Raw genomic sequence first — 142,542 nt, 5'->3', positions numbered from 1 at the left:
CACCTCCCTAATCAACCCTTGGCACCAGAGCCAAGGGTTAGGTGGGGCTGGGGACAGGGCCAGAGCCGGGGGCGTGGCAGGGCTAAAGGGGAAGCCATAGGCCGGGGCAGAATGAGGCCAGGACTCACTGCTTTTGTGGGCAGCAGTGCGCAGACTCAGGTTCTCCTGCTTGAGTTTCTGGTTGCTGTGTTGTAGAAATCGGATGTAGTCTATGGCCTTGCGCAAGACAGCAGATTTATTCAGCTGCAGAGAGTGGGAGGGAGAGAGTGCAGGTGGCCAGTCAGGCCTGGTGGGAGGCACTTAGCAAGGGGGTGCGGAGCTGCTTTGCAACACAGCTGCCTCAGGACCTTTGCACTTGTTCCTTCTACCTGGAACGTTCCTCTGCAGTAGTACCTACCTCCAAGGACAGGCACAAGGACTAACGTGTAAACATACACAGCAGTGTCTGGCTAGCAGCTACTATTATCACCATCTTCGTGCAGCCCTTGCCCTTAGCAAGGCCTTCCCTGACCACAAGATTTAGATTTGCAATTCCCACCACCCTTCTCCCTGCTTTACTTCCACCCTAGCATACTCTAATACTTCCTTAGCCACCCTGTGTATTGGCCACCTCCCCCACCAGAATGGCAGTTCCTCCTTGAGGACAGGGTTTTATCTGTCTTGCTCATTGCTGCAGCCTCCAAGCCTAGAACAGCCCCTCCTTTGTGGAGGAGGCCCATGGTAAAGTATAACGTAATAAACAGGGCTGGCCAGGCCAGGGCAGGCTGAAGCCCAAACCCCTGTGTGCCCAGGCTTGGACTCGATCCCTCCCTTCCTTCCAGTCGCCCCCAGCTGCTCCTTCCCCAGGGTCACCCAAGTCTGTGCCTCTGCCCACACCTTTGCCTCAGAGCCCACCACCAGGTCCTTGAGCTCGATGATCTTGTCGTTGATGGAGGAGCGGTAGCGCTTCTCAATGGCATTGTGGGCTGTGCGCTTCTCACCACGGCTCTGGGCTGAGCCTGGGACCTTGCTGCCAGCTGCCAGCCGGTTGATGGGCAGCTTGTCAGCATCCACAACCAGTGGCACCGTTGCCAAGATGGTTCCACCACTCACCAGGGTCTGCAGGGCCGGGCAGGCATTAGCAGGTAGCATGCATGTGTGCAGACTGCATGCCCTTCTGCCCTGCCCACACCACCCACCTGCAAGGGCCCTGTCTGCACAGCCGTGCCAGGGACCAGGGGGCTAAGTCCTGCTGCCTTTACAGTGGCCCCCACATCTGTCTTCATAGCCGTCAGGAGCAGTGAGTCTGCCTTGATGAAGTGGGGCTGCAGCAAGACCTGGGGGTGGTAGAGGGCTCAGCCACGCATTCGTTGTATCCAGGCCAGGGGCTGCCACCTCCCCAACACCTGGCAAAACCCCTTACCGGGACCTGCTGGATCTGTGAGGCCACAGTGGTTGTTCCTGGGGCTGCTGTGGGGGCAGCTGTGGCTGTCAGTAGCTGCTGGGGGGCTGCACTCTGGACCTGGGTGTGCAAGGAAACGGGCGGGACCCCTGGCGGGGAAGCCAGTGGTAGGCTAGGCAGCGGCTGCTGGGTGCTCGCAGGAGGAGTCCCTGCAGAAATAAAGCCTGGGGCTGCAGCACAGGCTACCCTCACCCACTTTCAACCCACTCTTCAGGTCTCTATCACCATGTGGCCTTGGATTAGTCATGAGCCCTGTGGCTTCCTTTCTGGATAGTCCCTGCCTGGGCTCTGATGCAAATGTGCCAGCTTCCAACCAGGCCTCCAGCGGGAGGCAGTGCTTGACCCAGCAATAAGAACACAAGCCCTGCTAGGAATGGGTGTCTCAAGCAGCAGAGTTTTCTGTTTGTAAAGCCTGCAAATTCCTCTACTAAGACCACAGCAAACACCTCTTCCTGTGCTCCTGGTAGCACCCCGCCCCCGGCTGTCCCCTCCCACCACCACCCTCTACCCCTCCTTACCTGTAGAGAAGCCTCCAGGAGGGCTGGGGTAGCCCAACACAGAGGTGGAGCTGAACTGCAGTGGGGTTGGGGCTGGAAAGCTCTGGGATAGGAGGGCCCCTGGCAGGGGCTGTGGGGTGGGGGGCTGCAGGATGCTTAGTGGCACTGACTCTTCCTTGATACCAGGCTCAGGGGGAAAAGTGGGCACAGATGGGTACATGTTCAATGGGGTGGGTGTGGGCTGGGAAGGGGACAAGGGTGAGGGCGCTGCCTTGGGTCCCCCCAGGAAGGCTTCAAGAGGGGAGCTCAGCATGGCAGGAGGTGGGGACAAGCTGCCTGGGGAGCTGGCATTAGGGCTGGCCGGGTCTGTGCCTCCTTCCCCGTCTCCAGCATAGGGTGGGTCGAACAGGCCAGGGAAGTCACTCTCTTGGTTGTTGATGAGCTGAAGCATGTCTAGGAAAAGGAGAAGAGGGTGTGTGAGTGACAATGGGGTGGAGACTACCCCCCAAACAAGGCATCACACATTTGCACGAGCAAATCTATTTGCACAACTCTCGTCCGCAAACAGCTGTATATGTGTGGGCAATGCCACAGAACAGAAAAGCCACCCGTAGGAGCCAGTGCTCCAGACAGATCGCCATCTCAGGGGCCCCTGTACCCTCCAGAGCGATGCCTGGTGCCGCAAGTACGTCAAATAGCCCTTGCAACAAGTGGACAAAGTGGGCACATGAGGCTCACAGCCTTGCCTCACAGCCGGGCTGGGGCTGAGCCGGGGTCAGGCCCAGGAATTCAGACTTCACAGCCCGAGCTCTTCCTACCACCCAATATTTGCCTGATCATCTGACAATATGCTCAGTCCACAGCAAACAGCAGGCCCATGTTCGTTCGTTCATTCATTCATTCATTCATTCAATGAGCATAGCATATGCCGACTGCACAAGCTACACCAGGCACTGTTCCTGGCTGTGAACAAGACAGACAAAAATCCCTGTCTAGAACGAGGCAACTATCTGGAGAGCTGGGAACGTCCTGTATCTTGACATGGACACTTTTACTCCTGTCTTCAAGGACCATATGTTCTAGAAGACATCACCTTTGAGTCTTCACATACATGCACACACGCACTGCACTGTAGACTCAACCAGCTTCCAAGTGCTTCCCCAGAAGATGACAATCCCTTCCAAACAGTCTTTCCTGCTCTCTCCACACTCTGTCACTACCCCTACCCTAGGACCTGGCTTGGCAAAGGAGCACCCACCTCACCCAGGACAAAAGGAGTCCAGAAGCCAGATACAGCCTTGCCCTGGCCCCACAAGGGCCTCAGTTTCTCAATCTGTGAAACAGGGCCATGCCTCACAGATCCAGTAGGCCCAGTCCTTGGGAGGCGGATGGGACAGAGTAACCAGAGGGAGGAGGTAGCCTAGGGCAGGTGGGAAACAGGGCAGAGAGGATCTTTATATGGGTGCAATGGGCCCCACACCCCACCCACCGGCCACTTCTGGTCTCTTCCTTCAAGGCTGCCCAACAGGGTTCTCTGGGCACAGCACTTGAGAGAGCAACTGAGAGACTGCTAGGAAGTGGGTGACCTCCCCCTCCTTCCAATTTACAAGGGGAGGACAAAGCACAGAGAGAGGCAGGACTGGCTCAAGGCCCTGAAGAGGTGGTAGGGTCCTCCATGACCAGACCAGCTATGCAGCCCAGGCCCCACTCCCCTCAGGGGAGCATGGGCTCCCCAAAGAGATATGACAGGGAAGTCCCCCAAGAGGATACCAGGTCAGAGCAGCATCCTCATCCATGCTGGAAGGACTCAAAGGTGGTGGGGACCCACGTCAGTAGGATGGGTCTGGGCCAAGGGCAAGGCCCACTCTGGAGCCACCCACATTGATGGGGCTAGGCTGGGCCCCTAATCCTCCTGACACACAGCTCTAAGAAGGCAGTGTGATTATTAGCCCCATTCTACAGATGAAGAAACTGAGCTGTAGAGAGGTGACTTGCTGGCATAAGTTCTTACAGAGTCAGAGACAAAACTGTGTCTAGACCCTGCCTGACCCCAATGCCCCAACCACTGGTGACTGCCCTAGGTTGCCTCAGATGATTAGCTCACCTTATCTTGGAGACAAAAAAAAGGACACTGAGGTTCACAGAGGGCCAGAAGCAGCCTAAGAGCATGCAATGGGATTCAAACCCAGGTCTACAAAATGCCAAATCTATTGTCTCTGCACCTTTTCTTACCCCACCAAGAAGCCAGAAACAAAGCTGCCATCACCCACCCATTACTCAGTGTAACAGACTGAGGCTTGGGGCTGAGCCAGCTGCTGGCCATGTAGTCAACCAGTGTGTCTCCATGTGTTTTGGGCACAAGCCCAGGCCCTGCCTGCAGCCAAATAGCCTCAGGACCCAGGCCTGGCCATTTAGGGCTTTGGTTTCGCCTCTATAAAAGCAAGTGCTGTCTGTCCTGACTCCTTCCTCCTCAAACAGACTGGGACACACTCCCCACCTCAGCCCAGCCTGGCCATAGGCTCTCTCCCGAAGCTGGAGACTGGCAGCCTGGCTGGCTCAGCCCAGGGCCCTCTAACCCACTTGCAGTGGCCACCCACTAGGTCAGAGTTTTCTACAGGACCCATGAGCACAATCCCAGGGGCCCTAGTGTTCTCAGGGTCCCCAGCCTGAGCTCCCAGTCCTGCCCGTCACCAACATGAGATTGAGCCTGGCCCAATGGCCTCCTGTAACTGGGCCTCAGTTTCTTCATCGGTACAACAGAAAAGATTAAAACCCTTTTTGACAGAGCTGCCTGAGGCTTTGCCCAGCAGGCAGCTGGCACAGAGTGGGAACTCGACATTGTCTACTGACAGGTGCCAGGCAGGAGATTTACTGCAGGAAGGGACCTCCCTAAGGTCTTCAACAGAGCATGATGGCGGTGGCAGGCTCAGCCTCCCTGGGTCCTCAAATTGAAACCCTCCTGGTTAGTGGACCCTCCAGGTTTACGCAGGTCATAAAGTCATAACGTACTTTCAAATGCGGATCTTCCACCCTTCACCCAGTCCGTATGAGCCCCTTTGATAGATGGGAAAAACTGAGGCCCTTAAAGAAAAACTGACAATGATGACAATCTGGGGCTTCGACTATCTGCCTGGAGAGTCTAAGATGCCCCCAAAAGCAGGGCCACCCAACAGGTAGGACGTCGTGGTAGAGAATAGGACAACTGACCCTGCCCCAGATGTGGAGAAAGCCACCCTCTCCCACCAAACCCCCTTAGGTTCCTGGGTGCTGCTGTCAGGTCTCTAGGCAAACACTTCCGTTGGGTTGCAGGAGGGATTAATGAGGTTAGGGGGTGGTCCACTCACTTCCCCAGTGAGCCAGGAACTGGCATACCCTTTCCCTTTGGAAAGGGCTCTTTCCTACTTGAGTTCCATAGCCTCCACGCCCGCCACCCCCCGTGAGAACCCGGGAGGCATTGCAATAAAGGGGTGGGGATCCTCCGAAAAATACCTTCGAACGTGCAATCCATGGCTCTGCGGTCCGCGCCCGCCCCCTCGGGGCGTCCAGGCGGTTGACTCGGGCCCCTCCCCGCGCGGACTTCACCTGTCAAGGCTCCGCGGAGTTTTAAAGCCGGCTGAGCGCCTCGGCGCGCCCCGCCCCGCTTCGTCCTCAGGCCCCGCCCCTCCCTCAGGCCCCGCCCGCTCCCCGCCCCCCGGGGCTACGGGCCCGGGCATGGGGTGAGTCCACGCGGCCAATCAGCGGCCGCGCCTCCGCCTCACTAGGGCCCGCCCCAGCCCCCGCCCCACCCCCCGACGGCGGCCGGGACTCAGGTTTCACCCAGCGGCGCTGAATGGGACCGGGGTTACTCGCGGGCGTCCGCCTTTAACCCGCTCGGCGCCAACATCCGCCGGGGTTACTGGCGGTCACAGCCCTCTCTCAACTCCCGCCCCTTCGTTATGGGGCCAGCAGAGGAGGATGCCCCAAAACCCCGGAGCTCTGTGTTCGAAATCATCACTGGCTCACTGACATCCTGAAAGAGCCTCAACCGCTCCAAGCCTCAGTTTACTCCTCCAGAAAAACAGGACAATTATATCTCCCTGACACGGAAAGGTAGAAGGAAGGGAGATAATATGGGCGCAGCACTTAGTACTCGAGAAGCGCTTAATTAAGGCCACGGGCTGCCGGGTGGTGGCTGCAGTGCAGGGACCTCCCCCTCTTGGGGCAGCCTCAGAATGGGGCTACCTACCCTTCGTTCCAGTGGGGTGCGCATGGTCTGGGATCGCGAGAACCACCGCTGATAACAGGTCACTTCCGGGAAACTGAGGCCCAGAGTAAGGAAGGGAAACTTTTACCCCAAATTACACATCCAGGGTCTCCTGACTCCCATCACCAATGTCCCTCTGCAGGGTCAGTGAAGTCTGACCCTCTCCCTCAAGGTCTCACAGCCCTCTAGCTGTCACCAGGTAAGTCTCAACTCGCTTATTCATTGTGGGGCCCTGGGAGGCCAGGAAGAGACCCAGTTTCCTGGGACAGAGGTGGGGAAGGTAGAGGTGACAGGCTCTGGGGGTCTTTTGAAGGGCTGCCTGAGCCTGTCTCCTGTTCTGTCAAAGGTAAAAGTTCAACACACACACACAGAGATGATCAGAACTTGGCCAAGTAGACCACCCACAAGGCCCACCTCAGCCTCACATGCAGGATGGCTGTTCCCCCACACCCCCAGCTGTGAAGGGTGGCTGAATCCTGGGCAGGCGGCCGGGCAGCTCAGCAGTCAGTGTTGGGGGGCTGAGGGCCACTGTGACCCAACTCTCCCTTTTCATGAGCCTAAGCAAGAAAACTCAGCCATGTCTCCCTCACACCCTGCCCCCCACCCCCTCCAGGTCCTTCTTTCATGGCCTGCTCTTCCCCCGGCCCCTCACCTGCTGTGTGACCAGGGCAGTCCCCTCTCCCTCTCCCAGCCCCAACCCCGAGAACCCTCAAGGGTGGGGATTATGGGAGAACAAGTGTGTAAAGCACCCACCACTCAGCGGGGTCTCAACAAAGGTTAGTTCCCTCTGTAGCACATGGAATGGTCTAGAACTAGGAAGTCAGGTAGTACGTTGCTGGGTTCAACCTGGAGCTCCATAACCATTTGATGGGGATCTTTTTAAGGGGCATTAACAGGGCCTGACTAAGGTGAGCAAGAGTCACCTAGGGTGCACAATGTAAGGCAGTGCCTCTCTCGCCTCACCCTGGTCCCTGCCCTGGAAGCTAGGACAGCTGGTCTCGAGAGGCTCACCCACAGCCCCTAAGCTGTGGCCCGCCATGGGTGAGCTGAGCACGGGCTTCCCCAGGGACATTCAGAAGGTGCTTCTGGTTTCTACACACTTTCTGAACACGGAGAAGGGCAGCCCACACTGCGGGCCTCAGTGGGGCCCGCTGATCCCCCTGTCATTCACCTTTCCAGGCTTGTGGACCCCCAACAACCCCTCCCGAAGCCTGGATTCCTCCTTTTTCCTCCTCTCTTGTCCTGATTCTATCAGGATTCAAGGGGAAACTTGAAACTTCAACCCACCCCACCCCAACCCTCCCCCTTCTACCTTCAAACAGCCCTCTGAAGGCAGACAGGGGCAGCCTTTAATGACTCTGGCCTGTTGATTCTGTGAGGCCGTGACAGAAATCTTGAGAGCACCTCACGTCACAAATGTGCAGAATTCAGCTCTGACTGTGATAGAAGCCTACAACTCCTTTCAACCCACACAAGGCCTTAAACCCCAAACAACCTCTGCTTGCATGCCTCCTGGGATAGGGAGCTCACCACCTCCCCCCCCACAACCTGGTCCACAAAGCCCAGGTCCATCTCCTTCACAACATCTACTGCCCTTCCCTAAGCGTCCGGTGTGCCTGTCCTGTGCCCGGCACCAGGGGTACACGTGCACAGCACAAAGACCTTTCCTCATGGAGCCGATGTGCCAATGAGGGAGACCAGTGGGATGCAAATGCACGGGGAAATGTGGGTGCGGGTGGCGATGAGCACCAGGAAGAAACTGAGGCAGGGTAAAGAGAGTGTGAGGGAGCCATTGTAGACAAGGGGGTCAGGACAGGGCTGTCTGAGGAGGTGACATGTGAGTGGAGGCCTGAATGAAACAAGGGAGTAGGCCAGAAGGGAGGACTGAAGAAACAGCACATGCAAAGGCCCTGAGGTGGGCGCAAACATGACATGATAGCGGGACAGCATGGAGGCCAGTGTGGCTGGAGCAGAGGGAGTGAGGAGGGTGGAGGCCGGGGAGGCCGCCAAGGAGTTGGGATTCCAGCCCCGGTTTGTCTGTCACCTGAGCCAAGGTCCCCGATTCTCCAGGGGATGATGGGAAAGGGATTTGCAAGCTGTCCCGTGCAACACAGATCACAAAGAGCGCACAGTCTGTGGAGAAGGGTAAATGGTGTAAGTGGCGGTGTGTCACCACCACACAGGAGGACATGGGATGTTGGCTCGTGGGCTCCCCAGAGCACACCACCTCTGCCTGCCTGATGGAGGATGCAGGGTGGAGTGGGCACTCACCTGTGGCTCCAGGCACCAGGCTGCACCCTGCCTGCCTTCCTGCTCCCACCTAGGGCCTCCTTCATCCTCCTGGTAACTCAGGTCGTCAGGTTCCGGTGTCCTTAGCTGGTCATGTAAGCAACAGGGGCACAGGCTGCCCTTTGTGCACTCACGGCTGCCCCAGGGGAACCAGTGTGTGCCAGCTCTTCCCAGAATGGGATGGGCCGATGGCTGGAGCCCCGGGCGCACCTGGGCCCTCCTGATGGATGAGGAAACTAAGGCTCAGAGGGAGGCCACGTGCCCAAGGTCCCATAGGTACCAAGTGAAGAATCTGGGACTTAACCCCAGTTCTGCTGACCCCAGAGCCTACTCTTCAGCCCCAGCCTGCCAGGGACAGGAGTGAACCTCAAATGCAGCCTGGCTCTGCTCTAACCAGCTGTTGCCACTTGTCACAGCTCAGCTAGGAGACAACCTGAGGCTCTTTAAGGCTCGGCTCTAGCACTGTCTCCTCCCGGAGGCCTTCCTAACCACCACCCCCTAGGCCCACTCCACCTCCCTCACCAGATCAGAGGCCCAGCCTCAACTGGGGCCCCTCAAGGCAGGGCCAAGGCCTGAACCAGCTTTGTGACCCCAGCCTCACCCAGCACAGGGCTGAGCACAGAAGGGACCACAGTCAGGAGCTGTGTGGATTCCAGCCACAGCCACTCCCACCACTGTGCCCTACTGGGCTCCCTCCAGCCACCTCAGTGCCATCACCCACGCACTCGCTCAGCCTTGCTTTCCTTGTCTGCTTTCTGAACATACCACACCAATGCCATCATGCGTTTGCCCAGGTGTTCCCTCTGCCAGAAATGCCCCTCCACCGTCCTTTGTTCACCTGGCAAATTCCTATTCCTCCCTCAAAACTTGCTCTGATGTCCCTCCGGACCCTTCCCTCGTCTGTGCCACTGCACACCAGATGCTCATACACTGACGACGCTGACCTGTGAAACTCAGTTACCCGTCCTCTTCCTGGAGCCACAGGTGTGCTGAATCGCCCTGAGCAGAACTGGAAGATGGAGATCAAACAAGACGCTGGTCAGCACCAGTTCAGGTCGTCAGCCCGGGCACACGCTTACCATTCTGGCAGCTGAAAAACAACCTGTGCCCAGTGCAGTGGCAATTCTGGGGGTAGTCACCTGCTGCTGGGCAAATTGTTCACAGTCTAAATAGCAGTGCTATGCATTTCTTCATGTAAATTATATATATTTCTCCCTTTGGGGTCATTTCCTTGCAGCTTGTTTTAAAGGCAGCAAGATGGTTTTTTTAGAGCTGCCAGGCTGCTCTCTGGGAAAGATAAACCCCTTTACAACCTCACTTACAATGTAACCCCTCTCCTCACAGCATCACCAGCACTGGGGTTTTATTGTTTTTATGTACTTTTGGTTGCTTTGCTCAGGGCTGTGACTGGAACCTTGAAGGTGCTTTTGTTTGCATTTCCAAGGCTGCCTGAACGTGTTCTGTGCGGCAAACCATCAACTGTGGCCGGAGATTCAGAAACACCTGCTACATTCTGCCCTCCTCCCCTAGCTAGAAAAGGTGCTTTCTCACAGATCTCCACTCATTCACCCACCTCAGCTGCCACTGGGCCTGGGCCACAACAGGCTGGGTGGCCAGGGGTTGTGAGGGAATCAGGTGTCCTCATCTGTAAGATGGGTGAGGAGGTGACAATGGCATTTCTAAGGTTCCTTCCAGCTCCAGTCTCTTAACTGTAATGGACAGGGCACTTGTTCCCTGTGGTGGGGTGGGGACTCCCCACTGGCCTGGGCCAGCCCCACCTTGTCTCTCACACAGAGACCCAGAACCACCACATGGTGATGCTTAGAACTTGGAACCAAAGCCCAGAACATCCTAGAAACTTCCAGCACAGGCTTCTTGGATAATCACTGCTAACATACGTTGAACTAAACATATCAGTTGCCAGGTACTGGTTAAGTGCTCTAAATGGTGATAATAACAACACTAACGGGCATTGGTTGAGGGCTTACTATCTGCATGCACTGCTTAAGACTTTGACCCAAATTAGCTCTTCTGACCTCCACAACTCCCAGAAGCTCCACACCTGGAGCCAGCCTCAAAGACTCCCTGCCCTCTCACCAGGAGTCCCTACACCGGTTTATAAGGCTCTCCCCATCCCTATATGACCACCTCTGTGGAGCATGTGGCATGTGGGTCCCACACATTGGGCAGTCCCAGTCAGTTCCCAGGGTCAAAGGCCACATCCACAGGGCCTGTGGCTGGCAAGAGACAAGGCCAGAGATACTTCCTCTGGCCAGCGCAGCAATTGCAACCTGGGCTACTCCTGTCAGTGGGGAACGTCCAGATCCCAGGCCTCGGCCTCACAGTGACCCCTGCCTGGAGCTGACCAGGTCACTTGGGATGTTTGTGTCCGGCTAGGTGACTGTCGGGCAGGAGGTAACTCCCAGCTATCTACCCACAGCCTCCCTGGACCCACTCCCAGCATCCTCCTCCCCATCCCCCAGCCCTGCCCCCTCAGAAGCATTAGGGCTGAAGCTCTGGGGGCTCAGAGGCAGCAAATCTGACAGTCTTCATCGCCTGCTTTTCAGGGGAGGCCCCTGCAGGTCACAAAGGGCAGGGCACTTTCCTGAGGAGAAACAGCAATTCGTGACCACACTGGGAGGGCTTTCTGCTTTCTGCTGCCCTAAGGTTGGACAGGCTGGACACCAAGAGGCAGAGAAAGGCACAGAAAGGGGAACACATCTGACAGGAGAGGCTCAGACTCCACTGCTGAGGGGCTCTGGACACAGGCTGAGGGAGAAGGGGCACCCTAGCAGGGCAGGCTGTGCCCCGGGAGCGGGTTCTGGATGGATGGGCAATGTCAAAGGAGGGGCAGGTCTGGCAAACCTTGCAAGTCTCGAATGCCATGATGAGACAGGGAACTTTATCTTAGGGGAACTGGGGAGCCATGGATGGTTTGAGACCTGGGGAGTTACGTGCTGGGAGCTGGGCAGTAACCAGTCTAGAGCTGCGTTTTCTAGGGACTGCTCATGCTTGGTGAGAATAGGGAGAGGACTGGGGCACACAGTATCCTGGTGAGAAGTGTGGGGTGGCAGAGTGGGCCCCTAACGTGCCCTTTCCACCAAGGCTGTCCTGGACCAGGAAACAGCCAGACACACATGGCCCGGAAGCAAGGCCCCACACGGCTGGGCTGGGAGAAAGCACTGCCTAGGGCAAGGTGGCACTGGCAGGGAGGTGAGGCGAGGCCCAGGAGGGCTTCAGGGCAGCAACCTTTGACTTGACATCTGGGGTCCAGCAGACGAAGAGCAGATATAGAGGTGCAGGCAGAGGAAAGAGACCCTCAGCCCCCTTCCCGTGCTTGACCAGAACTCTGTTTCCATCTGCCTTTTCTGCACTTATAAACTTGAGCAAGATCTGATAAATTAATCCTCAGTGGGAAGGAGAAGACCTCTGCAGGCTTAATAATAATCCCCAACACGTGTAAGAGCTGCTCTCATGTTCCATCCTCTCCCCACTGCTGCAAGGAACCCCAAAGCACAGAGTGAGGAAGGAAGGCTCCAGAGGAGATGGAGCTCATTGAGGTCTTGGTGCAGAGGCAGGACTCGAACTCAAAGAGCACTATAGCCAGGCAAGTGCCTTCACCCACAGACACCAGGACTCACGGTGGCAGCCCCACCCTAAAAGCTATTCACATGACAGAGTTTGGCCAAGGCAGGTGGCAGGGCCAGCTGGGTGTGGGTGGCTTCAGGCCCTCAGCTTGCTCCCCAGTGCCAGCTCCCAGTCTCATGACTCAAAGGCTGAACTGGGCTTGAAGGGGGAGGCAGCCACATGGCCTCTGACTCCTCTGTGACCCACTCCCAGGTCCCCAGCATAGCCCCACATGGAGCAGCCTCCTCAACCCCCCAGCCCCAGTCTTAGGACCCTAGTGGTTAAGAGCTTAGGAGCTAAGAGTATAGGCTCTGAAACCCACAGCCTGGGTTTGAATCCTGGCTCCACCATGATCTGGCTGTGTGACCTTTTTTTTTTTTTTTTTTTTTTGAGACAGAGTCTCACTCTTTTGCCCGGGCTAGAGTGCTGTGGCATCATCCTAGCTCACAGCAACCTCAAACTCCTGGGCTCAAGCAATCCTTCTGCCTCAGCCTCCCGAGTAGCTGGGACTACAGGCATGCACCACCATGTCTGGCTAATTTTTTCTATATATTTTTAGTTGTCTGATTAATTTATTTCTATTTTTAGTAGAGACGGGGTCTCGCTCTTACTCAGGCTGGTTTTGAACTCCTGAGCTCAAACAATCCGCCCGCCTCAGCCTCCCAGAGAGCTAGGATTACAGGCGTGAGCCACCGCGCCCGGCCTGGCTGTGTGATCTTGAGCAAGTCACTTAGCCTCTCTGTTCTGTTCCTTAAGGCCCTCATCTTCATCATAAGTCTACCCAGTTGGAGTTGTCAGGAGAATTCAATGAGATCATCAACACAGTGCCTAGAAGACAGTAAGTGCTAAATTAGTGATCCCTATTCATGTTATAACCTCTCACCCTGGCAGCCAGAGGGAACTTACACAACTCGAGCACGGCATGCACCTGCCCCAACCCCCCATTGTCCTCCAGCCAGTCCAGCTCCCATCCTGGCACCTGAGGCCTGCCTGGCTCACCTGTCATCTCTCATGCCTCTCGGGGATCTGGCCTTCCCACCCTGAATCACCTCTCTCTAGACCTTACGAACCTGCCCAGCTCCACACTTTGTAGAAGCTTCAAAAGCAGGCTCAGCCTCTGACCAGCAAGTCCCTCCCAGAGCCTGATCCTACAGAACTAAATGAGGAGCTGGGCAAAAACCAGCCTCGGGTGTCCACTGCAGCACAGTTTACGAAGACAAACAGCCTAGATGTCCATTGACAGGGATCAGGTGAATAAATGAGGGAATCTGACTGTTGTCTGGCTGTTGACATGGAACCAAGCAGGTACAATCTGCTGTGAACCAATGGCCCTATTCTAATTTATTAAAAATATAGATTTATGGTTGTCAGAGGCTGTAGGTAGGAATGGGGAGTAACTGTAAAAAGGCATGAGGGATTTTACTGGGGTGATGAAAATGTCCTACAACTAGTAATGGTCATACAACTCCAAAAATTTACTAAAAATCATTGAATGATACACTTAAAATGGATACATTTTATGGCATGTAAATCATACCTCAATAAGGTTTTTATTTTTAATTTTTTTTTTTTTTTGAGACAGAGTCTCACTCTGTTCCCCTGGCTAGTGTGCCGTAGCGTCAGCCTAGCTCACAGCAACCTCAAACTCCTGGGCTCAAGCGATCCTCCTGTGTTGGCCTCCCAGAGTGCTAGGATTATAGGCGTGAGCCACCATGTCCAGCCCCTCGATAAAGTTTTTAAAAAGCTGATGAAGAGTGTACAGCCATCCCTCAAATACACACACACGCAGAGGAAATAATCCCTCAAATAATTAACAGGACTTATCTCTGGGTGGTGGGTTTAGAGATTGTATTTTGTCTTTGCTTACCTGTACTTTCTGATTTTTCTACAATGAAAAAAGATGTATTGTGTAATTGGGGAGAAGAATAGGTGGTTTGAATACCTGAAAAATCCTCCACTACAGTGGGCAAACCTCAGCTCCCACCTCAGCAGGAAGGGGCTGCCTGGTCCTCAAGAGACGGACTAGGGTCTGACCCCAAATCCCCCCACAATAGCTGCCCATGTCTGGCCTTTGGGTCTGGAGAGACAATGTTTCTATCCATCAGTCAATAAGAAAAACCCAGACACACCTTTGATTCTATTGTTCAACTCCCCCATGAAGGGAGCATTCGCATCCTCATTTTTCCAGAGGAGGAAACTGAGGGTGAGAGGGCTTGAGCAGGATGGCAAAGGAAGTGAGTAGTGTCCAGGTTCAAGTCCTGACCCCAAAACCCATGTTTTTCCAGCTGGGTCATGGTGCTTCTCAGACTGCTCCCCTTGGGCCCAGCACTGTGGAACTGGTAATTGAGTCAGGCTGGGACCTCCCTAGGGCTTGGAATATCAGGGTTCATCACTCCAGAATGCAGTGAAGGACAGCCCTTCCCTGGGGGAGGCCGTTTTAGAAAAGCCCCACAATGAGGCCCTCTCCTCTGTGATCCTCCCCTACCGCAGCCCCAGGAGGAAGGGGCTGAGAAGGCCCTAGGGTAGGCAGCCAGCTGGACTAATTTGCAAGACTGCAGGAGGGCAGGAGTTGGGGTGGCTTTGATGTGTCTGTTTTGCCAACCCCAGGGTGGCCACAGAGTGCATGGACACGTCCATTCAGGTTGTGAGTCTAGGCAGCTTGTTCCTGTGACCTTGGCCTTAGTTTCCCCTTCGACCAAATGCAACTTAGCCAGTGTTGCTAAAACTCCTGCACAACCACAGAGGGTAATTTGCTGGCGGGCTTCGGTTTACCCTCTCCACAAAGAGCCCCCAACTGGCACCTGCTGCCATTGTTGGCTTCCAACCCCTTCTCTGTATAACAATCAGAGCGATGCTTTTAAAGGTGTAAGGAAGACGGAGCCACGGCTCTGCTCCAGGCCTCTCCCTGGCGGACAAGGCCTGGCCCATCCCCTCCAGACCTACCTCCTCAACCTCCCCACCTTTGTAAGCCTCTAACTCCTCAAACTTAGGCCCCGGAGCCCTGGCCTGGCCAACGTCTTCCTCGGCTAGTCGCAGGGCTGACCCTCAGGGCTCAGCTCAAAACTCTCTCTACTCAGAGAGTCCACCGCTCAACGCAAAGTAGCCACATTCCTGCCCCACCCTAAGGTGCAACTAAATATCCCCTTGCAGATGTCCCTAGGGATTTTTGTACTCCCAAGAAGGGGGGAGCCTGGGTCTGTCTGTGAACCCTCAGTGCCTGAGGCGGGGCCTGCCATTCAGTAGATGCTCAATAAGTGTGCGCGGAAGCGACGCCAGCCCGTCGCAGACCCAGAGAACCAGACCCGAAGACCGGGAGGGCAACAGGCAGCGCTATGCGCACGCGCAAGAGCCCCAGCACGGAGCTGAACTCTCGGGCCGGAGGGAATGACCGTGAGTAACCCCGCACCGACGTCACAGCTGGGGCGGGGCTTCGGCGACACCTAGGTCCCAAGCTCCAGCCGCGGCCGCCACAGGGCTGGGGATTCACCACCGGCGGAACGGCGCAGAGCCCGGGACGCCTAGAGGCGCACGTGCCCCGCCCCGAGCTGCCAAGGGACCCCGGCACGGCGCGGCCTGGCCCCGGAGCCCGCGGCCCGAGATGCCGGGGCGGGTGTCGGAGGCTCGGTGCGGCCCCGGACACCGAGGGCCACAGCGCACAGCCCAGAGACGCCGGGAAGCCCGGTGCATGCACAGCACGGAGCGGGCGCCCGAGGGGCAGACAAAGGCCGGGCCCCCGCTCGCGCCGCCCGGCGCGGCTTCCAGCCCAGCGGCCCAGACGCACCTTCGATGTCGGTCAGCAGCGCCGCGTCCAGGTCGCACGGCTCGGCCAGCGCCTGCTCCAGAGCCTCCTGGCTGAAGGGCGCCTCGTCCATGGCGTAGCCGCCTCCTCCGGGCGGCCCGCCGGGCCCGCCGCCGCGCACAGCCCTTGTAGGGAGGGCCGCAGCCGCTGCCGCCTCTCCGCGCCTTCGCGTCCCGCCCTGACCTGGGTGGCAGCCCGGCGCCCTCGAAAAGTTCCTCAGAAACTAGGTTCCCCGGCGGCCGCTCCGCAGGGCGGGCGAGGCGGGGGCGGGGCCCTGAGGAGGCCCCGCCCCCCGGGTAAACGGCCCCGCCCCGCCTGGAGAGAACGGGGACCGGGGCTCCCGGGTGTGCGCCTAGGTCAGAGTGCCCTCCAGCCATTCACTTTATAAGGCCTCGCGCACAGCAGCCTCGGGCAGGCCACGGCCCCTCTCTGGGCCTCAGATTCTCCAGCACCAAAAGGGGGCCGAGGGAAACCCCAGTAGTGGCCCCATCCCAGAGGTCTCTGGACTTGGGAGCGAGGAACCGACAAATCTCCCTTCCTAGGTTTGACTCTAGAGCACAAGACAGGCCCAGGTCCAAGTTAGGCTGTCCCAGGTCTGCTGCGTGGCCCTGGGCCAATTACATCACTCTATGCCTCAATTTTCCTCATCTGTAACGTGGGCCTAAGGGTGCCTCTCCACCAACCGGCTGGCACATTAGTGATGATGGAGGGGTCACAGCCTCTGAGATCATCCAGCCTGCTGCCTGCAAAAGAGTGGGAAGACTGGCCTCCTGAGGACGGGAGTGGCTGAAGGGAGAGCCTGGAAGAGGCTGGAATTTCCCATCCTGTCTTAATCTGGTTTCCTCCGGGATCCAGTTGTAGGGGCAGGAGAGGGGCTTGGGGGCCAGCAGGCCCAGTCCAGCTCTTGAAGGAGGAAGCCAGTACTCAGGAAGACCCAGAGAAACCATGTCCTGTCAAGCACACAAAGCCACTCGGGAACTATAGCAGGGTTGGGCCTCAGGGTTGTCTGACACCAAAAACAGAGGGATGGAGGCCACAAGGAAGAGGCAGACTGCTTTGGACCTGAGCCAGGTTGCCCTGGATCACGACAGGCTGGGGCTAGGTCAGAGCAGCCAGCCTGGCGGAGGAGAGGCCTGGAAACTGAACCCTGGGCCCTGTGGCTTGGGGACAGAGCCAGGTCAGTCAGCTGGGAGGGAAGGGGGTCCCAATGAGGTGGCCTGAAATAAACTAGAATCAACACTCAGGTATCTGAATGTGAGAAGGCAGTGAGCTCCCTGTCCCTGGAGGTATGCAAACACAGAGAGGCACCCTTGGTGAGGAGCAGCCAGGGAGACTCAGAGGTCTGGACTCGCAGGCCCTCCTATCCCTGGGCCTCAATGAGCCAAGCTGTCCTGAACACTGCCTTGCTCAGACTCCAGATATACCCTGTCTGACCACACCCCCAGTGGGAGTAAAATTATTGGTGCACTTTAGAAGGGGGGTGCTGGGGAAGAGAGAAGCCACAGACGCCCACGTCCCTGGGGCTCACCCTGGACATGCAGATCTCTTTGTTCCTCTCCCAGAAGTCGCTGCTGTAGAAAATTACCCAGAACAGGGTGGCCAGAAGCCACGAGGGTCTCCAAACCACATCTTCCCCACAAGTAGCCCTGCTCAAGGGTCCACCCAGGCCTTCACCTCCCTCCGGATGAACTTCTGCTGGGGAATGCAGGAAACACAGATGGTCTCTCCTAAGACCCCCCACTCCACCCCCAGGAGACACTCAGGAGGTCTTATGAATCTGGTGGCTTCCTGAAAATTTAAACAGCCCTTCCCAGGGAGGGGCGGGGTGCTGCTGGGTGAAGCCCAAAGACCGCTTTCTTCAGAATCAGGCACTTTTTCCACCCGCTTGCTGTCTCACGTGAAACCACTTCATTTTTCTGAGTCTCAGCTACTAGATCTGTAAAATGGCAATACTCCTTCCTGCAGTTACTCTCCAGAGGCAGGTAGGGTGTTTTGGGGTCATCATCACAACAGATCCTCCTCACTCTTCTTTTTTTTGAGACAGAGTCTCACTCTGTCGCCTGGGCTAGAGTACAGTGGCCCAATGTAGCTTACTGACTGCAACCTCCAAGTCCTGGTCTCAAGTGATCTTCCCACCTCGGCCTCTCCAGTAGCTGGGACTACAGGCACAAGCCACCATACCCAGCTAACTTTTTCTATTTTTAGTAGAGACAGGGTCTCGCTCTTGCTCAGGCAATTCTCAAACTCCTGACTTCAAGCGATCCTCCTGCCTCGCCTGGCCTCCCAGACTGTTAGGATTAGAGGGGTGAGCCACCGCACCCGGCCCAGCCTCACTGTTTTTTACATGACTACCACATATGTAAAGAGCATAGCTCAATAAATATGCACTCCATAACTGCAGGAGTTAGGGTACAGGGAAAGAGGGTAAGTCAAGGACAACAGGAGACTTACAGTCCAGAAAATGCCAATTGAAACTGAAGCCTGGTTGAAGCCCCCGTGGGGCATGGTCCAAAGCCAGGGGCGGGGGCGGCGGTGAAAGGACTTTACACCTTTGCTCCACAGCCTGGGATTACCAGGGCAACCCTCAAGGTGAGGGTGGGGCTCCGGTTTTTCAGGGGAACCTGCTTGTCTTGGCACACACGAAGAAGGTGGACACAAGCCCCTCTACCCTGGTGTGCCTAGGCGGAGGCAGGGGTCCTGGCCTGGCGAACAGTGACTCCTGCCAGCAGGTCCTGCACTGTCCACGGTCACTGAGGACTTACAGTCTGCCAAACATTTTTTTTCTATTAACCCAACAGCCTTAGGAGGATGGGGCTGTTACCCACCATCCTATTGTACAGATGAGGAGAGGAGGAAATTGAGGCAGGGGGAGGTGAAGCGACTTGCCCAGGACCTCACAGAGCTGTTGTCCCCGACTTTGTCAGGCCGGGGCAGTCGGGGAGCCGGGCCGGCAGGGGCAGCGGCTGGGGCGCAGGGGCGCCGAGCCAGGCAAGCCCCGCCCGCGCAGGCCTGGCGCAGCCAATGGGAGCCCGGCCCGGAGTGGGGTGATGCGGCGTCAGCGCGTAACTCCCGGGAGCCAGGCCCTGGGTCACGTGCGCCAAGCCGGTTCGACCCGGGGGGCGGGGAGGGGCCGCAGCGCGGGCGGGCCGCCGGGCCCAGCCCCCAGGCCAGACACCTGGCTGGGACTGCGGCCAGGTGCGCGCCCCGTCACCCCGCCGGCTACTCGGCAGCCCCCCGCTGACGGGATTGGGCGGCGCGCCCTGAGCGCGGGATTCAGCCCAGGTCACCCAGCCTGGCCCCTGCCCGACCTTGGTTTTGCCAGCTGGGAGATAGGGGTTCACATCTCCCCCCTTCCTCCCTGAGCGTCTTAGAGACTGCGAGGCAGCTTCTGTGGTTTCTGAGCCATTTTGGGCGGTGTCCAGCGTGGGCACAGCCTCTTCCCAGGCCATTCTTCCTGCCTAGCGGTGCCCTCGGTGCCCTGAGCTCAGTGGTGGGTGGAGGGGCAGGCCCTGGGCAGGAGCACTGGGCTGCGCCACCTTCGGCGTTGCCTAGGAGCCTACTGAGACCCCTCCCTAATCCCGGAGGCCCCTGCCAGCATGCCTGGCCCTGCTTACTTCGTGGCTGCTGGAGCTAAGCTGGGACATGCTTAGGTTGCGGCCAAGGGGGCCAGCTGTGGGAAGGGACAGCCAGAAGCACGATTTCCCCACCCCTCTTTCTCCATCTGTGCGTAATGGAGCCAGATGACCGTTGACATGATTCTGGCCCAGGATGAACCTTGTGCTCCGATTCCAGTGTGGCTCTGCCGTGAGCTGGCAAGTTCTTTCCAGTCCTCTCTGAGGCTCTAGGGCCTGCTCTGCCCCACCGAGGTGCACACCTGGTGCGCACCTCCAGGCTCCTGATGGGCCACTCGGCGGGTCCTCCACAAGAGAGCTGGGTGAACACAAAAAAGCTGGTTGAAGCCCAAAGCCTGCCACTCAGTGAGGGGTGAGGTTCACAGACTGTGCAGAATGAAGGAAGGGACGCCTGTTCCCCGCGGGCTAACTGGCTGTTTGGGGAGAGGCCAAGTGCAAACTGAATGGGAATCCATTGGTAGCAGGGAGAGTGAGAGGGGACCACAGGTACCATGTGACCCCCACAGGCCAAATGCAGTCATAAGTGGATTATGACTTTAAATTGTCAAAACGTATAAAATTACACCTGCGAACTGGATTTCGGGCTTTTCTTGAAAAATGGAAGTGTCGAGCAGCCCAGGGCATGACAGTGGCTGTCCGTTTTCAGCCAGGGCTGTGAACTCCTTTCTCCACAGTCCCTATCACTCGCTCCCTGGCATCACTTACTTATAAATGAATATATTAATAATAAAAAGGCCCCTGGGGAATTGGGTTTACCACCCATGATGCCATTTGACAGATCAGGAGAGTAAAGACCAGAGTGAGACACCAGAGTGAGACTTAGGCACCTAAAATGAAGCCTGCAACCCCAGGTAGGCGTGGGGGTGGGGAGGAGATGGCACCGACAGTGGAGTCCCTGGTATCCGGAAGCATTCCAACAACTCCCTTGTGCTGAAAGTAGAGATTTTGCTTCCTGGACTGTTGAGGGCCTGGGCTTAGAGGCCCTGGCCAGACCCCTCTGGGGGCCACCCAGAAAGCTCTGACAAGGGCTCCTCAGAAACAAACTGCTGCAATTTCTGGTTGAGTCATGCCTATCCGAGGTCTCTGATTCTGCCCTCCCTCACCCCTTCGGGACCCAAAGGAGACCCTTTTCCTGGGGTCTTCAGTGGTGCTTCAGTGGGTGACTAGTGAGTGGGTGGACCGTGAGCCACGACAGGACCACAGTGTTCCCCCGTGGCCCCCCAGCTTTCTGGGGAGGGGACTGCAGGTGGGGAGCAGCTCCCCTCAGGTTCCAAGGACAAGAGGCAGCCAAGAGCTGAGGAGGCAGGATTTGAGAGAGGAGTTCAGAAGTTTGTCTCTGTCCAAGTCTGTGCCCCTGTTGTGTCGCCCCCATCTGTGGCCCTCTCCATCCACACTGCAGTGACCATCTATCATTTGTGTCTACCCAGATTTCATCCTTCCTCTGTTGACAGCCTGATTTTTCAGGGTAGGTTCTAAGGCTTTTGCTGGAACTACTGTATTGGGAAGGAGACACCTCTCTCTGCCAGTAGGATGTCTGCCTAGAGCTGCAAGCAGCCTGGAGTCAACCACATGGAAGAGCCAACCCAGAGGAAGCAGAGCCAAGACTTACAGAGAGGCAGATTCCTCACCAAATTCATAAGCACCTGGATCCAGCTGTGCCTGAAGCTGATATTTCAGTTACATTAACCAATAAATTCCTCTATCTGATTAACCAGTTTCTGCCACAATCAAAAAATACCCAATGTGCCATCTCTAAAGGAGGAGTTTGGGCCATGAACTACCTCCATCTTAGACAAAGAGGTCCTGATGCTGCTTAACTTTACTCTAGCATTTCCCAAACTTCTTTTCCCACAGAACCCCTCCTTTTTTGGGAACAGCTATTAATGCATTGGGAAATGCACTTTGGCAAATGTCCTTGAGGGATCTTGAGGTCCCTCCTGCCAGGAGGCAAGTCAGTTGAGTCAGAGTTGCATGACCACCTTCCTTTGCCCTGTGGCTGGACAGCTGCAGCTGCTCCCAGGTTGAGTGCTCTGGGGCTTGGCTACTAGCTCAGAGCCTCCCTCACTGCAGGCCCTGGCAGAGAATTCCAGCACTTACTGGCTGCAGAGTGTCCTTGATTCTGGAAATAGCACCAGGCTCCGAGCTCCCCAAGAGCAGGACCAGAGCAGCCCTACCCCTTCCCTCCAGCACCCACCTGACACACAGCAGGCTTTCGGGAACATTGGCTAAAAGCACAAGCGGACCAGGTGTCCTGGAGAGTCCATGGTGGTGTCTGGCACCAGCCTACTCTCCACAGGGCAGGGACACAGCTCAGGCCTCTTTCAGTGCCCACAGTGCCTGGCACAGGGCTGGGGCACAGAATGAGCTCAAGGTCCATACTGTCTGTTCAAAGGGACCTGGGGTTGCAGGCCTCCCCCACTTCAGAAGCCCACTCCCCTACTCCCCCTGGTGTGGGGGCCTCTATGTCACTCTGGCCAGAAACAGGCAAGACCTCTGCAGAGCTCCCTGGAGCCCAGGGAGGCAACTGGCCCAAGGGATCTGAGTGCTGCCACTTCTGGCTTGCACTGGTGATGGTGGTGGTCCCAACGTGGCCCCGCCATGGACCTACCTGCCTCTTATCAGCAGGCAGGGGAGCCCCATCCTGAGCCACCCTCCCAGAAGGGCTGGTGTTCAGGGTGGGGGGCGTCCTTCCTGCCTGTTCACCCATGGCCCTGGTCTGGGAGGCCCAGCTCTGGGTTCCAGTGCTGCTGGCTCTGCTGCTGCTCCCTGTGCAGCCTTAGGCAAGCTACAGTCCTCAGTGTCTTCACCTGCATGGCGAGAGGCTGGGCAGATGTCTTGATGCTTAGTCCAAGTTCACTGGGTTATGATGAGTCTACCCCACTTGAGGACCACCCTCAAGCCCCAGGAGGCAAAGGGACTAAAGGACTCTCAGGCCCCCTCAAGCCACCTGGAGAAAGCACAGGTATTGCAGGCTCCCACAATCCACCCCTCAGGACCCCTACGCCTCTGGGCCTGCTAGGGCCCTGCTTCCCCAGGACAGCTGCCTCGTAGCAAGAGCTGCAGGCGCCCACCTAGCACAGGAGGAGAGGGGAGAGAAGCCTTTTAAAAAGGGAGAGTGGGCTGGGGGGGATAGGAGGAGATGGGTCTCTTTTTGGGGGATGAAAATGTTCTATTAATAAAATTGACTGTGGTGATGGTTGCCCAACTCTGTGAACATACTAAAAACTACTTCATTATACATTTTAAATGGGCAAATTGTATGCTATGCAAATTATATCTCAATAAACCTGTTACCAAAGAAAGCAGGGGCAGAGTCTACCTGGCTTGGAGCAGCCGTTCTCAAGTTCAGTGCCTAGGACGGACTCTGCAGATGCTTCTGCCCGGCCAGGCTGTGGGAGCCCAGCAGGGGGTGGGGGCTGGGAGCGGGGCTGAGGGTGGTCAGGGTGGCTCAGGTCTGCTCGCTCAAAGCCTTGGGTGCTCGGGGCAAGGGTGAGTGGCCTCCCCCTTCCTGCCTGGGCCCTGGGACGAGACGCAGGAAGAGGTCTGGTCCTAGAGCTCTCAGGCAGGTGTGGCAGGCTTACAGCTGTCACCACTGATGCCCGAACTTGGGCCGTGCCAGGGGTTTTCCTGGCCAGGCAAGGGGCTGTTGAGACATCTCGGGTGGTGGAGAAGGGGAAGTGAGGGTCCCCATGGCAGCCCCTGCCTAAGGGCAGGTGGTTAGACCTGGCAGACCCTTCAAACTGTCATGAGTGACTCGACAAAGATCACACAGGAGCAGTTTGTTCAATTATTTGTTTATTGTGGAGTATTTTACATGCAAGAACCCAAACTAGAGCGATGGCATCTGGAAGGAGGGCCAGTGGGGTGGATGGATGCTCTGAGCCTCATGTACACCGACCCGCCCTCCAGAGCCAGCTCTGCCTATAGGAACACACGACAGTGACAAGAACACCAGACTTCTGGGACAAGTGGACAATGAACTCAACACATTCTTCTTTTCAGCAGCCCCCAACAATCCTGAGAACCCTCACAAATTAAGTGCAAACCTTAGGAAATAAATGCCCACTCCCCTCTCCAGGGGAGCCTGGAGGTTTGTGCAGAGAGCAGCAGTTCTGACTTAGGGGTTGATGACTGCTGCTGGGGGCCGCTGCTACAGGGGAGGTTTGGACCCACGGACAGGAAGGGCTGGAGACGGGTGCCGGGGGACGAGGGCACCGCAGGGCCTACAGGGAGTGTCTTTGAGCTGGAAACACACTTCTCTGTGGCTGGGGAAGACTGGCTGTAACCCTACCCAGATGTCCCAACAGCAGACTGTGGCGAGGCTCCCACGGGCCACCTGGTAGCGCCAGGGGCTGAGGCCAGGTGCCAGCGAGTGCTCCTCCAAGGTGTCCAGGGGCTGGCCTGGCCCCACTGAACCATCCAGAAGGCTGGGCCCAACTGAGAGGTGTATGTGTGGGGGCCAAGGGTAGGGGTGTGGTGCCCGGCAGCAGTCTGCCCTGCCAGCACCTGCTGCCACTGGGTCCTCAGAGCCCTCACCACCACTCTCCTGGCTGGGGCCTTGAGGATTACTGCCAGGGTGCCAGGTTCTCTTCTCCTGAGCAGCTGGAGTGATAGCACAGGCCCTGAGACCACTGGGTGAGGAGGGAAGGGCAGTGAGCCAAGGCACGGTCACTCACAAAGGGGCTGACAGACAGAAAGACAGGAGGACAGACAGATGGTCACCTTTCCCTCTGGCCCAGGCCAGCAACAACCCCTTTTGGCTTCCAAACCCCTTGTCCTGTGCACACTGATAATCGAGCTGGTCATTCTTTCAGCCTGGCCGCAGTGCACCTGCTCAGTTGTCTGGGGGCGCCTGGGCAGGGACCACCATGCCTGGGGTCAAACTGCACATGGTGCCATTCACTGCTGCCCACTGGCCAAAAAGGTAGGCAGGAGACAATGGTTAGTTTCCACCTCTCAGCACACAATGAACACAGAAAAGGTTAAACACATTCCCAAGAAAATATTTTGACAAAATAAATATTTTAACCTATAATCAGGTATAATTAGTGCTTATGAGGAATCTCAGCAATAATTTAGTGTAATTAAGTACATACTGTATCTGTGATTTCTAACACTTGTGGGAGGCTGCTGGCCTGCGAAGGTCCAGCTTTCCTGCCAGGGTTCTGCTCTCTTCCCTAACCAGGTGGCCTAAGGACTGTGCTCCTAGACGGTGGGGGTCAGAGGCCTCAGGGCAGGGCATCCCACCAGGGCTGAGCGGACTCCCTCCAGGGCACCTGGGTGGTACTTGCTTCCTCAAGAGCGCGTCCCCTCAGCCTATGGGTCGCGGTGGGCTGTCTGGACAGGAGGTGGCAGCAGGTGCTCGAAAGCCACCAGAAGGGTGGCTCCAGGCCGGGAAGGCAGGAGACACATGTCTGCATGGCCAGTGGCCTCCTGCCAGCCCACATGACTCCACCACCACCTGCTGCCCATGGGGCAGCCAGGCCTCTCCAAGCTGTGCCTGGCCCACCAGCAGGAGTCGGGGCGGGGGTGGGGACAGCTCTGGGATGTGTATTAGGAACGGCTGTGCTGGGGCTCCCAGGCGGGCACCTCCCTCAGCTTCATGCCCTGCAGGAGCCCCTCTCGCCCGCAGAGCCCGCAGACTCCTGGCCTGAGGACCTCCCTTTGCGCAGGCAGGTGGTGCGCTCTGCCCTAACAGGGCACTGGGCCTGGGGCTGTCGTCCCGGGGCTGCTGCAGTCTGACCGCCCAGGGTCCCGCTGCCCACAGCCACAGGCTTGGCCCTGGCCCTCACAGAGACTGTGATGAAGGGCTGGGGTCTCTGGGTACACCTAGGCCATCCTAGCCACCTTCTCTGCAGCTCGAGTCAAGCCAGCTGTCTTCAGAAGTCTCAACATCCAAGGTGGCCTCGGAGGGCTCTCCCTTTGAGAAACGCTGATGAGAGAGGCACAGGCTGAGAGTCGGAGAGCCGAGGTGGCAGGTGTGGCACGTGCTGCTAGACAGGGCAGGGCTGGAATTAGGCTGGCCAGGCTCTGGGGAGGAGCTTCCTGGACGCCCTCTGAGGAACTGGAGTGTGACATCCCCAGTTGGTCCTGCCAGATGGGCCCCCAGCCAGACTGCAGGCCTCCTCTTGGAGGAAACTGGAGGGGTGCTAGACTGGGCATGGGCTTCTGGGTGGGGCAGCGCCACACTCCCTATTGGAACTCTCGGTGCTCAGCACGGCCACTGGCTGCAGCCTCTATCCTAAATGCTCCCCAGAGACCACGTCGCTGGTCTCTGCTCAGGTGACGCCCAGCCCCTTTTCCCTGCTTGGGCTGGTGCTCTGGCAGTGACCACTGCAGCATCTAGGCCATCTTGCCAGGTGGGATGGGCTGATCATACCAACAAGGACACAGGATGGGAACAGGTGTCACCAGCCTCCATCTGCTCGGCCCCAGGCTCTGTCAGCCTTCACGGTGGGCTTGGGGAGAGGGTGCAAATTGGTAGCCAGGGGACATCTGAGTTGGGAGGAGGTCAGGCTGTCAGGACAGTCTATGGGAGGAGGAGAAGGCCCATAGCAAGAAGCAGTGCAGGGGTCTTAGTGTCACTGTGGCCACTCAGTCATTTGGAACCTCCAAGCACGGTGCAAAGCTGTCTGCTGCTGGGGCCTGGAGGTAGCGGTGTGAGGCTACCACAGGCCAGGCCAAAGCCCTGAGTGTGCAGCTCACTCACCCACGACACTTTCCCAGACAAGCCAGAGCAATGCCTCCCTGTGCAAGCCTCTCTACAAACCAGGGCCAGGTGTGTGGCGCGAATGTGCAGGGTGTGCCTGGGGCAGGCTGGTGGACAGTAGTGTTATCTCAGTGGCATACCTGCTGCCCTCCCAACCCACCTGTGGCCCTCTCCCCACACCAGGAGCCTGCAGGGCCCTCGGTCCCAGATGTCGCTGCTGAGCCAGCCCATGCATGGGCCCGGGCTAGCAGCTGAGTGATGGAGAGGGTAGAGAAGGTAAAAGAACCCCCTGTGGGCACCCACAGAGACTTCTAAAGTACAGCCACACCATGTGCCACAAGGTGACACAGTCCAAGAAGGAGACCAGGCCTGTGAGTGCAACTGTGCCCTGTTCTTCCAGAGGCAGCAGCACAAAGCCCCTCCTGGAAGAGAGGAGCATGGGAGGGCAGCCGTACCAGGTGGAGGTGGGGCACACGGAGGGGCCCGGGTCGCCCCTTCTCTCTGGGTGGGTGGATGACTGGAAGAAAGACCGTCCAGGTCCACTCAGGAAACAGTGCTAAGGGGCTGCCCTGCCTGGGGCTGGGCCACTCTGCCCACTCTTCCTGGGAGGAAACCTGGGCAGAAGGGGCCGTGAGGGGAGAGGAGGGGATGGAGGGGCCTCTGGCTGCAGCTGTCCCACCACCAGAGGGAAAAAGGTGGCCGAAGCTGATCCTGACTAGTGGGAGGCCTGGGAGCAGACACGGTGGCATTTCCAGGGAGACACAGGTGTGCAGGCGCAGGGGGGATGGGGATGGGAGGAGTTGCCAGCGCCTGGTGTCCACAGCGAGCGGGCGGTGACCTGCCATCTGGGGAGGCAAACCACAGAGCCACTCACAGGGCGAAGAGGGCATCCTCTGACCGCTCTGGCTTCTTCTGGCCAGGAGGGTTTGAGGCTGGAGCGGGGGCCTCCGCCGGGGGTGAGGGGAGGTCAGGAACCATTTCCGCAGCTTTGGCTCTTTCTTCAAGGAATTTATCAAACTCTGCAACACAAACCAAGGCAAGGGCCAGGGTTGGTGGGGTCGTCCTAGCACGAGCCCCCACCCCTCCCAGCTCCAACCTGTACCACCCACCAGGGGGGAGGCAGGGGTGGCAGGGCCAGCAGCCAGCCAGAGCCAGGGGTGCTGCCTATAGACCAGCCTGTTTCCTCCTCTGCTACCTCCAGGGCTGGTGGGAGGGCAGTGTGGGGAGAGGGTTCCAGCTGTGCCCAGCCACAGGCCCTGCAGGGAAAGGCTCTGGAAAACAGAGCGCAGAGCACCTGCTGCACCTACTGCACCGCCCACCTGGAGGTTTGTGCATTTTCCAGGAGGGGCGAGTTCCTAATTAACCTGGCAGGGCCCATCCCACCTACCCTACCCTCTCCCGCCAAAGGGAGAGACTGCAGAGACGCTGAGGAAGGAGGTGGCTGAGGGCGCAGCTCCACGCCCACGCGGGCGCCAGAACTAGAGCGCCTGGGCCTCTGGCGGTTCCCCGGCCTGCGGAGCAGCTGGCCACTGCGGGTCTGGCAGACTGTGACGGCAGAGGGGCAGCCGGGAAGGCAAACGTGAGGAGCGGGGGAGGTGGGACGTGGGGGTCAGTGTGGGTCAACTAAGCCCCCACTGCTCCCACCAGACCCATCAGCTGAGGCCCGGGGAGGCCCCTCCCTCGGGCTCAGCCGCCCTCGGCGCCCTGTACACCCTGTGAACTGTGCCACACGCGTCTGAGCTGGACTGAGCGTCCGGGGGTCGGGACCCAGATGGCAATCTGCACCCACTGTTCACTAGCTCTGTGACCTTCTGTGGCTGCTGTGCGCGAGGCCTTATGAAGTGAATGACTGGAGGGCACTCTGACGTAGGCGCACACCCGGGAGCCCGGGTCCCGGTCTCTCCAGGCGGGGGCGGGGCCTCCCCAGGGCCCCGCCCCCGCCTCGCCCGCCCTGCGGAGCGGCCGCTGGGGAACCCAGTTTCTGAGGAACTTTTCGAGGGCGCCCGGGCTGAAAGTCACCTGTTCTAACCTCCGTTTCCCAACAAGCAAGATGAGAGAAATGACACCCCACATCAGCACGAGGCCTGGGCGGCACCGAGCCACCCTTGAAGCCTGTGGCTCAGGGCCTGGCACAGTGGGTGCTTTGGCAGCAGGGGCTTCATGGTGATCCAGGCTGGTCCCTGCACAGCCTTGGGTGGGAGCAGCAAAGGGAGCGTCATAAGGCCATCAGCCAGGCCATACCTTCACTCGTGACGCCCTCCTCCAGGTCGTCGCCCTTCTGTAGGAGGAGCAGAGAGAGCGGCATTAGGGCACTGGTCCCGGCCCCACCTGCCCATCCAACTCTGCCCACCCTTGGCCACCCCAGGGTGGCACTGCCCATGGCAGCCGGAGCAAAATTTCCTATTTCTTTCTGTTTCCAGATCTTTGTAATAGCAAGCACTGCTCTTCTTATTGGAGAAACAGATACTTTGTTTTTAAAAAACAAAAGCAAAAACAAACAAACAAAAAAACCCAAATAGGTTCTAGATTTTGCTCCTCCAGAAGGGCCAGAAAGAAAAAGTCTAAAAACAGTGCAGGCTGGTTCTCCGGCCTGGGCTGCAGAGGGCAGGACCCCCGCCCCAGCACTCTCGGGGCTCTGGGGAGAGGCGCAGAGGGACGGCCACTGGAAGGCTCAGCCTGAGGCACTCCCAGGGTCCCTGCCTGTGCTTCACTGCACAATGCTCACTTGCGGCCAGCCACAGGGGTTCCAGGAAGACACTGTCCAACCAACAGCTGGAAATAGCAGGAGGCCTGGATAGACCAGGGCCACGAAGCCCACGGCACAGAGCCTGGCACCCAGTAGGTGCTTTGGCAGAAAGGCTATCCCTCCAGAAGCCGTGTCCTGCGGCCTCCCGGGAGCTGCACCAGCCTCCTCCTGAGGCCCAGATCCTATCACCTGCTGCCGGCTCCGGAAGGGGCTACCAAGGCTCTGTGCATTCTTATAAAGTGGATCAGACTTGATTTTGTTTGGAGAATGCAGTAGTTTCTTGAGCTCATAGAGCTGCCCAGGGACTGGGAAAAGTGGCGTGTGCAGGGGCCTCACTGGGAAGGATGGGGAAGTGACAAGGCCCCAGGCTGGTCTAGGAGACCTGGGTTCTTTCCTGGCTCTGCCACTGACCTGCTGTGTAGCCTTGCTAGACAAGTCCCTTCCCTGTCTGGATCCTGGGGTACCCCCTTAGAAGGTGAGGACCCTGGCCCTTCTTGCTTGGCTTCTATGACAGAAACTATTTCTTTTCGAGGCCCCCTCCTTGGTAAAGATATCATGCGATGTTTCCTTCCTCTCCTGACACCTGAGTGGCTGCCTCATTTGGCAATGAGTGTCCTTAGAAAGCCTGACCTTCCAGGGAGGAGGCCCAGAGCAGTGAGAGGCCCTCACCTGAGGCCTGCTGTCCTAGTGTGGGAAGTGGCCAAGTCACCATCCCACAGACAGCCAGGCTGACCCTGTGGTTAAAGAACTCAAGAGGCTACTCTGCTCTGGGGACAGGGCCCCCTGAAGAGGAGGCAGCTAGGAGCAAGAGATGAAGTGTCGCCAGGTCTGGGGGAGGATCCAACTAGCCCATGACCCTGGGCAAGCCACTTCCCCTCCCAGATGCACTCCTTCATCAGCCACTGGCCAATAACCCCCATTCTGTCCCCCCACCAGGCTGCTGAGTGAAAGTGCTTTGTAAGAAACACAGGGAGGAGGCTGGTGAGGTGGCTCACGCCTGTAATCCTAGCACTCTGGGAGGCCGAGGCAGGAGGATCGCTTGAGCTGGGGAGTTCGAGACCAGCCTGAGTAAGAGCGAGACCCCGTCTCTACTAAAAATAGAAAAAAATTAGCCAGATGTGATGGCGGGCACCTGTAGTCCCAGCTAGGTGGGAGGCTGAGGCAGGAGGATCACTTGAGCCCAGGAGTTTGAGGTTGCTGTGAGCTAGGCTGACGCCACGGCACTCTAGCCCAGGCAACAGAGCAAAACTCTGTCTCAAACTAAAAAAGAAAAGAAAAGAAAAGAAAAGAAACACAGGGAGGGACCAGCTCTCCTTTCTCAGGACCTGTTGCCGGTTTCAGATGCATAATATCCTCATCTTCTTGCCCCATCTCTCAGGATGGAGATAGTGGTCTACAGTGGTCTTTCAGGCAGGGGTTCCTTTTTTGTTTTGAAACGGGGTCTCACTCTGTCACCAGGCTGGAGTGCAGTGGCGTCACCATAGCTCACTGCAACCTCAAACTCCTGGGCTCAAGTGATCCTCCTGACTCAGCCTCCCAAGTAGCTGGAACTACAAGTATGCACCCTAGCTAATTTTTAATTTTTTCCAGAGACCAGCTCTTGCAGTTGCCCAGGCTGGTCTCAAACTTCTGGCCGCAAGCAATCCTCCCGCTTCGGCCTTCCAAAGTGCTGGGATTACAGGCATTAGCTACCGGACCCAGCCAGGGGTTGTTTTGAATCAAAAATCAGGTAGGGGGAATGACCGTGAATTAAAAACAAAACCACTGTGTGTATATTTCACATAAAAAAAAAAAAAAGAAATGAAAACCAAAAAAACCCAAAAAACAAAAAAAAACACCTCCCCCAAAAACGGCACACACACACCCCTGAAATGGAAAAGAAACTGCGGGGAAGGCAAATGTCTGTTTTGAAGCTGCTGGAGCTAGAGTCACACGCCAGCTCCACCCTCCCTGGGCTGGTGTCCGGCAGGCTGTGTGGTGAGGGAGGCTGCGCGCAGAGCCTCGCCACCACGGCTGGCCACTAGGCCTGGGAGTCACCCTGGCACCGCAGCCGTGGGCTGAGTGTCTGGGAGGAAAGTGGGCTGTGGCAAGCTGGCAGCCGCAGATGCTGGGCCTGCCCTGCATCTCCCTCTCCACCGACCCTGGATGGGGGGCATGTCCCCTTGAGGCCTGTCCTCAGAAGAGCCTCTGCTTCTCCACACCCCACACGAGATATAAAAGTCGAGTCTCACCAGGTCCATCCTGAGCCACACCTCAATGTCGTCCATGACAGAAGGCTGCGCAACGGGGATCTATGGAGGCGGCAAGCAGTGGGCCAGGCAGCCCCACACAGCCAGGCGAGGGAGACAGAACACCGGAACAAAGGAAATCGTCAAAAGCAACCCCAAATGAAACCAAAATGTACACAGAGCAAAAAACACACTGGCACGGCACACACAGGCAACACAGGGCAGCGGCATGTGAAATGGCAGGTGAGGAAAGCAATGGGGTGCAAATTATAAGAAGCGGGCTGCCCGGCAGGGCGGGCGGCAGGAAGGTGGCAGTACGAGTTCTTGAAATGGAGAACTTTTTGACTACGTGTGTTGGCCCTCATGGCTGCACAGCCCCTTCTCACCGCAGGAAGGCCCCGTCCTACAGCCTCACTCCGAACTCATGAGCCGGGACAGTGCGAGGAGTGCTGACTGCCCGCTGCTGAGCCCAGCCCAGGGGGTGACTGGAGGAGCCAAGGGTGGGCCCCTGACATGCCAGGGAGGCTGAGTGGCAGCCTGCCCAGAGCAGGGTGCAGGTGCTAAGGGGGTCAGGGCAGCACCAGCCCTGGGAGACGTTGGGGTCTCTGTTTGCTCAGCTGACAGCATTTCGAGGGGTGCGTTTCTCAGGGGCACCCGGGAGGCACGTGCTCCGTCAGCCTGGGTGTAGCTCAGGGGACAGAGGCGGGCACATTTAACTACCAGCAGAAACACAGCGAAAATGAGGGCTTTGATGACAAAAGGGACTGTGAGGCTTTAGTCGTCTCTGTGTCTCTTTAGGGCAAAAGAATCATGAAGCAGCCCGAATGCAACAGCTTCCTTTAGTCTCATCCTTTCTTCCCAGCTTTCCATGGCATCTGTGCCACAGCAGTCAAAGAAAAAAGTTCAACTGAGAAGCGGGAGCAGCAGCCAGGGAGCCAGGGGGTGACTGGGCCCACACAAATGAAGACGCACCTCATGGGTGCCTGGGCAGTTGCCACACGTGGGCCGCTGTGCCAAGGGCCTTATGGGCAGAGATTCTGAAAAATGCGTGTGGCTAATAATATTTAAGTTGCTGTCAGATATGACATGATGAGTAGAGATAACCTTTGATAAGTGATAAGTAGAGATAACCTTTAATCCCCTAGAAGCCATGTTAATGGAATGTTGGCTCCCAGCCTAGGGAAATGGGGTGATGGCCCTTGATCCAGGTGACCTGTCCCCTCCCCTACTCTGGGTCTGGGAGGTAACTTCTGGGGGCTCATTTGCAAGCCCACTATTTCTAAAAAAAAAATGCCAGCACTGTGTCTATAGCTGGCTTCACCCCAGTATGATCTAAGGTAAAAATAAAGTTAAACTAAGCAGTAAGAGGACTGCTTCAGAATTTACCAAATGTAAAAAATAACATGACCTTCACAAAGGAAAAGAACCAAGAATGCGTATCACCAGCCCTGGTGTGACAACTCCAGTCCTGGGGGTTAACACCTGCGGCATCTACCATGCCACCAGAGTGCTTCCCTCCCTCGCTCTGAGGAATGTGCTCTGTGCCCTAACTCAGACCCAACATGGGCGGCCCACGTCTTTCAGAAAGGCTCAAGCCTGCCACTGATCAGATTAGGAAGAGCCTGTCTGTGTTGCCGTTTTATCTCTTTGACTTACTGGGGACTTAAGAATGTTGAATTGAAAAAATATCAGGGAGTCCTTGTCACCCTGACGTGAATCCTAGGGACAAAGAGCATATGATCACTCACTCGGGGAGGGGGTTCAAGTGTCCAGTGGATGTGCTAACAGTTCCTGGAGTGGGCACCACCTTGCCCATCACTAGTCGACGAAAGCAGGTGTTGACTTTCCTCTGGCCAGACACAAGCAGGGTGCGATCTGCTATTTCGCACTTGCTGGCAGGCCTTCTGCCTTGACAGGTTCCTGGAACAGGGGCTGCCAATTTTCATGATCTCGGTGCCTGTAAGTCAGAATGCTTGGCCTCTGAGAGGATGTGTGTCACGCTGAGTCCCCAGAACTGAAGCTTAGAAAGTCAGCTGCATCTCCAATGAGCAAATAAACCTCACAACAGCTGTTAGAGTGCACACTGGCCCTTTTTCTACACCTGATACACTGAGGAGAAATTGTGATTAGATAGCCTAAGCTTTTCAATGTGTTGCAAAGGCTTGAAAAAAAGCCATGAAGGGGTCGTGGGCCTTAAACTTCAGATTTCTATTGTAATTGTTTTGTTACTGTTAAAAAATAAATCCCTTGAGGCCTAGGATCATGTTCCAGTTTTCTTCTTTGAAGATTAATCTTGAGAGCCAGCATGCTCAGAAAATAAACAGTGATATTTGAGAAACTCATCCCCTCAAAAAAAACTCTCCAAAAGCTGGATCATGGGAACTCTTTTCTTCCCTCTCCTAGGTTTTTCCACATAAGTAGTATATTTATGGAAAGGCGTCCTCCAGCCCAAGCCCGGGGGCGGGCTGAGGAAGGCAGCCCCGGGTCGGGGGGAGGCTCCCCCGGGCCCCGTGCTCACTGGCAGCCAGACCTGGGGCGAGGTGCTTCTCTCTCACCCCAGTTTCTTCACCGGAGAGTTCCCAGCTTCCTCTGTCCTAAGATGCCTCAGAGATCTGGGTGAAGAAGCAGGAGCAGGGGTAGGGGCAGCACTTGGCCTTGGTCTCCTCCTCTGTGAAACAAGGTGACTGCCAGGTTGTATTTAGCTCCTAATGCTCATGACTCAGAATCCCTTCACTTCCAGGCTGGGCTTCTGTTTTCTAATTTTCAAACCCGGGGATGTCAGAAATTATTGGAACTGACTCGTTTCAGCATGAAAGGCACTTGGCCTCAGGGCGGGAACCGCTGTGGAGCAGGGTGTTGGTTAACAGTGAAGCTTACATAATGTAAGGCAGGGGTTCTCTGTCTTGTGGCCAGACATAAAACCTTAGCTATTTAGACCTCCTGCCCTGGCAAATAAATGCCTTGTGACTATTATAACAGGGCAAAGTTCATTCTAATAATGTAGGTGCCATCAGACACAGACTACATGTGTGCACTGCTATGACAATATCAACTGAAGAAGTGCTGAGGGGAAGAGAAGACTCCCTTCTCCAGGCTGATGGGGGAGGGGCCCTGGCTGGAGAAGGGGGCACTGCACTGAGTCTCAGGGGACTCTGTCTCTGCCCTGTGGCTTTGGGCTAGTCACCAGGCCCCCGCTAGGCCTCCGCACCCTCATCTCAATGAAGGGCTGGCCCAGCAGACCCCTAAGAAGTCTGTCGGCTCTGATGTGCCATCGTTTTAGCATCTTCTTGGACAATGATCCCAGCTGAAGGCTGGTCCAAGGGGTCTGCAGAAGAGTAAGTTGGAGGAGGGAGATAGAAAGGAAGGAGAGATATAAAGAGAGAAAAAGGAAGGAAGCTAGCACGAAACACCCTCCAACAGAGACTGACGCCTGAAGCTCAGCCCCTCTGAAGACAGGCGGGCCTGGCTGGCTTGGCTGTAGCAATGGTTAGACCAGCCTTCCCCATTTTCAGCGTGCAGAGAGAAGTAGGCATCTCGGATGTCAGAATCGGCAGGTTTTGATCTGAGCGGTGGGTGAGCTGTCGGCTCACTCAGCTGTCGGCTGACTCTCACTTGGAACTGTAGGCAGGGGCAGCTCTGCCTCAGTGACCAGGAGGGTCACCTGCCCAGGGGGAGAGGTGTGTCTGGTCCTCCCAGGGATACTGATCATCTGTCCTGAGTGGGAGGGGCTTAAGAGCCTCCAGGGCTGAGTAGGGGTCCCTCCCTCCAAGCCCAAGCCTGGGTTTTGACAGCAGCAAACTCTTTTCACTAACCCACTTTTGTTCTTGTTTTGACAACAGGGTATCTTCCCGGCTGTACCCTGCGTGAGGGAGACACCCCTAGCTGGTCATCAGCCAGGAGAGGCAAAAGGACCTTGAGCTGGAGAGGCTGGGCAGGAGAGCACAGGAGCACTGGGTGCTGGCTCCTTACAGATCTCATTGCTCTTCGACTAGTAATGACCCTGGTGTTGTTAGTTAACTTTGGTGTTGGACATTCATATACCTGAAGGCCCAGGAGAGTAAGGCCCCATGGGACGCTCCTTTGCAGCTTCCCACGGCCCACGTCCACAAGGAAACCGAGCCATCCAGTTTTCAAGGCACTGAGCACAATTTCTGCAGCTCAGGTGTGCTATTTCCAGAGCAGCTGTGACTCCCCCATGACACTTCAACCAGCACCCCAACGGGGCTGGGGAACCTGAGGCCTTGGGGCCACACGCGGCCTTCTGGATCCTTGAGTGTGACCTTTTGACTGAATCCAAATTTTACGGAATAAATCCTTTTAATAAAGGGATTTGTTCTGTGAAGTTTGGATTCAGTTGAGGGGCCACACTTGGGGATCTGGAGGGCCACGTGTGGCCTTGGGGCTGGAGGTTCCCACCCCTGGAACACCTTTGGTCTCACTCATAGTACAAAAAGTTCCCAAGTAAAGAATTTGTACTTGGGAGGTTTGGACAGACTCGCAGTGTCTACACTATGGGAAGTAAGGCAAAGCAATTAATGTACGTTGTTGTAAAGAAAAAAAACTGCAGTCAGGCAGGCGAGACACCAGGTTAGCTGTTAGTTGAGTTTGTTTCTGGGAATTAGAGATGGGAGCTCTATGTGGGGCCAGGGCAGTAAAGAGGCAGCCTGTGTGGGCAGAGGCAGGCACCACCACCAGCTGCCAAGGCCACACTCAGGGCAGTTGTGTGGGCAGTATCCTTTTTGCAGGATGAATAGGCACAAGGGCACACAGGCTGGATCTTCCCAATGTGGACAATGGAGTGGATGTGGTCTCCAGGAGCCAGCCTGTCCCCAAAGAAGCAAATGAGGGCCTGGTCCAGGAATGACTCTGTCTTCACCCGGATCAGGAGTGTGCTGCTGCAGTGACAGGTGGAGAGAGACCTGCCCCGCCTCAGAGCGTGGCTGTGCAGAGGGCACCAGCCCAGGCTGTGTGGCGAGCAGAGCAGACACCTCTCACTCCCATGGTTCTGGGCAGTCCTGCCTGGCCCAAGTCCTTGCTCGCTGGTCACACCTTGCTCAAGCAGGTGGTGTCTGTGCTGCCTGCAGTCCGGGATCTGCTGGGCCCACCCCCGGCCACAGCCTGGCATGGCACAGAGGGGGCAGTTATGCACCGCCCACCCCACCCCACCTGGAGGGAGAGGCCTGCATTTCCACTGCTTTTATCATCTTTCCTTCCCTGCATTCTCTCCAGCTCGGGCCCTACCACACAGAGCTTTGGGCTCTGTTATAGGTGAAATGGTCACCCCAAGTCATGTGGCCTGGGATGAGGTCACCCTCTCTCCATGCACCAGGCTCACGGCGGCCACCTGAACAGACAAGGCAGGAGAGACCCTCCCAGGTCTCTGTGCCAGAAAAGCTCTGCTGCATGGGAACTAATTGCATGTATGACATTGAACTCCCCAGCTTTGTCTTCTTTGTATTCTGTTCCTACCATGTTTGTGTATTTCTTTAAGAGGCCTCAAATCTTTTGGAGGGATTTAGTGGACACAAGTAACCATACTATAAAAACCCATCAAGCCTAGGACTGCCAAATCCACAGGCACTGGGCTGGAGGGATTTTCTGACTGGTCAGATACTTTGAATCTGTTCCCTTAGAACTGTCCCCTCCCAAGCAAAAGCCACAGTAATTTGTGCTCATCCTGGAAAAGTGAATACTGCCGAGAGCCCCAGAGACAGTAAAAGGAAGGAAAAGACCCTCCCTTGGTCCCTGTTAATGTCCCAGACTCTTATGGCCCACGGGCATGGACCTTAGCAGAAAACCAGAGAAAGTGTTTCTGAGACTAGAAGTCTGTGGCTTAAGGAGATTATACAAAAACAGGAGGAAAAATTTGGCACCCCTGTCAGAAAGAGAGAGCACGGCCTTGTACTGTCTGATTCACGAGGGCTCAGCCGGTGGCAAGAGGAAGGCGCAGACTGTAACACAGGACAGGGGCTGGGTAGACAGGGGGCTCAGCTGGGCTGGTGACTCCTCACCATTCCTTGGGTTATGAGCCAGCTGTCTATAGGCTCCAGGTCAGAGTCCCCACCTCGACCTCTCTTCTGGGCCGAGGACAGAAAAGTCCCAGAAAGAAAAGTCACAGCAAGACCCATGAGAAAGAAGTCAATAGCACATATTGTGGAAACAGAAAAGTCACTGTTCAGACTTAATCCTTTGTCATGTAAGGAAATGTAACTTCATGCCCCTGCCCCCAACCTCCGCCCCTGGCACGTCCCCTTTACCTGCCTGGAAAAAAGAACAAAGTTTAGTAACCAAGAATCCCACCAGGACAATACATACTCATGCCCTTGGCAAATCTCCGTGAGGCCATGGAAGGCCGACTGTGGCTGCTTCTCTCGATGAGGGCTACCAGGATTGGCAGGGGCCAACTTTCCAAAGCACCAGCTTTTGCAAAATCATTTCTATTTTTTTCTAACTTATTCCTGCATTTTTTCTTTTTCTCCTTTCTAGTGGGCTATGTATTCTTTTTCTAAACTCTTAACTTGAACACTGAATTTAGTTATATTCTTTATTGTCTTTTTTTAAATGATAAAGTAAAGATGATTAACTTGGTTGGACTTGATTTATAGAGGTGTGGCTACACAATTTTCTCCCCTTCTTTATTGTGTTCTTAATTTCTCCCTTGGCCCCATTTTCATTTCTAGGTCAGCATGGCTTGGGATGGGACAAGGTAACTGAAGTGCTGCACATGGGCAAGAATATGTGTGTACACACATGGCCACACACTGCCACCCACGGCCAGCGAGTGCCCTGCCACCCCACATCGCTGAGGCTTTAGCCATGGCATCGCCCCATTGAGCAGCAAACATGAAAAGCAATCTGCCTACGACTGTGTGGAAAACTTGCTGGAGTCATCAAGACCTTTGAAAATAGGGAGCCAGTCCATGCCACACACCCAAAGGGTAAAGGGCGGAAAGTCATCCACATCTCCTGGGCTCAGACCCAAGCCTGGACACTGATAACAACAGGAGTACAGCAGGACACACCCTGCATGCACAAGGCAGGCCCTGGAGCCAGAGGGGGGAGCAAACAAGATCAGCCTGGCTGGGGGACAGGGCTGTTTCCAGACCTTGCCAGGGTCAGCCAGGAGGAGTGGATGGCCTCACCAGGCCATGTACTGGCAGACCCCCAGTGCAGCTCTCTAATGCTCCCCTAGGGGTAGGTGGGAGGACATTCTCATAATTGGAGAAGCAGAACCTTGACAACTGCATAATTTGGGGCATCCCAGTGGCACTGCCCACCCCTTCTTTGGAAAAGTAGGGTGCTGAGAACCCAAGGCAGCTGGATGGCTCTTCTGTGCCCCCTGGTGGCCAGTACAGTGGGACGGATGCCCTCAGATCAAGTTGGCTGGGCCGAAGCAAGGGCGAGCTCCATCCCCACCCCGACCCTGCTCCTTAACGGCAGGAGGGGCTCAGCAGCAGCGGGGGAGCCAGGTAGGAACTGCTGCCTGCCTGGGCCGACTTGGACAAGGGCTGCAGGAGGGTAAAAACTGGTATTCGGGAAGCAAACACCCCTTTGCAAACCTTCCTGTCCAGGGGACAGATGAGCACTGCCCTTCTCTAGCACAGCTGGGGACCTGACAGGAGTTCCATTTGTTGTGGGCAGCTGTTCCAAGGGCCCTTTTCCACCCTGCCCTGCAAGCAGACCTGCTTCCACACACATTTCTTAGTTAGACAAAGAAGAGAAAAATCTCATGAAAAGCATTAAGACATAACTCCTTTCCCCTTCAGCAATCTGAAATCTTGTAGAAACCATGGCTGTGTTTGGGCTCAAGCAGGTACAATCCTCCACTTCAAAGTGCCTCCCCCTTGGCTTTGCTCCATATCTAGATATGGAGCTTCCCAGAACACTACCCAGACACCACCCAGCTGCTCCAGCTCCCCAAACAAACCCTGACCCTCAAGTGCCTTCTAATGGGCTTGGTACTGCTCTGCTGGGCCAGTGACAAATGACCACCAGAGATGTGGCTCAGGTCAGCACTGTCCTTCTTGTGCAGGTCATGGTTTTGTCAGAGCATTGCCCACCCCCAGGGCACTGTAACAGGTGACCACGGAGACCTGTGTCCTGAGAGCTTGGGGCCCTGTGGTAGGAAGAGAAGGGGTTCTGGAGTTGGATACTCCTAGGATGGTATCCCCCCCTTGCCGTCTACTCTCTGAGTGCCCCTCAGCCCATCTCCCACCTCCCCGAGCCTGTTTCCTCTTGTGTATCATGAGAAAGCTTGCATGGGGGGGTGACCTCATGGGGGGGGTGAAGACTCAATGAGGCACTGCCTGGTAGCACACAGGGGCTCCACGGGTCTCTCCTCAGTGTGTCCCTGCCCTCTCTGTAAGCCAGCTGCTGCCCAATTACCCAGCTAGCTTTGCCACATTGCCAGCTTTCCCTCCAGAAGCCTCCAGGCAGAAAAACAGGGTTAAAGACCTACCCCTTCCGAGCTCTGTTTTCGACTGTCTAGTGCAGAAGCGAGTCCTCCAGCGGCCTGGGGATCCTCATAGGTCACCCTGGGGACAAAGCAGTACAAGCAGAGTGAGTTGTCCCCCAGCGCTCATGGGGGGCCAGGGCAGTGGCCTATAATCACTTTCTATCCCATGGCACCTTCCTCAGATGTCCTTGGAAAACCGTTTCCTGTGACCTTGGCATTGGGCAAAGGCTAAGGGCTCATGCTGCCTGTCTCCCTGCAGCTGAAGCTAGGAGACCTAGGTCCCAGCTCAGGTTCAGCCACTCATCTCCTCTGGGATCTGGGATATTATGCACCTCAACGTCCCTCTCTTGAGTAACAATACTGGGGTATCTCTGAAGCTCAATGACAGGATGTCAAAAGTGCCCTGAAACCCCTCAGAAGGACAGCTAGACAAAAGCAAAGTAACTAATTCTTATTTTATAAGCAGCAGCCTCAGCAGCATTTGACAAGGAAGGTAGTCTCTGGGACCAGCATGGTCACTGATTTTGGGGGGTGTCTCCCTCCACTCCCTGACCCTGTAAAACAGCTGCATCCATTTTACAAACCACTTCTGCTGGTGAAGAGTGCGTGGGGCCGTAGGCTTCTGGTCATCATGTTGAGTCCTGAGCAGGACTCAGGGAGCTGTATGCACCAAGATGCTGGGTTCGTGGGAAAGGTGGGGAAAAGTGTTGCTCACCCACCTCTAAGCTGAACAGAAAGTGCAAAGCATGTACAGTGCCTCCCTGAGATGCCGGGGGTTGTCTACTTTGGAATCAACTCCCCTAGTTCCATATGGTTCATCCTTGCCAGAGCTGCTGTGAGAGAAGCCTCTGCCCTGACCACTTTTTTAGGCAGGAAAATCTTGCTGCTGGGAACCCAGTTCGGTCCCTGCCTTGCTGCACCCTCCTGCTTCTGAGCTCCTCCTGTGGATGAGGGGCTGGGCAAGCTGGAGTCTGCAGCAGTAGCATGGGGAGGAAAGGGAAGAGAAGAGTCACCTCCTGTAACACTGATAGAAATCGCACTGCAATCTCAAGGGCAGAGGGAGGGGGAGAGAGAGAGTGGGTGTGTATGTGTATGTGTGGGGGGGGGGGCTTGGCGTTCATTCAACACCTGCATCTAAAGCCAAGCCCTCACAGCTGTACTTCACAGTTCCTGGCAGTCCTGGACCTGGTAAATCAAAGGCCTTCTTGTACTGGCCTGTGATCAAACCTGGGTCAATCTCCTCAATCTCTAAAGTGGGGAAGGGGCCCCACTTACGTCTTGCGCTGCTCAGCCAAAGAGTTCCCTCTTGTCTGGGCAAACATGTCAAAGCCATCATGGGGATTACACCGCTGGAGTGAACTGAGGGTGCCACTGACGCTCTCTGTCCCCAAGTCTGTGGCAACAAAACAAACAGGGGCAGATGAGAACCAAATGTGGATTGTGGATTTGATGGAGGGCCCCCAAGCTAGGATACCAGCTGGGCAGGTTCAGGTCCTATGGGGTGGGGGCAGGACTTTCCTAGGCACTCCCAATGCACCACATGCAGGAACAGCCAGAGCAGGGCCCAGATGGGGGACAGAATAGCCACTGCCTGCCAAGCTACTCAAGGAGAGGAAAGAGTCATCACAATGAAAAGGAGATTGCTGATGGTGAGAAGGCTAGGACCCGGGCCAGTGCACCTGCATATTTTCCATAATGCCCTTCTAAGGTGGGCCCCTCATTAACTCAACCACAGTGTCCAAGGACCTGGGTAATTTGTTCATGTAGTAAATATTTCTTAGGCACCCACCATGCTCAGAGCTAGAATTCAAGTGGATAAAATTGAATCTGACATGTCCTTGGCCTTAAGAATCTCCCTGAGTAGGCAGGAGACAGACAGATAACAGCAGTGCTGGGCTTGAGACATGGGGAAAGACATAAAACCAGCACAGTGAGTCTTCGAGGATGACTGAGAGCATGCTGGGGAGAAGGGGAAAAGGCAGGAACAAAGGCACAGGTCTGGAAGGTCAGGGTGTGTGAACAGTGCTCACAGGAGAGGAGGAGGTGGCTGATGAAGCCTCCAAGGCTAAGTAAAGCAGTGGATGGTGGAATGCTACACATTTTTTAAGAAGGGAGGTAGCAGGATCTAATTTGAAGTCTTTGTATTAAATCTGGTGAGCATATAAGCTGGATAGACTGAAGGCAGAGAAATCTGTTCCAACAGAGAAATAGTGGCTACAGATACACGTGATACTGAGAAGCTAGAATTACAGCAACAGACAGGCCATTAAATAAAAGCTAACTTCAATTCAAAGGAAATGAAGGTAGACAGAGAAATATTGAGAAAAAGGGAAAAGAAAAGAACAAGGCAGAGGAACGAATTTTGAGAGCCATGCTTATTAATTATTTTACTACTATAATTTTATTATAAATTGGTATCATCCAGCATAACTGAAGCACCTAGAGTCATATACACACTTTCAAACTGAATGCACTGCAGAAAAGTGGTGAATTTCTTTTGTTTAAGTTCCAGACAATGGAACACTTTAGCTGATGGTATAGTTCAAGGAGAACAGAAGGGTCAATGCCACCACTTCCTATTTCCAAGCCCACTGCAGACATTGCCAATCAATCACAGACTCTTCTAAGCCCTGATGTAGCTGTGGCATCTTCCTCAAACCTGTGTTCCAAGCAGCCAATGAGCTGAATGAAACCTATTTGCCATCCTTGACCTAGTTAACATTGAAAAGGAAATCACTTCAACCACAGGGAATGTTCCAGATAAAACACAATAGACTACCTTTCTTTAGAGAGCAAACAACTTCCAATTCCTTGGAACTTCCTCCACCCCTGCTTCTCAATACAGGTTTAAACACCAAATTTAGGAAAGAAATTACAAATTGAAGGTGGTACAATTGGCCAGGACTCAGGAATACACTTTCACATGGATTCCCCAAAAGGCTCTCTTTGGGCCTTCCAAGAAGAGAGAGAAGTGGCCTAGAAAGGAAGCCAGTGGTAGGGAGCCCTTCACGCCGCTACGCGATACTCACCCAAGCCTGCAAGCTGGGAGGAGAGGGAAGATGGGGGTGCTGTGTTCCCCACCATCGGGCTCACCACAGCTGGAGACCCTGGCCCCAGGTCTATTAAGTTGTCTTCAGTCACTTCATTCAGTACCTGTCAGAACACGAGACTGGCAGTGAGCCCCAGAGCCCTTGTGTCGGGCTCCAAGCTGAAAGCCAGCAGGCAACTGTGCAGGGGTCTGAGAAGAAAAGCGTTGGGCTGCACCAGTCCAGAAGCAACGCCCTTTCTCTCACCTGCCTTCAGGGTCCGTGGTGTGCCCCTGCTGTCAGTGAGCCTCCTCCCTGTCCCCACTTGAAGGAGGCAGCACTGAGTCACCAGGACAGTGACTGTCCTTGGGAGCTTCCTTGTCACCTTCCCATCAGGGATGCCTGCTAGCTCTTTCCCAACACCCCATCAACCAGAGCTTGCTCTTCAGTTACCTAAATATTTTAACCCCAGTGAGAAAAACTAGAGGCAAGGCCAACCCAAAGCTGGTCTCCCCAGCCTCTAGAACGTGGAGGGGTGGGCCCAGCCTCAGGAGATGAGAGAATTCTAAAGGAATACTTACCCCATTACTGGCATTTTGAACTGATCGGCCCGACCTGTACCGTTCAAACCTGCCAAAGAAAGAGAAAGCAGAAGTGAGGAGAGAGGATGCCGGGACAGGCCAGTGGGTGCTCACTGGTTCCGTGCAGAGTCCCTGGGACCAAGACCAGCTAATCCCATTTAAGGGCTGGGGGAATAGACCCAGACACACACAACTTTGCCACACTCTCCTCTGCGTGGGGCTCCCCCCGGAGAGGATCAGCCTGTCACACGGCACCCTGAGTCAGCATCAGGGAAGGGTGGTGGCTGGCCCATCGAGGAGGTGCCTATGAGCACCCCAGGGTCGCTTCACACACCCGGATCCAGGGTGCTCCTCTCGCCCCTGGAGGGAGTGTGGGTCAGCCGCTTTACCTCGGGCGTCTCAAGTGTCCAGGCAATAACCGTAGACCCCTCCCTATTTCACAGAGCTGTACTGGGGAGCAATTTGCTAGTGTTGCTAAAATGCCTCCAATTCAACCTCTGGGGGAAAGGGAGTAGGGTGTGCATGGGGCAGGTACCAAGAAGAGGAAGATGGCCTGGTAAAATGGCCAGTAGCTGTGGGGAGGTCTGGGCCAACCATGGAGGGGCTGCTGGCAGGGCAGGGCAAGGCAGGTCTGCCAGGGGGTCTCCTCTGCACCCAGTGATGGTACAGACAGGACTTGAGTTTGAACAGCTGTGGAAGGCCTCCCCTCTCACATACCCAAGTCATCCTCACACCAGGTGGGGAACGGAAGAGCAGTTATGAGGTGTGTGTGGGGCTAGGGGAGAACACACCATGTTCTGCATCATATTTCGAAGCTCTAAAACACCATGGGCAAAGAGGTAGCCAAGAGACTTTTCCATCTGGAGCCGAAGAAACTGGGCTTCAGTGAGGTACACTGCTCCACATTTGTCTCTCAACTTGCTGGGGCCAACATCTGGTGACAAGGGATCCCCAGGAGGAGCAATCTGGTTAGGCAGTGAGTGTCCACTGTGGCTTTAAGAAAGACTATGTCGGGCCGGGCGCGGTGGCTCACGCCTGTAATCCTAGCTCTCTGGGAGGCCGAGGCGGGCAGATTGTTTGAGCTCAGGAGTTCGAACCAGCCTGAGCAAGAGCGAGACCCTGTCTCTACTAAAAATTGGAAGGAATTTATTTGCCAACTAAAAATACATAGAAAAAATTAGCCGGGCATGGTGGCGCATGCCTGTAGTCCCAGCTACTCGGGAGGCTGAGGCAGGAGGATCGCTTGAGCCCAAGAGTTTGAGGTTGCTGTGAGCTAGGCTGATGCCACGGCACTCTAGCCCGGGCAACACAGTGAGACTCTGTCTCAAAAAAAAGGAAAGACTATGTTGGCCAGGCATGTTGGCTCACGCCTGCAATCCTAGCACTCTGGGAGGCTGAGATGGGAGGATTGCTTGAGGCCAGGAATTCGAGACCAGCCTAAGCAAGAGCGAGACCCTGTCTCTACTAAAAATAGAAAGAAATTAGCCGGGCAACCAAAAATAGAAAAATTTAGCTGGGCATGGTGGTGCATGCCTGTAGTCCCAGCTACTTGGGAGGCTGAGGCAGGAGGATTGCTTGAGCCCAGGAGTTTGGTGTTGCTATGAGCTAGGCTGACACTGCAGCACTCTAGCCTGGGCAACAGAGCAAGACTCTGTCTCAACAGAAAAAAAAAAAAAAAAGAAAGACTTATGTGGTTTTTTGTAACAGTGGTCTATAAGGATAATGGGAATATTAATACACCTGAAAAAATTTAATCCTGTGGCACCTTCTCCACACTCTCTCAGAGGAAGAATTAGTCTTATCAAAGGCACTCTAACCAGGATAGTCCCTATGGGACACGGACCCTAGGCTTTGCCTCTGAATTCTTTGTAATGCTAGGACTGGCAGACTCGTGGGTGAAAATGCCCACATTAGCTAGCTCCTGTTATCCTATTCTAGCAGGGACTTAAATGGGTTTAACAGGTTAAACCCCAAGCTACTTAACATGGAAAAATTGGAACCACATGGCAAGACAAAGGGGCTTCGGGGTAGCAGTCGAGGCCCCTCAGATCACTCCTATTCTCCAACTGACACCCGAGGGCTCCTGGGGTCCCACACTCTCACTGCAGAGGTTTCCTCACTTGTCAGATGGGCACAGGCAGTTCCCATTTGACCCAGCTCTACTTCCATGGTCAAAAGCTGAGACAAAGCCCGGGTTATGAAACAACAACAGAGTCACCCTTAAGACCCCAAAGGGCAGTGCGAATGCAAATATCCATCCCACTGACTCTAACTGATGCCAGATCCTTGTCCTCCTGACTAATCCGCACTGCAAGCTTGAGTCAGCTGCTGGCAGAGGGGGCCAGGACCTCTAGTCTGCAAGAGACTCCGGCCACTGTCCCACCCTCTCGGCCCTCAGCTTTAAGGGGAGAAGGTCGGGCTGGTCAAGGTCCTTTCTGGTCCTGACACTGGGTCATTCAAGAAAGCCCAAGATGTACCCATCAGGGTGATGAGATGGGAACTGTGTTTGCCATTATACTTCCTATTTAAAACTAGGTCTAAATAAGACATTTTGGAATTTGGCTTTGGAAATGGAAAAAAAAATTGCAAGTTTGTTACCTGAACCCCCCAAATGATTTGGCTGCAGAAAGAACTGAAATGCATGTGTGCGTGCTGCCCTAAGCAGCAGCATTCTGGCACTTACACCCTGCCTGCTTCCCCTCAACACTCTAGATGACACTGACATTTGCAAAAGGAAAAGCTTTTTTCTTTTTTTAAAGATGGGAAAGGGGAGATCCTTTTTCTTAGTAGAGATTTTTTCCCCTTTAATCCTTTTCAAATTCAAAGGATCATCAAAGGAGCAGGTGCAGAAGCTCTGGGGCCCAGACGCCCCCAGTCCTACTCCTCCCCCGGCCAGGGTGGTGGGGAGAGGCAGGGCAGCCTGAGGCTCACAGAGGGCAGAGCCTGATTCTGCGCGTCAACTTCCTGCTGCTTCTGCTCTCTGCTCCCAGGAGAACAAGCAGCATTTTCCCTGTCAGCCAGGAACAAATTAGCATCTCTGATGAGTATTTTCCAACTCTAATCTCTCTCTCTCTCTCTCTCTTTTGTTTATGAAAGAAATCCCCCATTATGGCAACAATGAAAAAAAGGAATCTGGCTCCTACCTCTCATATCGGAGGAAGACGTTGTTGAGGTCATCGTTGACGTGCAGCAACTCCTCTGTGACCTCCTCGTTGGACACGCGGGAGATGAGCTCCACGATGCGCTGCTGCATGGCCCGGCAGGTCCTGTTCAGCTCCTAGGGAACACACATGCCTCTGGATAGCCTGCTGGGTATGCTTTTTGTCACATTCTATTGCCTTTGAAAAAAATTTGTATTGATTCTTAAAAGTCACAAAAGGAGTATATGCATCTTCATAATACCAGACGTGTGTAGAATACCAAATAGAAGGTCCTGCCGCACCGTCTGCCCCTCCCGCCCCAGAGGAAACGAGTACTCTTTCGATAGACAGACAAACGTCCACAGAGCCACACTGTTGTATGTATATAGCACATGTTTACATAAATCATTTAAAATTTTAAAATGTGATTCTCTGTAGTTTGCTTTTTCTCTTCAATAAAATATTCCAGATACCTCTTCCCATCACTTTGTACAGATTGCCCCATTCCTTTGTGTGTGTATCATAATGTGTCTCACCATTCTTCCATTGTTGCTGGGCATTTACTCTGTGGTCTTTTTTTGGCCAACCCAAATAATGCAGCCATGAACATTTGTACACATACATGCTTACACACTTGGGCCAGCACTTCCATAGCACAGGTTCCTTAGAAGTAGAATTTCTGGATGAAAAGGTATGGTCACTTAGAATATTGATTGGTAATAGTAAAAGGCCTCCAAAAAGATAATATCAGTTTATTTCCAGCAACAGCATGAGTGTATTTTATGACTGTATAAAGTATATTTTGGTGGCTTGTCTGCCACCCTGCTGAGGTCTCAGAAGCTCAGCAAGCTCCCACACAGCCACCTGGCAGGCCAAAGATGACACTCACACATTCCCAGTCACCACTGGAACCCTCTCTACCCTGGGAAGAAATGTACCCCTGAAGACAGAGCTTTAGCACACTATGGCCTGGCTTCCACGAGCCTTTCCTGCTCTAGAACGGCAGCCCCACCAGTGCTCTTGTTTAAACTTGCTTGTGGAACTCCCTCAAATACCTGCCAGGCTCCTTGCCATCTTGTACACCAGATTGAGGACACTACAGAGGAGGGAGCTGGCAACCCTGCCAGGCTGGCCCCTCAGCATCCGTGACCACAGGAACTGCCTGTGACCAAAGCTCCAGGCCCCCATGGGCCATACAGGGTTAAAGCAGAGATGAGATGCTATACTCACCCTCCTGGGCACTGGAGGGAACAGATGAGCCCATGAGGTAAGGAGACGAGGCATGAAGGAGAAGTCCCTCCTTCTCATAGTTTGGCTGTAAAACCACCTCATTTTGAAATAATTTCTGGTAGAAATAACTGATCTATTCATAGCAGAGACAGGCAATCTCTGTTTAGCTCTGCATCTTGTCTCATAATCTGGCTAGCTTGACTCAAAGGTTTTCCCTCCTACCAGGACATAAACTCCTTGAAGGGGCTGTTGTCATCTATCTACCCACCCACAGATGCCCTTAAGTCCTGCGCTAAGCCACACGCAGTGAACAAGCTCAGCAATCATCTGTTGAATCACAACACCAAGGTGGTCAAACAAGCAAAGTAGGGAATCAAAGGCGCCCCTTCCACATACTCCCTGCACCCCGAGACACAGCACTCACACGTGGGGGTGGCTCCTTATCTGCCTTTCCCTGTAGACTGAAGCTGCTCGAGGAAAGAGAAGGCCTCTCTTCCCTGCTCCCCTAGTACTGCAGCCGACACTCAGGAGGCACTCCCCAAGGGCTCTGGAGAGAATTAATTCACGAAGGCAAGTGCATTCCTTCCATGCACACACAGCCCAAGGTGTCAGGTAGTGTTCCCTCACATACACTGCCGAAGGGCCCTGTGTGTCCCAGGCCTGATACTGCAGGTAGCAGCAAGGTAGGCACCTTGACACACCTGCTCATCACAGAGCAGATCAGCCCTCACGGACTACACAGTCTGCTTCTGCTGTCTCTCTTCCCACGGCTGCTCAGGACCCAAGGGCTTCCTCCCTGAGGGTGAAGACAGCTGTATTTGTCAGGACAGAGGAGACCTAGATTTAGGCAGCTGGATACACAAAAGTCTAGAGTTCACCTTAAGAAAAATGCTTCCTTTGGAGACTCTGGCTTACCTTGGTGGGCCCTGTCTATCCGGCCATGGCAACGCTGCCCTTTGTCTTGGTTCTACCTGGCTCTAGTCCTCTGCACAGCCAGAATGGGGCTGTGAGTCTCTCTTGGTCAATGGGGAAGCAAGCCTAGTGTCTGGACCTACAGATTTCTCTCTGAACAGACTCCCATTCTTGGTTTTCCTAAGACTGCAATCCTAGGTTTTGGAGAAGGCAGGGTTATCCCTAGGAGTAGGAGGCTTTGAGCAAATCACCCGACACAATCTCAATCTCTCTCTCTCTCCCCATCCCCAACAATGAGGTGCTTTAGGTGACAATGGCTCCCAGGAACTAGCTCAGGTCATAGCAGCCCAGCCAGGTAACATTCCCACCAGCAGAGAGATGCAGAAAGGGACAGCGGGGAGAAGGTGGCTGGGGCTGGAGGTGGAAGGAGGTGTCCAAGGCAGTCAAGCTGGGGTTTCCACTCAGCTGGCCATGGGAACCTTGACCCTAAGGCACCTTGACCCTTGATCTCTCCAAACCATCAGCTCCCCATCACTGTCCTCTCTGTTACCCACATAAATGCAGCCTTCTTCCCAGTACCCTTCCTTCAGAGAATGGGGAATTCTTATTCATATGGAATCAGTTTTCCCTCTCTAGGACTCACCCCCGGCCTCACTGAAGCAGCAGTAAGCATTTACAAACACACAGGCGAGTGCTGGGGTTGACAACAAGAGGTGAACACTGGAAATTAATCGCAGAGGACACTGATATCCAGTGAAGAGTAAAGTACAAAATGCCCCTTCTATTCTACTTCAAGTAGCTCACATCCCACAGCCAGCCAGGAGAGGGGCACTCAAGAACTGGCCTGGGCCTCGAAGCCTGGCCGGGCCTCCGTCAGTGACAGATTGCCACACAGTAACTGCCACAGGCGCAGTGGACTGCTGCAAGTCAAACCCAGTCACTGGGCAATGACAGTGCACAGGAAAACCAACAACACAGTGGAAACCCTAATTACAGAAATGAAGGGTACCCACGAGTGACACTAAAAGGTAGGCCAGGCCCTCAACATTAAAACAAAATAAAAATATGCAAACTTAATGAAAGAAGCGATCACGTTAGATCATGTGAAGGATCCCAACAGCCAGGACTGAAGTGAATGACGTAAAATAATCATAGTATTTCTCACACATCATTAAAGCACAGTGAGCATCTACTTAGGGCTGACAAGGGAGCATGGATTTAGGTTAACTTTTATTATTTTTTTATTGAGACAGGTCTCACTCTATAAAACATTAATGGTAGAATCTAGGTGGTAAATATGCAATATCCACTGTAAAATTCTTTCTACTTTGCTGTATGTTTGAAAATATCCAGCACAGGAAGCACCGAGTGGGAGAGAGAGGGGCTGACCTCCGTCTCCCCACAGCGCACAGGCCCCAGCTGGCTGCTGAGGAGCCAGTGGCCCATGGCTGGATACGCTCTGCAAGTCTCCACCACTCTCGGGGCCTGCTTCTCCCTGTGCAAAGTGAGGGGGTGGGTGACGAATTTCCGCAGACTGCTAGCAGAGCCTCCTCCGCAGCCTCCATGGCACGGGGTCAGGTCCCTCTGCCCCCAGAGGGAGCCAGGGCAGCTCTGCTCTTATCTCTTTTAAACCATCGCCATTCACTGTAGAGTTTTATTTGTAGTGGAAAGGATTCTGTTACTTTCAAAAAATATCTAGAAAGTATTAGCGGATGTGATCTGGGCTTGGAGGCAGAATGAGACCCAAGGGCATAGGAAGCAGTGATCTCATCAACTCTGAGCACCAGAAACATCTGCTTTTCCTTGCATTTGCTGCCTGTCTTCCCACTGCCTTTCTGCTGGGGTGCCGGGTGGGACAGTCCCCAGCCCCACAGGCAGAGCCTTCCATGCCCCAACCCTGCAGGAGCATCCTGATGGCTTTCCACAGAGCTATGCCCAAAGACAGGCCTCAAGATCCTGCATCAGGGATGGGGCTTCTGCATCAGGGGTCTCCAGGTCTCTGCACAGAGACAGCTTTACCAGCTCTTGGCTTCAGCCTTTTAACTTACAGTCTCAAAAAAGAATAAAAGAGACAGGAGGTGAGAGGAGGGCCAGACATTGAGATTCCTGCCACCACAGTGACAGCTGGCCGTCCACACAGCCTCCGTGCAGTCTTCACAGCCAGACCCGCAGCAGGCTCAGCTGAGCAACCTTCCTCGGCCTCGTCCACCTCCAAACCACCCAGACAGAGCAACTCTCTTCTGGGCTTAAAACACCTGAAAGCCTATGGATTGCCTGGGTCACCTTTCCCACAGTACAAAAGTGGGGACAGGAATTTCCTAAATGTTGAAGATTTCAGCTTTGGCCTCCCCCTATCTCTGGTTCTCAGCAGAGGGGAGAACAGCTGGTCACTTGTACAAAAGCCTCTGTCTACCAGAACACCTTATTCAATATCCTCTCTTTTCTGTCTAATTAATCCCAATGCCTTTATCTTTTCTTCAAGGGACATTCTCATCCCACCTCACAAAACAGTCTTTTAATCATCTTTACAGGTTTTCTCTGAGCCTTCTGCAAGTTTGAAGGAACATGGGATAAGGTCCTGAAGATCTGTTTTCTGTTGCTGTAAAGAAGGGAGGGAGAAGTCTTTGTTGATGAGAAAGGGGGAATAATGAAGCTAAACATGTAAAATAAAACTATATTTCTCTAGAGAAAACGGCCTTGACCATTTTGTCTTTGTTGAAATAAGATCCAAGAAGTAAGAGGGGATATACCATCTGTTACTTGAAGACACAGCATGGAGGAGGGCTTGTTTTATTACAATATCTGATGGATGGCTGTATAAGAACATACATTTTGGCCAAGCGTGGTGGCTCATGCCTATGATCCTAGTACTTTGGGAGGCCAAAGTGAGAGGATCACTTGAGGCCAGGAGTTTGAGACCAGCCTGAGCAACACAGAAAGACCCTGTCTCTACCTAAAAAAAACCCAGAAAAATTAGCCAGGCACACTGTCGTCCCAGCTACTCAGGAAGCTGAGGAAGGAGGATTGCTTATTTGAGGCCGCAGTGAGACCCTATCTCAAAAAAAAAGGAAAAGAAAAGAAAAGCACATACATTTTTGGCATCATTAGGTTAATTAAAAGTTATTAATTGAAGACAAAGCTTGAAAGGCTAAATTAGGAGAGACAGAAGGCACTGGATGGCAGAACCAGGATCTCTAAGTTCCAGAAAGCTGGACTCAGGCTTTCAGCAGCTAAGGGCATGTACTTTAGCAGGGATGATGTGGGGTCTTGGATTTCAGGTCCACACCCAAGTGTCCATCACAGGATGAGGAAGAAATGGCTTAACAGCCACACAAGGAGATGGAGCAGTGTTTTTACAGTTGATGGAAGCTCACCATTTTACAATGTCCACCTCTTACGAAGAATTGCCTCTTCGTCTACATGGTGGGCTGCCAACAGCCACATTTGTTCCATGTAGAGATTGGGCAGTGGGCAGGGCTCATGGCAATCTTCAAATATTTAAGGACCTACCCATGTGAAAGAGGAATTAGTTCTGTTGTCTAAGAAGACAGACCACGGTCAAAGTTACAGGGAGACAGAATTTAGCTCAATGTGTGAAAGGGCTTTGCAAGGATAGTCACGAAGCTGCAATTTGTGAGGCCTTGCTCGTGCCCAGCCCTGTGCAAGGCACTGCCACGGTGAGAGTAATCGCTCCAGTCGACTGAGCAAGAGGGAGGCTCAGAGACTGCTGGGAACTTGCCTGGTGTCACCCAGCTCATCAGTGGGAAGGCAAGGACAGGAACCCAGTGATTCATAAGCCTGTGCTCTGTCTACCCTCCTGTGTGGCTTCCCAAAATCTGAGATGTCTGTTTGAAACAGAAGTACCTCCTTGGGCTGCTGTGAACAGCCTGTCCTTGGGGATATGGAGAAAGATCAGGCGGGCGCTGGATAAGATGCTGTAGAGGAAATCTGAGCACAGGTGTGGAGCTGGACCAGCTGCCTAGAAAGAGGTCTCTCTCAACTCCCAGAGTGAAGGATTTGACACAGAGCCTGAGAGGAGGAGTTGCTGTGTTCACTCCAGGTATCCAGCCTCCCTTTCCCTCAGGGGCTCCAGCTCAGCTGACAGCGCAGGGTCCTAGAGTGGCCTCAGCCTCTCCTCAAAGATCAGCCACCTACCTGCGAGTCTGCAGGCAAAGTGTTCACACCAGCAAGCTTCCCTGCTGCGCTGGCTGTGCTGTGGGAGCTACACCTGAGAGAGTTTTGTGACACGCAGAGGCAACTGGGATATACCCTGCCTGCAATTATGATCAGCTACACCGGTGCATCCAGGCCTGACACCACCAATTACCTCTCTTCCCCTTCTCTCCGCCTCCTACCCAGCAATTTATTATACTCAAGTCGGGAGCAGTGTCTGTTGGCGGAGACATTTGAGTTGGTGACAAATGTGTTTCTTTCCATGGCCCTGGCCAGCACTCTGAGCTCTGGACTGCTTCTGCCCTGAGCACTCTGGCTGCCCTCCAGCTTGACGGAGGGGCCTGGGGAAGAATTCTGATCCCAGCACTTTCTAAGCAGGCGGTGGCATTTTCCCATGCATAAGGCTCACTGTTCAGTGTGGCTCAGACCCTGCCCGCTGGCTTCTAACCGCCAGGAGAAGAAGAGGAGGGAAGACGTCAGGGATGGCTGAAGTGTGCAGCCACCAGCCAGGAGAGCTGTGTCTGTGCACAGCTGTTCACAGTGCTACCCAGCCTCTGAATCTCCTGTGCTAGAAGGACAGCCTTCTGCGGGGACCCAGAATCATTCTTTTTCTGTTTGATTTATAAGATAGCAGTGAGGGCTGGTAGGCTTAGAGTTGGAACAAAACAGAGGGAAGGAAAACGTCATGGGAAGCAACCTATTTTTGAAAACTAAGAGCTGACGCCAGGAGATTAGGTTCTGTTTGTCTTGGCTGATGGGCTTCTTTAAAAAAAAAAAAAAAAAAAAAAAAACCAAAAAAAAAAAAAACCTCGCAGTCACACACACACACACACACACACACACACACACACACAACACAAACACGCACGTGCTGGTGGAGTATTCCTGCTGTCTGGGTCTGCTCTGGCTGTCTGGAAGCATCTTGGCTTTGTTCAACACATCCCCTGCTGCCAGGAGCTCAGCTCTGTCCAGAGCAAACCCCCCTGTCAGCAGGAATTCCGACGCTGACACAGCACAAAGCTGCCTCAAGAGGCCCTCTCAGTTTCTGGACTGACCTCAGATTCCTGTGCATCTGGCTAATGCCTGGCAGAGCCCTCCCGCAGCTGGGAACGGAGGCCAATGACAATGCACTGAAGGGAGGCTGGGGCCCATGGAGTGTGGCGCATGTTCAGCCGGACCTGCTGAGCTGAGGCAAGCCCAGTCTTATGCAGGTGTCAGGAGTGAGGTCTGGGAGCGAGGGAGAGCCCACTTGGCGCTCCTCACTGGGGCTGGGCCAAGGGTGCTCATCTCGGCTTCAGGAGCAGCCTGAGGCAGTGACATGGAGATGAGCTGTTTCCCAGTCTGTCTCCCGCATAAAGCCGAGGTCCTCCAGAGCAGGGCCCACAGCTCACAGGCACCAGAGCGGGTCTCCACCCACCCTCAGCCCCACAGGAGTAGGAAGGAGGCACTACAAGACGCAGCTTGGGACAGGCCGAGCCACTCCAGGCATGTGTACTCCACAGGGCAGGGCCTTCACAGGCAGCAAGTGTGTGCCAGGAGAAAGGGGGGAGGTGTAGCACTCGGGGCCAGCACTGACAAGAGCTGGACAAAATAGCAGCAGCAGCAGGCACGTCACAAGGCACTCACGCCAAGTAACCACACTCGCACCAGGTCGCCGAGCCAGTCTGGCTCCTGACCTATGCACTCAAGCACCTCACCCCACAGCGAAAAGATTGGCCACCTGCGTTCACAGTACACTTTCTCCACCCTCCAGGTCACTGCCTCTGAGAGTGATGGGGATAACGGCTTCTACCTGTCCCTAGGCAACATGAGGCTGAGTGTGGGCCCACATGGACTCAGGCCCTGTCTATAACAAGGCCACTGGGCCCATCCTTCCTCACACTGTGTCCCCGAGTGGGGCCTGCCTCCAGGCCCTGCACTTCCGAAGATGAGTCTCTCCTCACCTGCAGCAACTCCAGATCAGACGAGTCCTCCTGTCCGGGGACCATTTCTGTTAACATCTCAGACATGACCTTAGTGTTTCCTCGAACAACGTCCAGTTCACTCCGCAGCCTGGCAATCTGTTGGGGCCCGGGAAAGGAAAGCAGGAAGGAAAGTCAGTCAGCCTGCACCTAGAATATCAGAACCAGCTTGCTCCCCAGGCTGGTGACAGTCCCCTCACTGGGAAATCTAGGCCACCCTTCTGAGTGTGCACTATACAGCCCGCCTTATCTCTCTCCAGCCTGTCTGCCAGGCCAGTGGCCACAAGTCTGTCATGGTGCCTCTCTGCCCGTGACACTGAGGCGGCACTGTGCAGCAAAGACGCCAGGTCAGCAGCGCACCGAGTCGGAGCTCCATCTTGGCCCCCCACCACAGCACCTTGAGCAGGAACTTAACCTCTCGGGGCCTCCGTTCCTGCTTTTTAAAATCCAAGTGTGGGAGGGCAGCATGGCTGAGATCCCTTAGGGCTGAGATCCTATTCTACAAACCTCAGAGTTACAGACTCTGCCCCTAGGAATTTTATCATCCAAATACTATGATCCTCTAAGAGGCTGGCCAATGTCAACAGTACTTTTCTGATATGGCAAGAATGAGAGAGGGAGAGCAAGAGAAGACCACAGCAGAGACCCCATCTCTACCCAGCTCCCTACCTGGTAACATGACCCCTTGAAAAATACCCCACCTGCCCATCCACTGGTGCTCCTCAAAGCCAGGAGCTGGGCCAAGGCCTGAGCCTCCCCTCCTGCATCAGGGATACCTTCTCCACTCGGTCTCCAGCCTGGTGGTTCAGATCAGCTCCTCCACTCTCGCAAACCCCCTGAGGCATCCGCAGAAACCACAGGGACCTGCCTTGCACACAGTGAGGCACCAAGAAGAATCTGCATAGCAATGCCCATTTGTCCTATCACTCAATGATGGGAGACCAATACATGCTGGGCAGGTGTCAAGAACTGCCCCATGACACTGGAAGAGCCCTGAGAAGACTCATCGAGCACCCTGAGGCTCTCTGGGGCCTCTATAGTAGCAGCTGCATCCAGAGATGAACCTGGATCTCTCTCTGAGCTGCAGTTTCCTCACCTGTGGAAAGGTGGCAATAAACCATACCTCACAGGGCTGCTGTGAATGCCCACACAGGGCCTGGCACACACGTCTGCCCTCTACTATACATGTACGGCCTTGTTCCTGCTCCAACGTCCAGAGAACAGAATTGTGATGTCACTCTTCCTGCACTGTGCTCCAGCTAAAGCAGCACATCTTCTCCTCAGTGAAGCCTTCTCTGACTCTCCCCAGCCATCCTGAGGTCGATGTGACCACTCCCACCTCCTCCCTCCGGCCCCCACGCAATGTACGGCCTTACGCTGCAGCAGCCACAGCCGCCTGTCCTGTGCTGGTGGGCTCCCTCAACAGACCTGGAGCTCGTCAGGGCAGGAACTCTGCTGGGTTCAGTTCTGTACCCTCAGCACAGGGACCTCAATCAGTCAGCCAGGGAGATGGTCTAGGTCCCAAGAGGCTCTGCCTGGTGGATGGCCCAGGGGTCTCCTCCAAAGTCTTGGATAAAAAGAAGTTTCTGGCTAGGGAGGCCCAGGAATGCTACAGCTAGTGACCACGTGGGCTCTAAAGCCTTAGGGCTGCTTGGCCAGGCTGCGTGCCTACCTGTCTGCCTCTGCTTCCATCCTCCCCTGGGAACAAGGGCATCCTGCACCACTGCATCTCCTCACCCATTCCACATTCTCCTCTCGACCGTTCTGGCCACTGGGAGGGCCATTCCCGAGCACCCGCTGCCCAGCAACTGTCCAACTTTGAACACTTTCTGCCTTCCCTCAGAGCAGAAAGGGAACAGTGCAGCCCCTAAAAGACCTTCTTCCCCATAGTTCCCCTTTTTGGCCGTTGTGGGTAACGAGGAAGGGAAGAGATCAGTGAACCAGGCCACAGCGCAAACCCCACGTGTCAGCTGTGGGTTTGGACCTCCTCCCCCAGAAGCACACACAGCGCTTGGGTGGCTAGCACGAGGACCCCTCCTATCTGCCTGTCAAGCCTATGGCTGCCCTGTGGGGTAGGAGGGAAGGATCACCTGTTCATTGACAGGACACTGAGGTTAAACGCCCCAACCGAAGCCTCACAGTTAGTAGCAGGGTCGGGGCTCATGGCCAGGCCTGTGCAACTTCGAGTTCACTTCTGCCCACACCACTAGCAGAGAGGGGAAAAGGACGCAGCCCTGACACAACACTGCCATCAGCCACATACAATCGCATGAGCTTCTATAATCGTGCCATTGTCACAAATAGTAAATAAGGATTTTGAAAATATAAGCATTGGATAGAGTTTTTTTCAAGTCTGACCAATTCTCAAATTTTAACTAAAGGGAATTCTATAGGTTCATCTAAAGAACAGTGTCCACAGTCCATCTGAAAAACCCAGTTTGGGGTTAAAACTGCATTAGCTTATCAGGAAGGAATCGAGGGCAGGTGGGCAACGTTTGGAACGAAAGTGGAAGTGCGCTTCAGGAAGGCCTCCCTGAGTTTAGCCTCTGCCTCCACAGGTGCTTCGCCGATTGGGTCCCTGGCCTCTGACAGCTGACATTTCTTACAGGACAAATCTAAGCCTCTGCATGACAGACAAGCCTGTTCGCAACTCAGTGCACTCCTATGCTTTTGGCCTCACTTTCTGCCACTATTTCCTAACTGACCTCGGCCCTCCGTATACACCTGCTCTCCAGTCAAGCCACCTGCTTCTCCCTGAGAGAGCCCTGCGCCTCTGCCGTGCCCATGCCGCTGCCGTGCGTGAGGCCTCACCTGTTTCAGGACCCTCGGCGTGTCAGCTCCCTGGGTGCCGTCCCAGGCATTGCTCAACCCAGGGCTCGCGACACTGAGCGCTCGGCTCTGCTCCCCACCATAGCATGACCACACTCGGTTGTGACTATCTTGGCATCTGTCTCCCCCAGGGACTGGGCCCTTCCATCTCTGTGTCCCCAACACCTAGCACAGTGCCTGCCTTGGGAAGGCCTCCATCTGCATCTCCTGGGAAGATGAATGAGGATGGTCAGCTGACTTGCCTATGGCCGGGAAGCATGCAAGTACCTGTTCTGAATTGGCCGTGATGGGGCCAGTCACGCTGAGAGCCGGGGCCTGCGGAGCGGAGTAGGGAGCAGGAGGCTGCGAGGAATAGGAGCCGGCACTTGTCTTCTGCTGTGACTGGGACCTGGGCATGGTCACGGCTGGATCCACTTCAGGGACGCTCTGGCACAGCAACAACAAAGTCCTCTGTTCACCTGAGCTGCCTGCAAGCTGGGCCTGGCACCTACCCCACCCTGTGCAGCACTTCCCGTCAGAGCTGCCTGGGGAGATGGTGGAGGCCCAGCCCTGCTACTGCCTTGGGGAGGCTCACGGAGCCCCGCTGAGCCCAGTCTCTCCATCTGGGAAGTGAGGCTACCAACGGCTCTTCCGTCTACTTACCTCACAACAGGTGTGTGGCAGACAACCAAAGCAACTCCAGCAGGCCAGGCCAAGAGCGCTCTGTGAGTGCTCTGGTCATGGTTCCCACTGTTAAGACCACCTCAGGATCCGAGTGAAGGGAGGGCTGTTATTAGGTTTTGCTAATCATGAATCCTTATTTGGTACCATAAAATTACATTTTGGCCTTTACAAGTAGACTAATATAAATAGTTATTATGCAATTTACCAAATGTTCTTTGTAATTATAGGAACAGCAACACCGCTCTGTGTCATTATTAGAAGAATAAAACAGGTTATGTTTATTTCACAAAGCATAGTACATGGTTTGGAAGGATCATGATGAGAATAATGCTTTGTAAAGTGCAACTCCTTGTGCTTTCCCTTTGGCATCTCAGATAACCTCTAGAACATTGACTCACGTGTCCCCACAAGAGACATGTACAGACACGTGGTCCTTCTTGAGGCCCACATTTCAGAGATGGGCAGTGGGGGCTGGCAATGAAGGGTACTGGGACGAGGTGCCTCTTCCACATCTTGGAGCTTTCCTGCTTCTCCCCCCAGGCTGGGAATGGAGCTGATTCCCAGCCACTAGTTTCCCAGCAACACTGTGAATGGCACGGCCCACAAGCTTTTAATCCTGAAGCACAGAGCTGCGCCATCCACAGCCCTTGAGTTACTGTTGGCACTGCAAGAGCTTCAGCAGATGCCACTAAATGGGCCTTTCCTGGGCTTTGAATCCCAAGGCTGATGGAATCCAAGGATGTGTGGATTGATGCTGAATGCTCATAGCTCAAAATAAATTTTAGATCCATTTGACTTGCACCCCATTGAAAAACCAGAAAGCTGCTCTTTGCCCCGTTAGTGTTGTCAACCCCTCTACATTGCTCTGAGGTGTTCTGGTGGGGAATTCTAGGGGAATGAAGACAGGATTCCCAAACCTGATTGTATGGGCCTCTGAAAAGCAGGTGCTAATGACCCCCACAGGACGGCTCCGCCCAAGCAGCCATTTCCGTGAAAACTCTGAACTGATCCCGCTATTATGTTCTTCCCCAGTCAGGGTAGAAACAGGGGAAAGTGGGGGTGGGGGGACACACTGCCGCCACTTAATCACCAGTCAACCAGCTGTCTCACTCCTGTATTCCCCTTGTTATTAAAAAGGAATGCCCTCGAGCTTTAAGAAAGCATGATGACAGGCTGAATAATTCAAAGGGAGCAGCAGAAGGGTGGTGGCAGCGGCCTGGCTCGCCTGTTCTGCAGTAGGTCTCCCTAGAAAGTACCAGCTGGAAGCTTACCCGCTGTGGAGTGTGTATAGGAGACAGGGCGTCCAAGTCTGCCATGGGGAATTCAACCCCTTTCCTCTTCAGCTCCTCGTATATGTGCACAACCCCAGTGAGGTCAGGACTGCTTCGAAAGGCATCAGCCCAGGCCTGGGAGGACAGAAGAAGGCCTGTTAGGAAGCATTTCTCTCCAAGGGCTGTCACACTGCCTGAAAATCCAAAGCAGCCCACGTCCTCTCCCAGGGACCAATGCTCTCCTACGCGCGAATGCAAATTGCACTGGCAGAACTTATTCTGTTCCTCTCCTCCTGCAATTGCTGCCACGACACAGCTGGTGAAATCCTGGCTTTCAATGGTGCTGCTGAGCGTGAACAAAAACACAAAACTTAATTCAGCATGTATTTCCTTGGAGAAGAGACAGAGAAATAACACCTAAGCACTGTGGCGCATCCTAAAAAGCAGGCATTTCCCTAATCACAAGGAAATCAATTGCTGGGGCTGTTGAGCTTAAGGGAGTGGAAGGCACAGCCTCGTCACCTCGTGGTAGGACGCCCACCCTCTGTGCAGGAGCCGCTGTGTGCACGGTCATTATCACACTCTGCCCTGAGAGCTTCCATCAGTGGAATTGGGAACCGTAGGCAAATTGAGCAGAAAGGAGAGGAGAAATTGATGTGTGATATGAAATAAAAGCTAACTCCAGGTTTTCTCAGTAGATCAGAGACCACTAAAGCCAAGATTGCCTAGCCCAGCCCCATCAATGGCAGGTGAGATGACTGCAGTTCCGTGGCCGGGGAGCTGACCCCCAGCGGGGGGTCCCTGCCCCAAGCTTCTTCCATGTTGTCGTGCTGCCAACAATGTCAACATACATGTGCCCAAATCAAACAAATCCAATGGACAGCATGACCACTAGATTCTCCTAAACAAAAACACAATAGAGACAGGAAAGAGTAAAAATTCAAAAAGATTATCATTTTCGTTGACTCGTGAAACTCTTAAAAAAATTTTTTTTTAATATTCTGCTTTTTGGAAATTACAGAATGTATTATAAAAAGAAGCATATCCAAAGGGCTCCCCAGAAATGGGACCCAGCCCTTCCCGTGCTGTCCCGGTCACCATACATACCCAGCGGAGGCGGCACAGCCTCTCGTGCCCGAGCTCCATTGCCGAGTCTGTCGTGGTCACAGCATTTAACTGCCTCCCTGGCTCCAGCAATGTGCTCCAACCAATCCTGAGGCAGCCACAGAAACTCTATCGCTAACCAACAGACCCACGTGAAGTTAAAAGGTCAGTTTCCAAAAAGCCTTCTTAATTACAACCGATGCATCCACTTACTACAAACAGTGCTGTCAGCCTGGCTTTCTCCTTGATGCACTCTGTTAATTTGCACGCTCAGGGATTTAACACTCTTGGATCAGGACAGCCCATCCTGGCCAACACTTCCTTCTGGATTCTGAGGAGGGCGAAGAAGGTGCAGCAGAGGGCTGTCTGGAAGGCCCAGCTGCCCGCAGGCTCCCCAGGGAGTGCCCCGCAGCCCCGCCCCTGCCAGCTGCCCTGGCTGCCTCCAGCTGCTCCAGCATTTTAGTTTAGGGTCCTGACTTTAGAGTCTAAAGACCAGCCTCACAGCCCACCGGGGAGGCTGGGGAAGAACGCATGGCAGTTCTTTCTGGTGCCACTTCATGCCTCTGCACGGGAGCACAAACAGCTCCAGGGATCTCTTTCAATTCATCTTGCTTTACCCAAGTCAAATTTGAGATAATGGGAATGACGATGAAAGAACTATGGTCGTTCTCTCCAGTCAGAGGATACTTTCTTGGGGCCTGTTCTTCTAAGGCACTCTGCTGCCCCCATGTTCACACAGGTAGCCCCAGCATCTGTGCCTGCACCTGGGGGAGTGGGGAATGCATATTCCAAGTTGGGCCAATCAGATGCTCCTCCTCCCGGGAGCTCGGTCCCAGGAGAGGGTAGACAGAACTATCCTCTACAGCTGTGGGCCCTGGGAGGCAGGCATGTGCCAGCCCAGGATGGGGAGCACAGACAGCCTATGTTCTGGAAAAGGAGCAGCTGGTATGTTCAGAGACGCAGACATGCAGAAGAGGATTTGGAGGGCCTTCTTGATCCCTTCTGTCCCTTCCCAGGCCCAGTCACACCCCTAGTCTGGGTGATCTGGGCTTCCGGGAGGCCCTGCCTTATGACAAACTCTCCTCTTTGCCTATGCAAGCTGGAGTTGGCATCTGTTATTTGCAACCAAGTGGTCTTGGCTAATGCACCCCTTTCCCAACTGCCATGATTCCAACCCCTGTCTGGGACCCCTGTGCAGTCTGGGTGAGATGGCTGCTAACAGAGCATATGTTCACGACAGCAATCTCCAGCGAACACGATTCTGACGCCAACAGAGGAACAAATGGGGTGTGGGGGTGGGGCTTTAAAGGAACAGTCATATGTGAAAATGCAGAGATGGGAGAAACCCAGAGATGCCATGTGTCCCTAGCATCTTCTTGGGATGTGCCTCCTGTCTCCCTCCCCAACAGGTCAGACACCTACTGAAGGCACATATCGAATCTCTTGCCCTTGCCCAGAGAAGGCAGTCCATCAATATTTGTCAGGTTAAACTGAATTCTGTTCTCACGGCTACTAAGCATCCTATTTTCCTACTTCGGAGAACAGAGGAAAGATGGCCATTTAGGCTGTCAATAGACTGAGATGACAGTGATGCAGGAGGGCCCCTGGAAGGCTGACCCAGCTGAGGACGCTTCCCAGGGGAGATGCAGCGAGCCTCAGGGTCCCTAACCTGAAGCCCAGGAGCAGCAGGTGGGCGGGGCAGGCTGCCCACCCCAAGAGCCACCTTCTCAGAAAGCAAAGTGATGTGGCAGCACGGGCACCCTCTGAGGACTGTCACAGGAGCTAGACAGTTAATGGCCGAGTGGCCACCTCCCTGGAAGCCACGCTCTTTATATAATTCCCTCTTTTCCTGCCTGTGGCTACAGGATTAGGGGGTTGAAAGACCCAGAGGAAGGTCTATTGAGGAGCAAAAAAAGAAGAGATCAATTCACGTTTTTATCTCCTTCATTCCTTTGGATTATATAGCAAACCCCAGACTGAAACCTTACACAAACGTAAACCGTAGCCTATTCGTTTCTGTATCCCCCAAAGTTTGACAAAGTTTTGAATCAGCAAATTTCAGATCAATAAACAATTGCTGATTTAAACTCTGAGTTCTGTTACGCCTTTGCATAAAAGGAGGCTGCTGTCATTTTCTGCTTATGTTTCCAGGCCCAGCTTCCTGTTCCCAGTGACAGGGTTCCTGCAGAGCCACTGTCCACACAGAATCTGGCCAGAGCCCAGCCACCAGGTCTCTGCCACCTTCACAGAACACACCTCCAGCTCCTCCCGGCCCTCCTGCCCCACCCGTCAGCTTACTTTCTTCAGTGGAAACAGTGTTTTTAGACTCTATTGCTGGGGCTTGGGGAGGGGAACAGGGAAGGCATGACCACTCTGAGGTTACTCTACCAGCATGACACCATTTCTGTTCCTGAAAACAAGTTCAAGGGAAAAGCTGAGGGATGACATAGAGCAGGAGTATCCTTTTTATCTTCTCAACAAATGTGACCTAACATGAGCAAACAAAAAGGAAGGCAAGCCAAAAGAGCAGCTGAGGGACTGGGTGAAAACAGGTTGAAAGTTGGATGCTGCCGGAAGTGGTGCCTTTGGTAGTCCAGGGGCTGGGAGCAAGCGCTGGAGAGCTGCTAACCAGGCTGCTCTGCTCCCACCCACCCTGCCAGGGAGACCGGCTCCCTCAGAGGGCAGATGCCTGTGGGGCCTCTCACCTGACTGGGGCCTCAAACCCAAGTCTGGTAAACAGTCCCAGAACCATGCTGCTGTGTGGTTCACCTACTGGGCTGGGTCTCAGGGAAAGCAGAAGGCAGTCTTCTTTGTGCATTCTGATGGGCAGGGCCCTTTGGAGCACATTATCCTGAAGCATTGAATTTTGGGGGGGAGCTGGGGTACCTACAGATGGCTGGAGGGCAGCCGGAAGGCACGGAAAGCCTCCAAGTGGAGAGTGATGGAATGTGGCAGGGGGAGGGAGGGCTGGACATAAGCTGGGTTCTCTTTACAGTTGGCCCAGGGGGCTGCTGAAGGCAAACATGGGCCACTGGAAATGCCACTTCGGTAGCCAATCCTAAGCTAGCCATGCCTGTGATCAGCACTCGAGGAAGGGACTCAGGGAGGCGGGCTGGGGGCAGGCAGACGTGCCAGGACCAGCTCTACCACTCATCTGCCTACAGGCCCAGGGAGACTTTAGGAAAGGTGGTCTGGAGCCCAACCTCCCTCCTGCCCCTCAACATGCTGCAGCCCTGCTTCCATCCTTAGGGGCAGCCAAAGGGGCAGTGTGCCCAGGACAGTGGTGGGTGATCACAGCCATCGGTTCCACCTCTGCCAGGAGCCCCAACCATGCTCCATGGGCACAAGGGGCTGTTGGGGCCCACGTGGGCAGCCCCTTCACCTTGAAAGATTTTTAAGTGCCAATATGGTCAATCTACTTCCCTGGAATGGAAAGTTTAGAGTTGCATCCCACCCCGAAACAATAAAAAGCTGGTTCAAGTCCTTCCTGGCTAGGCCCTGGCCCTCTGTCACTTGCAAACCTTAGTTTCTCCTGTTAAACTGCTAGCTCCCTGAAGGCAGGGCTAGGACTGACCCAGCCCCACTTCCCAGGCAGCGGGGCTTGGAAGAGCACCAACAGCATCCTGATACCAAGGATGGTGAGGAAGACTCTGTCACTGCTCTGGCACCCACATATTTAGCTGAAACTCTTTTCAGTCTAGCCATATTTTTTTCAATCATTCATCCATTCATTTAAGACAGTCTCGCTCTGCTGCCCAGGCTGGAAGGCAGTGGCATGATCATAGCTCACTGTACCCTTGAACTCCTGGGCTCAAGTGATCCTCTGGCTCAGCTGCTTCCAACTAGTTGGAACTACAGGCTCAGGCTACCATGCCTGGCTAATTTTTTCTTATTTTTTTATAGAGATGGGGTCACACTATGTGGCCCAGGCTGGTATCAAACTCCTAGCCTCAAGCAATCCTCCCGCCTCAGCCTCCCAAAGTGCTGAGATTACAGGTGTGAGCCACCACACCCAGCCCAGTCTAGCTGTATTTATGTGATAGCCTGCTACCTACTCACAGGCTGTCAAGAAAGTGAGGGCTCTGTCACCCCTCAACTACCCTATTCTTGTTTCATGGTGGGGACAGTACTTTCTCTCCCAGAGGAAATTATCAGACTCTCTGGGGAGCTTGTACAGTTTTTGGAAGTATATTCAACATGCAAATAAGATTTTTTTTCTCAAAGGGGTTAAAAAAAAGGTTGACCCAATGCAATATCATTCCATACTCATCAGATGGGCTATAATGAAGAAGACAGAAAATAGGGCATGTTGGTAAGGATGTGAGGCAACTACAACTCCTGTACACTGCTGGGAGAGACCACTGGGGAACTGAATCGAGCATTGGCATTCCCCACCACCCCACAACCTGGCTCCTAGGTGTTAGGCTGAAACATAGGAAATGGCTAATATTTGACCATTTTTGGCCAACAAAGATGGCGCATACTCAACTTAATACACACCTGATAAAAATGAATACAAATGCTTTCCAAAAGATGTGCTAGATGCTTGTAGCAGCATTTTTCATAGTACCCCAAACTGCAAACACCAAGTGCGCATCAACAGTTGGAGGGATAAACTGCAGCACGTTCCCGTGATGGGACCTGGCACAGCAGAGGGAGCAAAGGGAGCGAAAGACCTGCAATCACAGGCAACAACTCTCATGACACCCACAAACAGCAGAACCAGCCACAACAGGCAACAGAGCACTGTTGTAGGAGCCCAACGTGGCTGAAGAACAGGAAAAACTCACCTGTGCTGTGAGAGGTTAGGCAAGTGACCATCCTGAGGCATGGGAGCTTTTTGGGTGCTGGTCATATTCTGCTTTGCGATACAGGGGCTGTTTACATGGGAATGTTCAGTTTGTAAAAATTTACCAAATTGTATGCGCTTTTATGTGTGATTTCCTGCATAAATAGTATAATTCAATAAAAAGTGAAAAAAGGGCTCAGCGATCCTGTTTATTCTTTTGGTCCACCCATCACAGAAGCCGAGCCATCCACGGCTGTCTGCTGCCAGCTGCTCTCCATGTTGGGTGGCTATGACCAAAGGTGAGAGCCCTTCAGGAACACCGCAGACCTGGAGAGGAAGTGCTCTCCCTGGTAGGCTATCAACCGCCACCTAGGAGTACCCTGGCCTGAAGCTCCTTGTGTTCCACAGCTGGACCAGGGAACTGCACACACTGGTGTGTCCGGGCCAGGCAGGAGCCTGTGAGGCACCTCAAGGTCCTGTTCTGCTCAGGCGTCCGGGGCTGGTGCACACTGCAGCTGCCAGCCAGTAGGGGGACGCCTCAGAACATGGGTGCAGGCCACTGTGCCGGGCATGCTGATCTCACAGGCTCAGGGCTGAGAGCAGGCAGGTAGAAACCCAGGCCCTGTTGTACAGATAAGGAGGTAGAAGTTAACAAACTTGCCCAAGGTTAGAAGCAGGGCTGGGTGGAAGGTGGAGGGAGTTGGAATGTGGAGAAGGAGTGATCCCAGTGGGAACACTTAGAGGCCAGGGTGGGGTGTGCAGGGATAGGCATCGTCTGGGGCAGAGACGTGGGCCACAGCCCCTGCAGAGGCTCTGTCTGCCTCAGCCAAGGTCCCCACGCAGCAGGGGCAGTGCAGATCATGACCTTTGTGACCACCCCACCTGGCCCAGACAGGTCTCAGGGTTAAGAAATTCTCACCCAGGAAGTGCTGCAGCCACTGTAGGCCCTGTCAAGAGCTGTCTCTGCATAAGGGGTTCAGGCTACGGTGCCCCCCCTTTTGTGAGAAGAAGCCGCTATTTGTTTTCCTGACATCAATTCCTGGGGGGTTGAGGCAGGGAGTATAACCCCAGGAGGAAGGGATGTTGGGGGAGAGGGAACATGGGTGTGTGCATATGTGCATGTGTATATGTGTGTGTGTGAGTGAGAGTGAGAGAGAGAGAGAGAGACAGCACAAGATGCTGGGTGGGCAGGATTGGGGGAGGGGGAGAGGGACAACCCTCGGGGAGCATGAGAGGGGCTCTGCTGTCACCCACACTCCTTGCCTTCCTCAGAGCTATAGTGAACTACATTCATACATTCATTTTTTAAAAATCCTTACTATAAACCCACTCTACACATTCAACTGCCCTAGACCCTGGGGAAACCACGTCCCTGGACTCTCAGGGAACCAAGAGGGAGGCAGACAAAAGAAAAGTTAGCAAAGCCGAGAGCTTGGAGACCATAAAGGAGAGCGCTATGTGCAAGAGAATGTGTGTGGTAAATCGGTAGGGAGGCCACCTGAATGATGAAGAGGAGCCACTGCTCCAAGAGCCGGGGAAGGACTTTTCAGGCAGAGGGAACTCAGGCACAGAGAACAGACAGAGGCAACAGACTCCAGCTCGGGCCTCCTGTTCCACTCCAGCCCCGTATCCCAGCAGCACCTGGAGAGCCCCGAGCCCACCCTGACCACACTGCCTCTGCCGGGCTGCCTCCTTTTGCCCTTGCCAGACCCCACGCCTACCCCCTGGGTTGGTGTCTCCTCTTGGCTCCTGCAGGCCTCGGTCTTGCCTCTGCCACAGTACTAATCATCCAGGTTGGATGTGCTTCTTGACTTATGTGCTTCACCTTGTCACCAGGTGCTCTGTCTAAAATCCAGGTTTGTGTATACCCCAGCTCAGAACCCTTCAATGGCTTCCCACTGCCTTTAGGACCAAGCACAAATTCCAGCATGTAGGGCCACAAGCCTCTGACCATCCTTCTGGCCCCATATCCTGCCAGCTCCTTCCACCTTCAGCCCTAGACATTCCTCATTATACCCTCTCCTCCATGTGATGGTTTTTACAACATGTCCACAAATTCTTTGACCCTCCTCTCTTCAAGAGGTGGAGTTTAATTCCCCTACTCTTGAGGTTGGACATGGGCAGCAGATGGCCAGGCACCCAGAAAGCTTCATGGAGACTAAGTCAATTGGCTGGAGAACCACCAATTAGGGTTTTATTCCAGCGGGATGAGCATTTAAAAAAATAAGTGTAAGTATTTTGCACCAAATATTTAAACATAGAAGCCTTCATTTTTTCCTGCAAATGGTGGGAGAGCGTGAAGACTCATCAATAACAGACTTCATCTTACTCTGTTCCAACAAATTGGGCAAGGGAAGCTGACCTACCTGGATCAGAGCGAGCACTTTGTCCTGTACAATGGTGGGAGGGTTGTTCTTGGGAGAGATGATTTTGACCAGAACACTGTCGATGAAATCTCGGTTGGCCACAAGGATGTGGAAGCGGTGGCCACAGTTCTTCACACATGTCTCCAGCACCTGATGTGGGAGGGAAGGCAAGAGGTCACCCCCTTGGGAGCTGGAGGAGACACAGGGGACTGAGGAGGGCAGCTGAGTTTCCACCACCCCTCTGTCTTGCTTCTAGATCGGCTTTCTGACATGTCTCCTCCAGAGCCAAACCTAGATGGCACATGCATTCCCACACTCTGATTCAGACGTTCCTCTGGGGATGACAGCAGCCCCTTGCTGACTGAAGTCTCCTGTCCCCGCACAATAATCAGGCAATTAGTTGGTAATTGAGGCACCGGTTTTGCATGAGAAGGATGCTAGTATTTTAATGGGATCAAAATGACTGAGCGGTCCTTGAAAATTAGCATTTTAACTCCTCTCTTCGGGCCTCTGGGTGTAAGGCATTAGCCAATGGGACACAGGCTCTGTCACAAGAGGAGGCTGCTGTGACAGCTTGAATTGCCTAGTGAGTTACTGGCCCTTGTATGTGAGGAAGCAAACATATACACATACCCCACACACAACCCTCCTCTGCAACTAAAATTGGCAATGACAAAGGATTTTCCACCCCTGACGAATGGCCTGTGGGCCTCAGTTACCATGTGGCTTTAAGGTCCACGTTTGATTCAGACCCTGCCTGCTCCTCCTTTGTCCAGGAAAACAAGTTACACAGGCCTTAGCTGCTCAGAAAAGCTCAGCGCATAGGTTCTGGCCAGATAGGCTTAAATCTCGGCTTGCATCTCAGCTCTGCCGCTTTTTCCGTGAATGGCTCAGGACAGTTTCTCTGAGCCTCATCTGTAAAGCGGGGACAATGAGTCCTCCCTTGCAAGATTGTTGGCAAGATTCGAGAGAAAATGTACCTGCATAGGGTAGGGAACCAATAAATGATGACTATAATTCCATGATCACTATTCAGAAGGCTGCTACACATGAGTCAAGGGATGGCTCCTTCTTCTCCCACAGGACAAGTGGGAAGCCCCTTGGAATTCAGAGGTACCAACGAGCAGGGCTTCTCCAGCCTCGAACACGGCTCTCTGAACTTCCCAGCTCTCTGTAAACCAACATAGAGCATTACCTGGCCCTTCTGACGACACCCCCCAGTGCCACATCTACTAGCTGGGGAACACCTCCTCCAAAGGATGTCACCAGCAACAGGGAACATTTCTGACTGCCTCTGTTATTCTCATTCGCCCAAACTCATCTGACCACAGATTAACTCACGCAGCCGCTCCACAGGTCTGGTTCATACAGTCCAGCTCTGCCTTGACAAAGCACAGCTGTAAAGAAAGATCCGTAACCGTACGATTGACTGAATGCCAGCTACACGTCAGGTGCCGTGAGAGATCTCCCAAGTGATACGTAATTTCCCTGGATTCTCACAACTAGTGATAATTGCTTCTCCTTAAGCGGACTTTATTATCCCACTTTTTAGAGTTAAAAGATAAAGACACTGGTCTAGGTACACACTGGCAGCCAGTGCCAGAGCAGATGGGAGCTTGCTCAGCCTCCTCTGAAGTCCTGGTCTCCTTGTCCACCTTGGGGCCACAGAGCCAACCCGCCCTCACAGCTCTCCTCCAAGTCACAGCAGCTGAGAGTTCCTCAGGCGACAGGTAACGTGTGCTAGATTTCTTGTTCCCTCATTTGGCCCTTGAAATAACCCTGTAAGGTGGGGATTGTTCCACGTTAGAGGTGAGGAGACCGAGGCTTGGAGAGGCTGTGCAGCTTAACCGAAGAGGCCGGAGCTGGGGCTCTCCCCTGTGGCAGCTCTACGGCCAGCCAGAATCGTCCTGACCCACTGCTGCCTACACCACGGGAGACTCTGGGCTCTGCTTGGCCTGCCGAGGAAAACTCTGAAGCTTAGCATCCTCACAGCCTTAAGCAACCGGAAGTTTTTTTTGTTTTTTTTTTTTTTGAGACAGAGTCTCACCGTGTTGCCCGGGCTAGAGTGCCGTGGCGTCATCCTAGCTCACAGCAACCTCAAACTCCTGGGCTCAAGCGATCCTACTGCCTCAGCCTCCCGAGTAGCTGGGACTACAGGCATGCGCCACCATGCCCGGCTAATTTTTTCTGTATATTTTTAGTTGTCCAGATAATTTCTTTCTATTTTTTTTAGTAGAGACGGGGTCTCGCTCTTGCTCAGGCTGGTCTCGAGCTCCTGAGCTCAAACGATCCGCCCGCCTCGGCCTAGCAGAGAGCTAGGATTATAGGCGTGAGCCACCGCGCCCGGCCAGCAACCGTAAGTTTTATTCAGTGAAGGAGGCATTTCCCTTTCTTAGCCCCTGCTTGTGCCTGATTCTGGGTGACCATGAGATAACTGGCATTCTCTCTCTCTTAATGACCTGTGGGGCCTGCAGAGATGAACCAGGAGGGGATCTTCCTGCTCTCAAGGGGCTTACAGGCACCCATCTCCCTAGGGTTCTCTAAAACCCTCCTCCCAACTCAGGCAGTCAGCTGCAAGGACCAAGGTAGGTGGCAGGAAGTATCCTTTATTCCATGAGGAGAGGTAGGAAAGGGCAGGGCAGGGGGATTCAAGTGGGTGGGAAAGAGAATTGGAAAAAGAGGCACAGGGCTGAGGGGCAGGGCAGCCTGGGCTCTGCTCCACTCTCAGGGCAGCAGTGGGGAGGGGCCGCTTCCCACCCTTAGGGAGCATATCCTCGACTTTTCCTGGCAGCAGCCCCCAAGGCCAGTGTATTCCTGGCCTTGGAAATGTCCTGGACAGAGATGCATGTGCCACAGAGCGGCCCCAAGCCCCTCTGAGCAGAAGGTGCAGGAGGTCCTCCCTGGGCTGACAAGGGCCACTTCAGGCCACCTTGCCCAACAGGCCCCTGGAAGAGCTGTCCTTATGGGTTGTAGAGCATGAAACACACAGTGGCAATTTTCTAGAACACAGCCAAAACCCACAGAATAAGCAAAAGGGGCCTCTAAGCAATCAGAAATGGACATTGCAAGTCCAGACAAAAAGATACAAGCACAGAGCCGCTCAGGACCTCCTACTGACTTTCATTTTGTGTAAATATTAACAATCTTGGTGGGTACAGATAGGAAGTTGGGAAAGGGCCACAAGAAACAGGCTGAGAGCAGCTAACAGGGTAAGTGAAGCCATAAAAGCTTCATAAGCTTTTTGCATGAGACCATGCAAAGTGTGCTAGGATGGGCCTTTGGTGTAGGGGTGATGGCTCTGCCCATTCCACGAGCCTCCCGAAGGCATGACTGGATTTGTAGTGAAGACCCGACCATCAGGAAAGGTCAAGTAACGTCCATCATGCCCTGCTGTAGGAAGGCAAGTAAACGCAGAGTCCACTTTAGACAGATTTCCATCCAATATGGTTACCATGAAGTTGGGCATACAAAGGGAGAAGCTTTAGACACCATGAACATGCCCTGATGTGTCAGAGCTCATTCCCTGGAGATCTGAGTTATTGAAAACAATTCATATTGGACATCACTCTGGGTTTAGTAAATGCTGTGGTTCAAATTCTGAGAAAAAAATAATACAAAGCTTTCAATTCCCTATTTCTCAATTGGTCTTTTCTCCTTTATTATTCAAATCCTAATTCTCTGGCAGAAAGAACTCTCTTAATAAGTTTTTGGTTTTTACTTGGGCAAAAAATCCAAACAGTTTCTCTGCTTTAAAAGGAAACATGTTATGGCTGTTTTGGATAAATAACCCACTATTTCAAACCTACAGAGAACTCGACCTGCTGACCTGTTACAGTTTCTATTTTAAGAACTCACTGTGGCCCAGATTTTGCCACATCTGAAAGACTGTTAGCTTTCAAGACAGAAATAACACCTGAAGTTGTCCCTTTTAATTCTCTAACATCTTAAGGAAGGGCAAAACTCTGGTCTGTTCCTTACTGAAAGGAGTCACTGGCTGACTTTTTCAAGAGGCTTTGCAGCTGCTTGCAGTTTGTATCCCATACAAAGGACCATCTCATGATGGCAATCCACAGCTCGGCAGCTTACTGGCTGTGAAGGCTGGGTAAACCTCTAGACCTCTCTGAGCCTCAGTTTCCTCATTTGTATGAGGGGGATAACAAAACCTATTTTGGTGGAAGGTGATTTTAAATGTCTGCATTAACATGTGAAAAGCTTAGCACAGTCCCAGGCAGGTACTCAATAGGTAAAAGTTAACACTTATAAAAAGGAAACTGACACCTAGAAAAGCAGTTGGCCCCCAGTCTCAGATCAGGCTGGTGGCAGAAAGGGGACCCATCCCCAGGCCTTTGGCTCCTTTGTCGTGGGTTTCTGTACCTGGCAAGGCTGCCCATGCCTTATCTTCTGCTGGCATATATTTACCAAACTGAAGCTCAGTCTGTTTCAGAGGGAGGGCAGGAACACCAAAGGAAACTACCAGAAGGCTCTGCTGGACTTCACCAGCCCAGGCAGCAAGCCATTTGGGGGCTGCGCCAAGTGGGAAGAGGGAAGGTCCTGTGAGGGGCAAGGCGGGGAGCAGGGAGCTCCCCAGATGCTTTCCCTCGCCCAGGAGCAACACTCACTGTTAACGCCAGCATCACTTCTCTGTAGTTCCGGTTCCCATTGAGCCGCTTCTTCAGGGCTCGGATGGCATCCTTTGGCCTGGAGGAAAGGTCAGACATGTTAAGATCCTTGCAAATCCCACTCTGGGGCACTGTCCTAGAGAGTCACTCTCATTTGTGTGAGCTAGCATATACACAAGGTTATCTGCAGCAGCATGTTTGTAAACGCAAAAGATTGGAAACAAACTGAAAGTCCATCAATGCAAAACAGGTTAAATTAAATTATGGCTCATCCATGCAAGAGAATACTATGTAGCTGCAAAAAAGAATAAAGAAACTCCTTATGCAGCAAGATGGGCAAAACTCAAAGACACGTACATAAAGTCCTTTGCAGAACAGGGCATATGGCATGCTACTGAGTTCTAAAAGGATGGCAAACACACAGAGTACACGTGCCAGTGCAGGGAACTAAATTGTGGAAGGAGCCTCGTAACTGTGGCTGCCCCTGAGGAAGGAACCAGGTGGCAGGGGCGGCGGGAGGGGGTTCACTGGATTGCCTTTTTGTAGGCCTTTTGAATTCTGTATCACATGTAAGTATGATTTATTAAAAACAATAACTAACCCATTGGTATGTGGGTAGATTGAAGAGAGTTTTTCCAGAGAAACCACAAGAGAGACGCAGAAGAGAGTGGCTAGGTCCTTGCTTAGGCCTGGCTCTTCAGCTATTCCTGAATTCCATGGAACTCCTTTTGCCCAGAGAAAGCTTAAGTGAGTCTCCTCAAAACCCAACGAATCATATGTTTTTAGGTAACAGATCTGATGTAGATTCCCAGAGGGCACCTTGCAGAACTATAGGCAGTCCCCAGTTACGAATGGGCCCTGTTCAAAGCTTGCTCATAAACTGATTATTTGGAACTTGGAATGAGTTCTTCCTTCAATCACTGTTATACCTGAGAGTTAGGATCCCCAGCCACCCTCTAAGCACACCTGTTACTTGTAGGTCTTGTGTCTAACATGTTATTTAATTTATTCTAACGTAAGACTCGACAAAGCTGTGGGACTGAGAGCTGCCCCTGGCAGCCCCTGGCATGAAGTCTCTGCCCTGTGATGCCACACCACCCTGTGCTCTGGGAAGCCCCCAGTCTGGCTATAGGCCAACCCTCCGCTATCACAAGTGGGCTGTAGCCTTCTACTAATCTATGAATCAATATATCTTAGTCTTTTCTAGGTTGAACATTTGTAAGTCAGGGACCTCCTATTCCTACAGTTCTAAAATATTATGACTCTATTTATCAAATGGAAAAGCCCTTCTTAATGTGTGTGAAGGTCACACACATTTGAAGTCAGGGGAGGGGAGAGTGGAAGCTGCGCTAATCAGTGTTAATTTAGAGAGAAAGTCACAGGAGCAAGGCAAGCAAGACTTCTGGAAGAAATTTTAAAAACACCCTGAATGGCCAGGCGCGGTGGCTCACGCCTGTAATCCTAGCTCTCCGGGAGGCCGAGGTGGGCGGATTGTTTGAGCTCAGGAGTTCGAAACCAGCCTGAGCAAGAGCGAGACCCTGTCTCTACTAAAATTAGAAAGAAATTAATTGGACAACTAAAAATATATAGAAAAAATTAGCCGGGCATGGTGGCACATGCCTGTAGTCCCAGATACGCGGGAGGCTGAGGCAGGAGGATCGCTTGAGCCCAAGAGTTTGAGGTTGCTGTGAGCTAGGATGATGCCACGGCACTCTAGCCCGGGCAACACAGTGAGACTCTGTCTCAAAATAAATAAATAAATAAATAAAAACACTCTGAATCACCTATTTTCCATTCCCAGCTTGAAACATGGCTGCCCTGCAGGAATTCTCGGCTCCTGGGTCAAAGGGCTGATGGGACAAGGCTCTCCAGGGGAATGGCCCCCGGCCAAGTGTGTTAGCAGTATGGCTGCCATTTCCAAACAGGGATGCTGATTTCTGCAAATATGAGACATAACCAGCTCTCTGCTTTGAGGGCTGTTTGTGGCCTGAGAGCCGGTGAAAGTCAGTGGCTACTGGCCAGGAGCACGGACTGATTTCCTCTCTCTAAGGCTCTGCCAGACCTCGGTTGTTCCTAACCCATCGCTGCCATCCCTCTCAATCCAGTCTCTTTCCTGTCCTCCTGAGCTTTATGGAGCAGGAAAATGGGAACAGCCCCTGAGGGCCGCGGTCCCTTCTGGCTGGCAGGGCACCTGCACCCTCTCCCCGTGCGGGGGCCACTGAGTGGGAAATCAGTAGGCTCCTGGGTGAGGTTTAAAATGAAAATTCATCCACAGGCTCAGGGAGGGAAGTACTGCCGGAGAGTGATGGGTGAGCACAAAAGCAGTATTTATCTCTCCCCGGGGGAGAAGCTTCAGAGAGGAGGATCAAAGTCATGTCAGAGGAATCACAAAGTTTCAAGGAGCTGCAGCAGATTAGACAGCATGGAGTTGGAAACCGGGAAAAGGGAGAGACGCATGCATGCGTCAAGAGCCATGGTGGAGCAGGAAGAAAGGAGGGCCTGTGTGACATGGTGCCAAACCCGGTGGCTTTCAGGGGAAGGGCCAGGCCCCTTGGGCAGTCCCAGGCCCTCATGACTTGGCCTCTGGGCCATCTTCAGGCTCCTCAAGGTCTCCTTGGACCCCATACTTATAAGAATTCTTCGCTGGACCGCAGACAAGCTGCTTGTCATGCCTCTGGCCACAACCTTTACACCTCTTTGTCATTCATCTCTTGTGAGAAGAAGCTTTTTCTTTGTCACCCCCAGGAGGACACGGCTGCTCCTCCTCCATCGGCCTACACTCCCTCCCCCATTATCTTGCTCCACTGTATTCATCCAAGTCCTTCCCTGTGCCCTTCCAGCTTACAGGCTGGAGTACAGGCAGAGACTCTGAACTGGGGAACGTCCAGACACAGTCGTGAACATGACCCAGGTCAGTGGATCCTTGTCAGAGCCATGCATCGGAATCACTTGGGAACAATTCTCAAACCCACATGCTTGTGCCCTAATTAGGTAGGTCTGGGGTGAGGCCTGGTAAACAGGGTCTAAAACACTCCCAGGTGGGTTATTCAGCCAGCCACTCCGGGTTAATGACCAAGGGACTGCCACACAAGGCCTCATGTGTCAGCACCCCTTAGGCTGGCAGTAACCTCAGTCCTGGACGTTAGGGAAAGCCCAGGGAGAGGCCTATGGGGCAGTTTACCAATCTGCACCCACCAGGACCACAGCCTCCCGTTGGTAAAGCAGCGATACAAGACATGCAGGCAGAGCTTCAGTGGCCGGGGCCAGGCGAGCCTGGGCTTGCATCCCACATGTGCCCTTCCAGGCTGTGCTGTAAGGCCTGTGGCAAGTGACCAAACCACTCTGGGCCTTAGTTTCCTCAACAGTAAAATGGGCTGTCTCCACCTTGCAGAGCTGTTGAGGGGTGCACGAGATGCTGCAATCCAGGGCTGGGCACAGGGCCTGGCACATGGCAAGTACTCAGAGACGGTAGACGGGGTAAGGGCGGCGAACCCACAGAGATCATCACCAGGACCAGACAGACAACTGACACCCCAGATAAACATGATGACAAAAGCCATGGGCAATGGAAATCTTGAAAGGAGAAATAGCAAATCCATATATACATAGCATGGATATGGAGATATATCTATATAGCCAGATACTTTATATGCATTTATTCTTTTAATCCTGATAACAGCCCTATGAAATAGGTATATTGGTAACCCCATTTTATGGAAGAGGAAACCGAGACACAGGGAGATGAAGTAACCCAATCAGGGTTGCACAAGTGAGTGGTACCTGATTCCAGACCAGGCAACAGCTCCAGTCTCTGTCACCCTAATCCTGCCAATCCCACTCTACTATGTTTCCTGCACATCTGCTGCTCGCCCGCCCTCAGCCTGGGGGCTCTCCCTTCCCCCCATCCCCATCCCATCATCCCTACCTCACCTGGCTGATGTCCTGGCAGCCTGTAAGACTTCAGTCTGGTGTCACCTCCTCCAAGAAGCCTTGGTTGCCAACAGCCCCAAGGCTGGCTGCTGTATTGTGCTTGTCTCTCTCTAGCTTCTCTCTCTCTCTCTGAGAACTTGTCCTGCTATGCTCTGATTATGTTTACATGCCTGCATCCCTCATCACACTGTGAGTGCCTTAGGGACCTCATTCATTTATTCACTTATTTAACAAATATTTATCAAGAGCCAATCATGTGTGCACTGTGCTAGATGCTAGGGACAAAATGGTGAGGAAAACAGATGGCATTCCTGCCCTCATGGAGCTCACAGTCTCATAGGGGTTACAGGGCAGGACAAACACTAATAAACACCACACAGACCCCTAAGTTTAAACTGTGATGAGCATTAGTATAATTCAGGGTGCTAAGAAATCATATAATGGAGGACTTGTCCAAATTGGAGGGAAGGGTGTCAGGGAAATGAGATTCAAACTGAGATCCATGAATGATGGGAAGTACTTAGTAAGGGAGGTGAGGGGAACAGACAGGACAGCAGGACAGAGGACCTTCAGGGAAGGGCACAAAGGAACGAGTGGGGTGCCCTAACATCAGCCCAACTTGTGGGGGTTTCTCCCACTCAGGAAGAGATTTTTTTTTTAGAGACAGAGTCTCGCTCTGTCACCCAGGCTGGAGTACAGTGGCAGTGGCATGATCATAGCTCCTGTGCTCAAGCAATCCTCCTGCCTCAGCTTCTTGAGTAGCTGGGACTATAGGGGTGTGCCACCACGCCCAGCTAGGAAGAGATTTTGACAGACATCTCACAGCAGAGGCAAGGACAGAAAATCCTCAGGAACCACTGAGATGTTCTCACTCAAAAACATAGGAACAGGAGCTTGGGCCACTTGAGGAAGAAGGTGTGTGAGATCAGGCCTTCTGAGAAGTGAGGATTTCAAAAAGAAGGCTTTAGCCCCTCTGGAATGAGGAAGCTCCTAGAGTTCCTGGGCTTCCTGGCCTCGAGCCATAGAAGCATTTGAACAATTCACTGGAAAATAAGAGTTGCCACTGTATTTGTATATTGCTCAAATTTGTGGAGAATTTCAAACTGGGTAGAGGACTATGGAAAAGTTCAAGGAGCTGAAAGATCGGGGGGCTGAAGGACCCAAAGTGGAGCTGCAGGACCAGGGTTTCTCAGCAGGGCCTGGCTAAGGGCTCTTACCCTAAGGGCCTGGGAAGGTCCCAAGGGCTTGTTAGCAAGGGGGTAACTTGCTGAGTTCTGCAGCAGGAAGAGACTGAGCGAAGGGCCAAAGCAAATGTCCAACTCTAGGGTAAAGCATAGACATCAGAGAATGAGGCACCGGACCATGACCACCTTTCCAGCCTAATTCTAGACACTCCTTCTCCCCTTCACATTGCTGTATCCACCTCAGACCACTCATATCCTTCAACACGCTGGTCCTTTTCATGCCACCCTAAGCTACAGGGCACACTTCTCCTCCTCCTGCCATCTTTGAAGCCACAGCCCAAAGCCAGCCCTTTCTGAAGGCACATGCGCCTGCCTTTGTGGCTGTGGCATCGGACACAGGCCTCAGCCACAGCCCTGGCCAGTCCCCCAGGTGAGGCCTCTAGGGCAGGCTGCACAATCACTGTGGCCTCCTGGAGCCACTACCCCTTCACTGGCAGGGTCAGTAAATGGCTGGGCAACTGGATAAACTAGTGAATGAGTGGTGTCTGAGGGGGATGGGAGGAAGAGAGGAGCCCAAGTGGGTCTGAAGGAGGGTGGCCATTCTGAGCCTGGTGACGATGGTATCAGAGATGTGTAGTCTCCAACAATTATCTGTGAGTCATATATGTACGCCAGGCATTGAGCTGATCACCTACGTTTGGCTGGCAAAAATATATTTAATACCACCTTTCACTGAAGACTCCCATACTTTCACCCAGCACAGGCCACTGCCCAACTCCAGAGTCACCTGTGCATCCCCCATCACCATGTCCCCTGGGAGCTCAGCTGGCAGCTCGGATCTACTCCCGATCTCTGCTCCCAGCCTGCTCCATCTCAGGAAATAGAGGCTCCGCCCACGGCTGTTCACCCAAACCTTGCAGTTGTCCTTGACTCTGCTCCTGTCCCACATGGGCTAACTCCATCGGCTCTACCCTCTAAACACATTCGGAATCTCATCAACTCTCATGCCCTCTTCGCCCATCGCCCCAGGCAAGCCGGCCATCACCTCACACCAGGATCACAGTGAAAACCTCCTCATTGGGTTCTCTGCTTCTACCCTCTGCCTGACCCAGCCAGGCCATTCTGAACACAGTAGACACAGCGATCTCTTTACAATGTAAATGAGACCAAGCCACTCCTGCTCCAATCCTCCGATACGTTCCCCTCTCACCTCAAGTCAAAGCCAGAGTCCCCCTGGAGCCCACATGGATTCCCAACACATCATCAACCTCATTTCCGGGCACCCTTTTCCTCCATCCCTCCATTCTGGGCCCATCAGACACCTTGCTATTCCTCAGACACACCAGACACCCTCTGTTCCAGGACTTCTGTGCTTGCAGCTCCCTGAGCCTGGACAATTCTTCCCTGTATGATCCTCACTGCTCACTCCTTCATCTTCTTCAAGTCAATGTTCAATGTCACCTTCTCAGTGAGACTTTCCATGATCATTCTAATTAAAATAGCTAATTCCCAGTCTTCTCTCCCCCATCTCCCTCCCACAGTCTTGTACCCACCCGGTCTCCTGTTTAACTGTCCTGTTTATGGCCTGCCTCGCACTCCAGGGGAAGGAGTCTATCTCACCCACTGTTGTGTCCTCAGTACTTACAGCAGGGCCCGGCACAAGGTAGTCACTCACAAAATATTTGCTCAATGAAAGCAGGACCAAATTTAAGAGGCTGGTCCCCAGTTCATACGTGGCAAGTCTAAAGAGTGACAGTGCCAAGATGTCAGCCCAGAGCTGCCTGAGTCCCAGCCTCTCTCACTGCCACTCTGGAGATGGTTTAAGAGGGCATGGCTATGGTAAAGTAAATGTTTATGGTGTGGATTGAGGGCTAAATATAGACCAATTTGGAAGAAGCATAATTAGAGTGTAGAAAGTGGAAGGAGAGGATATAGGAAACAACAACAACAGATCCAGTGGTGTAGGAATGCAAGAGGGACAACTTGTGGGTTAAGTCCACTCATGCCAGGAACTGCTCTTTGTCACACAGGCCACTTTCTCACTCCCTGCCTCACCTGACCCATGCCCACGACCTCCCTCCATGGACACTGTGGCTCTCTGCCTCCTGGGGCTCTTCTCCAGAAACCAGGGCAGAGACAGCCACACATGTGTGAAGGAGAGAGAGGGGCCAGGAGGAGGGACAGGAAGAGGTGATAGTTTGGCTGCAGAGACTGATGGCCGCTGGGAACCAAGTAAGCAAGTAGCTTCATTTCCACTTGTGATTAAAAGCAGGTGATTAAAGCAGGTGTCACTGCTCTACCCTGAGCACTGCCACAGGGGAAGTAGGGGGAGGGATGGGCAGGAAAGGACAGATAATTAAGAGTGTCAGCTTATTAAATGCCAAAGCAAACAGATTAAAAACAGAATAAATCATAAACCCACCACCCTTAGGCCCTGGCAGGCTTTGAGTGACCCCCAAAAGCCGAGAGAGGCTTCCAAGGAGGGACACACATACCCTTCCTCCGTCTCATTGATGATGTCACAGATCTCCATGTTCAATGTCCAGTCCTCACTTTGCAGGGAGCCATCTGTTGCCTTTTCTGTGGAATCAGAGAGAAAACTGGTTTACATTTCTCCTGGAACACGGGGGCCCTGGCAGGACATGGGAAGAGACTGGAACCACCGCATTCTCTTCCCAAGCCGATGCTCTGAGCCAACAGAGTCATTGTGGGGGCTGCTGCTTTCACAGGGAAACACTCGGAGAGATCTGAGGTTGAGGGCTGGTGTCCTAACATGGTCCTTCATTCACCAAACTCCGGACTGAAAAGCTTATGATAGTCTCAAGCCATCAAAAATCACCCAAGTCATGAGGAAGTTCAGTTTATGAGCCCACAGATTCTAGAGACAAACTACCCAGGTTCAAGTACAGGCCCCACCCCTTACCAGTTGTGTGACCTTAGGCAAATCACGTAGTCTCTAGGTGCCAAAGCTAGTGAAAACAACATTACCTGCCCACAGAGTTGTTATGAAAATTAAATGGGTTAATATACATAAAATACTTTTTTTTTCTTTTGAGATAGAGTCTTGCTTTGTTGCCCAAGCTAGAGTAAGTGCCGTGGCATCAGCCTAGCTCACAGCAACCTCGAACACCTGGGCTCAAGCAATCCTCCTGCCTCAGCCTCCCGAGTAGCTGGGACTACAGGCACTCGCCACCACACCTGGCTTATTTTTTGTTTCTGTGTTAGTTGCCCAGCTAATTTTTTCCATTTTTAGTAGAGACAGGGTCTCGCTCTTGCTCAGGCTGGTCTTGAACTCCTGACCTCAAGCGATCCTCCAGCCTTGGCCTCCCAGAGTGCTAAGATTACAAATGTGAGCCACCGCGCCCGGCCTACATAAAACACTTAGGATAAGGCCGGGTGCGGTGGCTCACGCCTGTAATCCTAGCTCTCTGGGAGGCCGAGGCGGGCGGATCGCTTGAGGTCAGGAGTTCGAAACCAGCCTGAGCAAGAGCGAGACCCCGTCTCTACTAAAAATACAAAGAAATTAATTGGACAACTAAAAATACATAGAAAAAAAAAATTAGCCGGGCATGGTGGCGCATGCCTGTAAGGATTGCTTGAGCCCAGGAGTTTGAGGTTGCTGTGAGCTAGGATGACGCCATGGCACTCTACCCCGGGCAACACAGTGAGACTCTGTCTCAAAAAACAAAACAAAACAAAACAAAAAAAGACACTTAGGATAAAGCTTGGAACACAGTAAGCGCTATGTAGGTATCTGCTATTATAATTATTAAAAATCAACTTCAGTAGTTAAAAACTACGTCTCGGATAAGGGGGAGGAAGAAGGGAGCATCATTTATCGAGCCACCACAGGCATGTATTTGGTGCTTCATATGCCTTATTTTATTTCATCCACAAAATGATCTCTGACCATTCAATGGGAAAAGGACAGCCTTTTCAACAAACTGTGCTAGGAAAATTGGGTCTCCACATGCTAAAGAATGAAGTTAGACCCTTGTCTTACACCATATATAAAAATTAACTCCAAATGGATCAAAGATATAAATGTAAGAGATAAAACTATAAAACTCTTAGAAAGTTTTGGGGGAAAGCCCAGGAACCCCAGGAGCTTCCTCATTCCATAGGGGGAAAGCTTCATGACATTGGATTTGGCAACGATATCATGGTTGTAACACCAAAAATACAGGCAACAAAAGAAAAATTTTTAACTACAACAAAATTAAAACTTCAGTGCATCAAAGGACATAATCAACAGATTAAAAAGGCAACTTGAAGAATGGAAGAAAATATTTGCAAGTCATACATAGGATAAGAGGTTAACACCCAGAATACGTAAAGGACTCCTATACCTCAACAACAACAAAAAAACAAAACCATCAGATTAATATATGGGGAAAGGACTTGAGCAGACATTTCTCCAAAGAAGATATACAAATGGCCAAGAAGTGTGTGAAAAGATGTTCAACATCACTAAGCATTAGGGATGTGCAAATCAAAACCACAAGGAGATATCACCTTACTGTCATTAGGATGCCTACTATCAAAAAAGACCCAGAAAACAAGTATTGGTGAGGATGTGAACAAATTGGAACCCTTGTGCACCATTGATGGGAATGTAAATGGTGCAGCTGCTATGGAAAACAGTATAGTGGTTTCTAAAAAAATTAAACATAGAATTACCATAAGATTCAGCAATTCCACTTCTGAGTATATAACCAAAAGAACTGAAAGCAGGGTCTTGAGGAGATATTTATACAGCCATATTCATAGCAGCATTATTCACAATAGCCAAGGGGTAGAAACAACCCAAGTGTACATCAACTGATGAATGAATAAGCAAAACGTGGTCTGTCCATACAATGGAATATTACTCAGCCTTAAAAATGAAGGAAATGCTGTCATATGCCACAACATGGCTGAACCTTGAGGACCTTATGCTAAATGAAATAAGCCAGTCACAAAAGGACAAATACTGTATGATTCTATTTATACGAGGTTCCTAGAGTAGTCAAATTCATAGAGACAGAAAGTAGAATGGTGGTTGCCAGAGGCCGGGGGGAGGGGGAATGGGGAGTTAGTGACTAATAGGTACAGAGTTTTAGTTTGGGGAAGACGAAAGAGTTCCGGAGATGGAGGGTGGTGATGGTTGCACAACAGTATGAATTTACTTAATGACACCAAACTGTATACTTAAAAATGGTTAGAACAGTAAATTTTAATGTTACATATATTTTACCACAATAAAGAAAGATCACCAAAAAAGAAACAAAAATTATATATAAGCCAACGGATTGTTGGGTGCGGGGAGTAGCGGGATGGGGATCGCAGATCGGGCCTGTAGCCTCATTGGACAGGAAACCTGGGGCCTGGAGAAGAAAAGAGAAAGGTCCAAGAGCTCAGGATTGTCAGTGGCAGAGCCAGGACAAGAACCAGGGTCACTCGGCTCCCTGCCCTTCTGGGCTGTGAGCTCCACGAGGACAGGAACTAGGCCCATCTTGCCTTCCACTGTGTCCCCAGTGTCCAGCACTTGGTAGCTGTGCAATACATTTATGACAGATGAATGATTGTGTTAACATTCCTTCCTCTATGTTAGGGGTTCTTAGCCCTCCCTGCACATGAGAACCACCTGGGAGCTTCCAGAACATACCAATACCTTAGTCTCATGCCCCAGAGGTTCTGATTTGAATGGTACAGGGTGGGACCCAGGCATTAATATTTTTAAAAAGCTACCTGGGTGATTCTAGTATGTACCAAGGCTGGGAATCACTTTTCTCCAGTTCACACCCTCCCCTGGTGCTCTCTTCTAGCTGGCGAGTGAGAGTCAGAGACAAGTAGTTTCCTCTGGGAGTTCGCACAGTCCCTGGCTGGTCCTCTCTGGCTTGTCCCATTGTCCTGCATGCTCTGCTTAAAGAGGTATGATGTCTGTCACAGCACAGTGGGGCACCATTAATTTCCTCCACCGCTCTTTGGCAATGGGGTATAAGCATCGAAGCGCCCAGAGTGCTGTGGCTGTCCTCTGTCACAGTTCAGGCTGGACTGTAACACGACTGATGCCTATCTTCTTCTCCCATTGTAATGGCTGCATTGTCAATGAAAAGGTCTTAACAGTCTCCCTCTCCTCAGCTCCAAGGATGGTGCCTGGCACATCTCAGGCCTTTGTCAATCTCAAGTAAATGGCATTGGGACCTTGTGGATATACTTTGCCTTAAAGTTACAGAAAGAGCTTTCTCAGAGTAGTCTGGTCAGATGGTATTTTCTGTACCTCCTTCTGGCCCTGTTATCTTCCTTTTAAGAGGGGTGAGGAAGCGGTGGGGGCAGCTGTCATAGGACAAGGTATAAAGTAGGGATGAGGACTTAGAATCCACTCTCCTGGCCGGGCGCGGTGGCTCACGCCTGTAATCCTAGCTCTCTGGGAGGCCGAGGCGGGCAGATTGTTTGAGCTCAGGAGTTCAAAACCAGCCTCGGTAAGAGCGAGACCTCATCTCTACTAAAAAAATAGAAAGCAATTAATTGGACAACTAAAAATATATAGAGAAATTAGCCAGCCATGGTGGCGCATGACTGTAGTCCCAGCTACTTGGGAGGCTGAGGCAGCAGGATCGCTTGAGCCCAGGAGTTTGAGGTTGCTGTGAGCTAGGCTGACGCCACGGCACTCACTCTAGCCCGGGCAAAAGAGTGAGACTCTGTCTCAAAAAAAAAAAAAAAAAAAAAAAGAATCCACTCTCCTGTCCCTCCAGTGGAAGAGGGAGCATCTGCAATTAATATTCACAAAGCATGTTAGGATTCTGAAGCAATAGGGAATAATGGTTCTGTGTAGAATTTTGGGATTGATTTTTCTTCCCACCTGGTTTGTAGATGCCAGTCCGCCTCACAGCGTATAGAAATCCAGAAGGTTCATTTCATATTACTGGGGCACATATCCAATGAGCTTCCTACCCATCCAAAGCCCTTCTCCTTCTCCTCCCCCACAGCTGGCATGGAGTACCCCTGAATGCTGTTCCTCTGGGCCGGCCCCTCTGGGCTCCTACCCGCACCCTTGATTGTTGGGGAGGTAGATAAGTTGGCTGTTTTCTTCATTCTTACCAAGAGGATGTTGCTGAATGCAAAATGCTAAAACAAGCCCTCTTTTGCCTTCTGGTGTTCTCTGCCTCTGAAGTCACGATATTTAACTTCAAAGTGTAGAAAGCAGAAGCCAAAGAGCCAAGCTACTGGGTTGTGAGGCTCCTCCAAACAGGACTGCCTTAGGTTTCAGACCAAATGGGAGGGTGGGTGGACAGAAAAACCACAAGTGCTGTCACTGCCGTCAGGGGCAAGGCTTCAGGGCCTTCTGGCCTGGGTCCTACACCAGGCACGAGGCAGCCTTTTCTGAATGGAGGAAATGCCATGGCAACAGCATCAGGATGCTGCTGCTCTTGCACAGAAGGTTTAATGGGAGCTGTATCTCACTGCCCAGCTCAGGCCTGCCCTGCCCTGTCCTGTCCAGCCCAGCCCTTTGCCCAGGCTAGCCCCTGGCCATTATCAACAGAGAGGTCAGCACTTTGCAACGGGTCACCGGTGTTTTGATCTTTATCCATCCCCAGGGCTGGCTTGTGGGAATGACTTGCCCCATTACTCCCTGGAGCACTGTGTTTCTGCTGTTGCACCAGGTTTTATTTTAGGTTTTGACAATTTGTGTGACAAAAGAAATGAGATTGAACTTTGCTTTCATCTGGCCCGGGGACAGGACTGAGTGAGAGAACTCACATTGAGTGGCCTCAGTTCCAGGGGCAATCAGATCCAACTTTGTTCCTGATTTGCTGGGAATTCTTTTATGAAGAGAAAAATAAGAACTGATTTGAGCTCCTTTGTCAGCCTTACTTCCCTCCTCTGTTTCAGCAGAGCCAAATACCCATGATTGTGTCTGTGTGGCATTTCTAGCAAATGAAAAGAAAGAAGTGCTCTTTTTGAGTTGGTTCTTTATAATCAAAATGAGTATATATCTTTCAACTTGAAAACTCAGAATCCCAGTAATTGAATAGAACGCACTGACCCTGAGGATAAGTTATCATGCCTTTGAACCCCTTCCCAGTATGAGAGGAAGGGAGAGGGTGAATATAAGGTTAATGGATTCTGCTGCTAAACCGAACTTGGAAATGAGGTTTCATTGATTTAATATTTCCTCTATTAAGCCTCCCAAGACTGTGGCCCTACCAAAGTTCGATCTCGGTACTTTCTTCCCCATGAGAGCCTGTGCACAGCTCAAATTCTGTGAAGGGGACAGATGAATAGCTGGCCTCTCCACTTGCTGGCTCGGAAGGGTAGCAAGCCCAGGCCCGCAAGCAGAGCTCTTCCTTCAGGATGAGTCTCTTCTTGAGGCTGCTGGATTCATGGCCACAAACATGCCCCTACTGTGTGTGACCCAGGTAGTGAGTCACTGTTCTGGGAGTAGACACCTTAAAGGGGAGGAGTGTTCAGACACAGCCACAGGAAAAGCAGGGGCTGGAGGCAGATCATTTCATTGCCGTGCCCCCCCCCACACACACACACACAGGGCCCATCCTGTCTCTGGGAGAAGCCCTCAGGCAACGAGGCACACTACTGTCCCAGTGACTGCTTTGTGCCCAACTCCCGCCCCCCCCAAACCTTCCTCGAGCCTCTGCCTTCAGTCTTTTCTTCTCTAGGTTAAACTGACTGGTGCTTTGAGCCACTCTTCCTGGTGCCTGCCACTACCCCTACCCTTCCCAGCCCTGGCTGCCCTCCCCTGGCTGGCTCTGATTTCCCTTATAGGCACAGGTATACTGGCTTTGTGACTCGGACTCTTCTCCACAGGCATGAAGTGGGTGGGGAGGGGCAGTGTGACTCTGGCTCCTCCATTGCTGACCTGTGTTCTCATCCCTTTCCCTCCCTCTCCACGTGCACTTTCCTCACCCTGCAGGCACATATCAAATCCTGCCAGCCTGGCACCGCGTGTGGGTGGGTTGGCTTTTTCAGGGTGGTCAGAAGTCTTTAGATGCCAAATGTGACAAATAAAGAGGTTGAAAAAGCTGGGGATATATCTTTTTTGGTAAAAAAAAAAAAAGAGCAATAAATAAAACAATGAGGCTTTTTAATGCAGACTGAAGGCTGTTGCACAAATGTTTTGAGCAATAGCTATATTTTTGGAGTGTGCTGTCATCGCTTGTAAGTATAGCTTTTGTTTGGATGTGTGAGTTCTAGTATGTTATATAAAAAGCAAGCGTCTCTTCTCCATAGCTGCATCTAGTAAAACAAGGACACTTCCAGCTTGCACAGAGGTCATCTATCTTATTCTCTGAGTATCAGCAGAAGTGTGGGTTGTATTAAGCTTTTGTTAAAATGGTAGTGATGGTATCCCTCTCATGCATTGAGAATTAGGATGGGGCAGTTTCAGAATTCATCTAAGATACCAACTTCAGATCTGAATGCAGGCTCTGCTAGCAGATGGGGCAATATCTTGCAAATGCCCAGGCTTTAGAGACTGACCTGAAATCAGATATTGGTACCAGCAATTCAATTACGTGATCCTGGCCTACTAGGTGTAAAGCGGTGTCTCACTGTGGTTTTTTGGTTTGCATTTTCCTAAGGACTAGTGATCTTATGCATCTTTTCACATGCTCATTGCCCATTTGTATATCTTCTTTCAAAAAATGCTGAAGTCCTTTGCCCATTTTTTAGTTGAGTAGTTTTTTTGTTGTTGAGTTGTAGGAGTTCTTCACATATTCTGGATATTAATCACTTATCAGCTATCTGCTTTGCAAATATTTTCTTCTATTACGTAGTTATCTTTTCTCTCTCTCTCTCTCTTTTTCTCCTTTCTGTATTAGAGATAGGGTCTTAATCTATCACCCAGGCTGAAGTGCAGTGGCTTGATTATAGCTCACTATAACCTTGAACTCCTAGGCTCAAGCAATCCTCCTGCCTCAGCATCCCTAGTAGCTAGGAATACAGGCACATGCCAACACATGTGGCTAATTTTTTATTTTTTGTAGAGACTGGGTCTTGCTATGTTGCCCAGACTGGCCTCAAGCAATCCTCTCACCTTGGCCTCCCAAAGCGCTGGGATTACAGAAGTGAGCCCCATGCCTGGTCTCACTCTCTTGATAGTGTCCTTTAATGAACAAAATTTTAAATTTTTTATTAAATCCTATTTGTTTTTTCTTTTCTTGCCTGTACTTTTGGTGTCATAGCCAAGAAATCATTGCTAAATCCAATGTCAGGAAGGTTTTCTCTTGTTTTCTTCTAAGATTTTTATAGTTTTTGCTTTTATTTTTAAGTCTTTGGTCCATTTGGAATTAATGGACCTTTTCCAAAAAGATTGTTCTTTCCCCTCTAAATGAAGAGAGCATGCTGTCGCCCTTGTTGAAATCAATTGACCATACATGGGAGAGTTTATTTCTGGGCTCTCTATTTTATTCCATTGGTCCATATGTCTGTCCTTATGTCAGTACCACACTGTTTTGATTACTGCAGTTTTGTGGTAAGGTTTGAAATCAGGAAGTGTGAGTCCTCCAACTTTGTTCTTTTTCAAGGTTGTTTTGGCTATTTAGGATCCCCTGAGATTTCATGTGAGTTTTAGGATAAATTTTTCTATTTCTGCAAAAATGTCATTGGGATTTTTATTGGGATTGCATTGCATCTATAGATCACTTTGTGTAGTATTGTCATTTTAAAAATATTGTCTTCCCACCCACAAACATAGCATATCTTCCATTTATGTATTTCTTCTTTAATTTCCTTAAGCAATGCTTTATAGTTTTCATGGTGTAAGTTTTTTACTACCTTAGTTAATTCCTAAGTATTTCATTCTTTCTGATGCTCTTATAAATGGAATTTCTTAATTTCCTTTTCAGATGGTTCATCATTAATGTATAGAAACACGATTGATTTTTGAGTGTTGATTTTGTATCTTGCAGCTTTGCTGAATTTACTTATTGGCTCTAGTTTTTTTGTGGTATTTTAAAGGTTTTCTGCATATAAAGTCAGGTCATCTACAAACAGCAATAATTTTACTTCTTCCTTTCCCATTTCAATGCCTTTTCTTTTTCTTCCCTAATTGCTCCGGCTAGAATTTCCTATACTGTGTTGACTAGAAGTAGTAAAAGCTGACATCCTTGGCCCTACACACACTTTTACAAAACTTAATCATACACTGTGAGAGCAAACAAAACTGAAGAAAAATTCATTTGAGTCCTCATTCCACAGAAAGGTAGGGAGGGTATCTGCTGGAGGTTGAAAGCAGGAACAATAGCAGGGTCCAGAGGACTTTGCAAGCTCTGAGGAAGTCCCCTCCGACTTCTCTGGTCTGGAAAGCCTTCATTCCAACCTAGTTGTCTGTACTTAACTCTCATACGACATCCTCTCCAGAGCCAGCTGTGCTACCACACCCAAGAGATGCCCTCTGATGGGCTCCAGCACCTGACAGTACGGTCCACGCAAGGTCTGGGCTTTTAAAACAATTCTAATGTTATTCTGGGAGGTTCTGCAAATCTTATTGGCTTAATGAGCCATGAGTACATTATTGGCCCCCTACCTAAACTTGAAACTGCTTGGAGGCAGGACATCTTCAAGTGTTCAAGAAGACTTCACCTTGTGCTGATGAGGGCCCTTTAGAAGTAAAATGATGACTGTAAACCCTTTGCAGGCCCTGGGTGACAGGCACTGGGCAGTTTGGTGAGATTACAGCTGGAATTCCAACTGTCCCTGGTTCTCCCTTTGCATTTAGAAGCAGCAGAAAAGTGCACCACAGTGGAGGCTATAAGCAGGGGGTGTGAACTCAGATTTGGTGAGTCCAAGTTCTGCCAATTACTGTGTGACCCCAGGGCAATAACCCAGCCTTCCCAGGCCTTTCGGACTGCTGTAAAGTGCTGCAGGAATAGCACACTCTCGCGCAGCTGCCCTGCCAGGAAACCAACACACGCAAAACACCAACAGAGCCTTTAAGAAAGAGGACCTTTCCTCACTCTTACTTCTACCATTATTACAGCTCTTCTGAAAAGGGCTCTGTCAGCACCCTCCCCTCTGTGCCTCGTCCCTTTGCATTCCTGTGTCACCACTGCCACCTACAGGTAAATGGCCATCCCCAAGCTACGCCCACCAGATTCGACACCCTGGGAGCTCTCCAGCCTTTCAGGTTTCTGGGTTTCTGAGCCAGGAGAGTTTCATGCCCAGAAGCCACAAGGGGCTCTCCTTCCAGAAGGAAGCCCCCAAACTTGGTTGGCCCACCTGCAGGGTGAAGGAGCAGCCGCAACATAATTTCCTTAAGAATCCAAATGTTAAAACTCCAAGAGGTCTTAGAGAGCATCTAGTAAAAAGATTCCCCAGGATTCACATTTCCTGGGCCTCAGGAAGTGGGGCATGTCGGGCAGGAGGACGCACGGTGCTGCTGCTAGCTCCCCACGGGCAGCTTCCTGCCCTCCAAGCTACCACTGAGCCACTGGTCTCAAGTCTTCAAGGAAATAGCACTTATTCCTTTCACACACAAAAAATGTAGAAACAGAAGGGAGAATGAAAACCCAAATTTATTCAGTCTGGGCCAGGTTCTCTACACACACTGCCTCATTTAACCCTTATGTGGCCCCTCTAGGAAGGTTGTCTCTTTCTAATAGGTGAAGAAAATGAAGCCTGAGAAGGGATTAGCCCAACACTGCGCAGCTAGGAGGGAGCAGTACTGCCCACACCACAACCCAGGTAGACCTGGCCTGGGACCTCGACTTGTCCCCAGAGGGTGGTGGGGGCAAAGAAGACCCTGGCCTCTAAAACACACTGGTCCAGAAGTTTGGATGCAACCCACCCTCTTGATTTTGCAGGTGAAGGCTGAAGACAAGTATAAAAGATACCAAGAAGCACCCAAGTGAGTAAGAACAAAAAAAGGAGAAGTATAAAAGAGAATGCTGGTGAAAGGGTGAAGTTCAATTAGATGGAGCCTCACTTTATTCCCTTCTCCTTATTTTATTAATAAACTTTTTATTGTGGAATAATTTTAGATTTACTGAAAAGTTGCAAAGGTAGTACAGAGAGTTCCCACTTACCCTTCTCTAGTTTCCTCTAACTGTAACATCTTACATAACCACTGTGCATTGGTCAAAACTAAAAAATTAACATCAGTGTAGTTCTATTAACCGAACCCCAGACATTATTTGGATTTCTCCAATTTTCCACTAATGTCCTTTCTGTCCAGGATCCAATCCAGAATGCCACACTGCATTTCGTTTTTCCCTCTTTTCAACCTTCTGTTTTCTTTAAAGACTGACAAACTCTCAAACTCCCCAACTTACTCTCCTGTCAGTTCTAAAGGGCAGCTCTGTGAGAGCCAGGATTCCACACCCGGCCTCATTAGGGCACCACATCCTCCCATTCCCCAAACAAAGGAGCCCTTCAGGCCAGCCAAACAACAGAGAAAACAGAAGCTTGTTAGCCACACAGGCCCGAGGCTGCTGACCCAAGTTCTTTTTTAACTGGAATTCCCTTGAGGGAGATCCACAGATTTAAAATGCATTTGGGGTGTGCTGTCTAGAAGCAGAGCCACTGGTTTGATGTATTCCCTTCTTTGTACTTAAGGGAATATCTTACATATGGAGTAAATGAGTGTGCAAGAGAGGAGCTGGGGGAAGAGGCTGATTTAGGGCTGGGATGGAAACACCACCTGGGGGGAGGGGCCTCCGCAGGAGCCAGCCAGGCCAGGATGGTGCTAGCAGGCTGCTCTCTAATGTCAGGCAGGTGGGCCAGCTGGCTAGGGGGATCAAAGGTCCCCTGGGGCCTGGTGCTCAGGTTTGAGCTTCTGTGCTAAAGCAGAGCAGATAGACTTGGGGTGGTGAGGACCAACTGTCCTGTCTTCCTTTTCACTTCTCTTCCCCATGCAGGCTGTTTGCTGCCAATGTCCTCTTCACCAGAGAGGCTTTCAGGGGCTAAGCCCCTTGCTCTCATGCCCACCAGCTGCCACCAGCACTCTTGAGAGAAGAGAGGAGACCTGCCTGAGAATTCCGCAGTGCGCTGCATAGCTACCAGCCCTTTCTCTAGCTGCTCCTGACTACAGAGACCAGAGGAGATGTGAATGCTATTCCTTAGGGAGACAGAATATGCAAGGCCATCCAAAGACTTCCCAGCTCAATTGAAAAACTTTAGCTGTGAGGCCTCTCCCTGCAGGGCACTGTGCCAGGCTGGGAGGGAAAGAAGCAAGATGGAGCCCCTGCCCTAAAGGTGCTCACCAGGAGAGACACGCGGACAGACAGCTAGTACACAAGGTGACGAGTGTTATTATAGGAGTGTGCCACCAGATGAGGACTAATCTGGGAAGCTGAAGAGGGGGGAGGGTGGCTGTGAACGCTAAGGACAGGGCGTGGCTAGGCAAAGGAGCAGGAATTTGAGGCGAGGGGAGCACTGCAGGCCATGTGAACAGCTTGCCCGGGCCAGGCCGCAGTGAAGGGGAGTGGGGAGAGGACGCCAGTGCGGGAGAGTCCTTTCATTTTCTGTAAGGAGTCTGGGCTTTCCGCAGGAGGCAACATGGAGCTTTTCAACAGGAGTGACCAGAATATTTACATCTGAGACATATCGCTGTGGTAACAGCATGGGAGCTGTGCTGGGATGGAGACTGCAGGCAGGAAGCAGGGGGCAGGTTATCACAGCTGCTTAGAGGAAAAAGCAGACAGGATAGCATGTTGGCTGAGGGCATAGTTTTGGTGAATCTGAGGGACTGGGTGGTCAGTCCCGGCTCTCGGTGACCTGTGGCACATTTCTTACACTCTGTGAACTTCAGTTTAGGCATCCAAAAAATAGGCAAAATACTCACAGGGTAAGATCAAATGAATTAGTGATGTGAGACACAAAACAAGGAACCTGGAACACAGTGAGGGCACAATAAATAACGAACTACAATTCTTAACACGTGTATTCTACGGACTGGACCTTGAGAAAGACGGAATTCCAGTGGGGAAGGCGGAGGGGAGGGTGACTGTCTCCAAGTGTTCCCCTGTAGCCTCCAGGCAGAAGAGTAAGGTGGCCGCCCTAACTCCCTCCTGAAGTGTGGGCAGAGAGGACCAGGACAGGGCTGCATTCTGTTGGCCAGGCACCAACCAGCCTGAGAGACCAGCCAGGGACCCTCGGCATCACCATGAACAAGGCTATAAAAAGGAAGGTCTCCTTTCTGCCTCAAAGAGCAATTATAAAATTCTAAGCCATGAGAAAGACTCCCCAAAGTTCCCCAGGGCTCATACCTGCTGTGCTCATTAAAGCCACAGTGCTTTGACTAACTCCTACAAAGAGCTGTTCTTCAGAACTAGGTAAAGAGAAACAGTCTTCTTGCCACCATCACGGCATTTGCAGGATTCAAAGGCACTTGGGGGCAGCAGTGAAAAGCAACCCATCAGAGTATGACTCAAATATTAGCTGTTTTTCCCAACCAGAGGCCCAGCCTTAGGAGGATTAGGAGCTAATAGTCAAAAACACCCATGTTAAAACAACGCAATTAAACTTTTACACTTAAATTAACATGTATTTTTAAAAGAATAATACCCACTGCTGGGAAGGTTACAGTGAAACCAGAACATCACATTTTTGAAGGTAGCATGCATTTAAGAATTCGTGGAAGAACAATTTGGGCAATAGATATCAACGGACTTATTCAAAAAGGTTCTTTCCTTTGACACAATAATCTCTTCAGGACTTTTAGCAGAAAGAAATATGTCGAAGAAAAAAGCCACACACAACTCTGCAATCCCATTCCTAGGTATATACCTAAGAGAAATGAAAACATGTGTCCACATAGAAGCTTGCTCACAGCAGTATCATTCACAATAGCCAAAAAAAAGGAAACAACCCAAATGTCCATCAACTGATAAATAAACAAAATGCAGCATATCTATACTGTGGAATATTATTCGGCAATAAAAAGGAATGAAACTCCGACACACGCCACAACATAATGAACCTTGAGGAAACTAAGTTAAAAGAAATAAACTAGTCACAAAAAGACAAGTACTGTATGATTCCACTTATGAGGTAGCCGGAGTAGTCAAATTCATAGAGATAGAAAGTAGAGTGGTGGTTGCCAGGGGCTAGTGGGAGGGAAAAGTGGGGAGCTAGTGTTTACTGGGTGCAGAGTTTCAGTTTGGGAAGGTGAAAGGGTTCTGGAGATGGAGGGTAGCAATAGTTACACAATATGTGAATGTACTTAATGACACTGAACTGTGTATTTGAAAATGGTTACAACAGTAAATTTTATGTTATATACATCTTACTACAATTTTTAAAATGGGAAAAAGACCACATACTGTATGATTCCATTTATATGAAATGTTCAGAATAGGCAAATCTATTATAAAGAGATAGAAAGTAGATTAGTGATTGCCTAGGGTTGGGAGGGTTGGGGAAAATGGGAAGTGATTGCTAATGGCTTTGGAATGATGAAAATGTTCTAAAACTGATTGTGGTAATGGTTGAATAACTCTGGGAATATACCACAAACCACGGAATTGTACATTTTAAATGGGTGAATTGCATGGTATGTGAATTATATCTCAATAAAGCTGTGAAAAAACTGGGACAAGCTACCAGGAATATGTTCAATGTAGTATTATTTAAAATTCTTAAAACTTCTCAAATAGGAAATAGAAAAGTCATGGTTAAATAAATTATGGTATCTTGGCTCAACTGTGTATGATATACTCATTATAAGTAATAATTATTAAAATCATATAGAAATATTTTGTAATGGTATAAAGAAAACAAAATACAAAATCGCTTAAAAAAAAAAAGGATACCTGTAGATAGTGCCTGGAAGAGAAATAGGATAAAAATAGGATAAAATGAAAACAATGTGTTGAAGTATTTGGCTTAGAGGGAAATCTTTAAAAATGTTTTCTATTATTGTTGTTATAAAAAGAAGAAAAGGGAATATTATACTGCAAAAGACAACGAGATAAAATAGCAAACTTGTAACCAAAACTAAAAGCCAGTTATTTAATTGTTCCATCAAAAACAGCAAGGTATGAGGCATAAGGCTGGCCTGAACACAAGGAAGCCTTATAAATATATAGACTATTTTCCCTAGGGATAAAAGAGAATATCTCTCAAAGCCCAATATCTCTCAAAAGGCATTTTATTCAGACCAGGCCTCCCTATTAACTCTCCCTTGTCCCAGAGTGGGTTACCAGGGTACCCAGCTAGTCAAGGAGAACCAAACTGAGAGCCAGTCTGGGCTGGCACGGGGGAAATGCAGACATAATATGCACATGTGATTTACATTCCAAAGCCAAACACAATAGGATTCTGAATCATCTAGAAAATTGCTCCTATCCATCAACACAGAAAACTCAGGGATATCAACAGTGAGAACAAACAGGGGAGATTACATTTAAATGTAACCATATTTAAATATGAAGAAAAGCCCAAACACAAGCATGTACTCCTGCTTGTACAATATTCAGGGCTAATAGACTTATCGCACACAGGTTGTGTAACTTATTAACAACAATGTGACTTTAAACAGTAGTTCTAACTGGGTCACCTTGAATAATACAAAACAAGCTTACCAAGGGAAACATGCAAATAAGATGATCAAAATCCAGCAGGGAATGGGCATTTTCCAAGCTTTTTGGAATTTTTATCATAGAAAAAGAAACATAGTACCTATTTAGCATCCTTAGCACTGAAAAAAACAGCAGCACGATATTGCATTCTTCAACAGGGTGGAGTCCAAAGGGAAGGGCCTGACATTGTTTGTCACACATTGCAGCTGAGTCAAGCTGGTATATGAATAAAGTGGCCCAGCCCGGTTTATCACGTGAGTCATGGGCACGGAGTACCCACCACCCGTGCAGTGCAAACCACAGGGGCAAACAGCAGAGGCCTTGGGAAGAAGTCTCTCTTCCTCCCTCCGTCCCCCGATCTCTCTCTGAGGCCAGGACCTGCAGTCAGAGCCCTTCTGGATAAAGAATCCCCATGCTCCACATGCTGTGTCAAGTGAAACTTTCCTAGAGAACATGCTGGAGCAACCACTAGCCTTGTGAGAATGGCCACAGACAACGCTGGGAAATCTTAAACTTTCAGTCATATTACTAGATATTTTATGACATTAATAATTACGGTTAATTTATTTTAGATGTGATAATAAGCTGTTGGTTATATTAAAAAGAGTCCTTATCTTTTAGCAATACATACTTAGGTATTATGTATACAGGAAACTATATGATGTCTGGGATTTACTGCAAAATCATCCAGGATAGAAGTGTGTGGGGCTACAGATGAACTAAAATTGCCTTGAGTTGATAATTGTTGAAGCTCGATGATGAGTACATGGGGGTTCATTTATATTAGTCTTTTTCCTTTTGTATGTATTTGAAATTTTCCATAATAAAAAGAAAAAAATTCATCAGGAAGAGGCATAAAACCATTCATAACGTTGACCCAGCAATATACCCCTAAGGAAAGAAGTGAGGGGGAGGGGGAAGCTGATTCTGCAAAGATGCATAATTGAGAAAAACTCTGCTGTTGGCAACAAATGAGAGGATGGCTGAGCAACAAGCGTACATCAGTAAGGCAAAAATGCTGCGTGGCTTTTAAAAATGATAAATACTTGAGCCTAGTGGCTAAGTGGAAATCGGTATAGGAATGCTAAGTAGAAAACAGGCAGCATAAAATATTATGTGCATACTAATCACCACAAGGTAAAAATGCGAGCTCAGTGATGGAAAGGGTCAAAAGAGAACACAGAGGGGGACATCCTCCCTTTAACATTCAGCTCAGCGAGGTCCCAGCCGCCCCCACGTGCGTGTGCATGGGCACGCACACTCCAGATGAATCAGCTGCGCTCTTCCGGGATCCCACAGCCCTCCCTCCTGACTCTTATAGCCCCTGCTGCTTGTGTAATGGCTCCTCATGGACCTGCCTTCCCTGACAGACCTGAATCCTAGCAGCACACAGTAGGTATTGAGTAATGTTTGCCAACTGAATGGAACACAAATAGCTGCTGTCTGTGTCTTAAGGGTTTTTTTTTTCTTTAGAGCTATTCCCACCCACAGTAACCATTGAGGAGAGGCATTCCTCAGTGGTTATCAGAGAACAATGCTTCCGTTTCTGATTCACAAAGTGCTTCTGCTACCCTGGGCTTGTGAAGTCAGCAAGGCAAAATAAAATCAAGCAGACTTCCTGTCCAGATCCTTGCTGGACCACAGAGAAAAATCTCATTTTGTTTTGCAAGCTCGTAACAAGTCTCATTGCTATGGTTTCTAAAACCAAGTCTGAAGATACTCCCCAAGCATCACTGGGAGAATGGGCCTTTCCTTGGCCACTTGAAAGGGGACGGCTGTATGGCTGCTCTCTGCGGCTGGTGACAGCGGTGAAGGGGGTAAGAGCCAGAGCGCAGCCAGGACTATGGCTGCTCAGCAGCTTTGTCTGGCCTGGGAAGACCAAGAACTGCCCATCCAGACTCTGGACTGCACTCGAAAGGGCTTCTGCGGGCAGCCACACAGCCAGCACCATGGTCCTTAATCCCCCAGTCTGGATGTTTCTCCATCCCTTCGGCTTAGAGCTGTTCTGAGCAGCAGGCGTTTGGGGCATGAGGCACAGGAGGGTTGATATGGATATTCAAGAATGTTGGGAAGGAAATCTGTAGACTGTCATTTCTCAGAGCTGTAGCTCTTAACTTTTTTTGAATAAGATGGGGTTTTTTTGTTTGGTTTGTTTTTTGTTTGTTTTTTAGAGACAGGGTCTCACGCTGTTGCCCAGCCTGATCTCAAACTCCTGTCCTTCAGCAATTCTCCTGCCTTGGCCTGCCAAAGTGCTAGAATTAGACGCATGAGCCACCACGCCCAGCCAAGAATTGGATAAGATGTTAAAGGAAAAATATATTCCCTCTGATAATCTGATAAGACCTTTCCAGAAAAGCACACATACATATATAACACTACACATACTTTCAACAGGTTCTTCACCAATCCCTGGCCCCAGTGAGATACCACTCCCACCCTAGAGCACCACAGGAGCTTTAGCTGTAGCTGTTAACACGAACACTTAGAAAAGCTAAACACAACATGAATTTCCACAACAGCAAGGCAGCTGCGATGTGAGAGGCACCTACAGAAAGCGATGTGTGGCGGCACTCTGGGGAGGGGCTCCGTGTCTGTATCTTCATGAAGACCACCAGCAGCGGGTACCAGAGCCCATGCCTGGGCACACAGAGGAAAGCAAGAGCACTGTAGTTAAGACATTCCATTCCAGATCTTCAGAAAGGGCACTGCCAACCATGATGTCCTCAAGGCCATCAGACCATGAGACGGCCTCTTTTTGTTAGACTAGGATGCTGACACTCTGCTTATTATGCAGAGTCATTTTACTGAGGGTTTCCTTAAATGCTCCAGAAAGTAGGGAATAGAGAATTGCCAGCACACAAACTTTAGCACATTCTCTTAACAACAGCAACAACAACAACAACAAAATTGGTCCAGGTAGCTCCAGGGATGACCAAATCCAATATTCTTATAAAAGGGGCTAGAAAAGGGGGTCTGGGAATGTGTGGAACATAACTTCGAACCTGGCAGGTACAAGAAGGACCACAGTGAGGCCCAACAGTAGGCACACACCTGGCAGGCCCCTCCCAATACTCTGAGACTCCTGGGCTCCCCAGGTCTGACTAAGTCCATCCCTTGTCCAAGAGATAAAACACTTTCCTATCAGCCTCTTGCAAGCAGCTCATCAATATGCCATGAAAATGTTCTGAAACAAGCTTTGATTATATCACTGCCCTGTTCTAGCCCTTTATTGTCTCTCCTTGTGATGGTACAAGAAGGGTATGTCCTATCTTCCAAAAGGAATTTAAGGTAGTTTTTAAATAATGATTTATACCCAAGGCAAATAAAGTAAAATAAAAGCAAGACTGAAAACCACATGGAATAAAAAGAAGAAATTTTTTACCAAGAACCAGAGAGATAAGAAAGTTAATGCAATTAGACACTAATCAGGCCTGGGCTTCCTGGTAGCCTGGGCAAAAAGGGAAAGACAATGAGTTTCACAGTCCTCACTTTCTGATTAAGGGCAGAACAAAAGGTATTTCATTAGGAGAGGGAAAATTTTTTCCTGACTCCAGGTTTTGAGATTAATTTATTACAGTCCTTCTTCTATTATGGAATAATGAACAGCATAATATAGAATATCTTTAACAACAGTTTCACATAAAATATAAAATGTTCTTCCTATAACTTAGGCTGGCATTCACTGCCCTTCACAATTTGTCCCAGTTACTTTTGTAGCCTCATTTCCTACTTTCTACTCTACACCATTTCCACAGGGAAACTACACATTCTATCAAACCAGACTCCTCTTTCCCAGAACACATCATCACCTTCTCATTACTTATTTTTACTCGCCCTACACTCTTTAAATCCTGCCTCTTCTACAAAGATTTCTCCAATTCTCCAGTCAAAAGAGGTCTTGTCCCACCACACTTCCCATGCCCCTGTACTGCCAAGCAGGGCAGAGTACCACCAAAGCAAAGCCACTCAGAGGCAGCAGCAGGATCTTTGAAGTCAGACAGACAGAGCTCAAATCTGATTCTGCTGCTTCTTGGCTGTGTGACCCTGAGCAAGTGACTAAATCTCTCTGAGCCTGTTTCCACATCTGTAGAGCAGGAACAATAATACTTACACCTTGCAAGCTTTTGTAAGAATTAAATGAATAATAAGAGCCTAGCACAGGGCCTGGCACATAGGAGCCCTTAGGAGAAACAGTGGTGGCAATAGCTGCCCTAATAGAAACTTGGGTATCTATCTTCTCTCCCCCACTAGAAAAGGAGCTCCTTGAAAGGTAATGTAGTGAAGTATCTCGCAGAAGACCTTACACATAGGGGGGCCTCAAAATGGGGTGTCAGAGTTGTCTGCAAGTCTGACTATTTGGAATTATGTCAGAGATCCTGACACACAGTGGATTCAGGCCAGATCCGGGTCTGGAATGCGAGGCTCCTGATTCCCAGGCCACACCTTACCTGAGTAATGCTGCTGCCCCTTGAGGGTCTCAAGCACGCTGACCTCCTGTTTCACACAATAAAGATCCTCTTCCCCATCAGCAAATCATTCCTATCATACAGGTCTCCCAATACCATGCAGATCACATTATTACAACCTGAGGTGGCCACCTTTCCCAAAGATCCCATTCTAGGGGAGCTGGTGTGTATTTAACTGTTATGAATGTATATCACTGACCAATGCCTTGATGAACTATGGATAAAATGTATCAGCGCTTGATGGCTAATTTGGTATAGCACGAATACTGTGAGTTCTAATAACTCACAGGAGACTACTCTAGTACTTACCAGCTATATGTCTTCCATACTCATAAAATAACCATAATTACCTTTCATGGGTGAGATGTTCTCGTAATTCTTAAGCGACTTAACCCTAGAAAGTCTACGGAAAAAGCTAATTTCAAAGAATTTTTGTTTCAAAAGTAGAAGATAAGACCAAGAACCTGTGAGTCTGCCTTTTAGCAAACATGCCAGCAAACATACACCCCTTCATTTCCTGGGGATATATGCATTGCAGTGATGCCGTCCCTGGACAGCAGTGTAAAACTGTTTCACAAACAATTGAATCTTCTATTTTGGAAGCTCTACTTTGGAAATGTTGTCGGGGGAAAGCCAGGCCTCCTGGGGTAGGCATGGAGGGGTGGGGAGTGTACTTTTGAACCATATAGATCTAGATGCAAATCTCACTTAAAAATATTAGGATAAGTTGTTTAACCTCCTTGGGCCTCAATGTTCTCATTTTTAAAATGGGGATATTACTATTAATGAATATGGAAATGATTCTCCCATTTTATTGTGCATCCAAATCATCTAGAGTTTTTTAAAAATACAGCTACGTGTGTCCCATTCCCAAAGATGCCTCTGATGTGGGGCCCAGAAATCTGTGGGGATTTAAATTATTTTTCATTTTTAATTACACAATATGTAAATACATTTCCCCCTTGTAAAATATTAAAACATTACCTTATCAGTTATGATTGCATTCAGCTGCAAGCAATTAAAAAACTAACAGTCGCTTAAACAGATGGGGGCCATTTTTCTCAGGGAACAAGAAGAAATCTAGAAGCAGGCAATACAGAGCTGGAGCTTAAGGATTCCACGAAGGACCTGGGAACTTTTTGTTTTCTTGCTCTGCCATCCTTGGCGTGAGGCTTCCATCATTGCCATCCTTCCAGCTGCAAGGCAGACGCTGCTCTACCTGGCAGGGGGTTGTGAAGCGGGCAGGAAGAACATGCAAGAGCCAAAGGACTTTGCCATCTTATTTAGTAAGAGGTGCTCTCACTAAGAGCTTCTGCCTCCAGCCTGTGGACAGAACTGTGTCATAAAGCCATCCCTAGCTGCAAGGGAGACTAGATAAGAGAATATTTTAGCTGCGCATGCAGCCACTCCAAAAAAATCAGGGTTCTGTCAGTAAACAAGAAATGAGGAACTGGTACTGAGGACCTGGCAAGTAGGGTCTACTGCAATTACGGATGAGGTTCATGGTCCCTTTGCCCCTCTTTCCCCGATCCCCATCAATCCTGGTCTCATGGGCATTTTTGCCAAGCTTCCCAGGAGATTCTGATGCCCCTCAAGCATCACTCTGGAGACCACCACCACACTTACAGACTTATGCAGAAGTCTAGATCTGGCTTTAGAATGTTCAGTCTAGTGGAGCCATAATGGATATCCAACGAATATTTACTCTCATCCTCTTTTCTCCCCTACAAGTCATCCAGAAAAATCTCACCTCGTTTGTTACAGCCACATCTCGAGTTTGGTCCCAAATGGCCTTGCTTAGTGTCTGACACCAGGGTGTGTAAAATTGGCTTGTTTTAAAAATCAAATCCATCCTTCAAAGGATGATGATCTGCCACCCTGACAATATTTAAAGAATGGGACTCGGGGGCTGGGCGCGGTAGCTCACGCCTGTAATCCTAGCTCTCTGGGAGGCCGAGGCGGGCGGATTGTTTGAGCTCAGGAGTTCGAAACCAGCCTGAGCAAGAGCGAGACCCTGTCTTTACTGAAAATTAGAAAGAAATTAATTGGACAACTAGAAATATATAGAAAAAATTAGCCGGGCATGGTGGCGCCTGCCTGTAGTCCCAGCTACTCGGGAGGCTGAGGCAGTAGGATCGCTTGAGCCCAGGAGTTTGAGGTTGCTGTGAGCTAGGCTGACGCCACGGCACTCACTCTAGCCCGGGCAACAGAGTGAGACTCTGTCTCAAAAAAAAAAAAAAAAAGAATGGGACTTGGGCCCAAAATATGGCTGAAGCATGAGACCCTCACTGAGGTGACAGCATCGTCCCACGAGGTGGCTCACTGCCTAGAAAGACCTGCTCTCCTTCCATGAACACATTCATCAGCTGCTTAGGGAAAAAAATCTGAGAGCAGGCAAGTGTGCATCACACATTAAGTGGAGAAAAAAATCAAGATACAAAATAGTATGTATGGTTTTATATTACAAGTATTTACCTATACAAAGGAAAAAAGTCCAGAAGACTAACCCCCAATATGCTAACAGTGGTAAACATCTTAGTGGCAAGGGTAATTGCATCTTATTCTATTTTGTTTTGTTTTGTTTGGGGGTGTACTTTCTAAGGGAGTACTTTCTAAAATTTTCTACCAAAAATATGTATTTCTTTCATAACCAGATTTATGATTTTTTAAAAAATTTGTCAACCTATACAGTCATCAGGAATAACAGTATGTCATATCTAATCTTATCTGGCCTTTGTGTAAAATTATATGGCAAATAAGGAGGACCACAGCCAAAGCAAGGGCATGTCTGTGAACGTAGGGCACCATGACAAGGCTGCTGGCTACAATGGCAGTGTTTTAACAATCTAAAACTGTTCAGATTTAACAGGGGAAAACACTCCAGAATGAAACACAGGCTCAAGGTTCTTGTGATTTCCTAATCGAGAAGCTGCAAAGAGAAACGCGGGTTCATTACTCAGCCACCGTGCTGCACTCAGCTACTCTGCACATAGCAATTAGAGTGGAAGTCAGGGCTCCATGCGCACTGCATACAAAGCCAGCCACCCTCTGGGAGGAACCAAAATGTACAAGACCCTACAACATGGCAAGCAGCCAGCTATTAAGAAAAGTTTCTGCAATCAGGGTATATTCTCAGCAAACCCCTGCCTGCAATTTCCTCAGGAAGCCTCTGTGGCTATCAAACAAGCAAACTAATAAATATATGATAAGCAAGATCTACAAGTTGGATGCTGTTAACTTAGGGGAGGCAGCTGAACTGTGAGTCAGGTCTAGGGAGGTAACTTCATACCTACGGCTCTGTTCTCTATTCACGCTTTCCACTCTAGCGATGCTTATAATCTGCTGGCAATTAACAGCCTTGGCTGAGCTTCTAAAACAAAGCTGCCCCCAATCGCTAGAGACCCCCCTGATTTAAATTGGGTTTGCTGCATTCTGAGCCTCTTCCTCCAAGTCTAAATGGCAGAAAAGTGATCTGCACGTCCACTCTTACTGCCCTTTCTGGTCAGTAGACCTTGAGCTTGCTGAGCTGTGCTTTCTAAGGCCCTGGTCATGGCGCCTGCTTTAGGAGGTAGCTTAGAGGACTGGAGAGAGCAGAGGATGGTGTGCCTAGAAGCCTCAGTCATGGTCCTAGTGTCCCCTGCTCTCCCTGGGTCTCCATGGGCTCTGATAAAAAGCTGAATTATGCATCTGACTTCACCATTTCTAAAATCTGTACTGATGATGCCATAATGCTCCAAGAACCTTTAGGACATAAGAAGTCAGATTACAAGTGATAAAATACAGTTGGCAAATCAACATAAAAATATTCGACATTAGCAGGAATTAACAGAAGTGAAAATTTAGGTGAAATACACTTTCACCTATCAATTTAGCAAATTCCAAGGAATGATTCACTGCTGGTGGAGCCTGTCTTGTGCAACAGCCCTAACTGGTCTCCCAGAAGGGAGGTCATCCCCTCCTGCCCTGCCCAATCCATCCTCCACTCAGCAGGTAGAGCGACCTTTCTGGAATTCAGATCTTATCACACCACTGGCCTGTTTAAAGCCCCTTTATGGTTTCTCACTGATATTAGGACAAAGTCTACGTTCTGCCACCTGGCCATGCTTGATCCTGCCCTGCCTTCCTCTCCGGCCCAATTCGCTCCACCCACTGTCCTCAGCTCCCCCAGGTCTCCGTCCCTTAGCAGCTCTGGGCATCCACACATTCTGCTCTCTCTGCCTGGATATCTAGGACAGTCTCTCCCCACCATCCCACAGGCTTCCACCTGCGCTGATGTTTAACACCTTCAGAATGTGACCTAAAACCCTTCTTCAAGGAAGCCTTCCACAACACCGTTCCACATGCTAGTGCCCCTGCCCCAACCCGGGCCAGGTTAGTTTGGGCCCCCATAAAGGCTAAGCAAATGTAAAGTAGTAGAAATTTTTTGGAGAATAAGAACCTTAAAAACGAATATACCCTTTGATGTAGTAATTCTATTTAAAGGAATTTATTATAAGTAAATGATCTAAAATGCAGACAAAGATGTAGGCCCTAAGATATTTATTGCTCACTAATTTTAACAGCAAGGAAAAAAAAGAAAAGGAACCATCTAAATGTCCAATATTAAGGGAATGATAAATTGCAATGTAGTCATCCACATAATGGAATATTATGTAGCCATTTAATAATGATATTTATAAGCTGTTTTTTAATTAAAAATGCTTATTCCACATTAAGCGGAGGAAGGCACAAAATTATATCTATAGCCTCATCTCTGTAAAGAAAAATGCTTTAATAATACAGGCAGAAAATATGCCAAAATGTTTACAGTAGTGACCTTTGGGTAGTACAATAATGAATATTTTTCTCTACTTCTCCACATTTCTTCATGCTTTCAAATTTTCAAGGGGAAAAAAAAGCTCCTTAAGAGCCTAAGTTCAACCTCCTCAATTCTTCCACCTTGCTCTGAAGCTCCCTGAAACCACAAGGGCTCAGAGTTGAACTGGCCTCTTGTGCCCCGGCAGCATTGATCTCCCACGATTCTTCTACTGAGGGTCTCCTGACCCAGAGCATGCTGTGACAGATGCCAGGGGAGCAGAAAGGAGGGCTGAGGTCATCTGTCCTTGCAGCGCCAAAGGATAAAGCAGAGAAATGCCTGGCAAATTGTCCTTACTCCAGTGGTCCTTATACCCAGAGTTGTCTGGCTGCCCTAAAGCAGGCTGTTCAATATGAGCCCTTCCTCCCACGGAAGTAATGATCACAGAAGCCTAACGAATTCACTCACCTGGTTTCATAAGACATTCTATGATAATCCTATTCAAGGCACACCTATATTTTTACTTTTATCTTTGGTAGGAGTCAACCAGTAAAGAAATGTCAGACTGTATGTCAATATCCACCCCTGATGAATAACCAGCCACAATCAACACCTCACACCCAGTCCCATCAGGCTTGGATTAGGGGAATTTCACAGGTACGGATGGTGAGGGCCAAAGATTTGTAGCAAATGGAGGCTGGTACACATCAACCAGATGAAACAAAGGTTCTTTTCTGTTTTTCTGTGCCACCACAGGGGGAGGGCCTTTCCCAGTGATTGAGGACCCCATGTCACGCAAGCTCTGCATCACCCACTGGTATCATGGGCTCTCAGCTCACAAGCAGCTTTCTAAGGCTGACAAACTGCCCAGTATTGACACACAGCCCACATGCTACAGTCTCTTTTCCTGTGGGCTATAGGAACGAGAAACTGCAAGGATAAATGGCACTAAATAATGCAGAGGTGAACACCATTCACGCAGGAGCATAACAAAGGACATTTGAGAGAGCTGCACAGTGGAGGGGGGCATGTGGAAAGGTTAACACTCCACACCAGGCTCCAAATCATAGCTCTTAAGCTTAAAGGCAGCTCCCGCATGGGTCTCCTTCATGTCTCACCAGTCCACCTGCATCTGACACTGCTTAATAGAGAATTACACTCCATTCCTGCCACTCACAGAAAGGGCTCCACTGATGTCCACACAAAGGCAGTGCCACATGCTTGGCTGGGATTCTGCCATATGGCAGCTCTGCTTTGGAGGGCTCTCTCCAGAACACACTGTCGCTAAGAGCAGAGATCTCCCTGTGTTATCCCTCACACCCACCGTGGTGCAATGGAAAGAGCACCCAGGAGCAGCAGGTGGAAATGAGAGGGAGGCAGATTTCAGATAAAATTAAGAAAAGCCTTTCTGTTTAACTGGAGAAGAGGCCAATAGTGGGATGTGCTGCTTGTGAGATGATGAGCTTCCCATCACTGGAGGTATACAAGTCTGAGCTGGCAGCCACCTGGCAGGACACTGTAGAAGGGATGACTGCTGTGCCAGAGATGTTACCCTCAGCAACCCACAGGGCTCCTTCCCTCTCTGAGAGCCTGGGTGCCTTTGATTTCAGTGGAGCGGCCTGAGGCTGCCTTCTTCATTGCTAACATACGGCTGACAGCAGTCCTGCTCTGACTAGGGTGCTGGACACAAAAAATGACTGCCAGGAGAGGCACTGGGGAAGAATAAAGGAGCCATTCAATCCTTTACTGGAGAACGAAGTGATGGGGTGCTCTGAAGCCAATGAGACTCAAGATAGTCATGAGATTTCAAATCCCTCCGGACTCCACTTCTACCCACATACACATAAATGCATTCCAGCAGACAGATCATCAGAAACCAACACCACCTAACCTTTACTGACTTCTTATACTATCCTAGATGTCTCACCTCGTTACTTTATTTAATCCTCACCATAAGGCTAAAGTAGAAACTTTTAATCTTCACTTTCTACATATGGGGCAGGGGAGACTCAGAGAAGCCAAATGACTTGCCAAAACTCAACAAAGCAAGCAACGGGACCTGGAATATTAATCTACTCGTCTGACTTCTGAATCTAAGCACTTCACCAATAAGTTATAATGTAGCCACTCCATAATGGGGTGAAAATGATAAAATAAGGAACTGTGATATGCAGACAGCCTCTAAATGATTCGTTTCCACCCAATACTGAAATATCTTCCATCTGAACTAAACCTTTCCCAAGGTGTGCAAAGGGAGGTCAGCCCTCTCTGGTGGGATCTTTCCCTCCCTATCATTGCCTACCTTTTGGCATTGAGACTAATACTGGGCAAAAAGTTGGCAGCTGACCTTTAGAGCTGAAGAGTATCTTTTTTTTTTTTTTTTTTTTTGAGACAGAGTCTGGCTCTGTTGCCCTGGCTAGAGTGCCATGGCATCAGCCTAGCTCACAGCAACCTCAAACTCCTGGGCTCAAGCGATCCTCCTGCCTCAGCCTCCCAAGTAGGTGGGACTACAGGCGTGAAGAAAATCTTAACTCTCATCTGCTCGGAGGCCTCTCAGACAGGCTCTGCCCAGCCACTGCCCAAAGTCACCTCACTGTACTTGTGGCAGACCTTAGCAGATCCTATTCAAAAAACAAGCTTCGGCCGGGCGTGGTGGCTCACACCTGTAATCCTAGCACTCTGGGAGGCCGAGGCAGGCGGATCATTTGAGCTCAGGAGTTCGAGACCCGTCTGAACAAGAGCAAGACCCCATCTCTACCAAAAATAGAAAGAAATTAACTGGACAGCTAAAAATATATAGAAAAAATTAGCCGGGCATGGTGGCTCATGCCTGTAGTCCCAGCTACTCGGGAGGCTGAGGCAGTAGGATCGCTTGAGCCCAGGAGTTTGAGGTTGCTGTGAGCTAGGCTGACGCCACGGCACTCTACTCCAGGCAACAGAGTGAGATTCTGTCTCGAAAAAAAAAAAAAAAAAAAAACAAGCTTCAAAAACAGATGACATTATGAGATAACTAGAAATTTTGAACACTAACTGGATACATGATAGGGAATTACTATTAATTTTTAAAGGTACAATCATGGTATTATGATTGTTTTTAAAAAGAGTCATTTTCTTTTAGAGATATATACTGAAACATATTCTGAAATAATATGATTTGGGGGGTTTACTTCAAAATAATATGGGCAGGGAGAGGAAGTAGGTAGGCACATCAAAAAAATATAATAGACCATGAATTGATTAATTATTGAAGTTATATAAAAGGTATGTAGAGGTTCGTTATATTGTTCTATTTTTGCAAATGTTTAAAATTTTCTGTAACACAGAGTTTAAAAAGTAAATCTAAATTTGAAGATAAGACTGATAAATTCAATATTCTCAAAGAAAATTTAAACTATAGAGCATAGATTAAATGTAACAGAAGTGTAGGTAAGGGAGAGATTCAGACTCAATAAATACATTTATTGGGTGCTTGTTATATACTAGGCTCTGCAGTAGGCTTTGCACCTCAACTTCCTCATCTATAAAATGGGAGCATTAAGATTCCACTTCATGCTGTTTTTCCACCAGGTGAGAGTACAATGAGAAATCCGCAACCCAGAGGAGAGCCTTCGCTGGAACTCGATCATACTGGCATCCTGATCTCAGACTTCTAGCCTCCAGAACTGTGAGAAATAAATTTTTGTTGTTTATAAACAAACAAACAAAAAAGTTGTCACTCAGATGAGATGAGCTTATGCATGTCCAGCACTCAGAAGAGTGGCTGGCACTTAGCAAGAGTGTCCAATAAACGGTAGCTCTATACAGCCCTATGCAGTAAATATTATTAGAACCATTTTATAGATGAGGAAGCTGAGGCTCAGAAAAGTAAGGTAACTTGTCCAAAAAGTAATGCTGCCAGTAAGAAGCAGAGCTTGAGTCCTAGAACCAGTCTTCCCCACCCTCAGGGCAGAGCTCCGCTTAGCGCATCACAGCCAGGAGAGGTCCTGTGACCAGAGAGCGTGGAGAAGGCAGGCTTGAAGGGAAGAAACGAGCTGTGACTGTCTAAACAAAGAGCAGGAATAAAGTAAGCCTAAAAGAACTACGGAAGAAAAGCATTGAAGACCCTCAGAAATGTCATTCTCCTGAAGTTCAAGGCAAATTCTTCTCCTAATTAAAGACTGGTCTCCACAGCTGTCATTGGGGTGACCTCACTAATTCAAATAAATAGCCACGAGGATTCAGACGGAACAATTTTAACTTTGCTTTCCATAATAAGGATTCTGATTAGAGCCCAAAGCTTTAGCTAGTTAAGTGTGTGGGTCAGTCTCATAAATTGTTTTCTTGGCTGGATCCCAAGAAAGTCAGGCCAACATTCCTGCAATGGGGTGATTGGTTTTGCATTCCCACCCAAAAGGGAGGCTTCTCCATGTTGCTTGCAAATCATACTTATAAGATCTATACCACTGGGATTCTCAACCTTCTGCTAAAATCTGTTCTAATGTTTTCTTTGGGCAAAACTACACCATTTAAGATGGCTGTCTAGAGATGGTACCCCAGAATGCACCCACAGAGGAGATCATTTTTCCAGTGAACAGGTAGGCAGAGGCCATCTCGGTAGCAAAGTCTTCTATGTCAGCTAACTGCCACTTCTCTGGGCACCTGGGGAGGGGATCCTGGCCCTTATAGCTCCTGCTCCAACTCGCAATTCTGCTCTTCACATGATGAACAGGGCATCACTGATAAGCAAGTTCCAGAGGCCTTCGTAGGGTGCAGGAAGAAGACTGGTCACAGTCTAAAAATGCCATTCATGTCCTGGCTCTGCCCTCAGATGACCACGGGTGACTCTCTTTTCTGCTTGGCTTCCCTGTTTAAAAAGTTGGATAACAAAGAACCTCACTGCACCATGAAAATGAAACATATGTAAATAAGCTAGACAAAAAATTGAGTATTGGTGTGATTGTGCTCACTCTCATTAAGCCAATTAGATGGGATCTTTCAGAACAGGGATTCCAAGCCAGGAGGTTGTGCCCAGGGCAGCTCACCAAGCCTTCCTTATGGGTCTCTGACCTGCCCACCTGCAGAGGCAGTGTGGGACAATGGAACGGGCCCAGGCAGGGAGTTGGTCAGGCCTAGGTTTGATGTCCGGCTCTGCCACATTATCTTTGAATTTTCCATTCCTGGCAATTTTACAGTTGAAATGGATTTTAAAAAATAATAATAAGCCCTGTCTACTCCTCACTGTCTAAGCTGACTGGAAAACAAAAGTCCACAGATAACCTATGAACCTCATTTTGCCTTAAGAGTTTCAGCCTCTTTCCCATAAAAACATAGCACAAAAGGGCTGATGTGAACTTTTTTCATTTGAATGCTCTGCCTTACCCTGCTCTTTACTTCCCTCCATTACAGGTACTGATGAGCACTAACAGCTGCTAAAATGAAAGGCAGGAAGAAGGCAGGAGACATGGACAACGGAGTCTAAGGAAAAGCTATAATCCGGTTCACCAGCTTCTAAAACACCAGCACTGGCTGAACACAGCAGATAAAGGTAAGGACCAGACGACCCTGGTCTGCCTGACCCAAAATCAGCTTGTTCTTTCTCACAAGTCTGCAGAGCAAGGCTCAAGAAATAATAGCAGTAATAATGGTGGGGCCTTGGGGTCAGGCAGACCTGGGCTCAAACTCGCTCTGCAATTTATTAGCCCCAAGACCTCAGGCAAGTTCATCAATTTTGGCTTTAACTTTCAAGTCATTTCATATGTAAAATGGGAATAGCAACTACATACGATGCAGGATTGCTCTGAGAATCAGAAGTAATACATATTTAGGCCGGGCACGGTGGCTCACGCCTGTAATCCTAGCACTCTGGGAGGCCGAGGCAGGTGGATCACTCAAGGTTAGGAGTTCGAGACCAGCCTGAACAAGAGTGAGACCCCGTCTCTACTAAAAAATAGAAAGAAATGATCTGGACAACTAAAAATATATAGAGAGAGAAAAAATTAGCCGGGCATGGTGGCGCATGCCTATAGTCCCAGCTACTCGGGAGGCTGAGGCAGGAGGATTGCTTGAGCCCAGGAGTTTGAGGTTGCTGTGAGCTAGGCTGACGCCACGGCACTCTAGCCAGGGCAACAGAGCCAGACTCTGTCTCAAAAAATAAATAAATAATATATATTTAAAGGACATTTATAATAATAGCTATCATGTGTTAAGAGCTTATTATGTGCTGAGACATACGTTGTCCCATTTAAACCTTAAAACAACCCTGTGAGGGAGCTATTGCATCCTCCATTTTTAAAGGTGAGTCTATCTAGGTTCAGGCTAAGCAATCTGCCTCAAAACGTACAGTGCTGGTAAGTGCTGAGCTTAGACAGGCACTTGGGTTTGTCAGCCCCAAAGGTTGTGTTCTTAGTGCCATATTGGTGCTCAATGCACAACAGATAGTAAAGGAAAGGAAGCTGTTAGAATTCCAGCCAAGGCTTTTGCTACATTTACTCACAGCAGCCCTTCAATGGGGCACCGTCATTCCCATTTTATAGGTAAGAACCTGGGGCTCAGATAGATTAAGACTCCCAGAGTTAAACAAAAAAGCCCTTATCTTTTAGAGACATATATTTAAACATTTACCGATACAATTATATGATGTCTGGAATCTGCTTCAAAATAACATAGAGTGGGAGGGGAGGATGATTAGATGACACAAGACTGGATTGGCCGGATGTTGAGAATTGATGAAGCTGAGTCATGGGCACATAGAGGCTCATTATACTGTTCTCCCTATTCATGTTTATGCTTTAAATTTTCCATAATAAAAAGATAAAAATCAAAAACAAAAAATCGCTGGGCAAGGTGGCTCACGTCTGTGATCCTAACACCCTGGGAGGCCAAGGTGGGAGGACTACTTGAGCTCAGGAGTTCAAGACTCGATTGAGTAAGAGTGAGACCCTGTCTCTACAAAAAATAGAAAAATTAGCCGGGCGCGGTGGTACACACCTGTAGTTCCAGCTACTTGGGAGGCTGAGGCAGGAGATGGCTTGAGCCCAGGAATTTGAGATTGCAGTGAGCTATGATGATGCCACTGCACTCTAGCCAGGGCGACAGAGTGAGACTCCATTTCCAAATAATAATAATAATAGAAATAAATAATAAAAAGTTTAAAAAAACAAAAAATCACCTCATCTCCTGATGAATGTGTAAGGCTGAAGTGGGTCTCAAACTGGGACTGGTGTCTGTCTCCAAATTCTGAGTTCCCCAAAATCCATTGTAATAATCATTTTAAGACACCCTTTCTTCTTTCCATCCTTGCTGTATGGGTCCAAAACACTGCTAATCTGAGCTTGGAAGTTAGGAAAGCAAGTCAGTCTCCATTAAGGGTCAAATGGTGGCAGACCAGCCTGCTATAGGGCAGTGCTGAGCCCTGCTGCCTGGAGAGTCCAGGAAAGGCCTCAGCAAGGTAGCAGCACTTGGCTGTGTTGAGGATTTGGGTGATCGGAAGGAGAACGTAGGAACGTGAAAGCAAAGGAGGGAGTGCAAATGCACGGACAGAGAGCACGGCATCACTTCCTCCAGTCTATCTTCCCATAGCCTACCCTCCAAACAGAAATCTGATCACATCTTCCTCCTGCTTATTAAACACTTCCCACAGGCTGGGCGTGGTGGCTCACACCGGTAATCCTAGCACTCTGGGAGGCCAAGGCGGGAGGATCGCTTGAGGTCAGGAGTTCGAGACCAGCCTGAGCAAGAGTGAGACCCTGTCTCTACTAAAAATAGAAAAAATTAGCCAGGCACAGTGGTGTGCACCTGTAGTCCCAGCTATTTGGGAGGCTGAGGCAGGAGGATCACTTGAGCCAAGGAATTTGAGGTTGCTGTGAGCTAGGCTGATGCCACGGCACTCTAGCCCAGGTGACAGAGCAAGACTCTGTCTCAAAAAAAAAAAAAAAAAAAAAGATAAAAACTTCCTAAAGCTCCCCAACTTAACTGCAGATAAAGTCTATACTTCACAACCTGAAAGTGACTATCAAAGTGACTCGAAGTGACTATCTCTAACCAACCCTCACTTCCACTTCCCACCCCTCACCAGGTCCCTACATGAATACCCACAAACCCATAAGCCCTTTTCTCCAATGTCCTCTCTTCCTAGCACATCTCTCCCCCTCCTGAAAACTCCTGCAGGAGACCAGCTCAGAAGTCACCTCCCTTGTAAAGGCAGTCCTCACTCTGCCCCAGCTCAGTGCATACCCTTCTGCTGTCAGAACACCCCACATTGTACTTGGGAGTCTGCCTCCCAATGAAAAGGTGGGCTCTAGGGCAGGGAGAGGCAACAGGGAAGATGATCAATACAAGGTGGCTATTATCACTACCAGTGACATAAATAATGCGGCCCCTGGGCAGCACGCAGGAGCTGTGCCAGCCATCACAGTGCCTGGCACAAAGCAGCTGCCAGGAGAGGCTGCCGGGTGAGTGGACAGGTGAGGACAGCAGGACGCTGAGCAGAGGGCTCCCTCCCGACCTTGGCTGAGGCAGCCTTGCCATGGTGCCCTTCATGCTTCTGTAAAGCTCACGGCTGCAAGAGGCTAATTTAGTGCCTAAAAATGCTGTAACAGTTTCCTTCAAAGGTTCCAGACAAATGGAAAATGACACCGACAGCTTGATGCTCCCCTCACCTCCATGGCTGCAAACCTAAAGAATATTTATGATCCGTGGGATCAGAGATTTGGTGTCTTAGAAGCAAAGAAAGGTCACAAGATGAACTAACACAGACCATCTGTTCTGGAGTGGGGAAAGAGATTCCCATATTCAGAGTTATTCTCCCCAGTGCACCAGGCACCTGCTTCTCTTGTGAAAATGTACGAGCCAACACAATGATTTTTATTTAACTTAGAATAAAACCAACGTCTCCTACAAGGAGAGGTGAAAAGCTGAACACAAACATGCCGACTAACAGGGAGCTACGGAAGCCTTCTGGCGGGGAAACAGGAGGCCCTGCACTAGTGTTCCCCATATTAAATGCTTAGCGACAAGGCCTAACGGAGGAGAACAAATGCTCCTGGAGAGGTTTGCATGATGGCACAGAGAAAAACTAGTCGGGGGGCTAGCTGCCCCCCTCCTCCATTTCTCACAGGCCGGCTGCTCCTGCAATTCCCAACACCAAGCTCCTGACATTCCAGCAGATGCTGCCCGCGCCGCAGCCGCCACACTAATCCTTCATCCTCGGGGGCCAATGGAAATGCAGGATTTCCCATTAATCAGGGCCATGGACACCAAAATAGCTCATATGACCTTTGCAAATACCAAAGGGTGGATTTAAAGCAGAAACTGGCAAAAGGTAATGCAAAAGTCTTTAGCTTTCCTTTCAGAGATAATTTTATGCAGTCATTAGCGAAGAAACACACTGCTGATAGGAACAACAAGGTTAAAAATGAGGTAGAAACAGCCAAATTGTAAGTGAGGCAGCCACCAACCTTTCAACACACACACACACACACACACACACACACACACATAGTGTTTCTTGATGAATTATTTAACTTACATTAAAAATACATATGGCTCAGAAATCTCCTAGCATTGGATTGAAAACGTCAAACTGGGAACTAGCAGTTCTCAGAGAACAGTTATCTATTGAAACAAACATGGATTTCATTGCGTTATACCAGTTAGACTCCATCAGACAATAAAAAGCTAATACCAGGAGGGTGAAGTGGTACTTGCCTGTAATCCCAGCTACTCAGGAGGCTAAGGCAGGAGGATCACGTGAGCTACAATTATGCCACTGCACTCCAGCCTGGGTGATAGAGTGAGACCCCACCTCCAAAAACAAATAAAAAATAAAAAAAATCACTCAAAATTAAATAAAAAGAGCTAATACTGCCACAGACTCTTTCTCAGGGAGACCCACACTACGCGGGATTGACCTCATTATTAAGCTTCATTACATACATACCCATTTTCCCTCTATTTATAGCCTGTAAATCTTAAAAAGTCAATCGTTTATATTTTAGGAGCAAAACTGACCCCTTAATATCTCATGGAGATTTTCTCTGCATGGCTACAATTCAGCACCACACAAAACTGGATCCTAAGTAATCTTAATAAAATACAGGACTTTGGTTTTTTCATTTGAAAAAAAGTAATTACAGAAAACTTGAAGAAAAGAGAAAAGAAGAAAAGCCACTCACGTAAGCCTGCTACCACTCTAATTCAATTTTTTATAACAGCTTTATTGAGATATAATTCACATACCAAAAAATTCACCCTTTTGAAATATACAATTCAGTAGGTTTTAGTACGTATACTCAGAGTTGTGCAACCATCACCACTATCTAACTCAAGAATATTTTCATCATCTCAAAAAAGACTATACCTATTAGTAGTCACTTCCCATTCCCCCCTCCTCTCAGCCTCCTATAACCACCAATCTGTTTTCTCTCTATATAGATGTACCTATTCTGGACATTTCATATAAATGCAATCATACAGTATGTAGCCTTTTGCATCTGGCTTCTTTCGCTGAGCGTAATGTATTCACCTAATTCGGTATCTATCAGCACTTCATTAGATTTCCTTCCCATCTTGTTTCTTATACATTTAAAACTTAATCCTTTGTTAACATTACAAAGTCAAGCTTGTTTTTTCCTGAAAAATGAGTTACAGACCCTAACCTAGGATCGTGGGTCCAGAGGCTGAAGGAGGCCTGTTTTGTTCTTTAAATGCCTACCCATTGTATTGGTCTAATTTTAACAGGACAACCCCACACACTAAATATCATCTTCAGCAAGGAGCTGAAGACTCCTGAACCCTGATTTAAATAGGAACAGCTTCCTGAACCCTGATTTAAATAGGAACAGCTACCTACCATCCGTTGAGCTCCATTTGCAAATGTCATGAGCTAAATTGTGCTCCCCTCAAATTCATATGTGGAAGCCCTGACCACTAGTACCTCACAATCTCACCGTATTTGGAGACAAGTTCTTTTTTTTTTTTTTTTTGAGACAGAGTCTCACTGTGTTGCTTGGGCTAGAGTGCCGTGGCGTCATCCTAGCTCACAGCAACCTCAAACTCCTGGGCTCAAGCGATCCTCCTGCCTCAGCCTCCCGAGTAGCTGGGACTACAGGCATGTGCCACCATGCCCGGCTAATTTTTTCTATATATTTTTAGTTGTCCAATTAATTTCTTTCTAATTTTAGTAGAGACGGGGTCTCGCTCTTGCTCAGGCTGGTTTTGAACTCCTGAGCTCAAACAATCCGCCGGCCTCGGCCTCCCAGAGAGCTAGGATTACAGGCGTGAGCCACCACGCCCGGCCCTGGAGACAAGTTCTTTAAAGGAGTGATTAAGTTAAAAATGGGGCCCTGATTCAATCATGCGTGAACAGAGGAATAACCACATGAGGACACGGCAAGAAAATGTCCACCTGCGAGCCAAGGACAGAGGCCCTAGAAGAAGCCAAACTTGCCAACAACCTGATCTTGGACTTCTAGCCTCCAGAACTGTGAGAAAAATTCTGTTAAACCATCCGGTCTGTGGTATTTTGTTATAGTAGCCCTCGCAAACATCTTATTTAATGCCCCAACACACACTTTTAAAAGTAGAGTTTTTATCCCCATTTTACAGATGAAGAAACTCAGGCTCAAAGAGATTAGTGGAGCTGGGATTCAAAGTGAAGTCTGTGTGATTTCGAAGCTTTCATTCTTTCCAGAAAATACAACATGCTGTAATTTATTTTTTATTTTTTTGTAGCATAAGGGGTCATACTGTTATAATAAACATAAAAATCTCTGTTCTGTTTTTCAAAGATCAATATATATTGTTTCCTGAATATACCTGGTTACAGTCCAAATTCAGAATTCATTCATTTCAGAAACATTTTTGAGGGAAGAAAAAAAATTTAATGAATTCAGTGTTTTACATGCATTATCCAATTTGAGCTTTAAACAATTCTAAGAGATATGCATTAGTCATCACTGAGGAAACTGAGGCTCAGAGACATTAAGTGACTGTATAATAATACTGTATTTGTCTTTCATTAAGTTTCTCAGTCTAATAGTTTCATTTTGAAAGACCAACTGGACTAGATTCTATTCATCAACCTTTCACTGAGACCTGCAGTGTTGGGTGCTCCGGATACCAAGGTAAACGCACCCTAGTCCCTATCTTGGAGGGAATGTGAAGCCCAGCCAGGGAGGGTTACAGCTCACCAGGGCCACTGCCAGCCCATACAGAGCTTCTGTGCAAATCAGAAAAAGGCACCCCTTTCTCAGAGTGGAAACAGCCCCAGAGCAAAGCCTCTTGCTAAGAGTGAGATCAGCAGAGTACACAAAGAGAGGCAGCCTCCCTCCCATACCCCTAGGGACCACAGCCACCCATGATCTGAGGGCAGGCTGTCCCTGTGGGAAGGGAGCTAGAATATAGAGCCAGGCCTGCTCAAATAGGTAGTGGGCAAAGCCGAAAACTAAGAGTGCCAATCAAGCAGAGGTCAAAACACCAGAAGAGGCCACATAAGGAGTAAATGTCCCATAAACCAGGTGAATGGGGAGCTGGGGCCAGGAAGCCAAAGCAGGTCAGGGACACCTCGTTTTATGGTCTTGGGAACCCACCATGGGGATTTCATGCCATGCATTTCCCACACAGGTGCCTTCTAGCCTAGACAGCTGCTCTTGCCACCTGCCACTAAGGGTCCCCACCATCACCTCTTCCCAGTGCTAGGTGATGCTCTGGAGTGGGAAGCAGCAGTTGTGGCACTCCTACCAGGAAAACCCAGCTCGCCAGCAACCCTTACAGGCTTGACACCATCAGAGACGTTACTGAGCATCCAGCACGGCAGAGCATAGGGCCCACTACAGGAAATGCCACATCACGAGGCTTCATCTCTGACAAGAGCCTGTCCCAGGACCCAACAGGGTCCAAACTGGGTCAGGAGAATAAATGCTACAAATTGCCCCTTCAAGCAGCTCAGAGCCTTACAGGATAAATACACCTTCCTTCTACTCTACCATCTGATCTGTGCCAGGATGGGTATATGAAAAAAGTTCACAAAGAGCAATCAGGGTACCTGAAGTGAGGACAATGGCTCTGTGGTCAGAGGTCTCAGTAAGTGTGACATCTGAGCCTCACCTTGCAGGAGGAGCAGAATCCCCCACTTGAGCAAGAGGAAGAGGAGAGAGCCATCCTGAGGAGGGAAATACAGAAGCAAAGGGGAGGCTGGTGGTGTGCCCCAAAAAGGTACAAAGTCCAGGGTGGCCAGAAGCTAGAACAGCACTCCCCAAAGAGTGGGTCACAGACCACCAGTGGGTGAATTGAGGTGGGCCAGGGCAGTCGTGTTACATAACATTGAACCCAGTCTTTTTTTTTTTTTTGGAGACTGGGTCTTACTATATTGCCCAAGCTGGCCTCAGATTCCTAGGCTCAAGCAATCCTCCTGCCTCAGGCTCCCTAGTAGCTGGGACCATAGGTGCCCACCACCACATCCAGATGAATCCGTTCTCTTGAGATTTCCTGCCCCATCTTGGTGCTAGAGTTGGTGGCCACCACTGTTCCAACACTTTGTTGCTCCCTTTTCTAATGAGAGTGGGCCTCAGCCAGGACCCTTAGTAGGCAATAGGATGCAGCTAGAATAACCTTGCTCTGATTTCACTGTATTTTTAAATTTTTATTTTTATTATTTTTATGTTATTTTGGATTAATGCCAAGTGCAACTGGTTTTCAACTTACAGAAGTCCCTTAAAAGTAGATTTGCCCAAGTAAAAAAATTGAATCAATATAAAAAAAATAATCTATAAATGATAGCACTAGGAGTAAACAGAAACTTTGAGATCTGGGAAACCCAAGGCCAGAGTCTCCTTGTACAGGGATGGGAAGGAGCAGAAACTGCAGTTTCTTCTTTTGGGTGGCCAATGGGCTGGGAGGACCCACCAGGAAGGAGGTGATGTTTCATCTTTGCTTTTAGGGGGAGGATTTCTAGGATGGTGTCTCTACAGATCTACCTGGAACCAACCTAGTAAGCCAGGTAATGGCTTTAGTGTGGGGCAGACTTGGGTTCAAGTCTTGGCTCTGCCATTTACTCCCATGTGACTCAGCCTTGTCCATAAATCTAAGAAAAGCATCCTTGGGGTGCTGCAAGGAAAATGACCAGCATCCCTCAATGGATGGCAGTTCCCTCACCCACCCAGCCCTTCCTAACTTTCTGGCAGGTAACCAAATTAGAGACCCAGTCTCTGAGAATGTTCATCAGATCTGGGAGAAACAGAATCTTACTCCTCTGTTCTGACCCTAACTAAAGGATATATTAATACAAAATGCCTGATCCCACTTTATCTTACAGGTTTAGAGACAAAAAGGAGTAACATTTGGTACTTGGGAAGAACCTGTGGATTCTCATGGATCATATGTCACATGCAGGAAATTTGAGTTTGAGCATAGAAATATTTGGTTTATTCATGACTGGCAGGCAGATAGGGCAAAAAAATTAGTTGATATACACTTGATATACTTCATACGAAAACCAACTGGAAAACTGTGACCAAAAGCGTTCTTAGAAAAAAACCTTTCAAGAAGAGTAAAGGTCCTGGATGGCCTTTTGCAGGGCGGGAGGCCAAGGATGCAGGAGGAACAGGGAGCCCCTGCAGCCCCACCAGCGCCCACTTCCACCTCTGCGTCTCCATGGGGATGCGGTGCTTAGGAAGGAAGTCAGCCAAAGGCAATGAGCTTTAATCCACACGTCTGGGAGATGGATTTCCAATAGACAGCTTGTTCCGACAACAACTGAATGCCTTTTCTCCTCTTAGGATATGTATAAATGTAAAAGATATCCAGCACTGATGAGGGTATAGGGAAAACAGGCGCTCTTGGGTTCTGTTGGTGAGAGGCTAATTTAGAACACCTTTTTGGAGGGCAATTTAGCAGTCTCCATCAAAATTTCAAATACTCCTATAGTCTGACGGAGGCATTTTACTTCGAAGAATCTAAACCATAGAAATGTAAAAGTGTACAAAGATATGTTGCTATTAGGGAAAAAAAGCCACCGCCACCAGTAGGAAAATGGCTATATAAATTATATATTTGCTCTGTCGAATGCTATGCACAATGAGGTCGATCTAAATATGCTACCATGGAAAGGTCTCCGAAATATACAATGACATGACAAAAGCAAGCTGTAAAATGAAGCCTATAGTAGGATCCCATTTACACAAAAGAACTTCATGGAACAAGGACCACACACTAAGCAGCTGCCAAACATTATCCCTGGGGAGCCTAGTGGGACTGGGAAAGTCGGGCTTGCTCTTTATACATTGAATACTTCTATATTTTCTAATTTTTTTAAACAAGAATGGGTACTTTTGTCAATACCCACCCACTGAAAGGCAAACAAAGAGACAACTGCTTTAGGATGCCCAGTTAGCATAAAAGGCCAAAGAGAAGGCAACCTCTGGTAGAAGGCTGGAGTGAGCAGAGGGTGGGAACGCTGGCCCTGCCAAGGGAGGCCCTGGGGCCACCCTGAGGCTCACTTCCTCCTCTGTCCACCCCACTGACAGGAAAGCTGGAAGGGTGTGGGCGCGTTCTCAAAAGCAGCCTTCCCACCACCAGACAGAGCAGCAATGGGGCTGCCGGGAGGCCATGCCCACAGACTGTCCCCACCCCTTCATCAGCCTCCATCCTGTCCCTTGGTGGAGTTCTGGGGCAGGTACTATTTCATATCCTTCTTCCTAAGACTACCAGGTTTTGAAACTGAAGAGCCCTTAGAACATTCTCTCAAACAAGAGCACCTAGGTTATAAAGTTCAATGACAAGCTGAAGGGCATCCTGTCCCTTCTCCAACTCCCTTCTCTCTTTCTCTGATCTACTCCTACTCATCCTTCAAAACCAGGTCTAGGCAGTGCCTCTTAGGAAACTTCCTTCTCCCATCACACCCTGGGTGGACTAAGCACCTCCCCTCTGAGCCTCAGGGCCTTGTCCCCACTTCTACCACAGCATTCACCTTGAGCAGTGAAACAGTGTACTCGTAGGTTGGTCTTTCTCTCAGCACAAACTCCCTTAGGGCAGTGATTGTGACACACATCCCAGCACCACATAGGAAGGCACTCAGGGGCCCAGAGCCACCTGCCTGACTGTAGAACCAGGGAAGTGAGCTGCACCAACAGGCAGCTCCTCTTGGGGGACATCTATTCAAAAAGGGCCAAGATAATGCCACCAGCCCAACTGAGGGCCATAATTTCTGCTATCACTTAGCCACAAATGATTCCTCAAGTCCCTCTGTTCTACCACTGCCTCTAAACCTGTGAGGCTAGGTGGCCGCCATCCCTGCCAACAAAGCAATTTTGTGTGACAACAACCACACAGCCCTACCTAGCAAATATGAAATGCTGAAATACAAAACATACTCCCCAAGAAGCGGATGCTCTGCCCTCCTCCAGATACGCGTCCTTCACTTCGGCTCTATGTGGGTGCTTCACGATACACCCCCAAAAGGCATACAACCACTTCACACCCATTAGGATGGCTACTATAAAAAAATAGAAAATAACAAGTGTTGGCAAAAGCGTGGTGAAACTGGAACCCTTGTGCACTGCTGGTGGGAATGTAAAATGGCACAGCTGCTGCGGAAAACAGCATGAGAGTTCCTCACACAGTTAAAAATTGAACTACCATAAAATACAGCAATTCCACTTCTAAGTATGTACCCAAAGAATCAAAAGCAGGGCCTTGAACAGATATTTGCACACCCATGTTCACAGTAGTGTTATTCACAATAGCCAAAATGTGGGAACAACACCGGTATCCTCCACTGGATCACTGGATAAACAAAACGCGGTGTATGCATACAATGGGTGTATACAGCTTTCAATCAGCTTTAGAAAGGAAGGGATTCTGACACACACTCCAACGTGGATGAACCTTGAAGACATTACGCCAAGTGAAATAAGCCAGTCACAAAAAGACAAATATTGCATGACCCCACTTATATGAGGTATTGAAACTCATGGAGACAGAAAGCAGAATGGTGGTTGCCAGGGGCTAGCGGGAGGGAGAAGTGGGGAGTTAGTGTTTCATGGGTGCAGAGTTTCAGCTGGGAAGATAGAAAAGTCCTGCTGCTGGATGGTGGTGATGGTTGCACAGCAGTGCCAACGCACTTAATGCCACTAAACTGGACACTTAAAAATGGTTAAGATGGTAAATTTTATGTTATGTGTATTTCACCACAATAAAAACAAAGTCTGCAGGGAGTCATTCTTGCCCTTGAGTATGAATTAGTCAGGAAACAGCAGTTTGGCTGTAGCAGTCTTCCTGGAAGGTGCTAGAGACAAGCAGGAGTGCCCAGGCCACTTTCCCCACCCAAGGGGGACAGAGAACCACAGTCCCCCCAACCCAAGGAAGACAGAGAACCACAGTCCTCACCATCTATTTGAGGGGCAGAGCCCAAACCATGGGGCAGAGCCTTAAGCATTACCTGGCCCCTGACCCAGGAAGAAACCTGTGCCCACCAGCATGCACATGGATGCAGTATGGAAACAGTCCACACCTGACCTCATTGAGCTGCCCACCCCCCAGCCCAACACCAGAGGAAGCCAGGTGGGGTGGAGGAAACAGGCAGGCTGTGTCATGGGCCTCGCTGGGCTTCAACCCTGTTGCTTGTGTGATTTTGAAAAAGTCACGACAGAGGTAAAGACACTCAGCTCACGTAGTCAAGAGGGTTAAATGAGATAAAACCTTAAACAGACACAGCACAGCTCCCAACACAAGCAGGTGCTCTTTAAATGTTTGTTCCCCTCCCCCTTCTTCCACCCCACACAAGCACACCTCCCCTTGTGTACATGGTTAGCTGCTCTCAGGGCAGGCACAGGACATTATTCATCTTTGAATTCAAAATCCTACCCCGCCCTACACGGTGCATTTAAATAAACAGTCAGATAATTATTAAATACATATAAAATATAAAGCCACTGCAGCTTAAGGGCTTCTGGTCCAGCTTTGTGGCAGTAGGAGGATCTAAATTAGGTCTTGAAGGGTATGTGGGTCTAAACCACGAGCAAGAGAGATGAAAGACTGCCTTGCAGGGGCAAAGACCATGCTGAGCACAGGCAAGGAGGGGCGGGAACGCAGAGCACGTCCTGTCCAGAAGAGAAGAGACAGGAAGAAGTCCAGTCAGTGAGCGAGGGCCTCGAACACCAGGCTACATTTATAAATCATTCTAAAGGAGATAGGGAGTTCCAGGAATTTTCTGGTAGATTTGCCCAAAGTTTTGAGCAGCCCCAGAGAATAGAAAGGGAGGGAGCATGGAAAGAAGGAGACCAGCTGGGTGGTTCCTGCAATGGCCCAGGCCTGACCAGGGCGGGACCAAGTTAGAGGAGGTGAAAACTAAGACAGGGAAACAAATGCTAAAGACATTATAAAGAAAAACAAACGAAACCCCTCACACCAATACTAAGCTCTACAGCCACGATGGGCCCCAGAACTGCCACGGCACAGCACGGCTCCTCCATCCGTCTGCCCAGCCCCTTCCTGACCTCCCTTCCTTTCGCTGTTGCTCACCCTAGAGCAGTATGTCTTTATGCTTAAAAAGTATTTATGAAATTGAAATGAGTGCATTTCATGGGCACCTTGTCAGAATGTGCCATTACAAGTGACATTTTTGGGTGTCAGAGTTTTGGGTGTCTCATTTGCTGGTAGATCTGATTTGCCCAGTTGACAAGTGAGAAGACTATGACACCAGCAATTATAGAAACAAACTTAACCTAGAATCTGGAAGTCAAGCTGTTCTCTCCATCGCTGCCATCACACTCAGCAGACAACATGGTGGCCCACTGGCAGAGGGCCCTCACTTCTCAAACCACAGCAGCTCAGGGGGACTGGCAGGACCCCAGACTACATGACCTTCCAAGATGGCAGGAAGAGAAAATAATGTATACAGTTTCTCAGGACTAGAGGAAGAAAGCAGAAAACCTCTTTAAAATATCACTAGGATTCAACACAAAAGAGCACATACTGTACGACTCCACTCATATAAACTTCTAGAACAGGCAAATAGAGGTAAGATCAGTGGTGGTCTCTGCAGATGTGCTGGAGGGGAAGACTGACTAGAAAGAGATGAGGGGACTTTCTGGGGTGAGGCTGACCGTTTGTATCTTGATGGGATATAGGTTATAACATGTATGTATCTGTCAAAACTATAACAACTAAGATTTGTGTATTTCACTATAGGTAAACTATACCTTAATGAAAAACATTAGAAGGCAAATGGAAAATATATATATATAAAATACACACACAGAGGTAAATACATATATATAATACATACACATACATAAATACATATATACATATATATGTGCATGTGTATGAGAATAAAAATAAAATCCTAAGCCCCCTACCAGCTGAATGGACCCCTCTTGGCCAATGGTACCCCAGAGAAATCTAAAAAATGAGTTCCCAGCCACGATGGGATGGGAGGTCAGGCACACCTTGTTATACACCCTCCCTCCTAATCACCACTGGGCTTTCTTTCCTAAAGGTTAAACAGAAACCAGACCTTTGGAAAAGACTTGCTTCACCACTGATTTCAACCTACCTTGTGACTGCTTCTCTGTTTTGCAGTTTTGACACAAATGACCAGCATTCTGTAAGGACGGCCTTGCTGAAATAACAGGACACATCTAATCCCGTAATTTTCTAATAACAGCTAAAGATCAATCCTATGAGCTCTCTGGTGAGAAATTTTTCTCCACTGCGCTATGAGCACCTACTAGGCTTTTCCACCCTAACACATTCCTCCCTGATAAAAGAACACTGGCCACAGAGTGGTTCTGGCCAGTCTACAGAGTCTGCGCACTGAGTACCTTTGTGTCCTCTGCTTCACCTTTTGATGTTAGAGGGCTGAAAACTCCACCCTCAGATCATGCTAATGCCACCATTTTTTGAACATGGGACCCATGAGGAAACACGAAGCTCAATTGCACATGCGCGTGTTTCTCCTTTCATAAATGTTCATGATTCCTCCTACAGCTTATTAAATATGTATATTCAGCCACCCTGCTCAGCATAAATTTCTGTTCCCTTTACCCCTCCCTCAAAGTGCTTGCTCTTGGTTTCTACCTGAGACTATGCTTCCCAGCCTGTTAGACTGGCCAACCTCAGGAGTGACAAGTGTCTTTTTGTATGCTACTGAGATGACTACTGGCTAGGAGTTCCTAAATAGCTTCAGGATGGGGCTGGTTGCCAGAAAGACCAAGGCCAGTTTAGAAGGTTGGAACTTTCAGCTCCATCCCCAACCCACCCCACCTCCAGGAAGGGGAGAGGGGCTGGAGGTGAGTTAATCACCAATGGCCAATGATTTGATTAATCATGTTCATGCAATGAAACCTCCATGAAACCCCCTAAATGATGGAGTTCAGAGAGATTCCAGGTTGGTGAACACACAGAAGTGTTGGGAGGGTGGCAAGCCCAGAGGGCATGGAAAAGTTCCTTGCCCCTTCCCCACACCTTGCCCATCACTTCCATTTGGCTGTTCCTGAGTTGAATCCTTTATAATGTAAATGTAAGTGAAGTGTTTTCCTGAGTTTTGTGCTCTGTTCTAGCATATTATCTAACATGAGGAAGGCACCATGGGAATTCCCAGCTTATGGCTGGTCGGTACAGGTGATAACCAGGAACTTTCAACTGGCACATGAAGTGGGGAAGTCTTGTGGGACTGAGCCCTTAACCTCTGGGGTCTGCATCAACTCCAGGTAGTTGGTATCAGAATTGAATTCAATTGTAGCATACCTAGTTGGTGTCAGAAAACACACACACACACACATTTGGTGTCGGAAGTGTTGTCAACGTAAAAACAGCACAGACCTACCCTCTCTGGGCCTGTTTCCCCACCTGTAAAAATGAGGGGTTGGACCAAATGCCTCTAAGGCCCTTCCTGCTAGAGTCCTACAATTCCTTGAATTGCTGGTTTAAGATCTTCCAGAGTTAACATGAGGGATTCTCACTCTCTGGAAGGCACTAGCAAATTCAGCTTCTGAATCCCAAGCAACATCATTTCTCAGGCCTCAGTTCCTATTCTGACTAATGACATGCCAGAACTTTGTGTGATTTCTCCTTTGGGGAGCAACAAAAAAACTTAACAGTGTCCTATTATAGGGCCCTGTCCTTGTCCCCAGCTCTCAAAGACTTACAGCCCAATTCTCTGAGATGAAAGAATCAGTCTCTCTTTATTACACTCAATTTTAACGCAAAATCCGAAACAGAATTTTTGACGTGCCTCCCAGACTACAAGGCTTGTGCTTGCTTAAAAGCAAGTTGGTCAGTTAGTCAACTTAGCATCTACTTAAATTCCCTCTCTTCCTCCATCCAACACTATAATTCTAAAGCAAATCCAGAGGAAAGTAAAAGACACAGTCTTCTATTATTAAGAAGAGACTCAATGAGATTGTAAGAAAGCACATCCTTTGACCAAATTCTCAAAAAACTTTCTGGGCTGAGGAAGACATTTGTACACTGAATTAAGCTGGGAAGACTGAAACTGGGTGAATAATTTCTAACACTAAGGCAAGTCTGGATTTAAAACAACTATTAGACTTTCAGCCACCAAGTTCATTCACGTATTCGTTCACTGAATTCCACAAACATTTACTAAGCTCTCCAAGTTAGTGGTTAAGAGCACCAGCTCTGGAGGCCCCAGGCCTGGGTTCCAGTCCTTGTTCTGCCACCTATAATCCACAGACCTTGAGGAAGGTACTTCACTTCTAAGCCTCAGTTTCCTAGTCTTATACAATACAAATGACAGTACCTGCCTTACAGAGCTGATGTGGGAATTAAAGGAAATGATGAATGTAAGGTACTTAACCCAGTACCTGGTGAGGAGAGTCATACTGACTAGTACTAATAACATTATCCTTCTTATCTTTAAGGCATTTTGTTAGACTCTACTGAAAAATAAGAGCATGACACCAAAGGCACAGGCAATAAGAGAAAAAATAGAGAAATTGAACTTAAAATTAAAACTTTTGTGCATCTAAGGACATCAAGAGAGTAAAAAGGCAATCCCAGAATGGAAGAAAATATTTGCAAATCACATATCTGATAAGGGATTAATATCCAGAACATAGAAAGAACACCTAAAACTGAACAACAATAAACAAACAACTGATTAAAAATTGGGCAAAGGATTTGAATAGACAGTTCTCCAAAGAAGATACACAAATGGCTAATAAGCATATGAAAAGATGTTCAACATCACTAATCATGAGGCAAATGCAAATCAAAACCACAGTGAGATACCACTTCATACCCATTAGGATGGCTACTATAAGGAAAAAACAACACAAAACAAAATACAAGTGTTGGCAAGGATGTGGAGAAACTGGAAGCCTTGTGCAATGATGGTGGGGATAAAAAATGATACAGTAGCTTGAAAAATAGTATGATGGTTCCTCAAAAAATTAAAAATAGAATTACCATATGATCTAGCAATTCCACTTCTGGGTATATACCCAAAAGAATTGAAAACGGTGACACGAACAGAAATTTATACATCCATGTTCATAGCAGCATTATTAACAATAGCCAAAAAGTAGAAGCAACCCAAGTGACCATCAGTGGATGAATGGATAAACAAAATGTGGCATATACCTGTAATGGAATATTATACATTCCTTAACAAGGAAGGAAACTTTGACATGTTCCAATATAGATGAAACTTGACGACATTATGCTACATAAAATTAGTCAGTCACAAAAGGATAAATACTATATGATTCCACTTATATGAGGTTCCTCGAGTAGTCAAATTCACAAATAGAATGGTGGTTGCCAGGGTTCGGCAGGGGGCGGGGGGGAAGAGGAAACAGGGACATGTTTCAGTTTTGTAAGATGAAAAGAGCTCTGGAGACACACAGTGGTGGTAACTGCACAAAAATGTGAGTGTACTTAATGCCATTGAACTATAAACTTAAAAATGGTTGTATATATTTTACCACAATTTCTTTTTTTCTCCATTTAAAAAAATTTATTTTTTATTTTTTATTTTTTTTATTTCAGCATATTACAGGGGCACAAATGTTTAGGTTATGTATATTGCCCTTGCCCCACCTGAGTCAGAGCTTCAAGTGTGTCCATCCCCCAGACGGTGCGTACTGTACCCATTAGGTGTTTATATACCTATCCCCTCCTTTCCCCTCCCAGCTGCCTGACACCTGATGAATGTTATTACTATATGTACACTTAAGTATCACAATTTCTTAAAAAGAAAAACAAATAGAAACAGGTGCCCTTATGGATCATTTAGTTTAAATGATGCTTGGGAAAAAGTATAACATAATAACACATTTTGCTTTTACATACTCACTTGATCCTCGTAACAACCCTGTAAGGTGTGACAGTACAGGTATTCTTGCACTCCCCTCACCACCACCATTTACAGATTGGGAAACTGAGAATTAGAACAGCTACTGGATTCACACAAGGGCAGTTACATAGAGAGGCAAAGATGGGACTGACTCCAATCCAAAACAAAAAGTGCTAAATGCTGGAAGAGAACAAAGAGAGGGCAACAGGAGTCCACATTCCCATTGAAGGAACTGTGCTATCTTTCTGGAATTCCCATTTGGAATCAGTTATGGCCCCTTCTTGTCCAGACGGAACCAGACCATGCTCACTGTCTAAAAGGCAACACAAACAAAAGCTCTAGAGCCAGACTCCTGGGGTGTAGAAGACGGCTTGGCCTACATGAGCCAGGAAACCTTGGGCAAGTTTCTAAGTCTCCATTTCTTCATCTGTAAAGTGGAGATAATACCACTGACTTAATGGTGTTTTCAGAGAAAAAACATTTAAATGAGATAATGTGTACATAGCACTTAACAAGGTGCCTGGAACATGGTGAGGGTCCAGTGAATGATGGCTAATAATTTTAGCATTAAAAGATGTTAAAAAGGCTGGTGTGGTGGCTCACGCCTGTAATCCTAGCACTTTGGGAAGCTGAGGTGGGAGGATCACTTGAGCCTAGGAGTTTGAGACCAGCCTGGCAAGACCTCATCTCTACAAAAAATAAAGAAAAAAAAAAATTAGCCGGGCATGGTGGTGTATACCTGTGGTCCCAGCTACTTGGGAGGCTGAGGCAGGAGGATCGCTTGAGCCCGGGAGTTTAAGGTTGCAGTGAGCTATGATAATGCCACCACACTCTACCCAGGGTGACAGAACAAGACTCGTGTCTTAAAAAAAAAAAAAAAAAGATGCTAAAAAACTAAGGGTGGTCGAGCGCAGTGGCTCACGCCTGTAATCCTAGCACTCTGGGAGGCCGAGGCGGGCGGATTGTTTGAGCTCAGGAGTTCAAGACCAGCCTGAGCAAGAGCAAGACCCTGTCTCTACTAAAAAAAAAAAATAGAAAGAAATTAGCTGGACAACTAAAAATATATAGAAAAAATTATCGGGCATGGTGGCGCATGCCTGTAGTCCCAGCTACTCGGGAGGCTGAGGCAGGAGGATCGCTTGAGCCCAGGAGTTTGAGGTTGCTGTGAGCTAGGCTGACGCCACTGCACTCTGGCCCGGGCGACAGACTGAGACTGTCTCAAAAAAAAAAACTAAGGGCGACAGAAAGGAACCTGTGGAGTGAGTAATTGTGCAGAGTTTACTCTATCACAAGGTCACAAGGAAACAGAAATATACACCCTGCCCTCAAGGAGTCTCCAGTCTTACTCTGAAGACAAAGCAATAAACACAGAATAAGATAAATAATAACAGGAAACAGAACCAGGAAGGAGGGAAGGAATCAATAAGTTTGAATATATTAGTTGACTGCAGGACAGTGTGCTAGGGACTTTACACATATTATCTCATTTAATCTTCACAAAAACCTGGAGGGCAAGTAATATTCTTCTCTATTTTATAGGTGAGGGAAGAGCCAAATGAATGATATGGATACTAAGCACTGTGAGTTCAGAGGAGATTCATCACCATAAACAGGGTGGTCTAGGAAGACTGCCTGGAGGAAGAGGCAAGGGCTGATGATTGGAAGGAGAAAAATCAAAGAGAATCTTTTAGATCAGAAGGATTGGAAGGAGCACTAAAATAGTGCTGAGAATGGTTTTTAAAAGGCCTCTCTTCTAACCACAACAAGCTGGGTCAGCAGGAAAATCCTGAAGAATATTTTTTATCTTTTGAGACTACTGGGTTAGTCCAAGTTTCTAGGTAATTTATCTGCTAGGTCAAGAGCAACAACCCTTAACTGATGCTCCTCTAGGCACTGTATTTATACCCTCTTCCTCATCTAATAGCCCAAGTCAAAAATAAATAAACCAATAAAGATAGATTATACAGAAATATGCTAAAGAGGTTATACAATATTGCATCTCCAAGGTATGAGAAAATGGAGAGTGAAATACAGAAGTATTCTATCACGTGCAATCAAAATTCATCTTAAATGAATTTGTTAGGAAGTACATTATGGGGATTTTTTTCTTTGTATTTTTCTATATTTTTCATATTTTCTATCTGGTTATACATTGTTTTTTCAGAAGCATAATTATATGAGAATTTTAGATATCCCAAACAGCTCGCCTCTAAGCAGTTCCTTCAGAAAAGCCCTGGGAGTATCTCAGCTCCTGTCCTAGTCATGACAAACAGAGCAGGATGAGGAGCAGGCTGACTCCCCCATACGACTTTTGATGTCAGGGGTTTTATAAGCTGTCCAGGCAATTAAGGACAAATGCTCTCACAACCCCATATTTCTGCCTGGTGCTCCATCAACCTGCCTCGGCACCCTTCTGTTTCTGATGGGGGCTCATAAGGAGGGTCCCTATCCCTGACCTCGGAGGAAGTGGCACTAACTGCTGCTGACTTCCTTGTAGGATCCCCCCCTCCGTTCTGCACAGATGGGGGCTTTGATGGTAAAAGAGGAAAATGATCTTCTGGTGACTGCCAGGGAGAAATCTCCAGGCCTCCGTAATGATATCCACGTTACTTCCCTCCCTAGAAATCTTTCATGGCTCTCCCGTGCCTCTAAAAAAAAGAGTCCAAAGTACTTGGGGGACATGTGAAGCAACCCTCCACAGTCAGGCCTCATCCTACTTTACAGTCTCCCCTCCCGCCACTCCCCTTTGCCAGGTAAATAGAACCAATCCCGTCACCCCCACCCATCCCTTAACATTCAGCATTGGCTCAAGTTGGCATCTCTGCCAAAGAGCCCTCTGGGCCTGTTTTCCCACTTCTACATGAACCAAAGCCTACCCATTCACCAAAGCCCTGCTCAGCAGCCACACGTCCTCAGTCTCCTGAGTCCCTCCCTCCCTCCTGCAGTGCTCCTCCTCACCCCTCTCTTGCTGAGGGCAGCACAGTGTAATAGGACACCAGCTCTGGAAACCAGAATGCTGGGTTCAAACTCTAGCTCCCTTACTGCCAGTTGTGTGACCTTAGGCAGGTTCCACACCTTCTCATGGCCTCAGTGTGCCCAACTGCAAAACGGAGATAATAACAGTATCTTACTCACAGCATTGTTGTCAGTATTAAATGACTGTAAGATATGTAAAGTGCCCACTTCTGTCTGTGACACATAGTAATATAATACTAAACTTTCAAAAACAAAGAAATCTTTATTATTATTACCATTGGAAATGACCCCTTCCCTCTTCCATTTCCTTACTGCATTTATCCATCCAATCTTGCAACCACTTTCTATCTTATCTGATTTAGATACTGGTCTTTGCTCCCTTACTAGACTGAACACACTAGTAAATACTTAGCTTGGTACACACAAATTATCAATATAGGGCCACTGAATGAATGAATGAATTTTATTATTATTTTTTAAGACAGAGTCTCACTCTGTTGCCTGGGCTAGAGTGCCGTGGCATCAGGCTAGCTCACAGCAACCTCAAACTCCTGGGCTCAAGCAATCCCTCTGCTCAGCCTCCCGAGTAGCTGGGACTACAGGCGTGTGCCACCATGCTCGGCTAATTTTTTCTATAAATATTTTTAGTTGGCCAGCTAATTTCTATTTTTTAGTTGAGACGGGGTCTTGCTCTTGCTCAGGCTGGTCTCGAACTCCTGAGCTCAAAGGATCCTCTCGCCTCAGCCTCCCAGAGTGCTAGGATTACAGGTGTGAGCCACCGCGCCCGGCCATGAATGAATTTTTTATTTATTTTTATTTTTTGGCAACAGATCTGTGTGAGATGAATGAATTTTAAATAGTCACATTTTTAGTCTTTCTACAAGAAAACCCACATTTAATGTTTGAAGAAAGATAAAGAAGAGATTAAAGTAGAACTTTTAATTTAGAGCAACAGTTCTCAAAGTGAAGCAGCAGCATCAGTACCATCAGGGAACTTGTTAGGAAGGTAGAATGCTAGTTCCCAGCCCAGACCTACCCAGTCAGAAACCCTGGGGGCGGGGCCAGTACTAACAAAGATTTTAACGAGCCCTCCAGGTGATTCTGATGATGCTGAACCATGAGATCTGAGGGCATGAAGTAACACACACATGGCAGCACAGAATGAGCACTGGATCAGGAGTGCATTCTTGGCTTAACTCTGGCATTGTCCTCGCACAAGTCTCTTAACTTCTCATAGCCTTATTCCTCATAAGTGATACAGGGACATTAACACCCAAATAACTAAATGTTGTAAAGACTAGATGAGATTCCATGTACAGAGTTTGCATATACTAGGTGCATGATAATTATAAATTCCACCAAATATAGTGGCTCACACCAGTAGTACCAACTACTCAGGAGGGTGAGGTGGGAAGATTGTGTGACCCCAGGAGTTCAAGGTTACAGTGAGCTGTGATCCCACCACTGCACTCCAGCCTCGGCAACAGAGTGAGATCTAGCCTCTAAAAATAATAATAATTTTTAAATTTTTAAAATAATTTTAAAAATAGTTATAAGTTCCTTCCAGTTCTCTTCTTGTGTACCTCGCAAGGTTGTAAAGATTACATAAAATGACTGAAGGAAAAGGGCTTTGCAAATTGCCAATTGCTGTAGCAATCTGAGGGACAACTAATGATCCTTGGTACAAACAGCCAGGCTAGAGTTAAACACCTGCATTCATGGGTGTTTAAAGTAGTTTATATCCAACACCACTCAATCTACAAACAGAAACTGTGCAACAGAGTATCTGCCTCTTACTTGTTTATTAAAGCAAAACTATGAAGACAACAGTTGCCCCCACCCCCAATATGCTGGTCAGAATTAACGAACTACTCATGATCTTTGAATCTAAATGGATCTAAACTTTACCCCTCTTGGAAAAGGATTTTCTGAAAACTTTTTGCAGCCAACGCAAGGATAACTGCAAACATGTGAAGAGCACCATGGACCTGACTCAGGGAGCTCCCCACGTATGACATCCAACTTCAAGATGGTAACATTTGGAAACTTGTTACAGAAGAATAAAAATCAAGAAATAAAAGTAAGTGCTTTTTCTTCCTCCACATTTCTTAACCTCTCACACCTCAGGTGGCTTGCTCTCTCTCTCTGAACCATGCTTTCTACTTAGGAATCATCTTCCAGAATGAAGGGCAGGATGGATGCAGGAAATGCACAAATAACTACATTAGACTGTGGTCTTAGCTATAGCTTGAGATGGGTGGATGAAGTGTTCAACTAAATAGCACCAGGTGAGACCATCCTCGTGAGGCCTAGGCATGAGACAGTAATAATTACTCCACCAACCACTCAGACCCAGGACACCTTTTGAGAGCATGTCACCTCCACTGACGGATCCTTAAGAACAGCTCATTAATATTTGTAACCCCAGAGCCTGACACAGGCCTGACACCCAACAGGCACTTATAAATGCCTACTGAAGTGGACAGACTTATTGAATGTAATTATTTAGGTACAGGCCCCATACAGCCGTGGAGAGGTGTTCTTTTATGAGTGGGGAAAGTGAGGTCCAGAAATACTAAAAGTTGAAGTTAGTTAAAGAATGAGGTATTTGATGCTGCCCACCCAGAGCAAGGCTGCAACCTGTGACCCAAACCCTACTTGCCACTGCTCCCCACAGCCACCTTTGCTCCACTCAGACTGGTGCTCACAGATGTGCCTATGCCACCCAAGCTAACTGTCCCTAGGCCCAGGAATTCTCTTCTCTGCCTGTGGAGTTCCCGCCCATCCTTCATGAACAGCTCTCAGACTCAAAGGAGTCCCTGTCACCCCAGCCTCTTCTGAATGCTTTCAAACTCCTTCAGCACTTAAAATCTGCACTACTCATCATTGTTTCACGCATCTCTGTTTTCTCTCCTGAAACTATAAATCCCTCAAGGACAGGAACAGGCTCTCCCTTTTACCAGCTGAGCAGTTATTTCACTGCTCTGAGCCTCAGGTTCCCCATCTCTAAAATGGGAAGGACAATAAAATTTATTCACAGAACAGCACTAAGAAGCAAATGATGGCTGTAGAACTGCTTTGTGCAACTGTTTTTAATCATTAGTTTTGTTGCCCACCGACCAATACTAACAACCCTAAATGTCATGAAAATCATTTTTATACCTTGTCACAACAGTACAGCACATACACTGAACCTCATTCTGTCCACTTAATCATTTACCTAAACTGAACTGAACTTACTGAAACCTTGCCCATTGGCTACCCGGCAATAGGGAACCTTCACCATCTTTATGGTCAAGTGTCTTTTATAAGCAATAGTGGACAGTAGGGCCTGGAAGGGTATTTTCCTTCACAGGTCACAGATGGGCCAGTTGTCTCACATACCCTCTCTAGATAGAAAATCCAACCCTAACTTAATTATTCTGTTATTATCAGTGACAGCTATAATTTACTGAGCTTCTACTATGTTCCAGATACTATGCTAATTGTTTTACATATATCATCTCATTTAAACCACACTACTCTGTGAATATGAATCTCAATCTCTCTCTCTCCCTCTCTCTCTCTCTCTCTCTCTCTCTCTCTCTCTCTCTTTCTGTCTCTCAGAAGATAGCCAAACTAAGGCTCAGAAGGGTTACACAATTTTCTGGAATCACACAGCCATGAAATGGGCAGAACCCAAATTCAACTCAGGTCTTCCTGACAGAAGTATCATGCTCTTTCCACTTGCTATATATTCCTGCCTCCCTTATATTTATTTGTATTTTAAAATGCCCTTTAACATCTACCCCTCATCAACTACCATGTCATTTTTAAAATGTAAAGGGGACAGAAAAGAAAAAAAATCCCCCCAAATTTACCAGCTCCCTCTGTTAAGTGGCTAGAATTCAATACTAAACTGAAAAATGAGTTTTTGGAATATGGATGTAGTGAAAGAGCCCCTGAGGAAAGTAGGAAAGGAAATGAGGAAGAAAGAAGGTGAGAATCAGACAGACACTTGAGTGGGAACAATGTTACAATTGTTCCCACTGTTACAAAGGTGGGAAAACACTCTTTTGGGGCCCAGTGCCCATTATCCCTTATAAAAGATACTATGCCAGAAAGCAAAGAAAGGCTCCTAAACGCCAGTTAGCCAACAGGAGACGCCTCAATAACTTTACAGGCTCCACTAATGGTTGAAAGGTAAACTGGAAATTCATAAGCCAAGCAGGAATAAATCACTACTGCATAAACCAGTCAGGCCTATAAGGACACCAAAGGACCCTGTTCATAAAAGACGTTTTACCAGTCCTTCCACCAACCAGGAGGAACCTGGTTTTTAAAGAAACTAATCAGCATTCTTAACTGATCATTTGACATAAGCCACTGCCTGGGGTGAAAAGGCAAGTCATGCTCTTTGCTCTTGCTATATATTCCTACATCCTTTATATTTGTATTTTAAAGTCCCCTTTAACTTCTACCCCTCATCAACTACCTTGTCATTTTTAAAGTGTGGAGCTTTACTAGCTTTACTAGCTAACTGTTAACTGCTATTAACTGTTAACTGCTATTTTAGTAAGGAAATCTCATATGGTGGCCACTTTGGTGTCCTTCCCCCAAACTTTGGGCTTTCCCTATGCAGGCTGTTGGTCATCTCTGATGCCCCCAGGTGCCCAGAGCCCTCCTATAGGATTAACAGATACTGCTAACTACCACTCTCTCCACGGCTGCCACCAAAAGATCTCAGCTTTGGCAAATTTAATATGGGGTGGGGGGGGGGTGGAGCAGCAGTCAATGTACAGAGACAACCACAAGGAAAATCAAAACTTTAGAATTTGGAGGGACTTACCACATCTAACCTCCAAACACCTCATTTGACAGATAGGGGAACTTAAAACTAGAAAGGGCACAAGGTCATGGGAGAGTCACTGGCAAAGCCACTACTGGAGTCCAGGCATCCTGATTCCCAGTCCAGGGCTCTTATCATTAAAGAACACAGCCTCCCTTCTTTCCTGGGAGGCACTGCAGGCATGCCATCCCCCTGCCAAGATAATCACCCTCGAAGAGCCCCTCCCCCATCCCAGTCCCTCCTACAGCCTAGCTGAGTTGCAGCTCAAATTAGCAAGTCCTGGAGTAGGGGGCATTTTCTGGGAGGGTGCCCAGACTGAGGGCTGCTGGTACTGAAGAGGAAGGACAAGAATGGAGGGAGAAGGAGGTGACATCCCACAAAGGGTCTGAGAGAACTGGGTCCTGGGGGCAGTGGCAGTGAGACTGCCAGGCTGGATAACGGTGCACGCAGTAGCATCTCCCAACAAGCAAGGGGTAAGCAGATCAGCAGTTGGCACCACCTCTAGGAGAGACAAGAAGGACTGGGCCCTGATGGGTAGGTAAGGTCAGAGCATCTCCGAGTTCAAGTTGGGCCTCAGGGGCGCCTCCTGGCAGGATGGCACTAGGGCCTGTGAGGTGGTACCGATGCTCGGGCAGAGGCCCTATGACACGGATGCCCGGTCCGCCCGTGAGGTGGCACCGGTGCCCAGCAGAGACCCGCGGTCCTCACCAGCCCTGTCAGCTGCAGCTGTCGCCCAGCTGCCCGCCCCACACGCGGCCTTACCGAGGCACTGCCCCACCGGGGTGCTGAACGGGTTCCCCAGGAGGAACTCCATCTTGGGCTGACAACACGCAGCGGCCCGGGCCCCCTGTGTGGCGCCGCGGTCTTCGCAGTCCCCAGTCGCGCTCCAGACCTGACTGACACTTGCCCTCGCCCCACCCTTGGGAACGAACGCAGAGCGCCGGGCCCCTAACCCGCCCCCTTGTCGCGTCTCTATTGGGCAACACCTGCACAGCCCTCCTCCGATTGGCCTTCACACCTCCCCTGACAAAGCCCCACCTACCCCGCCGCGTCCGATTGGACCGAGGAGAGAGCTAGGTCACTGGAGTCCCTGTCAGGCGTAGCGGCACCTCCCCTAGCCCGCCTCCGAAGGGGAGGCTGTGTATTTTGAGCCATCTGTGTATTGGTTAATCTAGAGGATCCTTTCTATTATTGGACAAAAGAAGAGTCAATCATTAAAACAGGGGGCGGAGAAGAGGCGGATCTAGGAAGGTCCCCGCCCATAGAAAGTGCTGATTGGAGAAACATTTGTTTTCCCTACGGCTGGTTGGTGTTAAGACTATTTCCCCACCCAGAGATGGGGTCACGTGATCCGTCAACTTTCACCCAGGATGTCTGCCTCTCGACTTCCCCTTAGCAACCGAGCGGTGGCGCTTGGTTTCCAAGCAACCGGGTGACGCGTTGGCTACATGGAACCAGCCCGGTAGCCGGCGCTTGAGAAGGTGAGAGCGGGGAGCTGAGGCTACAGAGGACTCGCAGGGGCAGACAGCGTCCGACTTAACTCTTTCCCGTGACCTTTTTCTCTAATGACTGGCCCGGCCCTTCTTTGTAAAATGAGCTTACGGGTCCTCTGCCAGCTACTTTACAGTAGTGGTGAGACCTCCAAGACACTTTAGTCCTGGGCTTTTCAGACCTTCATGTAAGAAAGAAATGCTAGAGGTGCATTTCTTCAGGGAGGAGGGCCAGAAGGGGTTTTTGATCCCTTGATAACTTCTTCCAGAACAGCCATCATATCCAACCTCTGATCTATCATTAAATTGTTTCATCTTGGTGCTATATAAAGTGTTTTGGCTGTGAATATGTATACTCAGGTTCCATCTCTCTCTGTCAGTAACTCATTATATGACTTTAAACAAGCTCCTTCCCCTCCACGAGGGCCTCAGTTTCCCAATTTGGGAATTAAGGGTATTAGGACTCTCTTCTTTAATGGCCTCCACAGCGGACATGTAATTAAATAATGCATGTGCACTGAGTATACAGTAAGCACTCAGTAAGAGGTTGGTTTACCTTTTACTAATTCATGGCCAATAGGGAGTATATTTTTCAGATCCAACTAACCCAAGATTGTTGTTTCCCAGGAAAATTCTCTATCTGTTCCTGTGTGAGGAGGCTACTCCGTTGACAGTTGTGTAAAACGCTCTGCTGCTTCCCTCACCTCCTACCTCCAGTCTTCACTAACAACACTATCGTCAGGCAAGTCAATAGGAACCCAGGTTGGGGGGTAAATTACTAGTAAAATCCACATCAGGAGGACTTTTTGGGCCTTGGCCCTGACCCAGAAGAGCTAGAGAAACATTGTGAGCTGTGACAATGATAGTCTCTAGTAGCCTGGGTTCAGTTTAGTCATGATTAGGAAAATGGGCTCTTCCTTATCCTAGTTGTGTAAACTTGGGCATGTTAATTAACCTTTCTAATTAGCTTCCGTTTTCTTATCTGGAAACTAGGGATCATTAATTAGTCCTACACATAAATTAAGTTCCTAGAAATCTCTCAAATCCACATCTTACTGCCACCCTGGGGATCTCTCACCTCACTACTCTTGCAATTCTCAGTACTGAAGCTAGAGTGATTTTGGGTTTTTGTTGTTGCTGTTGTTGTTTTTTGTTTGTTTGTTTTTTGAGACAGAATCTCATTCTGTAGCCCCGGGTAGAGTGCAGTGGTGTCATTGTAGCTCACTGCAACCTCAAACTCCTGGGCTCAATCAATCCTCCTCCTTCAAGCCTCCTGAGTATCTGGGACTTCAGATGGGCACCACGAACCTGGCTAATTGTTTTTTCTATATTTAGCAGAGACGGGGTCTCGATTTTGCTCAGGCTGGCAATCCTTCCACCTCAGCCTCCCAGAATGCGAGGATTATAGGTGCGAGCCACCACACCTGGCCTAGAGTGAGGTCCTTAAAGCTAAAATATGATCATGTCACTGCCCTTATTAAACCCTAGGAGCTTTCCAGGGATCCTGGGATAATAATAAAACTGCTGCAGACCTCTCCAACCTTGCATTCCTTCAGTCAAAGTGGAACATGTCTGCTCTCTCCCACCACAGTGCCCTCACCATGTAGTTCCCTCCTCCTTCTTTCCTACTCATCCTTCAGATCAGCCCTGTCTCCCCTGGCCACACCAGATGCCCCTAATTATGCTTTAATAGTTCCCTACAAATTTATCATGGTTTGTAATAAAATATTTGTTTGATTGTTTGGTTCATGTCTGAAACAGAGGTAAGGAAATCTGTCTGTTTTATTCATAGCATGCAATAGTTCAGTACATGTGTGTGGACTAAATACATGATTTTCTGCAAATGTAGAAGGGAAGAATTATCCATCTTTTGCAGATGGGAAAGCCAAGACTTAGGTAAAATGAATTGCCAAAAGATGCACAGTCAGGATCCGAATCCTGCCCTGTTATAGTTAGCAAATAGTATGTCTAACAACAATCTCACATTGCACAGCACAGAAATTGCAGGGCTTGACTGAAAGCAAGCTTGATCTTTCACAGGTAACAGGCCTTGATGACAGGTGGGAGGGATGAGAAGTCAGTTAAAGTTTTGAAATCATAATTAAGAGTCATCTGTCAAAGTATAGCACCATTTTTGGGAAAAAGCCCAAACACTTTGCAGATAACATTTGCTGAATACAGTGCATTAAAATTTCCCCAAAGACAAGTTGATGGCAAGTTATGGGAAACTTTAGGAAAAACTGTTTCAGAAAAATGGGGAGCTAGCGAGTGGCCGAGGGCTAGAACCATCTTTGGGGGTTGAATCAGTCACCCTAAGGAGGTGGAGCCAGTGTGGACAGATTGGAGAGCGTGGGAAGAAAAGGGCTAAATTCTTCGAATATGGAAGGCCCAGGTCGAGAAAGGGCAAGGGGTTCAGGGGTATGGAGGCTATGCCTCCTCCTGGGGCAAAAGGGAAGGACACACAAGAATTAAAGGCATTGGGACATTTGATTAGGAACAGAAGACACATATTTGCACAAGTTGCATCCAACTTGGATAGTAGGGGAAGAAGGAGGGAGAGCAGTGTTAGAGGGAAGTCTCTAAGACCAGGTGACAGGACTATCAGCCCAACATGAGGAGTGTCTCCAGCAGAGCTTAGCGTAATGCAAGGCAGGGGATAGGGGCTGCCCAGCATCAGGGCAGGGGCAGGGATGGGAGGTTCAGGGAGGCCTGGATGTAGGAGAGGCATGTGGGTAAAGGTAAAAGGTGAGGCTGGCAGGGAGGTAAGGAGCAGGTGGAAAGCAGAGGGGAGGACTGTGTTTCCAGAGGCCCTCAGGAGGCAGAATCCCAGTAGATTGACAGGAGGGTATGGCTTCCTGCAGGTTTATCCCTTCTGGATGTCCTCACCAAGAGGGGTGGTGATGATGAGAACAAGGTCCAGCCAGGAATCAGGCTCAGGGTCAGCCCAGGGCCAGCCTTGCAGGGTGACTGACCAAATCCACAGATTCCCCCCTATGCCTGAGGTGTCTCAGCCAAAGCCCTCTGGACCAGTAGCAATAGAAACCTACTGGAATTAGCTTAAGTGGAAGAGGATCTAATGTGAGAAACCAGGAATCTCTCACGGGGCCTGGCCTTAAGGACATTAGGGCTGGAAAGCCAGCAAGGAGAAGGCAGCATTTGTCTGTGTCAGTCTGTTTGTCCTTGGTCTTTTGCTTTTTGGATTGCTCAGGTTCCCATCTCTGCTTCTGTCTGTGCATCTGCCTCACCTGCCTCTTGCTGTCTGGGCTCGATCACATGCCTGGCCAGCCCATGCTCCCAAGTCCTTCCCCAGCGCAAGCAGCCTGCTCTGATGGGGTGCTCACTCAGGAGCCTCAAGTTCACAGTTCCCAGGGGGAGGACATGAACGGGCAGCTTGGGTCAATGCCTCCCTGCACACTGGGGGTCAGCTTGTGGGTTGTGGGGGAATACACACATAACTTCCAGGAAAGGAAGGGAGACTCAGGGACAGGGAGCTATAGGCTCACACACCTGGCTGGGGCTGCCAAGGCAGCATGGTCTGTGGTTGGCACCAGCAAACCTGAATGGGGATAGGCAACAAAGCCAGAGGCCTGACACAGGGCCCTGGCCTTAGGGGAGCTGAGCTCCACAGGCTAAGGAGACCAGCATGGATACCAGTCCAGTGGGTCCAGGTAGGGTCCCAGCTGTGCTTGTGGGGTCAAGGGATGAACCTCTGTGAACAGTCTCAGATGGTTGCAGGGAAGCCCTGGAGCAGCCTTGGTGCAAATGTACTAGCCCCAAGGTGCAGCAGGCCCAGGGCCAGGCGGGAGATAAGCCTCAGAGTATCTGTGGCTGCCATGATGTTCCATGACACCTTAAGAAGAGACCTCAGCCAGGCCATGTCCCCAAACAAAGGAAGAAATAGGCTGTGAATGAGGAATATGGTGTTTTCTAGGGAAGCCTTTAGGGAAGATGAACCATCTGCACGACTCGATGGAGCCGAGAGTGATGGACGACGACATGCTCAAGTTGGCTGTGGGGGAGCAGGGCCCCCAGGAGGAGGCCGGGCAGCTGGCCAAGCAGGAGGGCATCCTCTTCAAGGATGTCCTGTCCCTGCAGCTGGACTTCCAGAGTACGTATTCTGGGTCGGTGGATGTGGCCCAGGGTGAGGCCCCCCAGCTTTCTTTCCTCCACCTTCAAGCCCCGGATTCCACACAAAGTCAGAGGCCAAGACACCCACATCAGCATAGAGTCCACCCGGCTTACAAGGCATAGGAGTGGCGTAGATGTTTTTAAAGCTTCATACTTAGTGTCATTACCATTTGAATATCCATAAAACTCCTGATTCTGAATAAGAGCAGAAAAAAAGGCCAGGTGCGGTGGCTCAAGCCTGTAATCCTAGCACTCTGGGAGGCCGAGGCGGGCGGATTGTTTGAGCTCAGGAGTTCGAGACCAGCCCGAGCAAGAGCGAGACCCCGTCTCTACTAAAAATAGAAAGAAATTAATCGGACATCTAAAAATATATAAGAAAAAAATTAGCCGGGCATGGTGGCACATGCCTGTAGTCCCAGCTACTCGGGAGGCTGAGGCAGAAGGATTACTTGAGCCCAGGAGTTTGAGGTTGCTGTGAGCTAGGCTGATGCCACGGCACTCACTCTAGCCCGGGCAAAACAGTCATTCTGTCTCAAAAAAAAAAAAAAAAAAAAGAGCAGAAGAAAAGATAAAATTGCCCAACTCCAAATCTAAGTGAACCCCCAAGACCAGCTGTTTCCATCACATGCTCCACATTGGTATCCTTGGGGTGGGGTTCCCTGGGAGGCAGAACCTAGGAAGTCCCACATAGCCAGCAGCCAGGGGCGGGCAGTGTGGGGCGAAGGAGAAGCAGCTTCAGGGGACATGACTGAAGAAGGGCTGGACATAAGAGGGGCACAGGGCCGTGAGGCAGGGAAGCACCTCAAGAGTGGCAAGACAGCCCCATGGGAAGATGTGGCTTGGGACCAGGCAGATCCTCACTACCTCAGTGTCCCCATCTATAAAATGGGATGACTGTAGTCCCTGTCTCAAGTACCAGTTGGGGGACAAAGTGAGATAACATGTGCATAGTGCCTGGCTCACTTGGGAGGGCCAATGAGCCAGGGCACAGTGAGTCGGGGCAGAGAGGATGCTAGGGGGAGCTAGAGAGGTGGGCAGGGATCCTGAGACCCTTGCATGCTGTACAGGCCAGGCCACTGCAGAGTGACCTAGTCTGATTCACCTTCCTGCTCTGTGTGGGGGAGGGAGGCTGGCTGGCATCCAGTCAACAACAAGCAGGGACACTGCAGTGGGCAAGGCAGGCACGGCCCAGGCCCCAGCCCCACGAATCCCACAGGCCTCCCAGACTGTGGCCTCCAGGGCTGACCAGCCAGAGCAGGGAGGGCCCTGAGCCTCAGCCCCTCGGCCCCAAAAGGAGTAAAGGGGTGCAGGATGGCTGCCACAGGAGGGGCTTTAGCAGCTGACCACTTTCCTTTTACTTCCCCTCCCCAACCTAAGGTTCCTTCAGCCAGTATTGCCTCTTAGATGCCAGGCACTGTTCTAGGTGCTGGGATTCAACTGTGAGCAAAAAAGACAAAAAACCTTGTCCTCATGGAGCTGACATTCAAGTTGGGGAGACAAATAAGTAAAATGAAGAAGGAAAATAATACTATATGCTAAAGATAATGTGTGCTATGCAGGAAAAAAAGCAAATGGAGGAGAAAAGGGGAGTTGGTATGGG

General features: G+C 50.0%; 3 protein-coding genes across 7 annotated transcripts in view; 1 reads left to right on the top strand and 2 right to left on the bottom strand.

Moving 5' to 3' along the window:
* SREBF1 (sterol regulatory element binding transcription factor 1) overlaps nucleotides 1-16,086 on the bottom strand; it is a 22,745-nt gene extending 6,659 nt beyond the window's left edge. For 2 of the 5 annotated variants that reach the window (XR_001138344.1, XM_012664976.1), the window contains exons 1-6: nucleotides 15,879-16,086; nucleotides 1,960-2,391; nucleotides 1,403-1,590; nucleotides 1,179-1,316; nucleotides 877-1,098; nucleotides 129-243 (exon numbers count right to left, since the gene is read on the bottom strand). Coding sequence is in view for 4 of the 5 variants with exons in the window: in XM_012664976.1 (XP_012520430.1) it covers nucleotides 129-243; nucleotides 877-1,098; nucleotides 1,179-1,316; nucleotides 1,403-1,590; nucleotides 1,960-2,391; nucleotides 15,879-15,969 (1,186 nt within the window). In the remaining variant the exon portion in view is untranslated. Of the gene's footprint in view, nucleotides 1-128; nucleotides 244-876; nucleotides 1,099-1,178; nucleotides 1,317-1,402; nucleotides 1,591-1,959; nucleotides 2,392-5,427; nucleotides 5,574-9,414; nucleotides 9,459-15,878 lie in introns of those variants that run through there. The other 3 variants (XM_012664979.1, XM_012664978.1, XM_012664977.1) reach the window with 3 other exon arrangements.
* A 10,457-nt stretch (nucleotides 16,087-26,543) lies between these two features.
* On the bottom strand, nucleotides 26,544-80,018 carry TOM1L2 (target of myb1-like 2 (chicken)). The gene is made up of 14 exons (XM_012664987.1): nucleotides 79,940-80,018; nucleotides 72,331-72,409; nucleotides 67,712-67,861; nucleotides 59,453-59,587; nucleotides 57,786-57,944; nucleotides 54,672-54,788; nucleotides 46,417-46,550; nucleotides 43,274-43,322; nucleotides 42,696-42,819; nucleotides 40,942-41,059; nucleotides 39,670-39,745; nucleotides 31,215-31,274; nucleotides 28,479-28,515; nucleotides 26,544-27,256 (listed from the first exon to the last, which is right to left on the bottom strand). Exons 1-14 carry the CDS (start codon nucleotides 79,975-79,977, stop codon nucleotides 27,108-27,110), a joined length of 1,425 nt encoding a protein of 474 aa, XP_012520441.1. The 5' UTR covers nucleotides 79,978-80,018; the 3' UTR covers nucleotides 26,544-27,107.
* A 60,744-nt stretch (nucleotides 80,019-140,762) lies between these two features.
* LRRC48 (leucine rich repeat containing 48) overlaps nucleotides 140,763-142,542 on the top strand; it is a 33,754-nt gene continuing 31,974 nt past the window's right edge. The window contains exon 1 of the mRNA XM_012664986.1: nucleotides 140,763-140,922. Coding sequence (XP_012520440.1) covers nucleotides 140,763-140,922 — 160 coding nt within the window. The remainder of the gene's footprint in view (nucleotides 140,923-142,542) is intronic.

This window comes from Propithecus coquereli, unplaced genomic scaffold (assembly GCF_000956105.1).
Source record: "Propithecus coquereli isolate 6110/MARCELLA unplaced genomic scaffold, Pcoq_1.0 Scaffold946, whole genome shotgun sequence".
NCBI lineage: Eukaryota > Metazoa > Chordata > Mammalia > Primates > Indriidae > Propithecus > Propithecus coquereli.
Note: the sequence above shows the minus strand (reverse complement) of the source record. Positions and strands in the feature narration are given on the sequence as shown.

Bases quoted from the DNA above. Each gene is read 5' to 3' on its own strand.
- TOM1L2 (XM_012664987.1), bottom strand. From the start codon at position 79,977: ATGGAGATCTGTGACATCATCAATGAGACGGAGGAAGG. The intron at 72,410-79,939 runs GTATGTGTGTCC...CCTTTCCTCCAG, and splicing joins ATCAATGAGACGGAGGAAGG to GCCAAAGGATGCCATCCGAG. The intron at 39,746-40,941 runs GTAAGTGGGGCC...CTTTGTCCCCAG, and splicing joins TTGGCTGAGCAGCGCAAGAC to GGTGACCTATGAGGATCCCC.